The sequence below is a fragment of the Phoenix dactylifera genome, chromosome 1 (genome assembly GCF_009389715.1).
Source record: "Phoenix dactylifera cultivar Barhee BC4 chromosome 1, palm_55x_up_171113_PBpolish2nd_filt_p, whole genome shotgun sequence".
Classification (NCBI taxonomy): Eukaryota; Viridiplantae; Streptophyta; class Magnoliopsida; order Arecales; family Arecaceae; genus Phoenix; species Phoenix dactylifera.
The window spans coordinates 22,690,514-22,834,692 of NC_052392.1; the positions used below are offsets into that span (position 1 = coordinate 22,690,514).

A 144,179-nucleotide genomic window follows, 5' to 3' on the forward strand; every position below is an offset into this window, starting at 1 on the left:
AAAAAAAAAGTTGTCCCAGAAACCAGCTTGTAACACCCCCTGTCACGTCGGCAACATTTGAAACGCTACCAAATAAAACACGTACCTCTGCGACGTGACCGCTTTTGTTAATGTAGGACCAACCACTGGTGGCACAAGCTTGACCAAGATATAGAGAGGTGCAAGGTTTGCTTCATATTATAGTCAAATGTTTTGAAAATAAATAGTTTGATTTTGTGCATTTGAGTATATGAAGGATCCAAATAACTAGAACCGGCCACGAAATGGTTATACTAGACTATTTAATAACTTAATTCCTTGCAGTTCAAATAATAGTTAGAATGTTGTGCCCCTTGTTTGTCGGGAATTGCTTTGGATTCCATGGAAATTGAGCATGCCTGGAATGCTTATTTATTGAAGTGTGTGTGTGTATATATATATATAACAAATTTTTTATTTATTTTATGTCGAGCAATATGTAGAGTAACTCTCAATATAGTAGCAAAAGCAAAACTTGTAGGCAGATCGAATCATCAAGTTTTTATTGTAATATAATCTATGCAAGAAAAAACACTTGCTATAGAATGAAAAATATACTTTCAAGTGATTGATATGAAATACCCATCTTCTTTTTCTCTCTTAGATAAAGAGAGAGGGAAGAGAATTTGACTAAAATAGGTTTTTCTATTAAAGAAATAGACATTTACAAAGCTGCCCTTCAAAAGGTAGGATCCTGAACATCATATTGGGGAGTTTGCTTTATAGTATAGTAAGAGGTGTAGATAACGCCCAGTCTCGGTTTATTAATATCAAGTTCTATCAGTGTTGCATGCAATTCCAAAGTTGAAACTTTTCGCCCTCATAAATGGATCCAGAAGCACAGATTACCACCAATCCTAGCCAACTGCACTGTTTGGCAATTGCCATATATATCTCTCTTCAATGGAGAGGTCCCAAGACTGGTAAGTGGAGGCATACTCAGGGTCACTTTCCAAAAAATAAAAAAGGAGTTATTTTCTGTCTTCTGTGGAAAAACTAATATAATATACATGATTACCGTATCTTGTTTATTTTCCCTGGTCTGGGGGAAAGTTCTAGCTGGCCTCCGGCTACACAAATTTAACTAAAAGTTATGTACTTGGCTCCTTTTCGAGACTTAATAAAGGAAGCGAGACATTTCCCCCTGTTTTTGCAGATAAGGACTTAACAAGCTCTTAGTGATAAGAATGTTAGGTCATAATGCATGACATGCTGGTATCCATTAATCCCTTCTTTTAAATAATACATTCCATTAGTTGTGCAATTAGTCGCTATTCTTCATGAACTTCTAGAAGAGCTGTGACCCTAGCTTTGCTTTGCCTTAAACCAGTTTCTCTCTCTCTCTCTCTCTCTCATTCACATGCACTAGCACATATTTTAAAGATCTTTTATTGTTCATATATTATTTTTAAAAGAATAATGGTTTGGAATCTAGCATTGTCGAATGACATAAATGTTGGAAGTGGAATGGCTTATCTCGCCACCAAAAGTACAAGTGTTTCTTGCCTTGATATGCATATCTGTTGCGATACGATAGGCAAAAAAAAAAAAAAAAGAAACAAAAGGGAAGAAAGATAAAGGAACAAGAGAATAGAATATTTATGTGGTTCGGTCTATTAATCTTCATCTTCGAGCAGAGATGGTGCAAAAGTTTGACTATAAAAAAATGGAGATGACAAAAAACAAGATTGTTTCACAAATTCTAGCTTTAAATATTTATATGGTTCGGCCTATTAATCAAGTTATCTTTTCTCTTGCTCTGCTCCCAAAAAATATCTTTGTTTACTTTTTTTTTAAGAGCTTGTAAACCCAAAACATGCTTAAAAATGTGGAATGGGTTCAACAAGTGGATCAAATTCTTGGATGTAGATCCTGCACCACTGGAAGAAGCTAGCATGCATGATTTTGTGTGGAATATCTGGCCAACAAATAGCTTTGTTTGCAAAGCATGGCCAAGAATAAATTTAACATTCTCACTCATCATTAGCAGAGCCATCCAATGGCACATGACATGGTGACATGTTTGTTAAACTGACCGCTCATCGCTGTGTCAATTCGAACCAGCAAAATCTCTATGCGCCTTACACCTCGAAGGATGGCATAATTCTTGAGCAGTAATTGCAAGATGGAGCCTTTGCTCCGTCTCGCCATCATCTGCATGTTTGCACCTTCAGAAATTCCAGGATTCCAATCTATATTCTTCGTTGGAATTTATTATAATATTTGTAACCAATCACTCCATCAAGCGTTTTAACTTGATGATGAAGCTTAACATATAAAAGGTGACAATTAAGATCAGTCATCGGTTGCTTCCCTACTGATGATCATATGCCCCTCCCTCCCTTTGCGTGTTATATTATTTGCCGTTTTGATTTGAAGAGTAAAGAAATATTATTCCAGCAAGTAAGATTGAGTTTGTCTTGCTTGATCATCATGCACTGCACGATTTCTAATACATTCACCAACTTCCTAATGGCATCGCTCTTTTTACAAGTTCTCCCGAATCACATTGTTGAATTCACAGAGCCACGAGCAATCAAATCGTCGGAAGCTTCACTTGGCCCAAGAAAAACCTCACGTCGAACGGTTTTGTTCTCAAGTCATGCAGACAGGCATAGAAACCGACTTAATCGAAGAAACTTCGTTATTTATATGGACAATATATATATATACTTGGTATACTGGTTTTCACAATAAAACCGTCCAATAGATGCAACCATGCATGGTTTACAAACGCTCAGGAAAACACCAAACAACTTGGCAGCAGAGCCATCACAGGCAAGAGCTAGTACATGATAGCCAATCAGCCCATGGTAACTCTATATTCCAAGAAAGCTTCATTCACTGATGGACCTCCTCAGCAACTGGATTGCCTACGCCTGGCCTCGGACTGGACTTCTTGCTCCCTCGGCCGAGAGCATGAGCATCGAGATGAGGGGAGCCATGACCCCCACCTCCCGGGCTCGGCCCCCCGTTCTTGGCCGCTCCAATATTCGGCCCTTCGTACATGAAATTTCCAAGTTGATCTCCTATCATCGGCCTAGCCTCCACCATGAGAACAATGCAGGATGAGAGAAGAAAGAGGAAGAGAGACCCCAGGATTTGTAGCCTTGCAGCCATTGGTCATTTGCCTGCGATGAGGAAGTCCTCTCTCCTAGTATTATTTATAGATACATAAAGCTTGAGCTAATGGGTTGGTTTGACTGAGAGCAGCTCTGCATGCATAAGGTTGGCTGGCTTGAGGAAACATCTAGTTGGATTCGTTGCTCGATTAAGAAAATTGGAGTCTAAAGTCGAAACTTAGGTGCAGTAAACGGAATGATCACTTCCACATTCTAACAGGATGTGGAAAACTAAGTCCAAGGCATCAGAAAGTGGGTCATTGGACGGCGCCATCGGATACGTAATTATGGTAGCTGGTGTGGCACCTGAGGAAGGGAATCAATGAGCACTTCGCCATTAAAAGAAGAGATGATGACTTTTAGTTCGGATTTGTTTATGAGGTTAAGGGTTGCTTCGGATAACATGGGTACTTGCCACTTGGTGATAGGGAAATATGGTGACCTTTTATTCTCTCTCTCTATCTCTCTCTGGGTGAGCAGTGACATCTTATTCTTCGGTTTAAAAGTAGCATGAATTGCATCAACTATCAAGTGTACGTGGCTACGTGCAAGTCAGTGATCCCAAGGTTCGTTTAATGATGAAATCCCAAGACAACAAATTAATTTGAAACAATTGTTTATAATTATTAGAGCAATATTTGGTGGATTATTTTATGAGACAGGTCTCGCGCGTCAATACATGACGTGGTGTATATAAACAGTATAAAGTTAGCTAAATTTATTAAAAAAATATATTTATAAAAATAATAATTTTAAATATATAATTTTCTATAGATTTAGTCGATGCTATCTGATAAAGTCCTTCACCCAATTCTTTTGTTTGAAAAATACTTGATTTATGAGCATGCAAGCACACACATTTTGTGAACCGCACACTTCTCTTCTTCCTAGGAACATCATAACTAATTCATGATGTGGTCGCAAACCTAAATAGAAATGGATGTAATTTATGCCATATAATTCTAGCTTTGGTATTTAGCTTGGCATTTCTGTAATTTAGCCTAATTCCACCTCATTTTAAGATCACTTCTGATTAAATTACATAGTTGCATTTTCAATTGGGTGGAGCCATATATATTATTTAGGTTAAATCGGGCTGAATAGAAATTTTAAAATGTTTTCTGGGTTGAGGTCTCAACCATCCATCAATTTTAATAGTATAATTGCAGAAATTTATAATTCAATGATACTAAAAATATATTAATTAATATGAAACACACACACACACACACATATATATGAACTCTATATATATATATATATATATATATATATATATATATATATATATATATATATATATATATATATATATATATATATATATATAACATGAAAGTTATATGAATTATATATTATCAACTTATTTAGTAGTTTGGGTCAAATTCATGTTGGGTTTAGGCTCAATCCTATACCAATCCAACTTAGTTGAAACTATGGTTTTTTAGCTCAAACCTAGCTCTAATTTATATAACACCTCAACACAACCTCTTCCCATGAGTAGGTTGGGCAAGTTGGGTTTGGATTGAGCCCAACCCAAGTTGCCTCCCTAATCTTTGTCTTCTGTGCATTCGTGCAATTGCTAGATTATATTGGCTTTTGCAATAATGAAAATAACAGCCATTACTTGCCTATAAAAAGAAATAATTATTATTATAATGTTTGCTGTTGGGGGAAAAACCCCAAGTCATGCCACCTCGGAGGCGCTCGACCAAATAGCGCCGACCAGAGGCGCTCGACCAAAGAGCGCCGACCAGAGGCGCTCAACCAAATAGCGCCGGCCAGCGAGGCACTCAACCAAAGAGCCTGAATAAAGGCGCCCGACTAAAAAGAACCGACCAGAGAACGCCGACCAGAAGTAACCCCGCCACAGGACACTCCGCTGGGCGACCAGCTCGGCTCGGCACCCGTGCCGAGCCCGAGCCTTAACCAAATACTCAATCTCCGCCTAATCCTCTAAAGGATCTGACGGCTAAATACACGACTCCACTATAATCTACCACTATCTCTAAGTCATCAAAGCGTGAGATTTCCGCAGGTACTCGGCACGACCTGTCATTAATGCATGAAACCCCCTCAGGCCTCCGATGCACTCAGTCATTAAATGAACACGGCTCAAGATGATCTCCGGATCACTGAACCATCAAAGTGTATGGCTCTCCCTGACCGCCGGTTCACTCATCAATTAATGCACTTACCATCTACGAACCCCAGGCCCACCACGGCCGGCGGTTCAACCACTCCAGCGGGTCCGATCAACCGTGACAACTCTCTGATTCCGGTCTGATCCCGCCTTATTCTCCACTACGCCATTAATGAGCCAAATCGTGCCCAATTATCACAAAAGAGGACAAATTCCCCTGTCACCTCCCAAGTAACATAATATCCTTCTATAAAAGGAAACCTGGGAGGAAGAAGAGAAGGGGGACAACACAAAGCAGACACAAATATACACACAGAAAGAACAGACACTCCTCTCCTTACTCCCCCCACATATTAGCCCCCTCTGACTTAAGCTTCGGAGGGCCGACGCCGGAAAGCCCGGCCACCGGCTTTTTTGCAGGACTCTCCAGAAGGACACCACCAGCCGGCGCACCGCCATCCACCGTCCCGGCAGCGGAGCTCCTCCCCCTTTGGTTCGCGACAGCCCCCGGGTCCAATTTCCAGCAACAGTTGGCGCTAGAGGAAGGGCCCGAGTTGCTGCAACCCAGGGGCATCCCGACGGCACCGCTTCCTCCGGCTCCAGTTCAGCCGGAGCCCCCTACAAGCGGGCTTCCCCTTCGAGGTCAGGACTCCCAAGTCCAGGCCTCCCTCTGGAGAGAACACCCAGTCAGAGGCCCTGGTGGCTGGCCACAACCTTCGGAGGCTGAGTCGGTTCCAGGGCAACTTGCACCGGAACGAACCACCGCCGCGATCCCCCAGAATGATGAACTCGACAAGAAGGTTGAGAAGCTGGAGCGCCAGATCCAGGCACTCCACGAAAGAAAATCGGGACGTGATGGTGACTTTGAGTTCACCACGAAGTCCCCCTTCTCCCCGGAGATTGAAGACGAACCGGTCCCGTCACGGTTCAAGATGCCCCAGGTGGAGCCTTACAACGGTAAGGCTGACCCCCTGGACCACCTAGAATGTTATCGGGTCTTAATGGCCCTACAAGGAGCCTCGGAGGCCATGATGTGCAAAGCTTTTTCAGCAACACTCCGAGGACCTGCCCGGCTCTGGTTTACCGGGTCGAAGCCGAGTACTGTCTCTTCTTTTGAGCAGCTCGGCAGACAATTCGCCGGCAATTTTGCTGCCAGCCAGCCCCAGCGGCGGACATCGGACTCCCTCCTTGATATCAAACAAAAGGAGGGAGAATCCCTGAGGGAGTATTTGGACCGGTTCACCGCCGCAATATGGAAAGTCCGGGAGCTTGACCAGTCAATCGCCATGTCGGCACTAAAGACTGGAGCCCGGTCTTACAGGTTCCTCTTCTCTATCGAGAAGAATTTCCCTGCGAACCTCACCGAGATGCTTGTTCGGGCGCGGAAGTACGCCAAGGCTGAGGAAGCCGTGGCTGTTAGGCGGAGCTGGGCCGAGCAGAACTCCAAGAAACAGAAGAGACGCCGCGAGGAGCGCGGCCAGCCCAGAAGCCCGTCCCCGCGCCGAGCCAAAAATCCGCCCCGCCTGAAGAGTCCACCCCGACTATGGGGACCGCCTCAGCAGAGGTCACCACTCCGCCCGAGGTTTCCACCACGGGCCCGTGCACCCGAAGGAAGGTATGAAAACTACACTCCCTTCACTGTTCCTCGGGCTGAAATCCTCATGGAGATTGAGGGTCAGGATTATATCCGGCTCCCACCTCCAAAACGAGATTCCAGAGCTCGGCGTGATCCCCGGAAGTATTGCCGTTACCACCGGGATCACGGCCATGATACCGAGGACTGCTACCAGCTCCGAAACGAGATCGAAGCACTCATCCGCCGAGGGGTGCTCGATCGATTCGTGCGGAGCCGGCGTGAAGAAAAGAAGCCAGCCGAAGGAGCTGCGCAGCCTGAAGGTTCAAATGCCAACAAGCCCATCGCCGGCATCATCAACACCATCCGAGGCGGGGCCTCGGCTGGAGAAGCTTCAGGAAAAGAAACCTCCTCGAAGCGCCTGCGCGCCTCAGAAGCCATCTCTTTCTCAGATGATGATCTAGAGGGAGTCGAAACTCCCCACAATGATGCTGTGGTCATCTCCATGATTATAAATAGATTTGATGTAAAACGCATCTTAATCGATAATGGAAGCTCGGCGAATATTCTGTATTTTGATGCCTACTATAAAATGGGGATGACAGGAGAGCAACTACGGAGGATGAATGCTCCGTTAGTTGGATTTACTGGGGACTCAGTCCCAGTAGAGGGCGAGATCGACTTCCTGGTCACAGCCGGGCTCGCCCCCCGTGAAAGTACCGTGGGGATGAGTTTCCTCGTGATACGCCTGCCCTCGGTCTACAATGCCATTCTCGGAAGACCAGGTCTCAACGCCCTCCGAGCGGTAGTCTTGACTCGCCACCTGCTCATGCGATTTTCCGCCAGCCAAGGAGTTGGCGAAGTTCGTGGAGATCAAGCAGTAGCAAGGCGATGCTACATGGCGACCCACGAGGCGGAACGACCAGCTGAGGCGCCTGTCCCAGCAACCGACCAGCCTTCAACTAAAGTTCTGGAGGCGCGGGTCGACCCTCAGAAAAAGCGGGTAGAGCTTGGTGAGTTACTAATCTAGGTTCCTTTGCGCAAAAACTTTTCCGAGCTAACCGTGCAGGTCGGCTCTGGCCTCAATGAGCGCGAAAGGGATCACCTCGTTAACTTCTTGCGAGACAATATGGACGTCTTCGCATGGTCGCCCACGGATATGCCAGGGATAGACCCAGAAATCATGGTCCACCGGCTCCAAGTAAAGCCAACCTGCAAGCCAGTGCGACAAAAGAAGCGAGGCGCCGCCCCTGAACGACAACGAGCAGCAGCCGAGGAGGTTGACAAACTCCTTGAGGCTGGTTTCATCCGGGAGATATCCTACCCGGAGTGGCTCGCCAACGTGGTCCTCGTCAAAAAAGCCAGCGGGAAATGGCGCATGTGCGTGGATTACACCGACCTGAATAAAGCCTGCCCAAAGAACAGCTTCCCACTTCCCAGCATCGACCAGCTCGTGGACTCCACCTCAGGTCACGAGCTGCTAGCATTCATGGACGCCTTCTCTGGATACAACCAGATCCGCATGGCGCCAGAAGATGAAGAAAAAACGGCCTTCATCACCGATGGGGGAACCTACTGCTACAAAGTAATGCCATTCAGCTTAAAGAATGCCGGGGCAACTTATCAGAGGCTGGTCAGCCGGATCTTCAAAGATCAAATAGGCCGAAACATGGAGGTCTATGTTGATGACATGCTGGTGAAAAGCAAGGTGGCGCTAGATCATGTGGCCGACTTTGATGAAGCATTCTCCACACTCCGAAGGTATCAAATGAAGCTCAATCCAGCCAAATGTGCATTCGGAGTCACCTCCGGCAAATTTCTTGGCTTTATCATTGCACAGCGGGGAATCGAGGCCAATCTTGAGAAGATCCGAGCCCTTCAGGAAATGACGCCTCCAAGAACAGTCAAAGAGGTACAACGGCTTACGGGCCGGATCGCGGCTCTCGGGAGATTCATCTCCCGCTCAGCCGAGCGCTGCCTTCCGTTCTTTGCGGCTCTTAAGAAGCCAAAGAATTTTCTATGGTCGGACGAGTGCCAGCGGTCTTTTAAAGAGCTCAAGCACCTTCTGGCATCTCCTTCCCTGCTCACAAAGCCTCAACAGGGTGAACTCCTTTACCTGTATTTAGCTGTCTCCCCTGTAGCAGTAAGCTCGGTCCTGGTCCGAGAGGAGGGCAAGCTCCAAAAACCAGTGTATTACACCAGCCGGGTCCTGAGGGACGCTGAGACCCGATACTCCAAGCTAGAGAAGACTGTTTATGCCCTGGTCATCTCGGCTCGGAGGCTGCGGCCTTACTTCCAAGCCCACATAATGGCCGTGCTGACCGACCAGCCAGTCAAGCAGATCCTGCAAAGATCAGACCGCGCGGGCCGGATAGAATTTGACCTCGAGTACCGACCCAGACCGGCGATCAAAGCACAAGCACTCGCCGACTTCATAGTCGAGTGCACCATACCGGATGAGGTCGAGCCCGAGCTTGAGCCACCAACGGAGCAGACCCCAAGTTTGGCATTGATTTTACATGTCGACGGCTCTTCAAACTCGGGGGGTAACGGAGCAGGTCTCATCCTCACCAGCCCAGAGGGGGTGGTCGCTGAGCAAGCCTTACGCCTCGAGTTTCCTGCTTCCAACAACATGGCGGAGTACGAAGCGCTCGTCGCCGGGCTCAAGCTAGCCAGTGAACTAGGAGTGAAGGATCTGAAGGCCTTCAGTGATTCTCAGCTCGTCGTCAACCAAATCATGGGAGACTTCGAAGCCAGAGACCCGACCATGCAGAAATATCTTCAGAAGGTACGGGATCTCACCTCGACCTTGGACTCTTTTCACATCCAACATGTTGTCAGGTCGTAGAATCTCAGAGCCGACCAACTGTCAAAGCTGGCGTCTTCTCGCATGAGCGAGCTCCCCAAAGCGGCAGCACTGGAGTATCTTCAAAAACCCAGTACGGAGGAGCCCGAGCAGGCCGTTTGTATCGAGTTCGAGCCGAGATGGATGGACGAGCTCATCAGCTATCTGCAAGACGAAGTCCTCCCCAGTGATGAACGAGAGGCTCGCCGAATAAAGCCCTCCGCCACCTGGTATCTACTGCATGAGGGAAAGCTTTATCGGAGATCTTTCACTTCTCCCCTCCTCAGATGTCTCTGCCCAACGGAGGCTGATTATGCCATGCGCGAAGTCCACGAGGGGATTTGTGGAAATCATCTGGGAGGACGAGCATTGGCTCATAAAATTTTGCGCCAAGGATACTATTGGCCGACACTCCAGAAGGATGCTGTGGACTTCGTCCGAAGATGCGACCGATGCCAGAGAAACGCCAATGTCCAACGCCGACCTTCGGCTCCCTTAACTTCTATCAGCTCCCCTTGGCCTTTTGCCCAGTGGAGAATTGACATTCTAGGACCATTTCCTCTGGCTACCGGGCAAAGAAAATTCTTGGTCATCTCCATCGACTATTTCACAAAGTGGGTAGAAGCTGAGCCTCTTGCCCGGATCACCGAGCAGAAGATGCGGAATTTTGTCTGAAAGTCCATAATTTGCAGATTCGGGCTCCCCCGCATCCTCATATCCGACAACGGTCGCCAGTTCGACAACCTCCATTTTAGAGAATTCTGCTCTGAGCTTGGCATCGACCACCGCTTCACCTCGGTCGCGCACCCTCAGACGAACGGAGAAACCAAGGTAACAAACCGCACTATTTTGCAGGGGCTCAAAGCCAGGCTCGACAAATCCAAAGGACAATGGGTCGAAGACCTATACAATGTCCTGTGGGCTTACCGAACCACATTTCGTGTCCCCACCGGCGAGACTCCCTTCAATCTGACGTATGGGACGGAAGCTGTCATCCCGTTGGAGATTGGGATTCCTTCTCCAAGAGTAGAACATCACGATGCCAGCTCCAACTCCTCGCAGCTCAGAAACAACCTTGACCTGATCGAGGAAACATGGGAGGCCGCCCGAGTTCGCATGGCGAGGTACCAACAAAAGACAGCTCAGTACTACAACGCCAGGGTCAAAGTCAAATCCTTCAAACTGGGGGACCTTGTCCTCAGAAGAGCTGAGGCCTCCCGACAAACTGAACAAGGAAAATTGGCTCCAAATTGGTAAGGACCTTACCGAGTCACGCGCATCCGCCGACCCGGAACTTATAAGCTAGAGTCTCTAGATGGGACTCCTATTCTACGAAGCTGGAGTTCTGAGAATCTCCGCGTGTACTACCAGTAGAACCCCAAGGGGTCCCCCATTATTCAACCATAAATTCCATTTTATAATAACTTGTGATGGTTTGTGCACTTGTTCGAGCTCACCAATTCTCCTAGATATCTCATGGTGCCAGGCTCATTCTCCTACCCTGACCACGGTCGGGATGCCTTGATATTTCGGGATGGAGTACCTACAAGGACTCCCTGAAGATGTTCGTGAGTTTGTGATGCGTTCTCCATCAGCCAACGAGCTCGGCTCGTTCTCCATCGGCCAACGAGCTCGGCTCGTTCTCCATCGGCCAACGAGCTCGGCTCGTTCTCCATCAACCAACGAGCTTGGCTCGTTCTCCATCGACCGACGGGCTCAGCTCGTTCTCCAACCCCGATACGTCGGGATGCCCCGATACGTCGGGATGCCCCGATACGTTGGGATGCCCCGAGACGTCGGGATGCGGCCTTAACCAGCCAACGAGCTCGGCTCGTTCTCCATCGACCGACGAGCTCGGCTCGTTCTCCATCGACCAACGAGCTCGGCTCGTTCTCCATCGACCGACGGGCTCAGCTCGTTCTCCAACCCCGAGACGTCGGGATGCCCCGATACGTCGGGATGCCCCGATACGTTGGGATGCCCCGAGACGTCGGGATGCGGCCATAACCAGCCAACGAGCTCGGCTCGTTCTCCATCAACCAACGAGCTCGGCTCGTTCTCCATTGACCAACGAGCTCGGCTCGTTCTCCATCAGCCAACGAGCTCGGCTCGTTCTCCATCAACCAACGAGCTCGGCTCGTTCTCCATCGACCGACAGGCTCGGCTCGTTCTCCAACCCCGAGACGTCGGGATGCCCCAATACGTCGGGATGCCCCGATACGTTGGGATGCCCCGAGACGTCGGGATGCGGCCTTAACCAGCCAACGAGCTCGGCTCGTTCTCCATCGACCAACGAGCTCGGCTCGTTCTCCATCGACCAACGAGCTCGGCTCGTTCTCCATCGACCAACGAGCTCGGCTCGTTCTCCATCAATCACAGAGCTCGACTGCTCGTGATCGGCGAGAAGACCGTCATTGGCAACGAACTGGATTCTTCCATCTTGCTGGCATCCTCAAAAAACGGACTCCGAGCAGAGGAGCGTCTCCAGTCGCCTTGGCATAAAGACGCTCATGGTACCAGGTACCCCTTTTAATTGATGTCTTTCCGTTTTCATTTACCTTCATTCTTGGTTAATTAATTACCTGAATGAATCCCCGACTGGCGTCGAGGCACCTGGTCAGGCCAATCATCGCTCGGCCTCACCTCTCCAACATGCACTGTCTAATAGCAAGCTTAATCCAACAACCCTTTCGTCAGAAAAAATCCGATCCGCCTCGGCAACTCGAGGCTCGAACCCAAAATTCACTAAAAAATTCCAAGTTTTAGTGGCTAGTCTTAGGGCTCGGTCGAATTCCGAGTTAAACTCGAACTTGAGCTCGCCATCCCGAGCCCAAACGCAAGTCCAACTGTGACGGACGAAGTCAGGGCCGTGGAGCCCATGTCCTTGGAGCCTAAAATGGATCCAAGCAGAGAAACCAAAGTCTACCAAAGACAAAGGCATTTGCAAATTTAAGGAAAATACATGTATATTCATTTCAAAAAGCCTGTAGGCTAAGTACAAAGACTCGGGCTCGGCCTTAACAAGTATGGAGGCCATCCCGACTTAAAAAAAAAAAAAAAACTAACTACACTAAGGCTCGCACCCGGCAGCTTCGAGAATAGCCGGCTCTGCGGTCAAGGCCTCCTCTTCGGCAGCCTCGGCAGCACCAGGAACGGCCTCGGAGGCCGTCTCAGTGGCCTCGGGGACAGCCTCGGCTGCCTCGGCCAGACCTCCCTGGTCGGCCTCCGGAGCTTCTGCCTCGGCCTCCGGAGTTTCTGCCTCCACCTCTACCTCCGACCTTTCGACCCCTGCTCCTGGTCTGAGCAGGTTCAGGTCAAAGTCCGGAAGGAGCTCCCGCAGTTGATTGCGGAAGTCCTTGAAGCCCTGGATGAGCCCGTTCACACCTTCCTCCTCTAGAAGGTCACGGAACTCATCTGACTCACGGAAAAGCTTGATCGCGTCTTGGGCCTGCTCCCGAGCCTCATGGTATGCGGCTTTCCGCTCGAGGTTTTTTATTTCCCGCTCGAGCTCTAAGGTCTTAAGGCGGGCATTCCCCACCTCTTGCTCGCGGGAGGCCAGTGCCAGCTCGGCCTCGGCCAAACGAGCCTCCGCGGCACGCACTTCTGATCTCGCCAACGTATGCGCGCCCTTCTCGTCTTCGAGCTCGGCGGTCAGAGCTCGAATCTCGTCCTCGGCTGCTCCCACTCTTGTTTGGAGCACCTGGCGCTCGGCCTCGGACGCCAGGCACCTCGCCTCGGCCTCCTCATGCCCCCTCTGATGCCTCCGGGCCCGCTCCCGGTAGTCTTGTACAATGTGCATCAGCGTCTTCGTCTCGTGCAAATGCTGTAAAAAAGAGACGTGAGAGATGAGACTAAAAAAAATAAACAAATAAAACTTGCATATAACCGTACGAATAGGAAGACCAACTTATCCGGACGGCAGAGCAAAGAGTGGAGTCCATGAAGGCGCTGTAGTTCATGGACCGTATCTTGGCCTGGTCGGCCGGAAGCAGCGCGACCTGAAACACTTCGCGCGCTACTTGAGGATTGTCGAGGGCCGAGTCGCCCTCAAAAACCGACCATACGGGAGCGTAAGGAACCCGCTCCCGTGAGCCCGACGGGCCCGAAAGGCTAGCTTCGGCTGCCCTAGGCAGAGCCGATCCCGAAGCTCCCTGGCTGCTCCCCGGCTCGGAATTGGAGGGCTGGGGTCGAATAGGCGGCCGATTTGGCTGCCGCGAAACTAGAGCGGGGCGCGCGAGCGCCAGACCCGCGGAGCTTCTCCCCTGGTCGGCAACTGGGGCTTCCTGCCGACCTGGAATTTGCGACAATGGCACTGGGCACGGGAGCGCCACCGCAGCTCCCCTTGAGCCCACGCCCCTGGAATCCGCGCCCTCCCTCCGACCAGCTTCGGAGCGCGCGGGTCGAGGAACGCTCACCTCGACCGCTGCGGTCGCCGAGGTCGCCGAGGTCTTCGCCTTCTTCCTCGGCTCGGTCGGTTCTCCCGAGAGCTCGGCCGCCCTCTTCTGAAACCGGGCGTATAGGACCTCGCTCTTGGTCACCATCTTTGCGATATCTGCAAGGGCGAGCAGGATTAGAACTTAGAACAGTAATAAAATGAAAAATGACACCCTACTGTTATCCTTACCATGGGGACGCACCGAGCTCAGGCCAACGTTCACTAGAGCATCCTCACTTATGAGGCCACTCAGTGAAATACCGTCCCCGAGGCTGCGGATGGTGTCGATGATCCCCTGCTCACGTGGAGAAAGCTGGGGGGGTTTGTTGATAGACCTAAGCTGGGTCGGTCTCCACCTAGGGTCAAACCCCCATGTCCGTTTATAGCCTAGGAAGAAGAACTTCTTGTTCCAGTCATGAATGGACGAAGGAGCGCCCTGAAAGAGTGGCCGACCCGCCCGAAGGGCGATATAGAGCCACTCTCCGTCTCCCGGATTCGACTTCAAAACAAAAAGTCGCCGGAAAACGTTGACAGAGGTCGGAATCTCGTGCAGTAAACACAGCGACAGGAAACTGATCACTATCCTCCAGGCATTCGGAGCAAGCTACGCCGGAACCAATTGGTACACCGCCAACAACTCGTTCACGAAGCCGTGGAGAGGGAATCGTAGGCCGGCCCAGAGTGACTCTAAGTACACTCCAATCCGGCCTACCGGAGGATCGGTCACCCGATCACCCCGCCTGGCGGGTTCCAAACGGAACCCTTGAAGAGGGAAAAACCACTCTTCGGTCATTTCGACCTCCAGAACACTCATGGTGGACTCAACTTCACTAGAAATGGAACCCATTAGAAGGAAGAGGAAAAGACTAGGAAGAAAAGGGACCTATAGGAGACGCCGGACAAAAGAAACTTCGGACTGAGAAGAGCTGGAGGAAGAAGACAATAAGAAAGGAACGGGAGGCCGGTGAGAGTTTATATAGACCCTTCCAACGGCCCGGATCAGCGAGAGAAACGCTGCATCCCGTTTAGATTACGACACATGTCGGCCCGAAAGACGGAGCGCCACATTTAATTCGGGTTGACGCTTCGAACACCGAAGTGCCCCATCGGATCGTGCGGCCCCATCATGAGCCCACGACGCGAGGACGCTTCGGAGAGGGCGTCCCAATAATGGGACATTTCCGGAAAAAAGAGACGCCGCCTATTAGAGGCACCCCGAAGCGCCCGATAAATAGAGAAACGCGATAATTTAAAAATTTTCGAAATCCATAATGACCCAACTAAAACTACTTCCCGCGCTCAAGCTGGTAGCCAGCTGGAACTTAGAAGTCGGGGGTAGTGTTGGGGGAAAAACCCCAAGTCATGCCACCTCGGAGGCGCTCAACCAAATAGCGCCGACCAGAGGCGCTCGACCAAAGAGCGCCAACCAGAGGCGCTCAACCAAATAGCGCCGGCCAGCGAGGCACTCAACCAAAGAGCCTGAATAAAGGCGCCCGACTAAAAAGAGCCGACCAGAGAACGCCGACCAGAAGTAACCCCGCCACAGGACACTCCGCTGGGCGACCAGCTCGGCTCGGCACCCGTGCCGAGCCCGAGCCTTAACCAAATACTCAATCTCCGCCTAATCCTCTAAAGGATCTGACGGCTAAATACACGACTCCACTACAATCTACCACTATCTCTAAGTCATCAAAGCGTGAGATTTCCGTAGGTACTCGGCACGACCTGTCATTAATGCATGAAACCCCCTCAGGCCTCCGATGCACTCAGTCATTAAATGAACACGGCTCAAGATGATCTCCGGATCACTGAACCATCAAAGTGTATGGCTCTCCCTGACCGCCGGTTCACTCAGCAATTAATGCACTTACCATCTACGAACCCCAGGCCCACCACGGCCGGCGGTTCAACCACTCCAGCGGGTCCGATCAACCGTGACAACTCTCTGATTCCGGTCTGATCCCGCCTTATTCTCCACTACGCCATTAATGAGCCAAATCGTGCCCAATTATCATAAAAGAGGACAAATTCCCCTGTCACCTCCCAGGTAATATAATATCCTTCTATAAAAGGGAACCTGGGGGGAAGAAGAGAAGGGGGACAACACAAAGCAGACACAAATATACACACAGAAAGAACAGACACTCCTCTCCTTACTCCTCCCACATATTAGCCCCATCTGACTTAAGCTTCGGAGGGCCGGCGCCGGAAAGCCCGGCCACCGGCTTTTTTGCAGGACTCTCCGAAGGACACCACCAGCCGGCGCACCGCCATCCACCGTCCCGGCAGCGGAGCTCCTCCCCCTTTGGTTCGCGGCAGCCCCCGGGTCCAATTTTCAGCAACATTTGCTATTAGTTGTAGTTAGTTATTCTATTAAAAATAAGGGAGAATCAAGAAGTTTTGAACTATCGTGGTGTTTTGAATTTTCAGATGCTTCCTAAGAAATTAAACTATGGCGAATCAGGTTGCGAGCATGTTGGATCGAGCAGGTCAATGTAGGAGTTTAGGTAATTCTAAGATAGGGCACGGTTTTGCCTCAATTAGAGGATTTTGGTAATTTCTAGTAGGACGAGAATTGCACAAAGAATAAAAACAATAAGGAGAACGAAAAGAAATCTCCAATAAAGTCAATTACAATAGAAAAAATAATTGAGTGTAGACAAAACTCTCCAAGATGGAATCCAGAGAACCAAGATACAAAGAGTTCCTAGATATTTCCATGGAAAACTTGATTAAAATAGAGGGTATTTATGTTGTGATGTTGGTGATCCATACTTCAAACATGGCCTGATTCCTTCATACTTGATAAACACGAGAAAAAGAAAAACGTCTCGAACAATTACATCATCCCCATCATATTTTAAACTATAGTTAGTTCTCAGAACTCCCTTAACTCTCGTGCCTATTGTTGGTTCAAATACAATCTCTTTTCAGAACTATAAATATTGACACTTATGGGATAGTAGTTCTCAAAGTTATCTCATTTACATGCTTACAAAGTTATCCTCACCCATGTACAAAATTATCTCAAAATTATCGTTTCCTTGCGTAAAGCACCAATCAGTCACAAGAAGAGTCTTGGCCATCACTCGCCCTGTAGCTATAGAATAGAAGTTAAGATAAACAACAAAATTATTTTAAGTTGATAAACAAGGAAAATGTTAGACAACAAAAGTTAATCCTATTATTTAAAGTTATCACAAAAAAATAATGACTAAATAATGATCATTATTCATTTATGTATTGCTGTTAAATATAGGTTTATGCTAGGTACTAGTTAGATATTGGGTTAAATCAGAGGCACTATCTTGCAGCCAGACATAACGTCCTCAGGAATGAGGTAGATGCATGGTTGGGTAAACAGTTTAAATAGATCGGGTCAGAATGGGTTGGACTAAATAGGTTAAACAGATCGGGTCGAATTGGACAAACAGGTTAAACAGATCGGATCAGGATGGGTTGGGCTAAACAAGTTAAACAGATCCGATCGAATTGGGCAAATAAGTTACCTGTTTATTAAACAGATTAAACGAATCGGATAGGATTACCTATTTATTAAATATGACAGATTCAAATTGTAATTTCTGACCAATTTAATAAATAGAACCCACCCAACCAATCCAATTGCCACCTCCTGTAACACTGGCAATCTCTTTATCTCCTTAACTTTTATAAGTTGGGATCCTCCCCATCTGTTTATTAATCATGGTCATCGGCGGCCGTGATTGATCAGGGCCTCCATGGATTAAATACATGTACCGTGGTGTACGTCTCAAGCTGGATTTTAATTAGATCCGGGCCTGCCGATTACCTACCTGACATTCCTTAATGAAATATTATGGTGCGTAATAAAAGGTCAAAAGGCCCCCTTAAGGACCAACAAGCATGCGCTTGTGGAGGCCCAAAACCAACCTATTTTAATACCCTAACATCAAGCAAAACATAAATAAAATATATGTTTAGGGACTGCTGACTGCTACTTGTACCTTAATAAATTTAATAAAAATGCGGATCAATTAATTCGTTTCTACCTTTTTTTTTGTTGTTGTTGTTTTGAAAGTGAGTTAAAGAGACTACCAATATAAATTCATAAAAAAATGATTTAGGAGGTAATTTCTGCAAATGACTAGACATATATAAAATGTGATTTTTCTATTTTTTGAAGAAAGATGATCTCCCCATGATTTGATTTTAAAGGTGGCAATTATGTTTTCGGTGGAAAAGCTGTGCCAGTAGCCGGAATGATTTTGATAAACATGGATTATGTAGCCATTAAGTATCTTAATGTTTGAATTGTCGTTGTAGTATAGTGGTGAGTATTCCCGCCTGTCACGCGGGCGACCCGGGTTCGATCCCCGGCAACGGCGACTTGCACTAATTTCCGTCTGTTTTTTTTTATGTTTTTAAGTCTGTTTTCATTTTTTTTCCCTCTATTTTAAGCCTGTTTTCATTTTTTTTCTGTTTTTAAGCCTGTTTTCCCTTTTTTTTTCTGATTTTAAGCCGGTTTTAATTTTTTTTCCCTGCTTTTTAAGCCTGTTTTCTTTTTTTTTTTTTTTGCTTTTTAAGCCTGTTTTCATTTTTCTGTTTTTTAAGCCTGTTTTCATTATTTTTCTGTTTTTTTAAGCCTGTTTTTATTTTTTTTTCTGTTTTTAAGCCTGTTTTCATTTTTTTCTGCTTTTTAAGCCTGTTTTCATTTTTTTTTGTTTTTTAAGCCCGTTTTCATTATTTTTCTATTTTTTAAGCCTGTTTTCATTTTCCAGTGTCTGTTTTCATTTTTTAGTGGAATTCATATAGAAGTAACATCCAGCTTCTCTCACTAGAGCGATCGCAGGATGACATAAATAATGCGTTTGCTTTGAAACTTCAACCTGATTTTATTTTTTTTTCTGTTTTTTAAGCATGTTTTCATTTTCTAGTGCCTGTTTTCATTTTTCAGTGGAATTCATAGAAGTAAACAGCCAGACTCTATCATTAGAGTGACCGCAGGATGACATAAATAATGCGTTTGCTTTGAAACTTCAGCCTGATTTTATTTTTTTTCTGTTTTTTAAGCCTGTTTTCAATTTCCAGTGCCTGTTTTCATTTTTCAGTGGAATTCATATGGAAGTAACAACCAGCTTCTTTCATTAAAGTGAACGCAGGATGACATAAATAATGCGTTTGCTTGGTAACTTCAACCTTGAAAATAAGTATGTAAAGATTTTCTAAAAATGTTATTAAATTTCTTGTAAAATATCTACACTTCCAGGCTGTTCAGGCTCCACCCAAATTTCTCTTTTTTCTGTTTTTAAGCTTATTTTCATTTTTTAGTGGAATTTATAAATTAGAAGTAACAGCCAGCTTTTATCATTAGAGAGACCGTCGGATGACATAAATAATGCATTTGCTTTGAAACTTCAACCTTAAAAATAAGTATTATTGTGGTTGAAATTTGGCCTGAGGGTGACCATGCCAGAAGAAGCCGAGAAGACGCCAGTCAGGATGGAGAAAGAGGGCCATCTCGTACGCTCCAGGGTACCTGCACAAAGCCTTAGCTGTAAATTCCGACGAAGGTCCTTCGATAGCTAAGTTAGCCAGACTTTTGGAAAGGTTTCTGAATGCCTTAGTTAACCTCTTATGACTTAAGAGTACTTGTAATAGCTTATAATGGCTTATCAAAGCTTATTGAGGGCCTTTTCCTACCCCCTATTTATAAGGCGAGGGTGACAGGCATTGCTTGAAATCTCGGATCAATTCGTGATCAGCTGGCCATCAATTGGAGGTAGCGTACAGCACAGAGATCAATCCCGCAGGCGGAGAATTCGGGAGATATCTTTCCGGATTTGTTCTGAGGATCCGCCACGTAGTTCTAAGCAAGAGTGATCAAGGGAGCTCTTTAATGCGTTGTGTGCGCACTCACTCCGAGGCATTACCTGGTGGTATGCGAGGGGCCAGTCATCAATGCTTTGCCCTGCGAGGAGGCCATCATACTGACTGGCCTTTAACACCGCGATCCAGAAAGATCTGCTGAGGAAGCTTTTAGGTCTGCCACGTGGCACGATTTGTCCACTCGGCCGTCTGGGCATGGGATCTGCAGGATCTTCGACGGGATTAAGGTTGATAGGGCCAAGGTCGGCTCGGCCTTCAGCAGGGTTCAAGGTCGGCCTGGTCTCTGGCTGAGGTCGGCTCGGCTATCGGCAGGGTCCGAGGTCAGCCTAGCCCTTGGTGGGATCTAGGTCTGGCCTGCTCGGCTCTAAGGTCTGCTCGGCCGGAATTGGGTGACTCCACGCCGGAGTAGGACGATCCATTTTGCTTCCCATCAAGTATGTAAAGATTTCCTAAAGAAGTGATCTAATAGAGAGATAATTATATTAAAATGTTGGGTCCAACGACTTAATGATAGTAGGGTATACTTGAAGATTGTAAGAATTCTGCATGATTTTTGGCTCAGTTCCTTTTTTAAACAATCATTCTAATTCCAGTTAAATTTTTCCCCACAATATTGAAATCTGTTAGTTCAAAAACTTGTTGGATTCTTTGTCCGGAGCTATCGGGTGAGCTCATTTAGTTGGATCAATGTAGAGAGCATGAGTCTTCTCCAAGATTAACTTTCACTGAAGCTACTATTAGTTGAAAAATCAAGATAGAGGATGCACATAAAATAGAATTTTGGGTGAGATCCGGGCACCTAGCTAGAATTTTTTTGTGATGTCAGTTGTGCCGATGATTGCATCAGTAGCAATCATGCATCATGAATATAGTGTTCAAACTTTTTTTGATCAGTGTATGGCAGTCTTCATTGATAACATACTGGTATTTTTTTTCCAAGAGCAAAAAGAAGTATGAAGAGCACTTGAGACGGTGCACTACAGGTTTTCAGGGAGAAGAAGTTACATGTAAAGCTAAAGAAGTGTGAATTTTGGTGGGACACCATGGGATTTCTTAGCTATGTGGTATCAAAGGTTAGGATTTTTCTGGATCCAAAGAAAATGAAAGTAGCTGCAGAGTGGAATTGGCTGATAAATATTTCTGAAATTCACAGCCTTTTGGGTCTACCTGATTATTAGGAGATTGCATGATTTTCCAGCATACTTATGTCCTTGCCCCACCTAACTCAGAAAGAGGTCAAATTTGAATCGACTAAAGAATGTGGGCAAAGTTTTGAAGAGTAATACTAGTATTTACTCCATATCCTCACCTAACCTTTGAGAATAGAGGAACCACCTCTAAGAAAAAGTCCTAGGGTGTGTTTAAATATTGTAGTGATAATATCATATAGTTAATTGCACGATTTTTTAATACTAAAGAGATATAAAAATATACCAAAATATAATGTCATATAATACGATGGTAATGTTGATATATTTAAATTATATGATGATTCTAAAACTCTTATATGTAATAAGAATTTGTTTCTAATTATATGAACTAATAATAAGTAATTAAGTTATTGTGTATGATGATACCAATGTTATCATAATAATGCCATATTTGTTCCTTTGTTTCTCAAGTGATACTCTAAGTTTGCCCCTACATTGCATGCCGCCTCACGTACACTATACATGTTAGGATCTTATTATTATACATAAAAGTATTTTTAGAAATTGAGATGACATGACGACGTGTAATCATATATTTTTATATTAATAAATTGCTTTATAAAATTAACTATGATCATATGTGAAGTTACTTCTCTTGATTACATTTAGCTAAAGCTTTGTATTTATGTGTACAGACAGAGTACAAGGTAGCAAATTTAGAATTAAAAATTTTGGAACTACAGTAGCATGTTTTTTATACAATAATAAATATACAAAATATTATAAATAATATCATTATATATTAATAAATATAAAGGGATGTTTTCTATAATTATAATATTTTATTTTGGATATTTTGGTAAAAAAATATAAATCAAAATAGCTTTTATTGTATGCTAAAAGTGCTTTTCGGAAGAAGCTCCTTCTCTTCCAAGAAATTGTTTTAGCTTTCTGACAAAGCTAAAATAATTTTTTGATTTTTTTTACCAAATATCTCTGTTTCATCCAAAAGTATTTTTGGAGGATGAGAAAGTGTTTTCTGGCCCATTCCTAACGTATGACAAGCCAGCAGCAAGCAAGAATTAGCTATTTTCCTTATTTAGCTTCTTTTTTCTTTTGCTCATTCCTTTCTTTAGTCCTTCAATGCAGCCATTGATTATTTCAAACTCTTGTATATATGGACAAAGCATACAACAATACAATAACAAGACACAAAGCATCTTTTCTCCAATCTTAGGTTTCTTCTAAAAGCCCTGCAAAATAGAGCCTACGATAATGAGCATTAGTTCGGATGGCACCATCCCTTTTCATTTATGAGCATTAGGTTTTGCCTAATGTTTGGCCCAAGTAGAGAATAGGGCTAGGCATTGAATTGTAGCTATTGATTATTTCAAACTCTTACATATATGGACAAAGCATACATCAATACAATAACAAGGCACAAAGTATTTTTTCTCCAATCTTAGGTTTCTTCCAAAAGTTCTGCAAAATAGAGCCTAAGATAATAAGCATTAGTTCGGATGGCACCGTCCCTTTTCATTTTGTGAGCATTAGGTTTTGCCTAATGTTTGGCCCAAATAGAGAGTGGGGCTAGGCATTAAATTGTAGCTATTGATTATTTCAAACTCTTGTATATATGGACAAAGCATACATCAATACAATAACAAGGCACAAAGTATTTTTTCTCCAATCTTAGGTTTCTTCCAAAAGCTCTGCACAATAGAGCCCAAGATAATGAGCATTAGTTTGGATGGCACCGTCCCTTTCCATTTTGTGAGCATTAGGTTTTGCCTAATGTTTGGCCCAAGTAGAGAGTGGGGTTAGGCGTTGAATTGTAGCTATTGATTATTTCAAACTCTTGTATATATGGACAAAGCATACATCAATACAATAACAAGGTACAAAGTATTTTTTCTCCAATCTTAGGTTTCTTCCAAAAGCTCTGCAAAATAGAGCTTAAGATAATGAGCATTAGTTCGGATGGCATCGTTCCTTTCCATTTTGTGAGCGTTAGGTTTTGCCTAATGTTTGGCCCAAGTAGAGAGTGGGGCTAGGCATTGAATTGTAGCTATTGATTATTTCAAACTCTTGTATATATGGACAAAGCATACATCAATACAATAACAAGGCACAAAGTATTTTTTCTCCAATCTTAGGTTTCTTCCAAAAGCCCTGCAAAATAGAGCCTAAGATAATGAGCATTAGTTGGGATGGCACTGTCCCTTTTCATTTTGAGAGCATTAGGTTTTGCCTAATGTTTGGCCCAAGTAGAGAGTGGGGCTGGGCATTGAATTGTAGCTATTGATTATTTCAAACTCTTATAAATATGGACAAAGCATACATCAATACAATAACAAGGCACAAAGTATTTTTTCTCCAATCTTAGGTTTCTTTCAAAAGCTCTGCAAAATAGAGGCTAAGATAATAAGCATTAGTTCGGATAGCACCGTCCCTTTCCATTTTGTGAGCATTAGATTTTGCCTAATGTTTGGCCCAAGTAGAGAGTGGGATTAGGCATTGAATTGTAGCTATTGATTATTTCAAACTCGTGTATATATGGACAAAGCATACATCAATACAATAACAAGGTGCCAAGTATTTTTTCTCCAATCTTAGGTTTCTTCCAAAAGCTCTGCAAAATAGAGCCTAAGATAATGAGCATTAGTTCGGATGGCATCGTTCCTTTCCATTTTGTGAGCATTACGTTTTGCCTAATGTTTGGCCCAAGTAGAGAGTGGGGCTAGGCATTGAAATGTAGCTATTAATTATTTCAAACTCTTGTATATATGGACAAAGCATACATCAATACAATAACAAGGCACAAAGTATTTTTTCTCCAATCTTAGGTTTTTTTTAAAAGCCCTGCAAAATAGAGCCTAAGATAATGAGCATTAGTTTGGATGGCACCGTCCCTTTTCATTTTGTGAGCATTAGGTTTTGCCTAATGTTTGGCCCAAGTAGAGAGTGGGGCTGGGCATTGAATTGTAGCTATTGATTATTTCAAACTCTTGTATATATGGGCAAAGCATACATCAATACAATAACAAGGCACAAAGTATTTTTTCTCCAATCTTAGGTTTCTTTCAAAAGCTCTGCAAAATAGAGCCTAAGATAATAAGCATTAATTCGGATAGCACCATCCCTTTCCATTTTGTGAGCATTAGGTTTTGCCTAATGTTTGGGCCAAGTAGAGAGTGGGGCTGGGCATTGAATTGTAGCTATTGATTATTTCAAACTCTTGTATATATGGACAAAGCATACATCAATACAATAACAAGGCACAAAGTAGTTTTTCTCCAATCTTAGGTTTCTTTCAAAAGCTCTACAAAATAGAGCCTAAGATAATAAGCATTAGTTCGGATAGCACCGTCCCTTTCCATTTTGTGAGTATTAGGTTTTGCCTAATGTTTGGCCCAAGTAGAGAGTGGGGCTAGGCATTGAATTGTAGCTATTGATTATTTCAAACTCTTCTATATATGGACAAAGCATACATCAATACAATAACAAGGTACCAAGTATTTTTTCTCCAATCTTAGGTTTCTTCCAAAAACTCTGCAAAATAGAGCCTAAGATAATGAGCATTAGTTCGGATGGCATCGTTCCTTTTCATTTTGTGAGCATCAGGTTTTGCCTAATGTTTGGCCCAAGTAGAGAGTCGGGCTGGGCATTGAATGGTGTATAGGGTTGGAACCCCTCGTGGTTCTCTAACAAGAAAATGACGCCCCAAAAACTCCCAATCTCATCAATCGATGACAGGATGAGCCAGTCACCATGACACATTAATTTTAGTCTCTCAGTACAAATAATATTAGTATATACATTTTTAAAAGTAATGACCATATCTGGTAATTTTGCAAAGATATTGGACCAATGATATATTCATATTATTATTGTGAAAGATAAAGAATATGACATGGTTGTACTTTAATGTTAAGATAGCAATTGGGATAGATTAGTTTCAGGACAAATCAAAAATCTACCAATCACATCTGATGTATTTATGAAAGAGTCAAAAATTTATATCATCCCATTAAAAGATAGCGCTATTCAACCTACGATCAATAAATGAACTTAAATTGGTTAAAGGTATAAGCTGTAAAGACCCATGCGTGCGTATATTTAGTCCCATATCAGTTATTCGTTGGATAGATCTTAAATATTTATACGAAATTAAAAAATTTAAATAATATTTTTCGCCTAGTTTTTTTTTTGAATGATGTCTGAATTGTTACATAAGCATTGTCATACTTTGAGGCGACAGTTTTTTAGTATCTCTAGAAATATTGAAAAAAACTATGATGAAATTATGTGGATGATTGAAGTTTACCATGGAAACAATGGAGCCATGATGAAATTCAAGAACTGTGTTGAAGTAACCCATCCACCTACATTGATGGGACATTCAAATATCCATCTCAAGATTAGGAATAGTTTGTGGCACTAATTGCAACTTTTAATGATTTATACCACTTGAGAGTTGACATGGTTATCAAGAGATCGAAATATCTCGATGCATATGAGTACCACACCAATAAAAAGCTAATAAGACAACATCGGATCTACAGTGCGACTCTATTTTCGTAGATTAAAAAAATTATGTCCACAGTCTCTTGTGCTCGTTCCAAATTTTCTCAATCATCATATTAATACTGTTTATCGATGTCCAATTAGAATTTTTATTAAATTGTCATGGCAGTAATAATCTGGTCTAGGAAGACAGGTTTTACCCGTCTCTTTCACATGTCTGTTTTTTCTTTAATTAGATGGTTACTTTGTATAGATCCCAAATGAATATATACAGTAAAATTAAAAGAATAAAATATTTTAAAAGAGAGCGGATATATCCCACCGTTTTAATTTTCTGGGGTCCTGCCGTAATGATGCAACTCAATTCTGACCAAACCCACGTTTTCCGCAGACAAGTTTTGGTCACCACTTTCACCTGACCGGCCTTTTCCTGCACCCACCAATCATTGACCTTTCAGCGGCTTCGGAAGAACGGTACAAGTTACATATTGTTCAGGAATTTTTTTTCACTCTTGGTGAAAAATTTCTTCACAGACGTAGCCTTCTTGGATTAGTTTTGCTGAATTGAGTTGTGATTCCAGCAGAAATTTTGAGTTTGTACTCTGTCTGCATATATGTTTAGTTCATCCATTAAAAAAAATTATTTTACATATAAAAAAATATAAAATATATAAATAAATTTATTTTATTTTATAGACTTAAGTTTTTGAGATAAATGATGATTTTAACCGTTTTATATAAATACTATAACAAAATTTTGAAAATTTATAAATTATTCAAAGGGGTGATGTCGCCGAATCAATTCCTTGGAGGATGCAACGGTAATATATGATTAAATTTATAAAATACATAACTAATTGCCAAATCTGCGCATTATCCGGTGAGAGAAGGGGGTTTCAAGTGCATGGATAATGAAAGATTATTCAGCCAAATACTACGAAAAGAGCATGGATAATTTTGTCCATTCATTGGATTAAAAAAATATAGTAAAATTATTTAAAGAAAAGGTATAGTAAGTCAGAATTTTATCTAAAAAATTTATAAAAAATATTATTTATTTTTTTTAGTTTTTATAAATATCTAAGATCTACATAGTGTACAATAGATATGGGACTAAATGTATGTCTACATAAATTCTTGCAGACTTTCTCCATATAAGCTCCGGCATTCTTGGCAAGTTAATGATCTTAATCTAATTATAAGTACTATAAATCCGATTACAAATACTAAGATCATTATGTGATCAATTTAAATAGATCTGTGCTGCAGTATTTCTAACTTACATAGGATACGGGCTAAGTTCTATTTTTATATCATTTATAATAACTCAAAAATTCATTAAAAAAACAAAAGTAATATTCGAATTTTCTATTTTTTAAAAATATCTAAAATTTATTTAGCGCACAGATAATATAAATTAAATATGTACCCGCATGGATCCCTTTGCAGGTGAAATAATCTTAGTGGTCCCCCAAACCTTTTCATTACAGTTTGTATTTATGCATAGTACTTTTTTTCAGTCTCTTTGTTACCGTCCTTTTACTTTTTACTAGATGACATTAATTGCGAGAAGTGAGCATCAATTAAGCAGCAAATAACCTTATCAGAAAAAGGGTGTTCTCTCCTCATAAAAAAGTTGAGCCAAAAAGATTTAAATCAAGATAAATTCATACAAAAATGGTATTTTTTTATGACTTACTTCAGCATCAAAAAATAAAAAATTATGTATTTTGGCGGTTACTAATCTTTGCATTGTATTAATATTTTTACTTTGATCTAAGCATTAAATTAGGTACTTGTCCTCTGCATGAAAAAAATAGCATATATTTTTTTTTATGATATAAACTATTAGATTGTTTCTTACATAAATTCCAAAACATTTTAGACTCCCTCGTTCATTTACTTCACGATTCGGTAGTGAATTTGTGCCGATGAAGGTGAATCACCTTTTCTCGTATTCACGGTTGCATCGCCTATCCTACAGCTCTCAAAGCACTTTAAACTTTTTCATTTATTTATCTGCATAGATCTCAAAGTAATCAGTAGGTGACCTGACCGAACGGAGGATTTGCGGAAGGGAGGTGAATCCTTCTTTTTCACGTCCCTCCACCAAACTCCCGCCATCCATCCAGAACGAGCAAAACTTCTAACGTCACTGCTGGACTCACGTAGATGTAGACAGACTAAGCTAATAAGCCGTGCCCGCGACGTTTATAACCGGGTGGAGGTTCAGCCTTGGAGCTTATCGAACCAGCCAGTCACGTCTGGCTCTATCAAACCATACGAAAGACTCGCATACGACACTTTTGCTCAAAGCCATAAAAAAGCGACTCGTCCTCCATGTCCGACCATTCGTATCGGAGTTTGCTTTTCCACCCTATCTTAATTCGTAGTTCTGACGGAGAACATAGGAGAAGGCAAACCTAAGTATATATACGTGATATATAGTGAGACCAAACCAATTGTCGTCGGACATGAGAGGGGTCAGTATGGGAGAAGAGAACCTCGCCCTTCCTCACGTGTTGCTGGTCTCCTTCCCGGGCCAAGGCCACGTTAATCCCCTCCTCCGCCTCGCCAAGCGCCTCGCTGCCAAGGGCCTCCTCGTCACCTTCTCCTCCACAGACATGATCGGCCGCCGCATCGCCTCCGCCGCCAAGAACTCCGTCGACCACGGCGACGGCGTGCCGGTAGGCCGCGGCCACCTCCGCTTCGAATTCTACCCGGATGGCTGGGAACCCGACGACCCCCGCCTCCACGACCTCGATGCCCTCCTGCCCCACCTCCATGATGTCGGTGTCCCCGCTCTCGTCGACATGATCCGCCGCTTCGCCGATGCAGGCCGCCCGGTGTCGTGCATCGTCAACAACCCCTTCATCCCCTGGGTCCTCGACGTGGCCAACGACATGGGCATCCCCGCCGCCGTCCTCTGGGTGCAATCCTGCGCCGTCTTCTCCACCTACTACCACTTCCACTACTCCCTTGCCGAGTTCCCCTCGGAAGCCCATCCCGACGTGTCCGTGACTCTCCCCGGCATTCCCACACTGAGGCCCGAGGATCTCCCGTCCTTCCTCCTTCCATCCAATCCTTACAAAAGTCTGACGGACGCGATCCTGCAGCAGTTCCAGAAGATCTCCAAGGCGACGTGGGTGTTGGCTAACACCTTCGAGGAGCTCGAAAGCGATGCAATCAAGGCCATCTCCGAGCTGTCGCCGCTCATTCCGGTAGGCCCGCTCGTCGAGGCTGACGACGGCGAGGAGTCGCAGAAGGCCATAAAGGGGGACATGTTCGAGGCGGCCGACTGCATGGAATGGCTCGACGCGCAGGATCCGCTGTCCGTGGTCTACATGTCGGTGGGGAGCGTCGTGGTTTTGAGCCGGGAGGAGATGGAAGAGATGGCCTGCGGGCTAAAGAACATCGGCCGGCCGTTCATATGGGTGGTGAGGAACGATTGCCGGAACCTCCTGCCAGAGAATTTCGTCGAGGAGACCAAGGAGAGGGGAATGGTAGTCGGGTGGAGCCCGCAGGACCGGGTGCTGACCCACCGCTCGGTGGCGTGCTTCGTGACGCACTGCGGCTGGAACTCCACGCTGGAGGCGCTGACGTCCGGTGTGCCGGTGGTGGCGTATCCTCAGTGGGGAGACCAGCTGCCGGACGCCAAGTTCTTGGTAGATGTTTACCGGGTCGGAGTACGGCTGTGGGCGCCGGCGAAGCGGGAGGATCTGGAGAGGTGCGTGCAGAACGTGATGACGGGGCCGGAGGCCGAAGGAATGAGGAAGAGGGCGGTGGTGTGGCGGGAGGCGGCGAGGAAGGCGTTGACCGACGGCGGCTCTTCCGACCGGAATATTCAGGCCTTTGTGGATGAGATCCGGAGGAGGGCTGGTGCTTAACTTTGGCCTTTGGACTGTGTTAATGGCATGCGTTTGTATCCGGCTGAAGAATAAATAAACGGCGTTTAGCCTTGACGTTAAATTGCATTAGAAAATAACTACGTTTCTGTTGGCAAATTTTGGTCAGGCAACGTCGTGCTTTTATGCTTATATGTTGTAGTTTCGTCTGAAAGCAGTTGGGAGCTTGCGAGTCATGAGAATTGATGAGCAAGAGCCAAATGCTGTGGGACCGGGAGTAAATTGATGGCTCGTGAGTTGCAAGCTGCAACCCACGAGCCAAAATCTTATTGACTGCATGACTTTGACTTGTGTTACTCCTCGTTTAAAAAATTAGTTTCAGCGTTCTAGAAAATGGTTTTGAATAAAAAATTATCAACCTGTTCCTCTCCTTATCTGGAGGTAACACGCGAACATCCAGATATCTATCTTGCATGCGTGTCGCAACGTCCAAGGAGGATGCTGTGAGCCGTGACGTGGACAAGTTCAGGGTCCAATCAGCCGTGGAGCTAACCCCTACTGCAAGTAACACCACTCATGTATATACGTCACTCGATAAAATAAATCTTTTTGTCTTTTCGTGTCAGCAGATGAATCTGGCCCTTTGCTTTAGTTGATTAATTTAACTACCGCGAGCTTCATTTGCGTGCAGTGTATGGTCAACGGCGAGATAGAAGATACGTAAATATCAGTAACGTGTTCTTGGATATGCTTATAAAAAAAAAAAATTAGCATAACGTATAACTGATCATGAGTTCCATACTGGAGCTGACCCACATAATTGCAAGAAGGGCTCCCGGTGGCTAGACTTCAGCATCAAAAGTATTAAATTTTATATTGACCCTAATTAAAAAATAAAATAGAGTTTAGAACTAAAGTTCCGCCGTGATCAACTCTAGACTTATTTATAGGATAACAGACGTCGTGTATTTGGATTCCTCGTTCGTGGTCCTGGACTTTGATTAAAAAAATTAGGACCCATTTGGCAAAGCTTTTGGAGGGTCAAAAAAATACTTTCTACTCCTCCAAAAGCACTTTTAGATAAGACATGAGTGTTTGGTAAAAATTTTGAAAAGCTGTTTTTAGCTTTATGAGAAAGCTAAAACAGTTTTTTAGGAGAAGCTCTATTTTGGAGCTTTTCAAAAAAACACTTGTAAGCCTGATGGAAACCTGTTTTTTTATCAAAATATCTGTAATAAAATATAACAATTACACAAAATGTCTCTTTAATAATTGTTTAACCAATTTTATCACCTTTGTTAGAAAATTTGTTATATTATGAAAAATTAATTTACGCTAATAATTATAATATTTATATCTTTATTTTTGTATTATACTATAAATATAATATTATATTACATTATATCATAATTCATTGATATATTATGTTAAATAATTTAATATTATATTAAATTATTATGCTATAATATATAATATTATATTACTATATTATAATAATATTATTTTATATTACAATAATATTATACTATATCATATATTTATATATTAATACATATTATATTTTATTATACTCTGTTGTATAATACTATGTAATGTTCTTTATAGTCATTTTATCATACCAAAAGTGCTTTCTTAGTTTGTTCACCAAATACATATTAAAGGGGTACAACACTTTAGAAATGTAGTTACCAAACATTAAATAGTTTTTTATAAAAACTCTACTTCAGAAAACTCTACTTTTAAAAGCTCTATTGTCAACAGCTCTTTCAAATAGGGCCTAGATTATGATTATCTAGTATGGTACCATGCGACACTTCTGATAATTATGCCTACCTTAGTAGGTCATTATTTCACGCTCTATGCATACGTACAGACCTCCTTGGACGCATGCCCACATCTGGTCACCACCGCCATATTGATCGGCCAAAATTCACTATTTTAGTTTTTTTTTATTTCTTAAAAGCTCTTCTAAATGAATCTTTTATATACCTAAATTTTAGCAGTTAGGGAGTTTGCGGCCCACTCAGTTTTGTTGCTCCTTTTCCCATTGCCTGCTCCTCCATCTGAACTCTCACTCACTTGCGTGTAATTTGGAATAGCCGTTATCTATGCTGATAGGCTCAACAAGAGAAATGCTGAAGGTGTGGATGCAGTTACCATAGTTTGCTACTTTGAGATCTGCAATGAAAGTTGTTTAACATGGTTTTCATCTATTAGGAGGTCTCGCACCAAATACGAATAGAGCTGTCGATGATAAAGAAACCATGGTTCATATCACTGATCTGAATTCAAACGACTTGGTTTTTAAAAGCAGTATGAGAAGTGGAATTGGAATTAGGGATTCCCGACTTGATTTGGTGCCTCCGTCTCATCCTCAACCCTCCTCTTCCACTTCTTCGGCGTTGGCATGATGGGAGGAAGGCCAGCGGTGGCTAACCACCAGGTAAAGTAAAGTCGTCTCATTCTCTCTTCTTATCTTCTCTAGTGTCCTATATTCTTCCTCTCTCACCAACTCCCTCCCTCGCTGGATATCAATGAATGGCCCAAAAACTTTAACATAATATAGAGCATGTTCACTTTTTTGCCTTGAGTAATATGTTTTCTAAAAACTTTAATATCTGCATAAATCTCCTTGCGATCGGACCCATATTAAAAGAATACTCTCTCTCTCTCTCTCTCTCTCTCTCTCTCTCTGATTTATGAAATAGAAATCAAACTTTTCTGCTAGCATAGAATAAATTTTATTCACAGGAATAGAAGAAACAAAGAATAATGTGTGAAATAAATCACCAATATTCTTGATAAGATGAAGGGAACATCAATAGTAACAATGGCATAAGGACCTTATAATCATGCAGAGAATTAAACGGCGACCGTTTGCCGGTTGCAGCGGCCCCCAATGGCCGTCGGTCGTTTGCATTGGCCCGACGAGTCCCCACCAACCACAACTGGGGGCGACTAGACCTGACCATGGTTCCGGAACCGCCGGTTCCGGAACCGCCGGTTCCGGTTCCACAAAAACCTAGAACCTTAACCGGAACCGAAAATAGTCGGTTCGGTTCCGGTTCTAGAACCGCCGGTTCCGGTTCTGGTTCTAGATGGTTCCGATTCCGGTTATAAACGGTTCCAGTTCTAGACGGTTCCGGTTCCGGTTCTAGACGGTTCCAGTTCCCATTATAAAATTTTGAAAAAAAATAGATTGTGTAATTAATTTGGAAAAAAAATTTAAATACAAATATATTGTGTAATTAATAAAAATGATAATTTGTACCTCATTTTATTATTTACTCATCAATAGAGGGGGGTCGGTAATTTGGATCCCAAGAATTTGGATTTGGAACATATATTTTCTTGCCTTTGTTTGAGCAGGAGGAAGACATTTTTGATAATTGGATTGGAAAAAATGAAAATGTGGGAAGGTTATGAAATGTATAGAGAATTGGAATAGATTGAATAATTGAGAGAGTGAAAAATTGAGAGAGAGATTGGAAGATTGAGTGGTGTGGTGAAAAAATTGATTTGGAGAGGTATATATAGTGTTGGCAATAATTTTTGTTTTCCAAAATGCTCCTCAAACTAGCCGTTTTTTAGTTGTTAGGAGGGGTAAAATAGTCGTTTTCTTTTTGTTCGAACCGGAACCGAACCGCCGGTTCCGATTCGGTTCCGGTTCCGGTTCCGGTTCCATCAAACCTGTAACCTTAACCGAACCGTATGCCTCAAGATTCCGGTTCGGTTAAGAACCGTGAGACACGGTTCCGGTTCCGGTCCGGTTCTTCCCGGTTCGGTTTCGGTCCGGTTTTCCGGTTAGAACCGAACCGTGGTCAAGTCTAGGGGCGACCATCCTCTTCTATTTCGATTTCAATTTTTTTTTGAAGTTTTCTGATTGAAAGTTGGTGGGCAATGCAAACTTCAATTCAAAATAGGCCCAATTAGTCCAACTCTCATAGTTGTTTTTATATTTTTTTTTTCTTTCATTCTTTTTGTTGTTATGCTTCTATTTCTCCACAGATTGGTAACATATCATGTGAAGATCAATGTTGAAAATTGTATTTGCACAAAGTCTCTGCCATTAGTTGTTTCTTTTTTTGCTTTATTTAAAAAGCAATACATATTTTCTACCAAAGAAATTTCACAAGCTCCCGTTGAGTGTAGTACTCCCGTTGATTTTTTTTTCTTCGGCTTTTAAAAATAAAAAAAGGAAAGAAGAGAAATAGCAAATGGATTTTTCGCTTGTAGGTCTTTATCTTATTATTTTGAAAAAAAATGTTTAACAATTCCAGATAGTATAGTTGGTAAATTCAGTAACATTTCGTACCAATAACATTGGGCCAAGTTCTCCGTTCATCCAATTTTTCGGTTGGATTTCCTCGTAGAGGGAGAGGGGCGGGGCGGGGTTAAAAGATTACAAAGCATCAGCCTCCTTTTGGTCCTTTTGGGTTATAATAATAGCGAGCAACTCATTTAAGTTACCAGCCGCAAAGCACGCCTTTGGTAACCAATCGCTGTCCCAAAAAAAGCTGACGTCCAACCGTGCTTTGCAGGAAATGTACTGATGTTTCATTTAAAAAAGTCCAAGGGCTTTTCTGCACCTATGGACAAGCCAGTTGGGTCCCTCCAACTAAATTTGTTTGCTCGTACATCGTAAACGGGCCCATCGTTATCATCTTTGGAACTTCGCTTATATTTGTGAGGTGGAGGAAGAGCTGGACAGAGGAACCAATCCTCCGATCACCACCAACCCCTGATCTCATATCCATTGTATGTCCCACGCTAGTTGTTGAAAATTATTGCAACCAAGGGCCTCATCTAAGATCTACCTAAGCTCTCGCATTTTTATCCGGTGCTGCAATGTTCTCTAATTTACATAGGTCATAGGCGGAATTCGTTTGATACTATTTATCATAACTTAGAATCTAATCCAAAAAGACTAGCTATTATTTGGATTTTTTGGTTATATATAAATACTCAAAATTTACTCAATGCATAGCTAATGTGGGACTAAACATAAACCTGCACGGATCCTCACAAAAATCATGCAGTTTGATGTATGCATAAACTCCAATATATAATATCGAATTGGAGTGGATAGAGACAAAAGGGAATGAAATAATTACAGATATATGAACATTTTTATGGATGTATTGTTTCACTTTTGAATGGCTGTATCTGGCATGTCCTTACCTATAACCTCAGCATGATTTGTTGGACATGAATCTTAAATTCCTCCCTGGATTGGATCTTGTTCCAATGGAAATAAAGAATTCCACACCCACAGAAGACTTGAGCTAACCCCTTTCTGAAATGGTAGCCGAGTGTTGTAAGCGCAGACGTCGTACCTTTTCAATCAATCCAGTAGATTGATGTACAAACAATGGGGACATTTGAAATAACCATAGCCAGCTTTCGAGGTAGTGGAAGCAAGTTGGTAACAGGAATCGCTTTTGATGGAAATATTTAGACGTAATACTTTTTAATTAATCGGGCATTGATCTAAAAAAAAACAAAATTGCAACTGCTCTCTGCTCAGTTTTCGCATCTTATATGGCAATTAGAAATCAATGCAATACAAGAACGCAGTAGAAGGTTAAATTGGAGGGGTCTCGTTCCTCCTCGCGAGCTATCCTTGTGCTGCAGAATAGGAATAGCTGATGTCTGAGCATGCAAACTGCAAATAATTGAGAAATAGGTATCCCATGAGGTTTAGACCAATCACTTTGCACCACGTTGTAGCAGCGAATAAGGTGGCAAGTCCAAGCATGAAGGCTTTCTTTGGTAGAAGGGATAACTTCGAAAGCGATGTCGCAACTATTGTTGAAGGGTAGGGCTATTCCAGGATAGTTATTCTTTGGTGGCCGGATGTTGGGGAGGTCAGAGAATAAGTGAGGACATCGGTTTCCAGGATTTTATGGCAAAGACAAACATATCAGCCCACTTTTTGATATATTTAAAATGCTTAGGGGCAAAACCATAATTGAAAGGAATAATTTTACTCCATTCATTTGATGGAAAAGATCGTCCAAATAAATCCAATTTTTGGACTTATCTGAATAAGACTATTCCATGATCGTTTTGGAGCTTTCTGTTGGAAGTAAACCAATATAAGTCGTCTAAGTGACTAGGATTTGGTTTTGGCTAGAGTTCTTACTTGTTTGGGAGTTTTATTAGGTTAGTGATTGGATTACTTTAGATTGGATTAGAACTATACTAGAAGTGGTGTCTTTGACAGCGACTCAGTTGAAATAGAATTTGTTTAGCGCTGGGAACCGGACCTATATACATATTTATATATGATATGTATGTGGTGGCTGGTTTTTCTTTGGAAGCAACTTATGTTTTTTTAGACTGAATTGAATTCCCATCGTAGCTTCTCAATTCCTCTCTCTTTTTCTCTCTTTTCTTTACTATTCTACTTCTCCAAAGAGGCCTGTTGTTTTCTAACAGTGGTATTGCATTAGCATCTCAAAACAAGTGGAGGATTCAACAAATGGATGTAAAGTCTACTTTCGTCAATGGGATCTTGGAAGAGTAGGTGTATGTTGAACAACCTCCAGAATATATGAAAAAAGAGTATGAAGATCAAGTCTATATGTTGAAGAAAACACTATATAGATTGAAGCAAGCCTCAGATAATGGTACACTCGCATTGACAAGTACTTTCAAGAACAAGGGTTTCGTAAGTGTCCTTACGAACATACTTTCTACATCAAGCAAAGTGAGTATGGAGATCTATTACTTATTTCCTTATATGTCAATGATTTGATGTTCATTGAAAATAGTTCTTCTATGATTGAAGAATTCAAGAGTTGTATGGTTCAAGAATTTGAGATGACTGACATGAGTCTTATGGCCTATTATTTGAGTCTTGAAGTTCATCACAATGAACATGGGATATTTGTTTCTCAAAAGAAGTATGCGAATGAAATACTTCTAAGATTCAAGATGGAGAATGCCAAACCAGTTAGTATTTCGGTTGAGATCGGATTAAAGTTGCGTAAGGAAGGAAGTGGTGGATTGGTAGATGCAACATATTTCAAGCAGATAATTGGAAGCCTTCAATATCGAACAGCTACACGACCTAACATTATGTTTGGAGTTGGGCTCATCAGTCGCTATGTAGAGTTTCCTACACAGTTACATCTACAAGCTGCAAAATAAATCATGAGATACATCAAAGGTACACTTGATTTTGGTATTCTTTATACATCTACACAAGAATCAAAACTGGTTGGATACACAGATAGTGATTGGGCAGGAGATATTGATGATCGAAAGAGTACATTTGGGAATATATTCTTCTTTGGCAAGAGTGTTTTTACTTGGTCCTCTAAGAAGCAAGACATAGTTGCACTCTCCACAGCAGAAGCCGAGTATGTTGCGGCATCATCATGTATGACTTAGATGTTATTGGCTAAAAAGAATATTGAAAGAGTTGGGATTTCCACAAAGTGATTTGACCAAAATCTATTATGATAATAAGTCGGCAATTTTGATTGCCAAGGATCCAGTTTTTCATGGTAGAAGTAAGAACATAAGAGTTCGATATCACTTTTTTCGGAAGCTTGTCAAAGATAAGGTAGTCGAACTACATCATTGCAAGGGAGAAGATCAAGTAGCTGATATCCCCACCAAAGCACTAAAAGTAGAAGCATTTGTGAAGCTAAAAAGTCTGCTTGGTGAGGTTTCTTATGAATATATTGGTTTAAGGGGCATGTTGGAAGTAAACCAATATAAGAAGTCTAAGTGATTAGAAGTTGGTTTTGGCTAGAGTTTTTACTTGTTTGGGAGTTTTATTAGGTTAGTGATGGGATTAGCTTAGATTGGATTAGAAGTATATTAGAAGTGGTGTCTTTGATAGTGACTCAGTTGAAATAGAATTTGTTTAGAGTTGAGAACCGGGCCTACATATATGATCTCTCCAGAAATATATGATGAGGCTTTCCAAGCTGAACGAAACGAGGACTTTTCTTTTCAAACTTGTAACCACTCCCCTCGAGGGGGACGAGGCCATAAGCCGAAGGGGGGAAATGAACCATAAATGAAAGGTAAGTTTCTCCGACACAACTCCGATCGGAGAAAAACTAAATCAAATGATTGTTTTTTCACCAGCGCCCCTTTTTTTTGTGGGTACTAAGAGTCCTCTCACTACCAACCAGCAGACATCATGCTCAAAGAGTTCAATAGTAACCAATATAATTTTCATTCAATTTTCCTTCACCTTACAGCGACCACATTCACTGTACATCCCAAAACTGCTATTATAATTTTACATAACTACGTCTACCATAAATTTAGGACTCAATAAGTCAGCAACATCTATATAAATTATTCACTTCTGTTACTTTATACAACAAACTTTATAGGAGGGATACTGAACAGACGGATAATCGGGCTGTCAGATGAGAGAGCAAATCACCTGGGTCAACATTGAACAGGAAGGACTAGAAGGTTCTTACACTGAGCTTTTACACTGAAGTATGTGAACATTAGAAATCTAATCCATATAACATCATTTTGTTATATTTTCTTTTAAAAAAAGACATTATTCTTGCTAAAGCAGAATAAAGAGAGGAAACAATCATGCATTAATGCACTATCCTTACTATGGGTGGTTTCTTCATCTTCTATTCCCAGAAGGTTCTTTGCTCTCTAGATCCTTCAGATAACCTAGGAAAACAAGGAAAGCAAAAAAATAGAATCCACCAGACCATTCATGCCCACCACCGCCACCACCGCCACCGCCGCCATCATTCCGTGGGGGGAAACCTATACCTCCATCGTCTAGCTTCGGTAGCTTTTCCTTCCCTGCGATATACAAAGTTGAAATGTCTCAGTTTATGAAAATGAAAAATTCATGTTTCAATAAATTAAGAGAAAATACACTTGATGACACAGAAGCAAAGATACTCCAGACAACATTAAGTCCATAAAATGACAATATACTGTACCTTTAATGGGATTGACAGTAATAGTTGATGATTGACGTTGCACAGTTTGGGTTTGTGCTGCTGCACAACTCGCGTTCTGTAGAAGTTAACGATGCAATTAGTCACAAGTGAGCATAAAAACAATGGTTCATGACAATGTGTTAGCGTCACGTAACTGCACATCAAAAAAGCTAGCCTAGTGAGATCTGGACCCATCCAGCCTTCAACAGAGTTGTGTGGGTTTAGGTGACTGGGGAGGGCCACCCACTCTGGATATTCGCAAAGGTTGCAGGCCCCATGTGTTTTAAACCATCTTGCTAGATAAAAAATGAGATTCTTTGCTTGGTGCATCCTTATTGGTGGTATTCATTGTAGAAGAGTGACATACACCTAAACTGCTTCCCCCAAAAACTTTGAAAGTCCTAAACAATGTCCTGATAACTTTGAGACTAACTCTCCATCATCAGAGATTCTTCCGAACAAATGCATTTTCAAGATCTATACTACATACAAAAACGACGGTTTCGAATTCAGGGAATATTCTCTCTGGTTCATCTGTCAATTTTTATGCCGAAAATACCCACCCTATTTATAAGAACAGGTTACTTACCTCCACTTTTTCACCATTAACTATCACATGCGCTCTCTCCTCCTCTCCCAATCATGTAAGACCTCCTCTATAAAACACCCAAACTGGACTTTACATCTTTCTCTAATGCAACTCCCAAACAGATTAATCTTCGGAATCAACTCCTAAATAGATTGGGCTCTATCACTCGCTCTTCTTTCTCTCTTTCCTAATGCATGTACCCGGTTGCTAGCATATTATGAAGCTATAGCGATTGAAAAGCTATATGTTTTGAGGAGCATAGGCAAAGCTCCTCTAATCATTGATGCAAGGTACGCCGCAGTGGTATCAAGCCCCGTATCCGTGCCACACTATCACTGTGTTGGTATGATATGACATGGAGCCAGTTTGGCGTACCAAGTGTCGGTACGCCTCCTATACCATGTACCGGGTACCAAACTGGTGTGGTATGGCGTACCATGTATTGAAGATTTTCTTAGAAATTATTATATATAAGCTTAGATGCAGATGCTAATTTTAGCTTATTAAAGTTTTTTTATCCCATTTATTTCTTCCTTGCTCAAATATTACAAGCAACATGCCTTAGATGGCTTCTATTATTGGAGTAAAGGCAAGTGGTCCATGCCCACTTTTGTTTGGGGTTTTTCCTTTTCTTCCTGGGTGGTTGGTAGATAGTCATGCAGTTGTTTGCTGAACATGATCTTCAAGTTAAGAGAAGACAATACCAAAGCAGCTGCACAAATCCTTGCTCTGAAAGGCAATCTTCGAGTAAATGAAATGGTCTGTTTCTGCCGAAAAGGATGAAATTGTGTGGCAGGCAGCTGGAGACCGTATGGGGTATGTTGGAGCCTCTTGTTGCCTGCATTTATATTATAGACCAGCATGGGTTGATAGCGGCATAAAGTTACAATATCCAGAATACCTACAATGCCCAGACTAACAGAACTTCACCAGAAAAGATTTAAACATCAGAGCATATAATTATCAATATGATATAGATTCTTTTTCTTTTCAGGTATTTCAGAGTCATTTTTTTCAGAGAGCAGCAATCAAAATTGAAAACATTGCATGCTAATGCAAAATTAATTTTCCACTGGTGCACAAATTGACCTACTACAAAAGATTTTCAGTACTCCAAGTCATAGCTTAATTTCCAACAAATGATAAACAAATCGAGGAATAAAATATCAGTATAGATACAATCTAATGCATAATGAGAATAAGTATAAGCACACATTTCTTTATTCCACATGATTATAACAGCCTGATAAACATTTCATTATACCTCACCATATTTAAAAAAAACAACTGCATTTCTAAAATCCTTTCTTCAACTTGGATAAACAGCTGTTATCAGTCAACTATAGCTACAGGTCAGCTAATTAAAGCCTTTTTAACTAAGGATCATAAATCTTGAATATTAATAAAAATATTGAAATTAAATGAACAAAATCAAAATATCATCATCACAGAACTTGGCATTGGATATGACTAACTTTGCTGGCTGGTGATCTGAATGTAACTTACTTTAGTAATCTCTTGCATGATTGGAAGTGCTTAGAGAGCAAGAAGTTAAACTTGGGGAAAAAATAGCTCTAAAATATTTTAAGAAACTTCCACTAAATCAAACATGCAGGCTAAAGTTACTTGCATGTATTAGTTGCTACCTATTTTATAGTGGATAGAGCAAAATTATTGAAATATCATTAAAGGGCAGCCCAGTGCATGAAGTTCTTGCTATTGCAAGATCTGAGTAGGATTAGACGTACACAGCCTTACTCTCATGTGCAGTGAGGTTATTTTTGTGCTTCAAACCCATGACCTCCAATATACATTGAAGCAACCTTACCATTGAGCCAAGGCTCACCCTCAAATTTATGAAAGTATAACCACCTCCGTAAAATTTGAAAAAAAGAGAACTATTAACTGGCACTCAATGGTTACAAGACTGTTAATAGTCAGCCACGCTGGTAGACCTCTATGAAAAGTTCCACAAACTATCATGCTTTAACCTTTTCAAGAATTTTTCCAAGAATATATTTCCAATATGCTACCTTACAAGTAGGCTTGTTAATGTAACAGTTCTGTGATGAGAAAATTCAAAGTTTTCAACAAGCTTGTCCTAAGACCTTTCTCAAGACGCATCCAAAAAAATATACAATTGGGCTGCAGGTTGCCCCATCAGCAGTCCCACTTACAAGAAAATGACAAAACCATCGAATGCAATCAAGATTATTAACAATTTTTAACCAACTGAATGTGATCACAATCCTTTACAAACAGGTCTCTTCATTTAGAATTGGCATTTTTTTTCCTCTCACTCACAGTAAGAGATCTCCTGTAGTCCTCTTCTATTTTCTCAATCACCAATGCCATAGATTTAACCTTATTCAGTGTTTCATCTGTTCAAGCTCCAACATCTAATTTCCAAGCTCTCTCTCTCTCTCTCTCTCTCAAATGCATGTGCAAAATGCATGTGCAAAATGCATGTGCATGCACATGAATGCAATCTAGGACATCAAACAATGTTGAACTGCATATCCATATTTCAATTTACATAAAGACTTTTTTCTCCAAATGAATTCAATCAGCTGGTGATTGGTATTTCTAGTTTTGCAAATTGTTTTATTTCAAACTTGTAATGACTTTATTTAAGAGATGACTATCATTCTCTTTGTTTCATCAATAAATTGTTGCTCAATGAAAATGGCCATCTATCGGTTGTCTTTCTTATTATCACGATTCTTTGTGTAAATAGGAATTTAACCATTAGTTAACCTTGGGGTAAATAGATTAAATCATTGGTAACCACACCCTTATCAGATAATTATGGGTTAGAGTTATTTATTGTTTGGTTGACATTCTGAGGGTTAGTGAGTTAAGCTATAAAAAAAGTGAACAAGTAAAGAAAGAGAGGAGAGAGATCCAGTGGTTAACTTTATTTTACCTCCCTTATGAATCAGGTTAGGCTTCTTTTTGGGGTGTTCACCAATTAAGTTTGACATGTCATTTTGGATTTTTGATTGGTTGGTTAAACTGCTAACCTGCCCCTAGCCATACCATAACCAGCAGGATCTGTTGTGCCAGTATCGAGCACCGTATCGGTTGTCCGGCAGCACGAGTTGGTATGGGCCCGCGCCATGCCGGGCCGGGCCTGTACCAACACAGAAGATCGTGGGAGCGGAGGAGGGAGAAAGAGGAGGAGGGAGGGAGGTTGGCGGAGGGCTGGCGGAGAGCGATTTCACTTAAAAATCGCAAAACATTTTATGGCCAAACCCCAGCCGCGGCCTCCGCCACCCGCACCAGCACCAGCCTCCGCCGGCCCTCCACCGGTCTCCCTCCCTCTCCCTCTCCCTCTCTCCCCTGCTCGCTCTCTCTTTTCTTCTCTTTCCTTCTTCTTCTCCTCCTCCGGTGATGGCATTTCAGTTTCTTTGCCGGAACCATCCCCATAAGCCGCCGATACGGCTTGGGACGCTCCGAACCAGATGGTTCGGGACGATTCTGCGGACCTTGATAACCAATATCCAAACATGGCGTCAAAGACCAAGAACAACAATTAAATCTTATATTGCACAGAATTTTGATCCTCATTCCGCGTCCCATTTCTATTCTAAAGATCCTCCACACTGATGCCTTTCACCACCACTAAGTCCCCACAAAGTTAGGAGTCCGGATCCTCCTCTTTGATCAGCTTGTTCTTCTCCTATCATTAAACATAATCCTAGCCCACCTTCCCCCTAGCCAAATAGTGCTTTCAAGCTCAATTGAGTTGAGCTCAAGCTAATTCAAGTTTAAAAGGGCTCAGCTTCAGCTAGGCCTTCCAGCTCACTATGACCTTAGGTTAAGCTTGGGCAAGCTTGGTTAATTGAAGAGTCGAACTCAAGCTCAACTCCTTTACACTCCCTAGACTGGGGGATGTACATTATCCTAATATAATGAATAGCACATTAAACAACCATCTATAAACTTTCCACCATCATCTAGTTGAATTTTATTGCCAACATCAGATGGCTGTAGGTGCAAGCCTTTCTTATAAAATGAGAAAAAGATATAATATCAGTTATAAACTTCTGCTATGATGTAGACAAATATAGACAAACTTAACATGCAGAAAGCATCAAGGAATAATAAAATTTATATAAAACTTAGCACCATACATGCTTATTGCTTTCCAAAATGAGGCAAGATTTATTACTTGTTATAATATCACGATACTGGTAAGCAATAGAAAAATATAGGTCATTCTAGCAATTATGGAAAAGATCACATAATTATCACCCAGTTCTAACCAGAGCTCCGTGCTGCCAATCAAGGCTGTGCAAAAGCATGGTCAAATGATCTAGCCCTGGAACTGGAAATGTTACTTGCAATAAGTAAGATCAAATAATTATGCCTGCCTAAGAAGGGTCACTAATTTAAGTTCACTTAAGAGTGATATGCTCATTCAAAGATGAAAGCTCCTAATTGAGTATTTAATCACTCAGTTGCCTGTGACAATCCTGAAGTGGATAGTGACACAGAAGGAGTTATGAAAAATACAAAGCATAATGAAGAGAATCAACAACAGAATTAGAAGGTCTGGAGTCCATATTCTGCTGCAGACATGAGAATGGGAGGTCATGGATAAGTAGAAGAACAGAGAAGAAGGAAATGAAATAACTGACAGTGTGAAAAATATTAAGGTCATTATTATTAATAGAATTAAGCAGGAAAGGGGGAAAACTTAATACGAAGAGGACAGAAGCAAAGTAAAAGAAAACAAAATCACCCAACTGAAGGACCAGAGCAACAATGAAAACAAAACTGCAATACTGAAACAAATATTTAAACTATATATATCATGAAATGTGACAATCAGGGTGATAGCAGATCGAGCAGAGCTAAATCCTTTCTCAAGTTCTACAAAGCCACTCTGTAGCATTAATACCATATGTTTTATTGCATATTAGTGAGTATTATTAGTCTTCATCTCCGGCAGATGCCCCACATATATTATAAAGGCCGACAACCACATGGTATTCTAAACATGAGAATCATAGAAGGTGCTAGGAGCTTAAATATACACCAATAATTAAATATTACCATCTTAGTAACAAGTATAGCATGCTAAGGAAGTGAAAATTCATGACTATAGTGAGATATATCTACATATCCATTTACCCATAACATATCACAACCAAAGAAATATTTACCAAAAAATCTCTTGGTTGAGGTCGTAAAAGTAGGCAGATATACACTTGGTGATGCTATGGTTGCACTTAATGACTGCATCATGTAAGAATAGTCAAAAGCCTGCAAAATTTAACACATATTAAAATGACCCTCACATGATAAAATTGTGGACTAAATCAGTTTAAAGAAGCCAAAAGAATCATGCTTGTTACTAAAATTATAAACAAATGTGTAACTTACAACCTTTCATTTACAAACACAAATAAGAGTGCAAAATTGTTATTACCATCATCATCATCATAATAATAATAATAATAATCTTTTCCCATGCTTGGTTAGCAATCAGAAATAAAACCACAAGCTTTATACCAGTTATTAAGGTCAAGACTGTGAATTCTGATTTCCCACTGATTCCTAAAATTATATTTCATCCAACACGAGCATCCACAGATATTTTCTCTTCTAAAGACAACCTCTAATTTTCATTTTATTCAGCATTCATTACTTTAATGTTGTCTACCGCAATGGATCATGAAGATAACATATCCCATGCAAGATAGCAAACAGAGCAAGAGCCAAAGGACCCACTGCGAAAACTAAGTTGGTATGGGTGTATACACAACAGAGTCCCATAATGGACTGTTAATCCGTACTAGTGCACTTGATTTCAGGATACTTGTGTATACATCGCGAAAATTCAGACTCGGGAATGTTAAATGATAAAGAAAAGACTCATAACCAAGTAATCATGAATTCTTGAGGTCCACTAGCTTTGAATTAATCAGGTTGACATTTGGAAATATTCAACAAATCTAGGCACCTAAAATATTCCCCCCCTAAAACACACACACACACCAAAAAAAAAAAAAAAAAAAGCTATACCACTGGAAGTATTTGGATCCTCCCTAACAGGACACAAGGAACACATCCATGTACACAAAAACAAGAAAAGAGAAAGCAAAGGAAACAAACAAACATTACAGATAGCCGTCATCACAAAAGACAAAATAAACAAAATAAAATGAGAAAGATGTTTTAAGAAGACTCGAAGAGGACTCACCTTCTTGCTCTGTCCGAGATCGAATAGTTCGCAGCAAGGAAAAAGGATTTTTAAGGCTATGGCGGACGGTGGGCGAGGGTTTGGAGCGGCCTGGTTTGCGCTCGGGAACGTTCGCGGTCGTTCCTAATGGTTTTAGGTATTTCTACGTAGGCTTCAAGTCTCCAAGGCGGTGGCTTATAGCGTTCAGGAGTCCGGGACGGACCGGAACCTGTAGGAAGCGGCAACCGAGTCGGTGATCATAGCGAGAAGGCCAACTGAAAATGAAAGAATTTGGAGTTTTTAAAGGAAGGGAGATGAGAAAGCCGCGTTCTGATGAAATATAATTTTTATATTTTATAAAAAAATTATTAGAAATATAGAAAGCTATTTTTTCACCACTGAAAATTGAGATTTCTTTTTTAAAAAAATATTCATAAACAATCAATATTAATAAATAATGTCTTTTTTAATTAAAAATATAATAGAGATTTTATAATATTTTTTAAGAAAATTAGTTGCCCAATCAAATATAAGCTACTCTAAAATGTATCACTTTCTATCATAAATCAAATATGTCAAAACTATTTTTTCAAATATTATATTTTTAAAATTAATTTTTTTAAAAATATTTTGGTAAAAAAAATTTCGCGAACCATACTAATTCTTTATATCTAATATCTTGAGTAGACTTACTTCTCATCAACTATTAATGTGGCCCATGTCAAGCCCACGTTGCTTAACTTTTTTTTATAAAAAAATAAGATAGGCGAAATCGCCATCGTTTACCTTCGTTCCCTCTCCACCCTTTGAGGACAACTCCAATCGGAGTTAAATTCAGGAAATCTCAAGGGATGATATGAACTGAAGTTTCATGACATGCTTACCTAGTTTTTAACAGGCGCAAGTTAGAAGGATGGATTCGTTGTGATCCTACATAATTATGGTTAAAATATATTAGTAATATCTAAATATTTTGTAGTGTTGCAAATTTTCTTATTGACACCAGGGAATTGAATAAATGGAGTACGTATTTTTCAGTGAAGACTACAATTAGCTCACAGGTTCGCCAGGCTAATGTGATAGATGGGGATTGGTGCGGTACATGAGCCGGTTAGCAATATCCATCAGGCCCAGCCTACTGCTCTATCTGGTGGCTGAACTCTAGCTTTTTCCCTTTTATTAGCATAGGATGGGAATTATGGATGAACAACAAATGATGGTTGCGTTGTTCGACTAGCGATAATTTGCTTGGATGCTATAAACTCTCAACGTGGCATGGGTTTTGGCACTCATCAAATTCAATTGCTTTTACTACGGGCTTTTTTCGCCATCGTTGAGCATCATGATCAGAAGAATTACTATGAGGAAAATACTATTACAGGCATAAAGAATCATTTTAACTTGCACATTCAGTAGCCTATATGAAGAATGGAGCTATAAGTGCATGACAAATGACGTGTCTGTAAGCCCGTCCAGAAGACGTATAAATTAGTGTTGGGATCTAAATGGAGACAATTTCAATCCCTGTTTACACTTCAAAAATGGGAATTAAAGGAGAAGGGAACACTTTCGTTTGTAGTTATACGTTAAACGCATATTATTTATAGTTCTGCGGCCTTGAATGATGATATCTAAATACTTAGCATGTTTTCTGCACCCCTCATCAGCACTTCAGGTGGCAAAGATTAGGAGAATATTACGAGCACAACATAGTTCTTTTTAACATTTTAAAACCGCTGAAGTTGGGGCTCTTGATCATTAGAAATTTGCCTTCTTTTAGTTCCTTCCTAAACCAGTGCTTGTAGTTTCCTACTACTTAAGAAAGATGGCAGATGTTCTGGAAAGGCGATGGAATTGAGTTAGATCATGAGATGTCATTATATTTGTAGTTAATGAGGCAAGAGTTTTCTCTTTTTTTTCTTTTTTTCGAAATTCGAATTGTGCCAGAAATTTGGCGGATGATTTGCCATCGCCGTAGATTGTCGGACCAACCTACATAATCCAAGCGCCTGCCAACTTTTAACATGTACTAACGTACAAGCTCAGTCATGCTCAGGGAAAGAACTACATTGTAAAGCCAAAAGGAATGAGAACAAGAAAAAAGAGAGATAAAGAACCTATTCCGATTGCCGAAAGGAAGCAGAGTTAAAAAACATGCCAAGAGACATTACATAGCAAAAATTTCCACATTTATGAATTAGACAGTATCCTTTTCCTGGTAGAATTTTTTTTAATATAAAAAAAAGTTCATCCAAGATTCAGACAAAATTAAGTAATATGGTTCAGACATAAATAGTCTGTTCACTCAAAATTAAGTAATATGGTTCAGACATAAATAGTCTGTTGCAACTTGTTTTACAGTATACATCAAATACTTCATGTTATCAAGTTCATACAGAAGCTACATATTTTATCCCACAAATGAATTCTAGTCATGCAACCCTTAATGTGGTGTCTTCTTCATAGGTGCTTGCTCCTTTCCAGTATTTTTTTGCCTTGCACTCTTTAACCAGACAGCGCGCAGTCCATCCTACACTTAGTTACTACAATATGCTAAACTAAGATAATTATATACAAACAGATATACCGAAATCAGCACTCTACGATGGCTAGGCATTCTAATAACTGCTAGGCCATCCCTGAGATCTGAAGAACCTTATCAATTCACCATACACATCATCTTTTGCCTTCACACTCATGATGAAATCGATGTGACCATACTTATCAATGTACAACAATTCAGGCTCAGATCTCAACTCCTTAATAGTGCGCCAAACATCAGTAACGTCTGCTAATGCATCACTACCTCCATAGCCCATCCATATGGGCAATGAGGTCGGTATGTGTGCCAAATCAAATGCTGGGGGATGCAAGCGCCCATAATTTATCAGGTTCCGCAGCCACCCATAGTCATACTTTGTGAAGGTGCCTGCGCGGATCACTGCCAAAGTAGTATGGGCATATCGTCAGATGGAATTTAAGAAACCAGAACATAACCTCTGCAAGGAAATTTTACAATTGCTTCATTAACTAAAATTTGGTCAGTGCAACTGTCACGATGGACAACTGAACTTTTTTACTTTTGCAATGATGTACACACAATGCAGTACCTCTACACAGCTGGTAAAAGCTTAATATCTACAAGCAGCACTTTTCCTGTTATGAAAACATCAAGCAGTTTGACAAACAAGTTGCAATGGCAGGGCCAATCATTAATTGTTTGTCTATCACAAGGAAATGACAATGAAGATAGCAGTTGAAGAGATATTAAGATTTTAAATTCAACCAAATAGATCAGAATGATCGCGCCATTCAACAATAAAAGGAATCTTGAGTCACATGCACAGTGAAAACCTAGAGTCCAATTCATGGACAAATTTCATGCAGCAAATGCTTCATTGAATGGCCATCTGAGGGATAGAGGAGAAATTCACAATGAATACAATAGCTACTAGAACCAAAGTGAAATAAAAGAAAATTATTCAAGAATTGGCACAACTTCAATGTGCTAGAAACACCACCCACCAATCATGCCTTTTTTTAATCATATATGATGTAATCTACAAAGCAAAATCAAAGTTGAGAGGTCTGTGTGGAAGGATTGAAGACAACTGGCCATCAACTTGAAATCAACCCTTCAGACACTTGCTGTTGAATGCCTAGTCAAGGTAAATTCTAGGCAAGAGTGACCTGCTATGAAATCTACAAGGTTGGCAGGCAGGCAAGAAGATCTACACCTCATGGGTCATTACTTAAGCTCATGCAACTAAGTAGCAATCCTCCGAGTCAATTGAGCAGTTTTGCTTATAACTGAAACAGACGTCAAGAAAAGAACTCTAGTAGGACAACTTGACGATACAAGGTTGGCAGGCAGGCGAGAAGATCTACCTCATGGGTCATGACTTGAGCTCATGCAACTAAGTGGCAATCCTCTGAGTCAATCGAGCAGTTTCAGTTATAACTGAAACAGCTCCAAGTTATAACTCATGTCAAAAAAAGAACTCTAAAAGGACAAGTTCGTGATGCATCAGTTTGCCAAAAATAAGAATTCTAAACTTTTGACTTTTGTTTTTCTTTTTTTTTTTTTCTCATTAGTTGTGCTAAAATTTGTTTGAATGGACATAATAGGTTCCTTTTGATTGGATTGCAGGTTTCTTCAGAGTCAATGCATGGTTATTTAATCTGGCATCGACTATTCTGATTTTCAGTTTATATTCATTGTGTATGAGTTCGTCGCCAGCACACAAAATTTATATTGAAGTATATCAGTTTTATTCTTTTAATTTATATTCTCTCATCTTCTTGCCTACCATACTTGTCCTAGATAATCCATATTTTCTCTCTTCATTAAGATGTTCAGGAAACATTGCCATTTTGCAGCCCCAACTTCAACAAATTTGTATCAATCTGCCAAAGGACTTAAAGAATCACCCCATATATAGAGAATTTCAAACATCCAGCTGGAAAAAAGCACGTGCTATTAGATATATGCTATAAGAAGCCAAAGGAAAATTTCTAAAGCATGTTTCAAACTTCCAATTTATGCAGTAAGCAGGTATTAGCATAAAAATCCAGCAAGAAAATTAAAAGCATACTTTGAAAAAGATGGTTAAGGTTTTTTGTGGATGATGGATGAGGTTCATACTCCAGGTAATGGTCTATCCGAGACACATTGAAGCAACAATTTTCCCCTGCAAAAGAATAATCATGGTATTCTTAAAAGCTTATTACTCAGAAAGGAACATCACGTCAATAAATCCAAACGTGTTAGTTATTTTGTCTTGGAAAAAATAGCCAGGGATAAAACAGGAAGACATATAGAAGAAAACAACCATGCATAAAACTAACAAGGAAAATATGCTCCACATAATTTGAGTAAGCATGTCAGAGGTTTATTCTAACATGAATTAACCACATTTGACAAATAGATGAAGGAAGTCAATGACGTACTATAGGTTCGCAATACCAGTTTCCATACCCGTACCAGTACAATGCTCATACAGTGTCAGCATAGGTTGGTTCATGGATCAAAACTTGGTGCATCTCTTGCACCAAGGATTGGTTTGCTACCGGTGCAGTACAGTATTGCCCAGTATGGGGCAATACGGTCTGGTAGATGAACCATGGATTACATCTTTTGTCAGATTGTCAGAACACTAGAAAAGTCTAGAATCAAGATAAATGACTAAAATATCATGAGTAAAGGTCAGATAATACAAGTTACACAATAGTTCTCGGAGAAGGTGATACGTGTCAATACTCCTTGAAGCAAGAATAGGCACACCAGATCCAAAAGGTTACAGGATCATCATGGGAAGGTCAGAAAGAGGATTTATGGTAAACAAACAGAAGACAAGATGAAAGTCTAGAATCAAGATAATCGACAAATATCACAAGTGAAGGTCACACAACACAAGTCATACAATGCTCCTTGGAGAAGATGATACATGTCAATATGTGAAGACATAAAAAAAATCAATCATAAGAATAATAGCTCTCACATTTGTGATGTGATAAAGAGCATTTTAGCAGCTTTAAGATGTGATGACATCGTAAGATGGGATGATATCCATTAGGAACAAGAAGAGCCAACTATAGTGTGTGCACCCGGTAAGAAGAGCAATTATGACTTAAGGGATTAATGAAAGTGAAACCAAAATGGTAAAGGTTGGAAGTGGAAATGAGAAGCATGTGCAGTCTCAAGATGTGAAATTGCATCCTCAAAATATTATTAAAACAAGAGAACCATGACAAAATGACACCACATATCAGATATACCTGGGTGCACCATTCTAGTGATATTCCATGACAGGAATTCCAAAGCTAGTTACATTAAGATTTTCAAGATATCACAAACCTCAGCCCAATGACACATAAGACAGGCCTAGATAAAGAAAAATGAATCTCACACTATTCATTCACACCATATGTCAAAATGAACTAAAAAGAACCCGATTACTTTGGTTAATTATAGGAGAAAGAGCAAGAACAGAGAACACATGTTGGCAGAGCAAAGAAATCACCAAGAAAGAAAGAAAGAAAAAGAGTGAAACAAAGTCCAAAGGAAAGAAATGGAGCCTTCAACCTGGCTTATGAGGCTACGGCACAGACCAACACAAACATGGTGCAAAAAAGCAATAGAAAAATGAGGGTGGTGAAGGGACATTTTATTCTCCAATCAGCATAACATAACAGCTTCACATGCTGTCACAATCTTCCAGCATATGAGTGTCCTACATAGAATAAGGAAAGGATGAAAACTAGATAGTAAACTAAGATTTAACCAACAAACATAAGCGCTGCTGAGGCAAATACCTAGCTGTGCAAGATAGGATATAGTACTTAAAATTTTGAAAATCTTCTTTAACAGAATATATATATATATATATATATATAAAGAAGGATTTCAATGTATTGTCAGTAGCAGTAACCTGTCACTGTACGTGCCAGACAGCATGGAATGAAACTTGAAACCTTGAATTCAACAATTTAACTGACAGGCATTAAGTTTGTAGATCAGCAAAGACATGTGCCAAGGACATACATAAGCCAAGTATTAATGTTCAGAATAATGTCATGGTTCTCCACCATTTAATATGGGAAAATTAGGAGCAATGTTGATCTGAGAAGAGTAAAACACAGAAAATAAGTTCTAAGGATATAAAAGAGATATTAAATAGGGATTAACCTAAAGTTAAGTATATACAAAGAAGATGAAGGGGATCCAGAACCAGTGAACATGAATGAAAGAGCATCACTATTGCCGCTATCGAGGTGCAGTAGAAAATGCTGAACTTGCGGCTACTGCTAGTGCCCTTGCTGCAATCGCTAGACAACTTGTGCAAGGCTTAGGCATGGGAGCAAATATACTTCGGTAGGCAAGACTAAATCCAGTCATGGCATCCAATGGCTTTGAAGTGCAAGGCTATATCTTTAGTCACTTAAAAAAGTCTTCCTTTTATTCAGATATCCTTCCTTTAATCAGTAGAGATATGGCAGAAAATAGACAATTATTCATCACAAGAGGAAGAAGCACAAGATTCAGCCAGAAACAGAATAAGTATGGCAAAAAGGCTGGAGATGGAACAAGCATAAAGCACTGTCATGGTATAACGGCAAGGTTTCAAGTGCAGGCTCATGCTAGTATTTGCTGGCAGATACAAACCATGCCAAACCACAACTGCCACCTAGCACAGGTTAGCATGACACTTGTTAATTTATTCTTTAAAAGCTTCTAGATAAAATATCATTAATTTTTTATTTTGGCAAGGTGCTGCATGTGTGTCAGCACAACACAACATGTGCATGCCCACTAGTACGGGCATTTAAGTCCTTTTATATAGGTCAATCTCCTTTTCGGTTTGTTCATTAATATTATGATTGGAATGAAGCATGGATCCTGCAACTAGTACAACTAAGATCTACAATCTCGATATCTGGAACTATACTGATCGTTAGTGGTTCAGTACGATATGGTCAATACTATATGGTACGCATCCTGTACCAAGACAACTCCCAACCTCTTTTTCTCACTTTTTATCATAGCAGTCCCTAAAATCAGACGTTATGGGTCGGTACGACACAATATGCCCTCTAATTTTGGGCAGTACAGGGTGGTTCTGCTTGGTTCAGACCATGGTATGTTGAACTGGTCCGTATCAGCCAGTTCAACCCGTACCAAACAGGTCTGGTACAGTAGTGGAAAACGGCTCCGGCCCCAAGTCCGGTACTGCATTGAACCGGACTGGGCAACGCACCCGCGCATGCAGCGAAGCATGCCCACGCGCAGGGTAGCGCGCAAGGCTTGGGAAACGTGTCCATGCATGGGGAAAGGCACAGGGAAACACATCCATGTGCCGGGAAAGATGCGGGAAAATGCTCCGCACAACGCGTCCCTGTGAGGGGAAATGCGCCGCACGACGGCATTGCGCGGGGATGCGCACCCCCGCGCGTAGGGCAACGCGCCCCACGCTTAATGCCACTTTGTGGCATTTAACACGCCGTGTGTGCGTCCTCGGATGCACTTTTCCGCTGGCGCTTTTCCGCGATGTTGGCCGGTTCAGTACCAGTACAAACCGGTCCGAATCGGTACCATACCGGTCCGTTAGGCGACCGGTACACCTACCAGTATCGATATGGCATACTTGAACTGCAGACTGATATGGACTAGTTTGACTCACATACCGAACCAAACTTCGATATCATATCTTACCAGTATGGTACGGTATGGTTGATTCACCATACATGAACTTGAGTAAAGATATTCCAGAACAAACTGAGATGAGAACAATTTCTGAAGCACTGAAATCTCACATGGCAGGATAGGCAAATACTAGGTCCATAACCTCACAAAGTACCAACTATCAAGAATGAAAGCATGTACACCAAGGTCAATTTCTGAATTTAATGAGTAGACCAAACAGTTGTGTTGAAGCTAGCATTTATGTATCTCCCTAGGCTGCACATGAAAATACAAATTATCAATGTTGTCAGAAGATAATGAAATTTCATGCACTTAGCATATGCACATTATCTTTAAAGTTCTCTTAGTGATATATGTGGAAAATCTTTTCTGAGAACATAAGGTAGAATTGGGCATGAAATGCAATTTACTTGATACTAGTGTTTAGAACTAGCTAGCCTAAGGTCATTTTCAGGAAAAATGTCTTTGACAAGATTACCAATAGTTTCTACTAAAGGTGTGCTATCCAAACCATTCTTATGTCACTGCTAACATAAGATTTCTGAATCTTTTCTTATGTCAATAGTAGAGATTGGTTTTTTCTCTAATTCCTTTCAAAGGCTTCTTCCCCAACTGCTGTTCCTTAATTTGCACGAATTTTGGGATTGAAGGCCAATAAATGTTATGAATAATTAGATTCCTGTTTGCAAAGATCTGCCAATTCCCTGCTGATTCAGGTGATTCAATACGTTACATAAGATCTGTCCTCTCCGTTTGAGCTACAATATTTTGCCAGCATTCTGTCTTCTCATTATCAGCATTGCCAGCAAAAGAGGAAGGTTATGCAGTTGTCTTGAATTCCCATTTGGCTCTACATCTGATATAACCTCCACGGCAAGAATATAGTTTTTGCATAGTTCCTATTGTATTCCCCGATAACAGTTCTCAGCAATCACCTGGAAAATGAATTTGCTATATTGCCATTCTTATGAACATCTTGCATGCCAAGATCATTGCCTCTCCTGATTCAACTCATTCCAATATAGCTGATAAGTCAGGTTTGCACATGTTAAATAAGGGATATCATTCAAAATAGATTTTATTGACATAGATAAGACTGCATAAAAAGGCGTCATAGTTAATGAACACTGGAAAGAAACAAGAGGAATATCATTACCCGAGCAAAAAAGATACAATGGTGGTTGTAATAATTAAGACAATTTATCCTGTCATTTATTGGAAGATGTTATCAATAGTCACAGCCACACTATACAAACTATTTGTGCACTCATCTAAATGTCAGATTTTAATTTAAGACTTCCCAACCTTCTATAACATTATTTAGGAGCAAAATCTAGAAATTCTAAGTTTCTTTTCAGGTTTTGCATGTATACCCTCCAAAATATACAAAATTGTATGGATACTTTCATAAAATTGCTACTTACATGTATACCCTTATTAAATACTTATTTTGCATGTATACCCTTTTTTTTCTTTCTTTTTTATATATGTATCCATACCATCCAATGCCGTTAAAAAATAAATAACTTAAATTTGAAATGACTGAAATACCCTTACAAGTAGAGGCGCAAAAACAAAACTTCATAAGGATACACATGCAAATAGCAACTTTGTAAGGATATTCATGCAATTGCGCATATTTACGAGGGTATACACTAAAAAATCCAATAAAAATGATCAAAATTTAGTGAAAATAATTTAGTTGTTCTTAATAAAAAAAGGTAGCAAAAAAAGATAAATATTATCATATCACATGATCTTATGTCAATATCAACTCTTATAGAATAAATCATGTTGCTTTTATGAAATTCTAGCCTCAAAAACAAACAGCTCAACATTTACAAATGACTAAAAAATATTTTACTAATCTAAGCATCTATAATTAATTTAAATTTGATATGCTTTAATCTTTTAAAAGTAATGAAGAATATATAGATGTCATAGATTTAATAATGATAATTATATCAAAATCAAATGGAGAATAGCATTACCAAAATGATCACCTAATATTCTAACTTGATTGAGTGATGATCTTATAAAAAAAATGGCAATGCGGCTTAATCTTTTTTTGATTTGTCGATCCAGCTGAATCATAAAAGACTTAGCAAGTTCCAGCCAAGTTTTGATCTTTTTTTTTTCCAATGGACTTTTCGAATGTATAGCCTTTTAAATATAAGAAATTACATGAATGCCCTTGTAAAGTTGTCATTTGTGTGTATACCCTTATAATTTTTTTTTGCATATCTACCCATAAGGGTATTTCAGTCATTTTAGTTTTAAGTTGTTTATTTTTTTAATGTCGTTAGATGGTACAGGTATATATGCAAAAAAGAAAAAAAGAAGGATATACATATAAATAGTAATTTTACAAGGGCACTCATGAATTTTATATATTTAGGAGGGTATATATGCAAAAAAACCCATCTTTTTATTGCTTTATTCTAAAGGTTTATACCCTCGCTGGTGTCACTCAATCCTTGCAAAAGCTCTTCCATTCAAGATGACTAAAAACTATAGGGGACGCTTGTGCGGTCACATTTTCCATCAACTGAAACTCCTAGCGACGCTCCTACTAAATTTGGATAGGCAATTTCCATCCCTCCTGGTTACCGGTATTTGTTGCAAAAGAAGCAGGTTATTCCATGTTCATGATTTTTTTTCTAATATTTGGCTTACATCTAGTTTATGTTTGTAATGTTCTACTTGCCCTTCTATGTTCCCAATACTCTGCCTTGAAGTTCGAAGAAAATTTTCAGCAGTGCAGGTACTTTTATTTCTCCTAACAAAATAGACTTTCTATAAAGTCTAATATATCAAGCCTGCAAGGGATGCCTAATTGTTGGTGCAACTGAATCTATTTGAAATTCACTTGATCATCTTTTTATTTTACTTTGGAGCACACGTATGTTTGTGGTTAGTCTGAGGAATCAATATATCATCTAATGACATTGTTGTGTAGAACAAATTTAGCACAGTAATCTAAATAAACAAGCAAATCGTATCAACGATTAGTCAAACTGAGAAGCCTATATATTTAGCCAAACTGAATGTACAAAATTGTTATTAGGAAAACCCGTTTATGGTACCCGTCCATGCATAGCTTTTTAAAGTCAACAAATGTAGAAGTGCACATTAACGAAGAAAAATTACAGGAGCATTAACCAAATAAGGTGTATAGCAGCATATAGCCAAACCTGTTATTGCAGACAGCAAGTTGTTGCAGTCCATATGGCCATCACATACAGAATCCAGTATCTGAATACCCGTATCACTGCACACAATAATTAGGCATCACAAAAATATTACCACAAAAACATCAGACAAATTGGAATAAGGAAAATTTCATTTTAGGCAAAGGAAAATCAAACCTCCTAAAATTAAGCTGATGAATGCCGATGGTGAGAAGCATCTGTCATGGAGTTAGGGGGAAATCAAATTTCTAATTTTAAGATTTTTCTCAACTTTTTCAGGCATACAATGGACTACCTGATCAAGACGCAAGCCAACTGCTCTAAGAACAAAACTTGAACTGATATGATCTAAATATGAAATAGGACATAGAAGAGCAGCAGCCTCAATCATTCTAACCACATTTGGCATGGTGAAAGCAGCTAAAGCCATGATAGTTCCCTGCCAAAGGTTTAAAAATGAACTTCAAGAAATATTTGTACATGTGCTGTTTCAATGATACAAAAGTTGACCCGAATTGAATGTTGAAAATAATGGCTACCCAAAGCTAATATACCTGTGAATGACCTACATAGAAAACTTTGGAATTTGTTGCTGAATATACATAGCTTATCATAGCCAGCAAGTCATATTGAGCCAGCTCCTGCCAACTCCAATCCCAAAATGCCTGCAGAATAATTCAACACTTTCAGGTTGTAACAGCAACTGATGCACATGTACACGAGCATTCACACAGAAAGCAAGGAATGGGTTCATAATCAACTACATGTAAGCAAAGACTACATCAAAAATGCTTATGCAAATGATGAAAGCAATATACGATATTATTCATAATTACCTTATCATTCTCAGATAAGGTGACATGGCCATAACTCCAGCGTGTACCACGTACACTCCCTACCCAGACATCAAAACCATTATCAGCAAGGATGAATCCCAGTGACTCTTCAACAGAATTCACAAACCATGTGTCTCCTCCCTGTCCATGTTTGGATTTTACGCATGTTATTGTATATAGCACAAATATAATGTACTGCAAAATAATTCCCTAAATTCCAGGCTATTTACATTACGAGAGGGGTCCAATAGTACAACACAACAGTTGAATTCCAACAACAAACACAGCAAACGAGAATATCCAAAGAATAATCAATCTAATTTAACAAACAAAATTGATAATCTTGAATGGCATGAACAATACCTGAAAAAGGCCATGCTGAAGGAAAACTGGAGGACCAGATTTTTTCCCTAAAGCTGCTCTCCCGCGTGGAATATGTTGAACAGATAAAAGGAAGCCATCCTTTGTTTCGACCTGCAAGTTATACCGTTATCACTAAACTTTAATAGATCGTGCATTCACAAAAGGACTACAAGCTTCAACATTGATTACATAATCATGTTGGAAGTTGTGTCATAAAAAACATGAAAAATATCTCATGACCGTATAAAATAGCTAACTATGTGGTCCATGAAAAAAGACAGATACACCAAAGACACATTCATAAAATCCAGTTCGAGTCATTGTCAACAACATACTGTAAAATGATTTTTTATTAGGTTAGGCACAGAAATGGGAGAAGATGGTACCTATAGTAAGCAAAATTAAGGAATGAGAAGATTAGGTTTGAACTTAAAGTGGAGATCACAGAGTTTAAAAAGTATTTCATAGAAACGTGAAATACATTGGCAAGGACTTGATTCAAGCCACAGAGCTTCATTTTCCAATTCGATGAAAAAGCAAGTGCATCAACAAATACTGGATTTGAACAAGTGGGAAAACAATTGCTATACACTAGTTAGTTACTTCTTGACATACATACATATATGTATTTATTCTACTATATAATGCCAACTCCACTAACATGTCCTTGTGTGAGGCATGTCTGACTGTCCGCATATCCCCACCCCTCTTTTCCCATCCCTCATGTTTCCTCACCCCACCTCTCCCTGTCCCATGTTCCGCCCGTGTGTTTCCCCTTTCTCCGTGTGGTCGTTAACTACAAGGTCGGAGGTTTGCTTCCTTCTTTTAACATTTAGTAGTTATTTATATATTTTTTATTTTTTATTAAAATAAAATAACACATGCTCGCACATGCTATGTTCTAGTATATATTTGGATAGAGATATGACACTCCCATTGGAGTAACTTCATAAGTTGCTCCTACTGGCAAATGACACATTTAACCCCATATATTGGGGCATGTAGTCATACATGCATAGGGGTACTTTTGTCATGTGGTCATGCTATCAGTGCATCAAAAGTGAAGCAATGCTTACAAAAATCATTGCAAGAAGAAAGTGCATTGATGGTAATGGACCAAGTCACACATTTAACCTCCATGTGTTGCACTTGGCAATCTTAGATGCATGGGGGTACTTTTGTCACCTAGCCCATGACATCAACACACTCAAGTGAAACAATGATTACAACAAGAACTGTAGGACAAAAGTGCATTGATGGGATGGACCAAATAACAAAAATATCCCATACATGTAATGCTATCTATAGTAATTGACATTGCTCCTCTTCCACAAATGATCTTTCAAAAAAGCATATAAAAGCAAATTAAAGTAAAAAGTAAAAGAAACCTTTTCAATATTTTTGTTTAGCAACCATGTGGTGAAGTACTTCTTTTTATCATCTAGGTAGAAATGAAGATGCAAATAGGTTAGGTTAGGTCTAAGCCTTGCTTGACCTATACCTAAACCCAATTGCATTTTTATTTCCGATTTATGCTCAAATTCAACCAACTAGCATACTTGTGCCAAATCAAGGTAGGTCTACCTGGAATTACTTTTGGTCTTGCTGGTCTATTACGAATCTAAGTCAAATACTGGAGTCATTCCTAGTCACGTTTAATTGGTTTCAATGAGTTGTCTTCAATCGTACACTGTACTAGACAAAATGCAACTAAGATGAAGCTTGGGTCAAGTTTCACAGGTGCACCTTGGGTACTAGTTTAAATCTGCGATATGAGATAGATTCTGAAAATATGCATTACGTGCAACTCATAAACACAACCCAGCATTCACCACCGGTGGCAATAAAAAAAGATAAAATTTTGCTCTTAAATGATGCAGAAGCTTAAGCTAGAAGCTAGCTTTTGGTGGAACTAAAACTTATTTCATTAAAGCTTGAGCTAGAAGCCAGCAATGCTCCCTATTCTTCTCCCTCGTATTCTATATTGATTCTACTCTCTACTTGTTTTCCTTTCTTTTCCACATTGTTTAATATTTTAACATAAAGAAACACATGATTTTTCTTACCTTAGTTCCTTTAATGGAAGAACTCCTCCACAACATTTTTGACTGGGCATGTATTTGCATAGTTGATCGCATCTTTCAAGACCTTTTATGATCTTTTGATTGCTTGTATACCTCAAGTCTCCACGTGATACCAAAATGATCCAACGGTCAATACCTTATACATCACATCCCAGATCTGATTGGAATACGCATTTTTAGGTCTACTACATCAGTCTACCTTTCTTTTCCACTTCTTTTGACAGTTCACCATAAAAAAGCACATGATTTTTCTCACCTTTAGCACCTTCAATGGAAGATATACTCAGGTAATTTTAACTGCATGTAATTGTGTAGTTGACCATATCCTTCGAGACCTTTTATGGTCTATTGATTACTTATATACCTTGAACCTCCCATGGTATCAAAATGATCCAATGGTCAACAACTTATGCATCACATTCCAGATCCAGTAATACATACCTTTTTAGGTCTAGTCGACCATCCCAACATTTTTTGCCTTTCATTATGTTCTTTTCTACCTAGAAGATCTAATCATGGTAATGACCCACTCCTTACTCTAGAAATATATGTAAAGAAAATGGAGTTCTGATGTTCAAAAAGAAAGCTTCAGCAGGTTTTTTTTTTGGAGCTTTACAGGCTGAAATGTTATTTCTTGGCTGATTCACATCTTCCTTTAAATAAACATAACAATTTCCTGGAGATTTCAGTCTACAGGCATAGTACGTTTTGCTATATATAGATGGTGTCTGAAGGTGCTACTCAGTTATCTTCTTTTATCTTTTGGCCAAAGCTATATGTTTCTTCATCAAAAAGGCTTCTTATTTTTCTAGAATTATATTTCTGGGACCTACTTTTGTGTGTGAAATATACGAGATAACAAAAAGCAGGAACCTAAAATTCCATCTATGAAGGAAATTCACAAATGCGGAGGCAGACTACATTTGGCCTCCTCGCCATGCGCATTAAATTGGCAGACTTGATGGAAAAGGTAATCATGATCCTTATCCTTCCTTGTTTGCCCCTCTCACCATGCACATTAAAGTTTCCCTTGCATCTTCCCTCTTTTTCCTTTCAGTGGTGTTAATATAAATTATCTTATGGAACTTAAAATACATCAAGCATTAGGCCTGTTGTACCACAAATTCTTACAAAGCAGAACCTCTCGTAATAATCTTAAGCAAAAAAACCTATATCATCTAATTACCCAACGAGAAAAGAAAGATTTTCCTCCATCCTTTTTGTTTATGCTTCTATTCATTATGTGGTTTCCATGGATCTTCATAAAATAGAAAGTCTGGGCTTTTCCTTTTTATTATTTTCCTTCCAGTCTGGGCTTTCTCCTTCCACTAATTTCCTTCATGCAAGATTTTCCACACTAAGATTTTTAAGATATCGTCATGTCAATGTCAAGGAAAATGTCTTGATATAAGAGTGCATCTGTAAGCCGATTGGCATCCCCTTCCTAATCATTGTTGGATATCTCCTATATCTCCTCTATTTCAGAATGGATGCCATTTTATGTTTCACTGACTCACCCAACAAATTATCTTTGATATACTAAACTAAACCCACTTATTAACATCTAGTAGCACAAATAAATTTAAATTCCAGATAATTCCATCATGTTCTTCTTTTCCTTCTTGGCCTTTGCTCAAAAGACTCTTATAAGGCCATACCATGCTATTAGCAAGCTTTTCTCAAGACCTCTAGCAGTCTTACAATCTTGGGACAACAACACCTATAGAGCTGCTATATTAGCAGCAACAGCAGCAGTGAACACAACTAGACCACCTAACTACTCAGACTCATCCAGCAGACCCAGACAATCACCGGCATCCTGACCACTCATCACGAAGTCTTCTCACAGTGAGTACACTGACAAATCACTGGACTACTTTTTACCTTCCCCATCACTCTTGTGCCTTTTCAAGACTTCAACACTTAGAAAGTGTTTATCAGAGGGCGGGAGGCAGGAGAGTTTCATTTCCTGAATCGTAATTTCAGAACACGTAAATATCCTACACATATGTCTCCTTATGAGCAGCATTGCCACCATTGTCGCTACATCTGTTTGTCTAGAAATCCCACTGGAGTGTTAGTGTATGCGCGATATATCCTTCTTCTAGTTGACTATAAACATATCTGATCATATCTAAAATTCATAAACCGAAGAAAACAAGTCGAAACCTCACTTAAATCAGCAAGTCTTGTTAAGACATATCAAATTGATTATAATACAGATTCTCCAAATATCTAACTTCTAAACTATTCAAATAAGAGTAATGCTACCGATCACCTGCTAATGATCACCGCTCAGTTCAGCTGGGATGTTGGCAGTCAGCGTTTAGTACCCAGCAAATTGGGGTCAGTGGTGTCAGGCCCCACCTGTGCTCAGCCAATTTCCGAATTGGACATCCCCCAGTGAACTGAGCAATGATCAGGAGCGGATGATCTATATCTTTTTCCTTCAAATAATCATCATAATCCCATAACATATAATAATATATAGCCCTTGCCAATATCTGATCACACTAATCTTCACTTTTCATCAAGTAACAATTCTAACTTTCCTTGTACTCAGACACCTGATTCTTAAAATCCCTGGTTCTTGATACCAAAATCCGTGCTCAAGAACTCACACTCTCGCACTGAAAATCTAAACTGTCAAAAGAAAATAGCATTTCCACAAAGAAAATCCCTTTCACAAATGTAGGGGAGGAAAAAAGACGCTAAAGATGTGATTAAGTTTTGGAGGTAAAGAGGGAAAGCAAGAAGGAAGCATTACAGTGTGTTCGGTGCAAGGGTAGCCCAAAGGTCGAATAAGCCGAGCGCAAACACCGTCGATGGAGGGCGGCGATCGGCGGCCCAGGGCGGCGCTGGCGGAGCACCGGACCGTGCCAAGAAGAAAGAGAAAGTGGAGAAGAGCGAGGAGAACCGAAGCTCTTCCCATCCGGGAGGGCCGGCGAATACGGGGAGGCGGAGGACGAGACCACCGCGCCAATGGGAGTAGTATCGCTGCGTATCGGTCGCCCTGCTATCGTCTCCCGTGGTCCCCTCCCTCACGTGTGGAGGAGAAGAGATCAAGAAAAATATCAAGGTACTGGGATGCGATCACCTCCAGTGAGGATGTGACGTTTCACCCTCCGGTGGGACACCGGAGCTGGGCCCTTGCCGGGGCATGTGTAGGGTGCTCCGGGTTCGTCTCGTGCCGTTCGTCTCGTTCTACAAGCTGGCGGTGGAATCTGGGCCGTACGATGTCTACCGGCAGCTCTAATTCGAAGCTACCGTTCAACCGTTTTCTAGGCTGTTTTTTATCTCATCTTAAAATCTTGAATTAGTTTCCTTACATATCCCATCATCAACTATGGTACATGATTAGAGATCTTGAATTAGTTTCCTTACGTACAAAGAATGCGGAGCCGTGAACGGTTTCAACCGGTTTCAAGCCATACCGGAGGCTTACCGATACGGTTCGAGCTTTGAAAATAATTGGCTGCGGGCGTTGGAGAATAAAAAAGAAAAAGAAAGCGGGCAGGGGAGGGGAGAGGGGCCGGCAGAGGCTGCAGCTGTGTTCTCGGCCTCCACCCTCCATCTGCGTTCGCCGCCGCTCCTTATTTCTTCTTTCCATGCTTGCTCTCTCTTTTCTTCTTCTCCGACAAGTTTCTTTTTTCAGTACTGGCCCGGTATGGCCCGTACCAACTCGTGCCGCCGGACAACTGGTATGGTACTCGGTACCAGCACAGTAAACTAAAAATTTTATCATTAGCTGATAAAATATGAAAATGGGCAACAAACGACACGTACGCACGGCCTGTCGGGTTGCTTCATGCTCGATCATGTTGAGTTTGGTCGCCATCCCCTGCACATGGAACAAAATTTCGCCTTGATTCCTTTCTTTTGCAAGCCTTCGCATACACGCATACGATATCCCTTTAACATTTGTTAATCCAAGGAGGATCAGAGAAAGATATCTTTGGAGTCTATTAGTTATGAAGAGATATCTTCATAACTACTTTTCTTTTAAGTGATATTTTCATGGCACGTCACAGGCACGTCACATCACTTTTGAAAAGAAACATGATAACAACCTAACGCAATCTATAAGCTATCGAGCTAGCAAGTAAGAATTCAGGTTGGCATTACATGGCTTCTTCAGATCATTGCATTACCTTTTTATTTTGCCCCCACCCCCCCGCCCCCCTCATGAATGACAACAAAACCCTTGAAACGCATCAATTCCTTTAGCTATGTCTGCACATACAAGTGACTAGTGAGGTAGTGAAGCATTATTTATCTAGAAGAAACAAATACTATTCTTTGTGCTGTAAAAGAAAGTAGCAGAAGAAACAAATTGCAAGAAACTCTATGCATGTATCTAGAGTTACCTTTACCAATTAATATAGTTGAGCACATGTTAAGAGGACATGGAGGAGTGGATGCCATCGCTGCTCTCAGCCATGCCCAACAAAATAAAAAGTGAAGCAGGAGTTGAGAACATGCTCAGATGCATGCATAAGCGCTGCATGCATGTGAAGAGTTATCATCAAGGGTATCATATAGAGGCAAAAAATTGCCTCTAGCCTCGGCCAATGCTTACCAAGACCAAACCTACTAGGCTTGCTAAAACACCAATAAATCCATGGTGCCCTAAATATCGTTGCTTGACCGAAATCCTCAAGCCGAATGGAAGCTCCTTGCCCTGCAATGGAAACAACAACAAATGTACATTAAGGCATAGTGTCGAAGAACATGACATTCCTGATGCATTGTAAAGATTTGAATCATTCATTAGTGACCCAAAATCAAAGAGAGAGGATAGAATGAAAAGTTTAAATGAAAAATTGAGCATAAAATTAAGCAAGAACTAACTTTGCACCCCTTGTTAAAATGTCATTTAATGATTAGGGCTTGTTAATCAAAAATTTAATTTATTCTTGATACCTTCTCTTAGTGGCCATGCAAATTTTAGTTCTAGCTTGCACACAAAACGGTGTACAAGTGTGCAAAAGAAAAGGTATTAGCGAAAAGCCACCATAAATATTTATAAAACAAGGCTCAAGCATGTACATAATGCCTAATGGGGATGAAAATAACATATTGCTAGACCCTGATCATTAAATGACAATTAGATAAAAGATCATAATTAATTTTTCTATGTTTTAACAAGGCATTCTTAAAGATTAGCTTCGACTATTTAGGCTCCATTTGGGGGAGCTTTTGGAGAGCCAAAAAGTACTTTCTAGCCCTTCAAAAGTACTTTTAGATGAAATCGGGATGTTTAGTAAAAATTTCAGAAAGATGTTTTAGGTTTTTCAGAAAACTAAAAACAGCTTTTTAGGAGAAACTCCATTTTAGAGCTTTCCGGAAAACCACTTTTAGGCCTGGTCGGAAAGTTATTTTTTAACCTAAATATATGTGATAAAATATTAAATTATTATGCTATAAGATACAATATTATATTACTATATTATAATAATATTATATTACATTACAGTAATATTATACTATATCATATATTTATATATTAATACATATTATATTTTATTATGTTCTATTGTATAATGCTGTGCAATGTTCTTTATGGTCATTTTGTCATACTTGTTGTGGTTCAAATTTGGCCCGAGGGTGACCACGCCGGAGGAGTCAGGAGAGCTGCCGGCCGGAGCGGGGAAAGGAATGCCACTTCCTATGCGATGGCGTACCTGCACAAAGCCTCACCGGTGGTTTCGGTGAGGGCCCTTCGACACTCAAGTTAGAGTGGATCTTAGTTGGTCCCAAAAGTTCCTTAGGCATTACCTGATGGAGCTATTTATAGTCCTTATAGAAGTACCCAGGTGGCGGAGGTATGGCCCGTTCTCATCATGGGAGGAGATGACTTTTAGCTAGATGGTGCGTAGCTTGAGCTTGCTTGAAGTGTACTGCGTAGGCCGTTCTTGTGAACGGTAAGCCATTGATAGGTGTGGCAGGGTATGGCTGGCGCAGCAGGGCATGGTGATAGCCACCTCAGCCCGCCGCGCCATGGCACCAAGAACTTGGCCGAGGCCAACCTCGGCCAAGACTCCCGCTCGGGCCAAATCCACTGCTTGGAGGTCTGCCCAAGCAGTGGCCAGCACCTTCAGCCCATGGTGCAGCCCCGCGCAGGCCATGCCCAGCACCTGCACGAGGTTCTGCGCCCACTGCAGCAGCGCGCGGCCGACCGCGCGCACGGCCAGCCACAGCAGCGCGCGGCCAACCGTGCACCCCGGCAGCCCCCAGCACGCGCGGCCAACCGCGCGCGCCCACTGCAGGTGCGGCGCCCGCCCGCGCGCAAGCACCAGCCCGCGCGCGCCCGCCAGCCCATGCGCCCGCCTGCGGCGGCCCCCAGCCCGCACGCGCCCGCCTGACCGCACGCCAGCCTGCGCGCGCCCTTCAGCCAGCGCGCGCCCGCCTGCGCGCGGCCTCCAGCCCGTGCGCCCGCCTGCGCGTGGCCTCCAGCCCGCGCCCGCCTTCCAGCGCGCGGCCTCCAGCCCGTGCGCCCGCCTGCGTGCGGCCTCCAGCCCGCGCCCGCCTTCCAGCGCCCAGCGCCCGCGCCCGGCCCGCGCGCCCAGCGCCCTGCGCCCGCGCCCGCCTGGCGCGTCCGAACCTCGCCAAGCAAGGAGACGACCAGTGCACAGCCAGGCCGCCTCCCCGCCCCTCGCCAACACTTGGCGCCCGCGCAACGATGGGTTGCGTGCACGCCAGACATGGGCATGGCAACGGGCGGCAGCCAGGGGCACCAGCCCATGCGTGCGCACATAAGCGCGCACGCACAGCAAGCACAAGGCTCGGCCAAGGCTGCATCCTTCCGAGCACACTCAGGCCAACCAAGTTCGAAGCCAGCGCACGGGTCAAGCACAGCCGAGAGCACAGCAAGACAGCTAAGCCCGCGCACATTGGACCCGGACTAACCAGCGCGCGCACGCCCGAGAGCTAAACAAGGAAAGCCACGGTCAGCTCAGCCAAATGCACAGCCGAGGGACATGTAGCAACCATCTGCGCGCAAGGCCAAACAAGGCAGAATGTCACCAGATTGCGCCCGGCCAGAATCAATCAGCCAGGACACATGGCAAGCATCCCCAAGTCAGCGCCGGGCCAAACAAGGAAAGCGCATGTGCAGAATCAACGGAGGAGCCCAAGGGCTCTTCCATAGCGATCCGGCAAGGAAGGACACCAACGGCCAGGATGCAGCAGGCCGAAGGATGGACACACAGAAGATAGCCACGGCAGCAATCCATGGGAGCAAGGGCAAAAGCAGCGCGCCCCTGGAAATCAGCAAGCGCATCTCAGCACATCAGGAAATGCAACCAAATCAGGCCGCGCCTGGGCAGATGGCAGCCTCAGCTCATGACACACGCGCAGGCCACGCCGAGAGCAAATCCCAAGCGGCCAACTCAATTCAGCACATGGCCGAGAAGACCAAGTTTAGTTAGAGCTTTGGCAGCCGAACATGGAAGCCATTTTTAATTTGAATTAAGTCCAAAATAAGCCAAGGCACTCGGCCTACAAAAGAAACCATTAGGGCCCTTAGGCAAGCATCTTCTAGCAATTGAATTTCTAGCATAGTGTCAAGGGTTGTACCCCTTTGTTTTTCATTCGGCTGAAAGGCTTGGGCTAAGGTGGAGAACATCACTCCCCTTGGATTGTTTTAGGCATAGCAAGGTTCCTTCCAGATCTTGCATTGAGTCCTTGTAATCGTTGCTTATTGGAATACAAGAGTCAATTTCCTTCAACACATTGAGCCCCACATTGATTCTTTCCCACCGCCGGCAGCCCAAAGGTAATAGCACACGGCGTGGTTCCAAGGCAGCAAGAAGGAAGAGCGATACCCACAAGCAAGTCGGTCCCAACACATAGCAAAGTCCCTCAACCTTGGCACGGGGTTTGGGACCGCAAAGCCCCGCGGGCCAACACTGGTGCTTTTATTGAGAGATTACAACGGAGATCGTCGGAAAATAGGCTGCAGTCCAATTCCCGAAAGGTCGATCTCAAGAGTATCCTCTTACTTTTCAGATCTACAATCTTCATTGTTTTTGTATTGAGATCTGAAAATCAGATCTGAAAATTATTGTAAATCCATAGAAAAATCTGATTGAAGGGGTTAGGTTTTCATGGAGTCGGGTAGTGAATCATTCAGCCCACAAAGGCTCTTTGAAACCATGGAAAACCACAACACCGAAGTCAATAGGGTGTTGGAACATTTGGTGACCACATTGGCTGTCATAAGAAGAGAAGGAAATGCCAACATTGAGAGGTTGGAAAGGAGGTTTGCAGAAAATAAAAACAGTGAGGGAGAAAGAAAAATGAGAGATGATAGAAGAAGAGGAGGAAGAGTTGAATGTGGTGAAACATATGTTGATAGATGGGCCGATGGCATCCCAATGGAGGATCGGCCAAGTAGTATGGAAAGACCCATGAGTGAGCCCATAGGTAGCCCTCATCCTTGGAGGCCACATGGCCGACATGCACAAGAAAGAGGAAGAAGGGAGGATCGGGTGAACCATGGAGAGGAGATTAGGGGTTTCGGTCCAAATGAAAGGGGAGTCCGAAAACCTAAAATTGAGTTCCCAACCTTTGGAGGGGGAGATCCTTATGAGTGGCTCGACAAGGTCGAGCAATATTTTCATGTATATGAGATCCCTCGAGAGGAGAAGGTAACCCTAGCTAGCTACCATCTTGAGGGAAGGGCCAATAGGTGGTGGAGATGGCTAAGAAGTATTTATGAGAAGGAAGGGAACTATTTGGGGTGGACGGCCTTTGTCCAAGAGTTCATGAACCAATGGGGGCCTTCACCAACCATCAACCATCATGGCCAATTGGCCAAACTCAAGCAAGAAGGCAAGGTGCAATCGTGCATCAACGAGTTCCGGCAACTCCAAACCATGGTCGACGGGTGGTCGGAAGAAGCACTACTTGGCACCTTCGTGGATGGGCTCAAACCTTGTCTCTCCAAGGAAATCAAGCTCAAACAGCCCATCTGCCTTCAAGAAGCAATGAGGATGGCGGAGATCCTTGATCAAGCCAACATTCAAGACCGGAGGCTGACCAAGGAAAGCTCCAACCGCAGCCCGCTGCCATCCAAGTTTCAGCCGGCTGCAAACACTTCCAAGCCACAACCAGCCACTGCATCTACTTCCAAACAGCAACCTTCTGATGTCAAGAGGCTCAGCCGGGAGGAGGTGCAAGAATACATCAAGAAGGGTTTATGTTTCAAGTGTAGCGTCAAGTGGGAGAAAGGTCATCACTGCAAACCGGGCCAATCCTATGTGCTACACATTGACAGCAGCAGGGAGGAGGATAACGATGCCGCCACAACCAGCAGCTCTTCGGAGGAGGAAGATCCCACCGAAGACCATTCCATCAGCCCCTTACCAAAGGATGCTGAGCTATATCTTTATGCGCTTACCGGTGTGCAGCGACCTTCAACCATGAGGATGACGGCATGGATCGGCAAGCATGAAGTATCCTTGCTCGTTGACAACGGATCCTCCCACAACTTCATCAATCCGGGAGCATTGCAGTGGGTAGGACTCAAGGGGGCAGCAACCGAGCCATTCGAGGTCAAAGTAGCAAGCGGCGAACGACTCAAGTGCCAAGAGGTTGTCAAAGACGTTCGGCTCAACATCCAAGGGGTAAGAATTTCTGCAGATTTGCACATACTACAACTTGTAGGTTTGAATGTAGTCCTTGGCAACGCATGGCTTCGGGGCATTGGTAAAGTAGTAACAGACTACAATACCATGACCATGGAGTTCCGGCTCAATGGAAGGAAGAAGATGTGGACAGCACTCAACCACAAGGAAGTCCTACCGTGCGAAGCCAACATGATTGAACGCCTATGCCGAGGAGGGGCCCTTTGCTTCGCCATCATGATGTCCAACCAAGGAGTGGCTGCGGAGGGACAACAACCGCAGCCAAAGGATGACTTGCAAGACCTTCCACCGCAAGTGCAAAAGCTACTTGCAGCACACCAAGGAGTTCTAGCCATGCCGATAGCACTTCCGCCCAAGCGTGCCTTCGACCATCCCATCCGACTCAAAGAAGAAAGCAAGCCAATCAACGTACCACCATATAGGTATGCTCATTTCCGGAACGGAGAAATTGAAAGACAAGTCGAGGACATGCTGAAATAAGGGATCATCCAACCGAGCACCAGCCCGTTCTCATCACAGGTCCTACTAGTAAGAAAAAAGGACGGGTCTTGGAGGTTTTGCAATGACTATAGGGCCTTGAACGAGGCCACCATCAAGGATCGGTTCCCAATCCCGATCGTGGACGAGATGCTCGATGAACTCCACGGCGCAAAGTTTTTCACCAAACTAGATCTTCGGGCCGGCTATCACCAAATCAAGATGCGCGACGAGGATGTCCACAAGACGGCGTTCCGCACCCACTCCGGCCACTAAGAATACTTGGTCATGCCCTTCGGACTATGCAATGCTCCATCAATCTTCCAAGCCACAATGAACCAGGTATTCAAGCCGCACCTAAGAAAGTTCGTAATTGTCTTCTTTGACGACATCTTGATCTATTCCAAGACCCTAGGAGAACACTTGCGGCATCTAGATCTAGTCCTGCACACTTTGGAGGAGCATCACTTCTTTATCAAACCTTCCAAGTGTGCTTTTGTACAAACCGAGCTTGACTATCTTGGGCATGTGATATCCGGGGATGGTGCTCGAGTTGACACCCGGAAGGTTGAAGCAATGACAGATTGGCCGCTGCCCAAGGATGTTTCGGCCTTAAGAGGTTTCCTAGGACTTACCGGCTACTACCGACGGTTTGTCAAAGGGTATGGACTTATTGCAAAACCCCTCACAGCTATGTTGAAAAAAGATGGGTTCGAATGGACCCCGGCCGCACGCCAAGCCTTTGAAGACCTCAAAAGAGCCATGACACAAACCCCGGTGCTTGCATTGCCCGACTTCAGCAAGCCATTTCAAGTCTTCACCGATGCAAGCAGTGAAGGCATTGGCGCGGTCCTAGCCCAAGATAAACGGCCATTAGCCTACATTTCCAAAGCCCTGGGGCCACAGAAGAAAGCATGGAGTACATATGCAAGGGAGCTGCTCGCGGTCGTGCACGCCGTCAAAATCTGGAGGCCGTATCTACTAGGACGACGCTTCACCATCATCACGGACCAACAAGCTCTTCGACACCTTCTACAACAAAAGATCGTGACCCCGGAGCAGCAGAAATTTCTGGTAAAATTACTTGGTTTTGAATATGACATTATGTATCAACCAGGGAAGGAGAACAAGGTGGCCGACGCCCTATCCCGCAAGGATGGAAGTCCATTGCTTGATAGCACCCTCGAGGACAAGGGTAGTCTCTAAGGAGGGGGGAATGATAGCCACCTCAGCCCGCCGCGCCATGGCACCAAGAACTTGGCCGAGGCCAACCTCAGCCAAGACTCCCACTCGGGCCAAATCCATTGCTTGGAGGTCTGCCCAAGCAGTGGCCAGCACCTTCAGCCCATGGCGCAGCCCCGCGCAGGCCATGCCCAGCACCTGCGCGAGGTTCTGCGCCCACTGCAGCAGCGCGCGGCCGACCGCGCGCCCAGGCAGCCCCCAGCACGCGCGGCCAACCGCACGCGCCCACTGCAGGCGCAGCGCCCGCCCGCGCGCGCCCGCCAGCCCATGCGCCCGCCTGCGCGCGGCCCCCAACCCGCGCACGCCTGCCTGCGCGCGCCCTTCAGCCAGCGCGCGCCCACCAGCCCGCGCGCCCGCCTGCGCGCCGCCTCCAGCCTGCGCGCCAGCCTGCGCGCGGCCTCCAGCCCGCGTCCGCCTTCCAGCGCCCGTGCCCGGCCCGCGCGCCCAGTGCCCTGCGCTCACACCCGCCTAGCGCGTCCGAACCTCGCCAAGCAAGGAGACGACCAGTGCACAGCCAGGCCGCCTCCCGCCCCTCGCCAACACTTGGCACCCGCGCAACGATGGGTTACGCGCACGCCAGACATGGGCATGGCAACGGACGGCAGCCAGGGGCACCAGCCCATGCGTGCGCACATGAGCGCGCACGCACAGCAAGCACAAGGCTCGGCCAAGGCTGCATCCGACCGAGCACACTCAGGCCAACCAAGTCCGAAGCCAGCGCATGGGTCAAGCACAGCCGAGAGCACAGCAAGACAGCTAAGCCCGCGCACATTGGACCCGGACCAACCAGCGCGTGCACGCCCGAGAGCTAAACAAGGAAAGCCACGGTCAGCCCGACCAAATGCACAGCCGAGGGACATGTGGCAACCATCCGCGCGCAAAGCCAAACAAGGCAGAATGTCACCAGATTGCGCCCGGCCAGAATCAATCAGCCAGGACACATGGCAAGCATCCCCAAGTCAGCGCCGGGCCAAACAAGGAAAGCGCACGTGCAGAATCAACGGAGGAGCCCAAGGGCTCTTCCATAGCGATCCGGCAAGGAAGGACACCAGCGGCCAGGATGCAGCAGGCCGAAGGATGGACGCACAGAAGATAGCCACGGCAGCAATCCATGGGAGCAAGGGCAAAAGCAGCACGCCCCTGGAAATCAGCACATGGCCGAGAAGACCAAGTTTAGTTAGAGCTTTGGCAGCCGAACATGGAAGCCATTTTTAATTTGAATTAAGTCCAAAATAAGCCAAGGCACTCGGCCTACAAAAGGAGCCATTAGGGCCCTTAGGCAAGCATCTTCTAGCAATTGAATTTCCAGCATAGTGTCAAGGGTTGTATCCCTTTGTTTTTCATTCGGCCGAAAGGCTTGGGCTAAGGTGGAGAACATCACTCTCCTTAGATTGTTTTAGGCATAGCAAGGTTCCTTCCGGATCTTGCATTGAGTCCTTGTAATCGTTGCTTATTGGAATACAAGAGTCAATTTCCTTCAACACATTGAGCCCCACATTGATTCTTTCCCACCGTCGGCAGCCCAAAGGCAATAGCACACGGCGTGGTTCCAAGGCAGCAAGAAGGAAGAGCGATACCCACAAGCAAGTCGGTCCCAACACATAGCAAAGTCCCTCAACCTTGGCGCGGGGTTTGGGATCGCAAAGCCCCGCGGGCCAACACATGGTCCCTGATTGATATGTCATAGCGTGGCCAGCAAGTAAAACATAGTGCGGTGAGGCTGCTACAGGGCATGGCCGCAACATGTGGATGACAAGATCGGCCTAATGAAATTGGCCTTCTGACGTCGGCCTTCTGAGGTCGGCTCGGCCTTCTGGGGTCTGCTCGGCTTTTTGAGGTCTGCTCGACTAGAATTGGGTGACTTCATGCTGAAAATAGGACGATCCATTTTGCCTCCCATCATTGCCCCCCGGCTTCCAAGTTAGAGTCGTTTGTTGGTTCGAGCGAAGGAAGTAGCCGAGTCGTTATCGTCCTATAATTCAGTCAAATATTTGTGAAGATATATGTGCCGTGTAGGTGTACCTCTCATATTGTTGAAACTAACGGCTTTAGGCCGAGCTTTCCGAGTCGAGCTAAGCGACTTTGCTCTAAGGTCGACTTCAACAGCATTCTTTGGCTCGTGGTCGACTCGGCAGGGCGCCCCCATTTAGATCTGGGCGCGTCATCGCAGAAGGCATCGAAGGGCTTCGAATAGAGTTGAATGTCATCGAAATGGCGTCGAATTGGCGTCGAATGTCATCAAAATGGCGTCGAAGGGCATTAAAACGGCATCGAATGGTCCTGCGGTCGAGGGAGCCCCTTCAGCTCACGGTCGGCAGCGCTCCGAGCTCGGGCCAGGGTGCATCGTCGTTTGTGTAGCAGGTTTGCTCTGTTGCTATTCCATGCGGGCTGATGAGTATAAGGCTTGTGCCCCTGCCCCACGAGGTCGAGGAGCCATAATCATGTAGGATTCATGGCCACCCAAGAGCATTTTCTTTTGCCAGGCTGGACCGATCTGCATAGTCTGCTCGGGTCAGTCATCCCTCAACGGGGTGCAGAGAGGTCGCTCACCAGGCTCTCCTCGTGTTGCCTTGGTTCATCCCGTACATCCAGCCCTTTAGTGAGCAGTGCTTGGGCCGAGACCTCGGCTAGCTGCGTGCCTGATTTTCTCAGAGTTCGCCGACCCCTTGACTTGTGGGGGACCGCATGAGCAAGTGGTAGGTAGAGGCCATAGCTTGGAGGGCGTTCAGCCCTGGTTAGCCAAGAATGGCATTGTAGGCCGAGCCGACCTGAGTCACGAGAAGGTTTAACTTCATAGTACTTTCTTGGGGCAGAATCTCCTGTGAATCCGATCAGAGTAGCGCTCATCTTTTGGAAGGCATTACAAAATAAGGCGTCAGCCGAGCTTCCATTATGTACTAAAATTCTTTTTACATCAAACCTTGCAATGATAAGGGAAATAGCTACAACGTCATCATAAAGGGGGCTCAACGCCCTTTTGGTCTTCATTGGAAAAGGAGATGACTTCTGCAGTACACGAATGCTTTGAGGAAGCCCCTTTTTCCGAGCTCAATGCTTCAGGTGCCTCTGCTCGCCTGCCCTCTGATGGTGTTAATGATGCCCCCGAGAAGTCAGTTGTCGTTCCGCTCCTCACGCGGCACTAGGTTTGTTCCTCGAGCTCTCTCTTGTAGGCTTGATCACGGACAAAACAATTGAACCTACCTCGGCGGATAAGTGCATCGATCTCATCACAGAGCTCATAGCAATCCTTCATATCATCGTCGTAATCTTAGTGGAAGCGGTAGTACTTCTTCGAGTGCTTCCACGACTCTATCGATCGCATCCTCAATAGAGGTCGGAGGTAGCCCCGATCCTTAATATTCATGAGGATCTCTGCTTAGGTGGATGTGAGGGGAGTGTATGTCCGAAACTTCTGGAGGTGAGACCTCGGGCGAGCCGGGCTCTTAGGCCATGGAGGATCTTTCTCGCGTTGAGGAGATCTGCTCCTTCGTCGGAAGCGCTCCTTCTGCATCTTCGAAGGTCGCCCATGGCTTCTTCAGCCTTAGTGTACTTCCGAGCTTGGACCAGCATCTCCGCAAAGCTGGCGGAAAAAGTTTTTCTCGATGGAAAAGAGGACTTGTAGGACCGAGCTCCAGTCTTCAACGCCGACATGGCGATGGATTGGTCAAGATCGTGAACTTATGTGGCCGAGGTGAAGCGATCGATGTAGTCTTTTAGAGAATCTCCCTCCTTCTGCTTGATGTCAAGGAGGGAGTCTGAGGTCCGGCGCTGACGTCGGCTGGCAGCAAAGTAGGTTGCAAACTGTCTGCCCAGCTGCTCGAAGGATAAAACCGAGCTGGGCCTCAGCCCAGAGAACTAAAGACAAGTTGCCTTGCGTAGAGTCACCGAAAAGGCCTTGCAGAATAGGGTGTTTGTAGCTCCTTGAGTATCATAAGGGCCTTGTAGCTTTCCAGATGATCCACGGGATCGGACGAGCCATCATACGGCTCTATTTGTGGCATCTTGAACCTCATGGGGATCGTCTCATCTACGATCCGCCGAGGAAATGGAGACTTGGTTGTGAAGTCGAGGTCGGAGTCGCGCTTTGGAGCTTGGTCTTGGAGTGTCTGGATCTGTCGCTCCAACTCCTCGACTATTCTGCCAAGCTCGGGCGGGGGTGTCATCACTTGTGTTCGATGGGGCCTCTTCGGCTTTTGGTTGATACTGTAGGCATCCCGGCATGGGGCAGACCCTGTCTCCAATGGTTGTTTCCATGCTCGGGGCATCGGACTTCGGTGCAAGCTCTCAGGATAGTTGTTGTGCGATGGGCCCTCCTAATTTGGGGACCGAGCTCGGTGGGACCTTCGATGGTGGCGATGCTCTATAGGAGAACGACGTCACGAGCGACGTCCTGAGGACTAATGCTCGTGAGGAGGGAGTACAGGCTGGTCTCCTGCTTGTTGCAAGCCTTGAACGGCCGCAGTGAGTGCTTGGACTTGTTGGACAAGTAGGTTGAACTGCTCCAGCTGGACCTCAGAAATTCGGTCCGCCGGTTTTGTAGGGGGTGGAGTTTGGAGCGAGTTGCCAGGAGCTAGTGCCCAGCTCCTCGATGCATTTGAAGCTTCATGACCTCTTAACCTCGTAATCACGACTCAGACCCTTCCTCTAGTGCCAGATATTGTGGTTCAAATTTGGCCCGAGGGTGACCACGCCGGAGGAATTAGGAGTGCTGCTGGCCGAAGCGGAAAAAGGAAGGCCACCTCCTGTGCGACGGCGTACCTGCACAAAACCTTACCGGTGGTTTCAGTGAGGGCCCATTCGATGCTCAAGTTAGAGTGGATCTTAGTTGGTCCCAAGAGTCCCTTAAGCGTTACTTGATGGGGCTATTTATAGTCCCTATAGAGGTGCCTAGGTGGCGGAGGTATAGCCCGTTCTTATCATGGGAGGAGATGTCTTTTAGTCAGATGGGGCGTAGCTAGAGCTTGCTTGAGGCGCACGGCGCAGGCCGTTCTTGTGAACAGTAAGGCGTGGACAGGTGTGGCAGGATATGGCTGGGGCAGCAGGGCATGGTTTTTGATTGATATGTTGTGGCGTGGCTAGCAAGCAAAGCATGGGCAGTGAGGCTGTTGTATGGCATGGTCGCAACATGTAGACGATGGATCGGCCTTTTGAGGTCGGCCTACTGAAGTCTGCTCGGCCAGAATTGGGTAACTTCATGCCGAAAAAATAGGACGATCCATTTTGCCTCCCATCAATACCAAAAATATTTTCTCAGTTTGTTCACCAAACATACGTTAAAGTGGCATAGTATTTTAGAAATGTAGTTACTAAACAACAAACAACTTTTTATAGCTCCACTTCAGAAAGCTATACTTCCAAAAGCTCTATTGCCAACAATTCTCCCAAACATGGCCTTAGCTATGAAAGTTTGGAAGTTTGTATATTGAACCAAAAAAATTGAAGAGATTGCTTTTGATTTTTCATGGATAAAACAAATTACTAAATATTCATCATAGAAATTCTTAAAAGTGGCATTACTCTTGGGAGATTTATGAAGACAAAACCATTATAACTATAAAATTTATGAAGAAGTTGGCTTGGGGTAAATTGGTGAAAATTAGCACGTTTGATGGTTGAGAGATGTGATTCTGTAGTATATTTGTTAAAATGGGTGTAACAATGAAACTATTTGCTAGATGACCAGTCTTGCTTCACTCAAAACATTTCACAGTCAAAGCCACATTAGCCGCCAAACTTTTATTAATCTAGAATATCGATATCTAATTCCATTATTTTGAGGGTCAATAGGAGCACACAAGTAAACTTGCCCAACTTTATCAATTCAAAGAATATCAAATTCTATCATTCTGAATGTCAATGGGAGCCTCCAAGTTTTTGTCCTTTTTAAGAATTTTTGTTCCCATAAATCTAATAAACTAAATAGATTCGAATTACTCCAAAATTTCATCAGTGCCATCCTACCAAGATAATCCCTTGAGGGAATTTTTGGATTCATTATTATGGACAATTTTTTAAAAATTTTATAATATAAATGGATAAGAGCTTATAGCAGAGATAGGTGAATCACAAATTATGTTGATATGAATATAGGAGCAGTTCTTCTACCTTTCTCTCCCCATTCCATATGCTTCTTCTCTCTCTTTCTTAGTGGTATGAAGATTAAAGCCGTGTCCGAAAAGCAGTCAATTATATTGGATGAGGTGCTACTACAAGATTGAAAAACACATTTAAAAGCACATTAATGATCATATGTGATTTTTTTTTTAAATTTTTTTTGAACATATCTATAATTTAAACCCGAGGCAAATCTTCACAGATACCGTGTCAACCATGCTAAGATTGTTTGACTGTATAAGACATACAATAGGTACTTCATATTAATGCTTTTTTTAATGTCATCATGAAAAAGTGTGACTGGTAAAATCTTAGAGAATTGATATAAAATCATTTAGTTATTAAAAATATAATTCTTATATTTCTAAGAAAATATCTAAATAAAATTTTAAATTAATATTTTTTGTCATAGACTTACAATCTAACCAGCTTAAGTTATTATAAGGAAGACCGGTTCATGGATCTTATTTGATCCTACGTGACCATTGATATCATTTGTCACAAACTTGCAACTGAAAAATTTAAATAATTTGCAGGAGGACTAATACATGCTAATAAACTCACGTGCAAATAAATTGATATTTTTATTTTTTTAATCAGCCGATATAATTCCAGTTACCCACCCCCATACTCTTCCATGTTGAATCAGTCTCACGCCACCCACGCGCTTGAATACTATTCCTGTTAAGCGTCAACAAGCACACCAGTTATCCTATCTACGACTAATTAGAACAAAATGAATTATAGGAAGAGACAATTAGCATACAAATGAATTAATTCGGACCACCCATAAATACGCTTGAGGGAGATAATCCAACACTAGATACTGGGAGAAAATCCAAGCGAGTTTCTCCAAACAGTCCAAGCTGATAATTGCACAACGGCACTAGCTCCCTCCCAAAAGTGGCCAAAAACACAAGGAGTCAACAGGCCCCTACCTCCTTGTCCTTCCTTTCCGCTCCTTGTCCTCACAACCGCAAAAATCCAAAGGTGGCGATGGAAGCCAATCAACAAACCATTAAACTATCCAATTAAAAAAAAAGTGGGCAGGCCCGCCTTTAACTCGGCATCAACTCCCACTTTCCCTTTGTCCTCTTCTGCTCCCCTCCTCAATAATTCATCTTCCCCTCCTCAAAAGAGTCCACCTTTCCGCCCTCTCCCGAAAGCCCAAATGAAGTCAGGAAGATAACGTAGAAGAAATTCTATTCATCAGTCCATAAATTTTACATATAATTAGAAACAGAGTGAGCAAATCTCTGAAGCAAACCACAACAACAGCAGCAGCAGCAGCAGCAGCAAATAAAAATAACAATAAGGTCGAAAATTAGAAATTAGGAGAGGAGGAAAAAAGGGGGGGGCAAAAAAGGAAAAAAAATATGGAGGAGGCGACGAGATCCGGCGGCGCGGCCGCCGGCTTCATCAAGACCCGCCTCCGCCTCGCTTGTAGTTGGGGTTCATCCTCTCGAAATAGCCGATGGAGAGGAGGGAGAGGGAGAGCTGGACCTCGTCCTTCCCCCACCGCGCCGGCAGGTGGGGCCGACGCGGGGGCATGGTGGCGCTGGTCGCGGGGAGGGGGAGCGTCGGGAGGGGGGCCGGGCGGCGGAGGGAGGGGTGGAGGAGGGGGAGCAGGTAGAGGGAGTGGAGGCGGCGGAAGCCCCCGAGGGCGAGCACCACCGACCGGAGCTGCTGGTTGCCGCACCCGATGTTGGCCCAGTGCCGGACGCACACCGCCTCCCAGAGCCGCTCGTCTTCCGCCAGCCTCCGCCACCGCCGGCACACGCAGGCCGCCGCAGCCAGCGTCCTCGCATCCGCCCGCTTGAGCACCTCGAACACGAGGTCCTCCCCCAGCTCCGCCACCACCACCTCCTCCGCCGCCGACGCCGCCTCTGCGTCCTTTTCGCCCTTCTGCTTCTTGTTCGCCTCTTCAACAACGACCCGGGAATCTCCGCCCTCGGATCCGTCGATCGAACGCCTCTTCATCACTCCTCCGTCGAGCGCCTCTCTGGGGGAACGAGATTGGGCCGAAAGGATTTCGATCTGCCAAAGGGAATCAATCCTTTGTTCTTCTCGCGCCCCGGCCACGGGGCTTTAAAGACGGCTTTACTCAATCACGGCTTTTCCGGGGGGCACTTACGAAACGAGGCATGGTAATTGACGGTAATAACGGGAGTGCCCGGCTGCTTGGCTTTGCCCTGACGACAAGATGCCGAAGCAAACTAAATGCGCTCCTTTTTTTTTTCTAAATTTGTTTCCAAAAAAAAAAGGATAAAAAATAAGTGGGTAGGAATAAGCACGGCCCCACCACTTGGGCCAGTTGGGTTTTTGGAGAGCAGGTGGGTGATGCCTCAGGAGAACACGTGACGCTTTCTTGTCTCCGTGCAGCAGGATTGTGCTCGATGCCGAGTGGAGAAGGGAAATCAGTGCAGACTGAGCTCAGTAATTTGCTAAAAATTTAGGTTCTGTAGACCAAAATTAACCAAACTGTTTTCTGCGACACGTAATTTCTATTTTTTTTGTTTTAAATGGAGTACGAATGGACTATATGGGATGACAATGGCAAGTGGCAACGGCATTCCGCTGAACTCTCGCAAAAACTTTGGCACTTTTGCTCTATTAGATTACCCAATTCTTTATGCCAATCGACGTGCCCTTTGTTCAATGGCTCAACACAAAGGCTTGCCGAGTCGGTTTCTCAGATCCGTCGTTTATTTTGTGGTGGCATATTAAGACTAGGATGGAAAGAGCGGGTTGAAGAGGCACCTACTTATGGGCAAAACTTAGAGCTGCTTGGACCGATATTAGCTATGCTCAACATGCTCTAAAAGTTTACTTTATTTTGGTTGAGGATGACTCTGCTACGATGATAAGAGTGAGCCAGAAAAGTAAATACTTATTCTCTACTTAAGGATTTTTAGAGTAGGGCCAAAGAGAGCACCATCTTTAAGGCATATTTATTGAAGAAGAAATGGCGCTGCAGATTGGATGGGCTTCTTTATGATTGGCTATTTTGGTGGGGTACTCTAGACTGACTTGAGGTGCTCTAGATTGTCATGATGGTGTACTGCTACTTTTTTGGTTTTTTTGGATGTATTATGTAAAACATCAGGCAAAAAAAAAAAAAAGAAAAGAAAAAAAGCACCTCATTATTGGTTTTGCCTAGTGTATGTATATTATATTTTAATAGACATGCATGAGAATGTATTGTGATCGTTGCTTTGTAGAGACCATATTGATAATTTGATAGATAGCCGGTTTCAGCTGGTTGTATTTTGATTATTATTTTATTTCTTTCTTCCCTCGTCTGTCTTTCCATGCTGGTCTCCTTGGCGACGGCGAAGGCATCGACGGTGACATCGTCGAGAATGTTAGATCCGAGAGGGAGGTTATCATCCGGGGTGTTCAGGAAGGCGATCGAGCTCTAGGGAGGGCCGACGGAGGCGGCAGTGATCGAGCCTAATTAGATTCATAGCGGGACCGAGGAGAGCAAGGAGGACTTCTTACCAGACGCACAAGGGCAACAGTACCGTCGCGATGAAGACGATGAGCTTCGCCTCCTCCTCCTCCTCCTCGGACGATGACGACGCCGGCTCTTAGCACCCCCTCCTCAACCCCTTCTCTTCTTCAACTCCTCCTACGGTTCCCGCGAGGACTTCCACCTCTTCGACGCCCAAGCCAAGATCTTGGTCACCTCCGTCGGCGACCCCGCACGCGATGGACTCCACCACCTGCAACATCCACGCCAGGTTCATCCTCGCTTCAGCAGCGGCCATGGCCAGTACCCCAAGTCCTTCCTCTACCCACGCTTCTAGAGAGGAACACGATCTGAGCCCGAGCAGTTTGGATGCGTGGCAGAGCAAAGGCGCGCCAGAGCTGTCCCTTTTTGGCCCTTTAATCATTAAAGTTGCCGATTGCCATCGATATTTTTTCTGGTGTATGCAGCCAAACGCAGGGCAGAAGCACAGAAAAGCAAAGGGCCAGACCATCCGATGCCGAGAAATGAGAACATAAACAACATAAAGCCAAGCACGCATGATCATCGGCCCTTTGCCTAGTAGCTTTGATGACTTCTGTTTGACTTTGATGACTTCTGTTTGAGAGAGCTGTTGGTAGTAGATCTTTTGAAAGTAGAGCTGTTGAAAGTGGAGCTATATGAAGTAGAGCATTTATAAAAAACTGTTTACTGTTTGGTAATTATATTTCTAAAGTGTTGTGACACTTCAACATTTGTTTGGTAAATAAATTGAGAAAGTACTTTTGTATGACAAAATGACCATAAAAGACATTACTAGTATTATACAACAGAGCATAATAAAATATAATATATATTAATACATAAATATATGATATAGTAGAATATTAATGTAATGTAATATAATATTATTATAATATAGTACTATAACATTGTGTATTATAGGATAATAATTTAATATAATATTAAATTATTTAACATAACATATCAATGTATTATGATATAATGTAATATAATGTTATATTTATAGTATAATACAATAATAAATATATAAAATATTATAATTATTAGTGTAAATTAATTTTTCATCCTTCTTATGACCATTTATTTCTCTAACAAATTTTCTAGCTAAGTTATAAAATTGGTTAAATAATTACTAATATTTTTATTTATTTATTTATATATTTGGATCAGATTATTTGCCACTCACTCATTATTTTTTTATTTATTTTATTTATTTATTATTTTATTTCATTGAAATATATTTATTTATTATCTTATTTATTTATTTATTCGTTCATTCATATATATATATATATTTATGCATTTATTTTTTTCTTTTCTTTTTCTTTCCTTTTCTTTTTTTTTCTTTTTTTTCTTTTTTCTTCTATTCTTCTCCTTCCTTCCTCTCTTCCCTTATTTATTTATTTATTTTATTTATTTTTTCTTTTTTTTCTCTTTTTTTCTCTTTTCTTTTCTTCTTTTTTTTCTTTTATTTTTCTTCTCCTTCCTTCCTCTCTTTCCTTCTTCTCCTTTCTTATCCTCCCGTGAGGCAGGCGGCACCAGAAGGGGGCCAGGCTGCGGCGGCCGCGGGAGGGAGCCCGGGAGGGGGGCAGGCGGCGGGAGAGAGTCCAGGAGGGGGCATGGTCGTGGCTCGCTATGGCCGACGGCCGGCCGCGGTGCAGCGAAGCCCCACGACCGGCTGCCATGGGGGCTTCGCTGCGGCTCGCCTCCCCGGTCCCGCGGCTGGGATGCCGCCCGACCACCCTATGGCCAAGCCTGGCCGCTCCACAGGCCGACCGCATGCCACGGGTGGCGTCGCGACCACCTGTGGAGGGGTCGCCGGCCATGGGTGGTGGCTGGTGTGGTGGCTGCCATCATGGGCAACCACGAGCTCCCAAAACAAAAAAAAAAAAGAACATGAAGAAGGAACAGAGGTGGCGGCGTTGAGAGGAAGAAGAAGATAGAAAAGAAGAGGGAGAGGGAGAGGGAGAGGGATGGGTGAGCCGCCTGCGAAGGGGTCGCCGGCCACGGGTAGTGGCCGGCGTGGTGGCTGCCACCGTGGGTAGCCACGAGCTCCCAAAACAAAAAAAAAAAGAAAAAAAAAGAAGAGGAAGAAGGAACAGAGGCGGCGGCGTTGAGAGGAAGAAGAAGATAGAGAGGGAGAGGAAGAGGGAGAGGGAGAGGGATGGGTGAGAGAGGAAGAGGCGGATGAGAGTTTTGGGAGAAAAAAGTGAGATTTAAATGATGATATTTTGGTCAAAAAAAACAGCTTCTCAATAAAACTGAAAGCAGCATTTTCGGAAAGCTTCAAAATGGAGCTTCTCCCAAAAAGCTATTTTCAGCTTTCCGGAAAAGCTGAAATAGGTTTCCAAAATTTTTACCAAACATCCTTTTTCATCCAAAAGTACTTTTGGAGGGCCAGAAAGTGCTTTTTGGCCCTCGAAAAGCTCCCCCAAATAAGGCCTTACTGTCATATTTCCGATTTGGAACTAAAAAAAATATTTTAAAGCTTTTAGAGTAAACAAAAATAAGAGGCTATGGATACTTTTTTAAAATTTAAATGTTTTTGTAATTTAAAATTTTCAACACAGATATAGTGGCCAATTCATGTTGAGTAAGGATGACGAAGAAAGAGATCGGATATAAACATTGCCGGCTGGCTCGGCCAAGTAGTGGAGCACCCTTCGACTCATAGATGCCCAATTTGGCTGCAAAAACTCGGCTAGCTAGCCAGAGGGCCTGTACAAGGCTGGAAACAACGCCAAAACTAAGCAAATTAAGAGGGGGTGGCCTTCGGCCAAGAACGTGGAGCGCCAAGGATAGAAAAAAAGGGACTTTCTCACTCTAAAAGCTCACTATTGACATACAACCTGTTGTAACAACATGCAAATGGCCATAGTTTTATCAACTATGTGTATTTATGTTTGTAAATGGTTGGGTTTCAAAGTAAAATAATAGATAATATAGAATTATCTTGATTGTTATTTTGATCATTGTTGTGTTGGTAGTGGGCTATAGGGGAGAAATTATATCTTGCACTACATGCACCATGCAGCAGTGCGCTATACCAATCACGCGTCTCGATTTCTATGAGCTCCACATATCATGCGCTCGTGTCGGATTGCCGGGTGTACATCTCATCTTGGTTTATTCCCATAGTGCACTGGATTGCTGCCTTATACATCTCATCTTGGTTTATTCCAATAGTGCACTGCTGATGTGGTGTGCATGGTGCACGATGTTGATGCCTAAATATTGCCCGATCATGATTTGATGATTTGGAGATATGGAGAGTGTTGATTGACCTATTTGGTCCACAATGGTAGAAGATGGAGAGTCAATTGCTGCAGGAAATGCCTCACTCAAAAAGAAAAGAAAGGCATGTCATATTGGTTTTGGCTGCACCTCCTTCGACGCTTAAGTTGGGCAGGATTTTGGAATAACAATGACAAAAAAATAAAAGATATAATACAAAAGATCATCGTAGAGTGATCTCCTTGGATTGCTAGGCTTTTATTACTTGGCCCAAGGTGATCGACCTTGAGTGATCCGCCTTTGTAGTTCGGCCTACCTTTAAATTATGGCCTTTGGGAGCTCGGCCATCGGAGGCTCGAAGATAAGGAACTTAGCCATTGGAGGCTCAATGATCTGGAGCTTGGTCATCAAAGGTTCAAATATTTGGAGCTTGGCCGTCAGAGGTGTTAGCTCAACTTCTCCTAATGGCTAGCTCCTTCCAACGGTGCAGACAGTTCAAAGTCTTTCCCACGAGCTGTTTAGACATGGAGGAGTTTTCCCACGAGCCCATCTTTCTCTCTGTTATAATCGTTATAACTAAAGTTTGTTGTAATGATTACTTGTAACTCCCTCTCTCTCTCTAAAACTATGGGACTTTCTCTCTCTAAAACTTAAATACTTGAATGAACAATACATGGTTTGGTAAGTTGGCCAAATCAGTTATCCATCTCTCTTAGTTTTCTTTTATGGTATCAGAGCAGAAGTCCTGAGTTCGAACCCTGTCCCACACTCTTTAACCCTATTATTAAAAATTTTCCATGTTGGGCTCACCCATTAAAAAAAAGTCTGGCCCACATGTGAGGGAGAGTGTACGAAAATATAAAATATATAAATAAATCTACCTCATCCTATCAGCTTAAGCTTTTCGGATAAGTGGTGATTTCAATATGGTATCAGAGCTATCAAGCTAATGCTTGATCCTTGGGTTAGCCTCCGAAATCCACATAAATGGCCACTTCCGAAACTACTTCTTCCTTCATCTCAAGAGATACTTCACTACCATTTATAATACCTAATATTGCACAGCTCATCTTTGTGAAACTGGATGGCTCCAATTACCTTGTTTGGAGATCTCAGTTTCGGCCGGTGCCCAGAAACCAAGATCTGATGGGAATTGTGGATGGTTCTGAGGCATGTCCTCCCATAGCTCTTGCTGATGGCTCACCAAATCTGGCTTTTGTTGTTTGGCATAAGAAGGATCAATGTTTGCTAAGTTGGTTCTTATCTTCCCTTTCGGAGAAGCTGATCTCCACTGTCTATGGTTTAGACACCTCCAAACAGGTATGGAGTGCTCTTGCAGTATGTTTTTCTTCTCAATCTAGATCTTGTCTTGCTCATATCCGGCGGCAACTCTAGACTCTTTCTTAAACCAACAAAAGTTGTATGGAATATCTTGAATATGCCAAATCCTTGGCTGATCAACTTGCTGCTGCTGGTAAACCAGTAGATGACCAAGATTTAATCTCTTATTCTTTTGGTGGACTACATCCAACATGTAATCCATTCGTAACCTCATTCAACTTTGCCTCTCGAGATAAAGAATTTCCCTTGGAAGATTTTCAAGCCGAGTTGCTGAGTTATGAGTCCATCCTTGACATTCAGATTACTTCTTTTCATTCCGATAATGTCCAATTTGCTCTATCAGCTGTGAAACCAAAGGCTCCTACCTTCATAAGAAAGACAAAACCCCAGACTACTATATCTTGGTCACAACAGCAACAGAATGCTCAACAATGCATGATTGGGCTTCCAGCTAATAGATCGCCAAAGAGTTCACCTCAACTAAATTCAAACCTGAATGCTAGAGTTCCTGTGTGCTAGATCTATAATAAACCACAACATACAGCTCTTGACTGTTATTACAGATTCGATTACTCTATCAAGGCCGTCTACCACCTTCTGATCTTGCGGCAATGGTTGCTGAAGCAAATACAGCTTATAATCATCAGGTTTGGTATGCAGACAGTGTGGCTAATGCACATATCACATCTGAAGCAACCAATCTCATGCACCAACAGCCGTTTCAAAAGACTGATACTGTTACTGATGGAAATGGCTCAGGTTTGCCCATTACAAGCGTTGGTTCCTCTTCTCTTCACATTGGAAATTCCATCTTTAGTCTGTCCAAAGAGCTACATTGTCCTAATGCTTCTGCAAATCTACTTTCAATCAATAGATTTTGCCTAGATAATAACTGCTATTTTATACTTACTGGTGTTGATTTTACTGTGAAGGAGAACAAGACAGAACGAATCCTGCTCCATGGAAAAGTTGAGAATGGACTCTACCCAGTTGCTGATCAAAAGTGCTCTCAAAACAAATTCAAATGTTTCACTGTCAATCTTGGTATTAAAACATCACTTGATACTTGGCATTCAAGGTTCGGTCATCCATCAAATATTGTTTTAGACCAACTACTGCGTCTTAACCTTCATCCTGTTAATGAGTCTTCAACTCAATTGGGATTTTGTTCCTTCTGTCAACTTGGCAAAAGGAAACATCTCCCATTTACTGCCTCTACACGTCAGTCTACAGTTCCTTTAGCCCTTGTTCATTCAGATGTTTAGACATCTCCAATACTATCAGTCAGTGTTTGCAGGTTTTATGTTCTTTTTGTTGATGATTTTTCTTGTTTTTCATGGTTGTATCCACTTCGTCATAAGTGTGATGTATTTGTTACCTTTGTGAAATTCAAATCTCTTGTTAAAAAGTTCTTTTCCTGTTGTATCAAACAACTACAAACTGATAATGGCAGTGAATTCTTATCAAACTAGTTCACTCAGTTATTAGCTCACCATGGGATTTTTCATCGTTTAACATGTCCATATACCTCCCAACAAAACGGCATTGCCGAGAGAAAACATCGCCACATACAAGAAATGACCTTACTTTGTTAGCACAATCATATCTGCCTCAAAAATACTGGGTTGATGCATTTCAATCTGTAGCTTTCTTAATCAATCGCCTACCCAGTACAGTCCTACACAACTCATCCCCTTATTTTTTACTCAATAAACAACACCCAAAATACTCTGAGTTAAGAGTTTTTGGCTGCTCCTATCAAACCCACAAATTAGCATTTCATAGCAAAAAGTGTGCCTTTTTAGGTTATTCTAATAATCAACGTGGATATCGGTGTCTAGATCTTCCCACTGGTAGAGTATTTGTCTCTCACCATGTTGTTTTTGATGAGCACTGCTTTCCAGCAATGGATGAGAGTCTACAATCAGCTGTCATATGGAGCACTTTGTCAATCAATACTCCTCTACTTATAACCACTCTAGTAATGTCTCCTATTACACCTCCTACAGGCTCCACCTTTCACTCTCCTATTACACCTCCTGCAGGTTCCGACTCTCCTACCTTTGAATCTCTTCCCATGGACTCAGTTTCTTCTGATATTCTTCCTGTAACAGCATCCCAATTAGATCAGGTTGCTGACCATCCTATTCCTCCAATTACCCCACAACTAGACACTATTATAACTTGGTCTCAAACAGGCTACTCTAAACTGAAACAGTTTCTAGATTTCTAAGTCTTCTGCTCTACTCGTCACCCTCTCCGGGCTCTTTCTAGCATTCTAAGTGAATCTGAGCCTACTTGTTTCTCACAGGCAGTGTCAGATCCTAACTGGCGTGCTGCTATGGGGCTAGAGTTTGATGCATTAATGCAAAATGGGACTTGGTCCTTATGTCCTCGTCCTAAAAATCATTGCATTATCCGAAACAAATGGATTTACAAGATCAAAAGACGACCTGATGGCAGTATTGAAAGGTTTAAGGCTCATCTAGTTGCCAAAGAATTTGATCAGCAAAGTGGAGTAGATTACCATGAAACCTTCAGTCCAGTCATCAAACCATCTACTATTCGTCTTGTTTTGGCTCTTGCAATTTCATTTCACTGGCCAATCCGACAATTGGATGTTTCTAATGCCTTTCTTTATGAGGTTTTAGACGAAGAGGTTTACATGGAACAGCCGAGAGGATTTGTTGATTCCTCATGATCAAATTTAGTCTGCCGTCTCCACAAATCTCTCTATAGCCTTAAACAAGCCCAAAGAGCTTGGTTTAGGAGGTTGTCACAGCAATTGTTGGAGTTTGGTTTTATCGAATCTTCTGTTGACTACTCATTGTTTACTTTCCACTCTACCAAGCTTTCTATCTTTGTGTTGGTATATGTTGATGACATAATTGTCACTGGTTCAGACTCTAGTGCTATCATGGATCTCATATGTAAACTGCAGTCCAGCTTTTGTATGAAGGATCTCGGTCCTTTAAGCTATTTTTTGGGCATTGAAGCTTCAAGGGATTCAACCATGCTGCATTTGAGACAGACAAAGTACATCACTGATTTGTTGATCAAGACGAAGATGGTTGGTGCCAAGCCATTAGCTTCTCCACTTGCTTCAGGTACCAAGCTTTTAGCTGATATTGGTGACTTGCTATCCAATCCTACTGCATATCAATAGGTTGTTGGCGCTCTCCAATACTGCACCATCTCCCGTCCAGACATCGCTTATGTCGTTAATCAACTTTGTCAATTTATGCATAGCCCTAGAGTCCCACATTGGGTTGCCATAAAGCGGGTTCTTCGCTACCTCAAGGGTACCATTGATTTTGGTTTACTTTACTCACCGTCTTCCCTTCAATTACATGCATTCAGTGATTCTGACTGGGCTGGCAACCCGGATGATCGTCGGTCTACTAGTGGCTATGATGTATTTCTTGGTCAAAATCTAATCTCTTGGAGTGCAAAGAAGCAACCTGTGGTGTCTCGCTCTAGTACGGAAGCAGAATATAGATCCATGGCTCTTGCAATGGCTGAACTATATTAGCTCTAGATGCTGCTTTGTGAGTTTCGCATCTCCTTGTCCTCACCTCCTGTTTTATGGTGTGACAACATTGGCGCTCTGGCTCTTGCATCCAATCCAGTCTTTCATGCTCGAACTAAACATATAGAGGTTGATTATCATTTTATCCGGAAGAAAGTGGGAACAAAGACATTATGGTTCGATATATTGCCACTCAAGATCAGGTGGCTGATGTGTTCACGAAGGGTCTTTCTGCCGCTCGTTTCAGTTTATTGAGATCCAAACTGATAGTATGTCACCTCCCCATCAGTTTGCAGGGAGGTGTTAGCTCAATTCTCCTCACGGATAGCTCCTTCCAATGGTGCAGATAGTTCAGAGTCTTTCCCACGAGCTTCACGAGCTGTTTGGATATGGAGGAGATTTCCCATGAGTCCATCTTTCTCTCTGTTATAATCATTTTAAGTAAAGTTTGTTGTAACCATTACTTGTAACTCCCCCTTTCTCTCTCTCTGAAACTCTGAAACTTTCTCTCTCTGAAACTCTGGGACTTTCTCTCTCTGAAACTCTATAAATACTTGAATAAACAATACGTGGTTTGGTAAGTTGGCCAAATCAGTTATCCATCTCTCTTAGTTTTCTTTCAAGAGGCTCGGTCATCTGGAGCTTGGCCGTTAGAGGCTTGGTCATCTGGAGCTTGGCCATTAAAGGCTTGGTCAGCTGAAGCTTGGCTATCAGAGGCTCGTCGACCGGGAGCTTTGCCATCAGAGCCTCAACCATCGGGAGCTTGGCGGTTGAAGGCTCGGCCATCGAGAGCTTGGGAAGCCTTAACTCACCATGAGAGCTTGTGAGCCTCTCCATGATAAATAGGACTCATCCCCTTGTTTGCAGCCAAAGAGAATTTGGAAGTAATCCTAGGAGTAACCTTTCCATTGAATGCCTCTCTTAGTCGCTTGCATTCATCTTGGTGCTTGGGTGTGTGGCTGTAGCAGTGTAGCTAAAGTCTTGAACTTGTCTGAGGACCTAGAACAAAGAGTGTGCAAAAAGTTTACGAGGGTGGAGGGCTGGCTTGTGCTTACTGGACCTTGCACAAGTGTTTTGTATGGGCTTGCATAAGATCATTTGCTAAGTTCGTTACAAAATGTCAATCCCACAATACCATGGGATTCCCATACTTTGATACCAATTAGAATGTTCATTATCATATTTAATTTCTCTTTTATTCATGGTTTATTGTAAAATTTGGTTAAAAACTTTTGGCATGCTTTAGTTAAACTTTTTGTTACTAGCAATGTTTCTATTTTACTTATTGCTTGATCTTTGCAATTCTTATTCATCCTGTTGCTAGTATCTTTTCTTGTAAAAATACGGACTTTCTCCCAAGGAACACTTTATAAAATCAGTTGCCCTTGTATGAATAATCTGTCCCAGAAAATTTTAAATCTATAATACTCTACTTCAACAAATAATAGGCAGAAATAGGCTTAGAGAAAATAAATAGAGAAAGTGAAAAAATGGAACCCGAGATGCTAAGGCGTGGTATGTTGGTTACTTTCCTTGAAGTAGATTTCGCCGCCTTACAGTGCACTAGGCTTAGATGGCGTTCTACTCCTGAGATACAACAGCCTCTCGCACTGTTCCTTCTGCCTCAATGATTTGCACGGATCAAAGAAGCCTTCGAACCCAGAATCAGTATGCAGCAAGCCCGTTGATTGAAAAAATAATAGCAAACAGGGAGAATAGAAGTTCTCTGTTTTCAATTATGTATCCTATCTAATCCGAAGAGGTCTATTTATAGACTTCTTCAGGACAGACGCGACCCAAAACTGATCCAACGGTCAAAATCGGTAAGAAAGTTTAAAAAAATACTATGAGTATGGCCAGTGGATGCGAGGTCGGTTGCGAAGAGGTGCTAACGAGGAAGCGACGTGGCTCCTCGTGCTATGGGTGCGAGGCACGGCCCACGCACCTCATGGCTCATCGCACCCGTTGTCCGACCTCGGCTCCTCTGGGCTCATCACACCTGTGGTCCGACCTCGGCCTCGGCTCCTCGCGCTTCGGTTGAGGAGGTGGGTCGGACGAGCACAGGCGCACAGAACCTCGGACGAGCAGGGCCGAGCGAGCACAGGCACAGGCGCAAAGAGCCTCGGACGAGCAGGGCCGAGCGAGCACAGGCACAAGCGCAAAGAACCTCGGGTCGGACAAGCACAGAGAACCGAGCTTTACGTAATAGACATAAAAAGGAGGGAATGGGGAATCGAACCTATTACCTCATCCCCACCCAACCAACGCACCAACCATCGAGCCATACTCCCTTTTTAACATATATGTATAACATATATATTTTAAGTATGAAAACTTTTAATCATTATTTAATAAAAATCTAACATTCCCCCACCTGATTAAAATGTTTTCAAAACTTTATAAAATCAGAAAATAGTCAAATCGGGCTTGTTTATGTCATGACTTCAATAAAGGTAGCTTGCGGCTTTGAACCTTTACCTAGTGAAAGTATATTTTCATCTGAAAGGTATAGTGGTAGCTACAAAGCTTTGAACCAAATCCTTTGGTTCAGATTTCTATATACTTCACCCATAACAAATGCAAATACTGGGTTCATCATAGGTGGTGCTTTTTCTGGCCTTATGCACCAATATCTCAGTTTCATGAGTGCTCTAGGGGTTAAACCCTTATCCCCATAGATTGCGGCCACACAATCACACTCACATAGGTGAGTCTTCCAAGGGTGCTCGCAGCACAGCACCTTGCCATAGACTCGGACTCATTCAGAGTTTTAAACTCTTCCGTATACCTCTGCTGTATTTAGCACTCACATCACAGGGAGAGACCAAATGACATAAAGTCATTTTATAATAGTGCTAACTAATCATTAAACAACTTGTTTTTCCCGTTGAACCTTTCGTCTTGGGATCTCCAGTCAGAATAGGTTGGGTTGCCATTGTCAATGATTCCTTATGGATTTCAGTCCCATCCCCTTTGATGTTTCTATGACTTTGCTTCTAGCCAGTCCTTTAGTTAAAGGATCTGCTAGGTTATCTTTAGATCCAACAAATTCCAAAGTTATGATACCATTTTTAATTAGGTATCTAATAGTCTTATGTCTCACACTAATATGTCTTCTGTTTCTCTTGTTATACTCAGTATTTCTACAAGTATTAATTGCAGCTTCATTATCACATAACAAAGAGATAGCAGGTATAGGCTTTTCCATAATAGGTATTTCAGACATAAGATTCTTAAACCATTCTGCTTCTTGACTTGCAGAATCTAAGGCTACAATCTCAGCCTCCATAGTGGATCTTGTGATCACAGTTTGTTTGGATGATCTCCAAGCAACAGCTGCACCACCCAACATGAATATGTATCCACTAGTTCCTTTTCGATTCACTGAATCAGTGATCCAACTAGCATCACTGTATCCTTCAAGTACAGTGGGAAATCTTGAGTAATATAAACCATAATACATTGTACCTCTCAAGTATCTAAGTACTCTATCCAGTGCTTCCCAGTGACTAAGACTAGGGCAACTATTAAACCTACTAAGCTTTTCTATAGCATAAGAAATGTCAGGTCTACTTGTATTTGCAACATACATCAGTGTCCCAATAATTTGAGCATATTTCTCTTGGGCCACTGGATCACCTTTATTGCACTTCAAGTTCAAACCATGCTCATAAGGTGTACTCACTGGTTTACAGTTGTACTTATCAAATTTCTTCAATATTTTCTCAATATATTGTGATTGATCAAAAATTATACCATCAGGTATTCTGGTAATCCTGTTACCAAGAATTACCTCTGCCTGACCTAAATCTTTCATATCAAAATTATTAGACAAGAAAGTTTTGATATCAGTCACCATATTCATATCAGTATCAAAAATTAAAATATCATCAACATATAAACACAAGATAATACATGAATCATTTTCTAACTTAGAATATAAGCACTTATCTGATTCATTTGCTTTAAAGCCATAAGAAACAATTATTTTATCAAATTTCCTATGTCATTGCTTAGGAGCTTGTTTTAAACTATAGAGTGATTTGACTAACCTACAAACTTTTCTTTCCTGTCCTTGAGCCACATATCCCTCTGGCTGATCCATATAGATCTCTTCCTCTAAATCACCATGAAGGAAGGCAGTCTTGACATCTATTTGATGGATTATCAAATTATGGATTGAAGCCAGTGCAATTAAAGTACGAATAGTGGTTATCCTAGTCACAGGAGAATACGTATCAAAGTAGTCAATACCCTCTTTCTGAGAAAAACCCTTAGCAACTAATCTTGCTTTGTATTTTTCAATAGAACCATCAGGTCTTAATTTCTTCTTAAATATCCATTTACAACCTATAGCCTTACTACCAGGTGGTAAGTCAGTTAAAAACCATGTTTTATTAGTCAAAAGTGAATTCATTTCACTATTAATAGCTTCCTTCCAAAACATAGAATCTAATGAGTTCATAGCATCTTTATAAGTTTTAGGATCATCTTCAACCATAAAAGTATAGAAATCAGATCCAAAATTTTTCTTTTTCCCAATTCTTTTCCCTTTACCAAATTTATTAAGTTCATTTTTATTTTCATTATTAGGAATAATTAGAGAATTAGATAGTGAACTATAAGATGCATCATTAGATCTATCTATTACATGCTTTTCTATTTTATCCTTAAATTGAAAAATGTCTTCAAAGAAAGAAGCATCTTTAGATTCAATTATAGTATTCTTTTTTATGTCATTAATATCAGAACTAATGACTAAGAACCTATAAGTAACACTATTAAGAGAATAACCAAGAAACACAGCATCAAAAGTATTAGGTCCTAATTTTCTTTTCTTGATTAAAGGAATATTAACCTTAGCCAAACAACCCCAAACTTTTACAAAGTTTGCTTCATCTTTAGATTTCATTAAATAAACTTGACAATACTTAGAATAATCATCTATGAAGGTAATGAAATACCTTCTACCCCCTTTAGTCAAAGTTCCATTTAGATCACATACATCTGAATGTATTAATTCTAATAAAGTTAAATTTCTATTTACTATTTTAAATGGTTTTCTAGGTTGTTTAGATTGAACACAAATTTGGCACCTTTCCTTTTTATTTAATGAAACATTAGGCAATAAACCAGAGCTAATCATTCTTTTAATAGTATTATTATTCACATATCCTAATCTAGCATGCCAAAGAGATGAAGAACATATTGAAAGCACAATTTTATTATTGTTATCAGAAGAAAAATCCAAAGATACATTATTTATTACATACAAGCCATCACACTCATAGCCTTTGCCTACAAATGTTCCATTCTTTGTTATAATCACTTTCTTAGATTGAAATAACAAAGAATAGCCACTCCTATTTAGAAGAGATCCACTGATTAGATTCCTCCTTCCATCGGGCACATGGTACACATTAAATAGTGTAAGCACATTCCCAGATGTAAGCCTTAGAAGTACTTTTTCAATTCCAAGTACTCGTGCCGAGGTGGAGTTCCCCATAGTTACTGTTAGGCCGCTCCGGACTTGATAAGTAGTAAAAAGGGTTTGATCAGTACACATATGAACATTCGCACCTGTATCCACTAACCAATCGGTAGAGCAAATTGCCAAATTTAATTCTGGACTTAAAGTTACATACCGATCATCAGTACTAGTAGGACCAGTACTGGATAGCACCATGTTGGTTTGTGGATTTGCAGGTTGAGAAGGCGCATGTTCATAGTTCTGATACTTCTTCCTCTTTATCCGGCATACTCGAGCCATATGACCGAGTTTTCCATAATTGTAGCAAATCGGCTTCCGATCATTCTTATTGATATGGTGTTTTGGCTTCATAGGTTTTCTTTTGTTTCTAGGTTCATCCTTTTCAAATTTGAAGTTCTTGAACTTATGGGTCTTATTCTGGCCTTCTACAAAATTCACCTTGGTTAGAAGCTCAGGATTCATGAGTTGCTCATTATCTTTCTCAAGGTGTTGTTCTTGGATCCTAATGGCAGACAATAGAGTTTTCATTGTCATATCCTCGGTTTTATGTTTCAGGGATAACCCAAAGTCTTTTCAAGAAGGTGGGAGCTTGTCAATGGTACAAGCAACTTGAAGGCTCTCAGTTATACCCATTCCCCTTAAGCCTAATTCATGATAAATCACTGTTAACTCATGGGCTTGGTCAACTACGGGCTTGGTGTCAACCATCTTATAAGACAGAAATTGACTAGCAGCATACTTGTCCATTCCGGCATCTTGGATACCATATTTCTTATTAAGATCATCCCAAATCTCCTTGGAGGTTTTAAAAGTGCAGTAGACATCAAAAAGGGGATCAGTAAGATAGGACAGAATCCTTCCCCTACACAGGTAATCTTTCTTCTTAAATTTCTCCAAATTACAAGTTCTAGCTGGTTCATTCTCTTCCCCATTTGGAGGAGAGTCAAAGATTATGGAAAATAACCCAAGTGTGGTTAAGAAAATTTCCATCTTCTGTCTCCAACGCTTAAAGTTATTTCCATTAAATTTTTCAGGAGGAACCGGGTCACTTGCATTGATCATTGGGGTAACTCTAAGTACAAGCCTATTATATGTAGGAATAATCTACTTCAAGAATGTTGGGAATAATCTATCCCAGAAAATTTTAAATCTATAATACTCTACTTCAACAAATAATAGGCAGAAATAGGCTTAGAGAAAATAAATAGAGAAAGTGGAAAAATGGAACCCGAGATGCTGAGGCGTGGTATGTTGGTCACTTTCCTTGAAGTAGATTTCGCCGCCTTACAGTGCACTAGGCTTAGATAGCGTTCTACTCCTGAGATACAACAGCCTCTCGCATTGTTCCTTCTGCCTCAATGATTTGCACGGATCAAAGAAGCCTTCGCACCCAGAATCAGTATGCAGCAAACCCGTTGATTGAAATAAAAATAGCAAACAAGGAGAATAGAAGTTCTCTATTTTCAATTATGTATCCTGTCTAATCCAAAGAGGTCTATTTATAGACTTCTTCAGGACAGACGCGACCCAAAACCGATCCAACGGTCAAAACTGGTAAGAAAGTTTGAAAAAATACTGGGAGTATGGCCAGCGGATGCGAGGTCGGTTGCGAAGAGGTGCTCACGAGGAAGCGACGTGGCTCCTCGTGCTATGGGACGAGGCACGGCCCACGCACCTCTTGGCTCATCGCACCCGTTGTCCGACCTCGGTTCCTCTGGGCTCATCACACCTGTGGTCCGACCTAGGCCTCGGCTCCTCGCGCTTCGGTTGAGGAGGTGGGTCGGACGAGCACAGGCACACAGAACCTCGAACGAGCAGGGCCGAGCTTTACGTAATAGACATAAAAAGGAGGGAATGGGGAATCGAACCTATTACCTCATCCCTACCCAACCAACGCACCAACCATCAAGCCATACTTCCTTTTTAACATATATGTATAACATATATATTTTAAGTATGAAAACTTTTAATCATTATTTAATAAAAATCTAACAGGTGTGTGGCTGTAGCAGTGTAGCTGAAGTCTTGAACTTGTCTGAGGACCTAGAACAAAGAGTGTACAAAAAGTTTACAAGGGTGGAGGGCTGGCTTGTGCTTACTGGACCTTGCACAAGTGTTTTGTATGGGCTTGCATAAGATCATTTGCTAAGTTCGTTACAAAATGTCAATCCCACAATACCATGGGATTCCCACACTTTGATACCAATTAGAATGTTCATTATCATATTTAATTTCTCTTTTATTCATGGTTTATTGTAAAATTTGGTTAAAAACTTTTAGCATGCTTTAGTTAAACTTTCTGTTACTAGCAATGTTTCTATTTTACTTATTGCTTGATCTTTGCAATTCTTATTCATCCTGTTGCTAGTATCTTTTCTTGTAAAAATACGGACTTTCTCCCAAGGAACACTTTATAAAATCAGTTGCCCTTGTATTCTAAGTATTTATGCATGTCTATACTGATCTGAAGTGTAATATGTATTTCCACTTCATGTTGAGTATTACATCTTGGAAATTGGAGTCTATCAAGAAGCACTGCTTTATATTTCCACCGGCTATCTGGTTTAGTCATTTGTTACATTGTTATGCTTCTATATTTTTTTCAAATGACTTGTTTTTAATTTTGATTTGATCCTTTTTGGTAGTGTCTATTTTTATATACTAGAGAAGTCTTATCTTGGAACATGTGCTGGCCCTTCTATTTTGTGAAGTTCTCACATATACAAAAAATCATGAATGGATGTGTTTGTAATTTGTGATGAATGCTATATCTAGCAGATAAGGGTTTTTTTTTCCCCTTTTATCAAGAAGAATTGCTTGACAATTCCTGTTCCAGTTATAAAGTTTTAACAAGAGTAATCTTGACAGGTCACTGGTTTCAGAAGTTACCTACACCAGAATTAGTTAAAACTGGTTAACAGAACCAGCTGTAACAGTTTACAGTTCAAACTGAATTTGATCTTGATCCCTATATAAGGGAATGTAGTAATCTCATAAGGTTATGATCAATAGAATGAAATCTTCCTTCTTCTAAAACTTTCTCTCTCTGAAACTTTAGGCGCCCCGGATACTGTTCATCGAATCATTGAAGCTCTTCATGGTATCAGAGCAGGTGACTTTTCTCACCGAATTCCCACCCTCTTCCTTCCCAACTACTGCTTGAAGCTCTCAAGAACCTGCTCTCGGAGACAGGGCAATTAGCTTTCCAATCAAGAAGTGTATGTCATCTTCCTCACCGGATCTGGCCATCATACTACCAGAAATTCCAGAGGATTCAGGCTCTACATCCGTTCTCTTCATTCTTCTTCTTCTTCTACAAGTTTCACAGGGTTCATATCACCTTCTTGCTGATGTTAAATCAATGAAGAGCTGGAGCTTCACAACAATATATGCCTTCAAGATCATTCACACTGGAGGTAGTTCTACCAGAAATTGAAGAACAAAAGATCCAAACTAAAATTCTTGATCTCTCGAATAATACAAGAACAAGAGATGACACAAGGGAATCTGAGGATTTCGTCATACCATCCAAACTAAAATTCTTGATCTCTCGAATAAATTCCCTTGTTCCCACCTAGCTCACCGCAGATAATTTCCTCACCTGGAAATCTCAGATCGTCCGATTGTTCAAAGCTAGTGGGTACCATGACTTTCTTGACGGATCTTCATCTTCAACCTCAGGTATTTCTGTTGACCCTGAATACTGGTTGTTTCTTGATCAGTTCTTGGCATCAGCTCTGAATTCAACTATCTCTCCATCAATTCTACCATTTGTCATAAATCTGGAACACACGCATCAGATCTAGTCTGTTTTGGAATGTCGGTTGAATTCAGTAACAAGATCTCATGTAATTCAATTAAAGAACGAGCTACACAGCGTCAAGAAAAATGAAAAGTCCATGTAACAATATTTGAATCATGTTAGGAATATCGTTACTGCTCTTCCATCTGCCGGATCTAATCCTGATACCAAGGATATTATACTGACCTTATCAAGGACATGATCATGTGTCATTGGGCAACAACTCCACCATTCCGATTCGACATACTGGTACAGGAATTCTTCAAACACCGTCACACAATCTTCAACTGTCTCAAGTTCTTCATACTCCTGGTATTTCACACAATTTACTATCAGTACACAAACTTGCCTGTGATAATAATTGCACTCCGATCTTTAATTCTTATGGATGCTTTATTAAGGACAATCGCACCAACAGGACGATTCTTCACGGTCGATGTACTGATGGATTATACAGGTTCCCTTTTCAATTTTCTACGCTTCCTACATCCACTACACATACCTCACCATCTGGTTCTAATGTTCTCCTAACCTCAACTACATCACATGACACATGGCATCAAAGGCTTGGTCATCCGGGATCTGCTGTTCTTCGCACCCTTATGACAAGGAAGCTTATTCCTAGCACCAAGCAGTCTGACTTCTCCTGTCAGGCCTGCCGTATAGCCAAAAGTTGCAGACTACCATTTAATAAAGTAGTTCATACTACTACAGTTCCCCTTCAGCTCATCCATTCGGATGTTTGGGGGCCTTCCTCTGTTTCCTCACAGAAGGATTTAAATACTATGTTTCGTTTGTTGATGACTTTACCAGGTTTACCTGGATCTTTCCGCTTCAATATAAATCAGATGTCTTCCTACATTTGTACACTTTAAGACCTTGGTTGAAAATCAATTCACAGCTTCTATTAAAGTCTTTCATTCAGACAGTGGTGGTGAGTTTACCTCCAAGAAATTTTATTCTCTGTTTTCTAAACATGGTATTCTTCATCAAAGGTCGTCTCCTCATACCCCAGAGCAAAACGGGGTTGCAGAGCGAAAGAATCGACATATCCTGGAAACTATTCGAAGTCTTTTAATAGCTTCCTCTCTACCTGTTTCAATTTGGGTGGAAGCTCTATTAACTTCTGTATTCCTTATCAACTGTTCACCATCTCCTGTTCTACACAACAAATCTCCTTATGAGCTTCTACATGGGCATCCTCCGGACTATTCTCTATTTCGGATTTTTGGGTGTAGATGTTTTCCATAGCTTAAGCCATATCATCTAAACAAACTGGCTCCGTGTTCCCTTGTATCTTTCTTGAGTATTCTACTCAGCACAAGAGCTATCGCTATTACAACCCTGCAACAGGTCGTGTTTTCATATCCAGGCACGTCCAGTTTGATGAACACATTTTTCCTTTCTCTCAGGTAACCTCTACCTCTTCAAGTCCACCATTGTTACCTACACCTTTGTCAGTTCCGGACTTCACAATCAGTACTCCTCCTGTCCCTATCCCAGCAATCCAATCTCCTTCTTCTTCCTCTGAGTTGGCCACTGTTCAGTTATCTCCTAATCTTCCACAAATTTCTTCTTCTCATTCCACCAATAATCATGATACATCTTCAATATCACATCATTTGTCACCCACCATCTCAAATGCAGTTCCTACAACTTCGCCTGTTTCAAGACCAGTCTGGCACCCTATGATAACCAGATCACAAACTGGTTCTCTAAAACCTAAGGAAATATTTTCTCTTAACACAAATACCTCTTCACTTGTTGAACCCACCTGTTACTCTGCTGCTGTTCTGGATTATAACTAGCGTCAGGCAATGTCTATGGAGTTTAATGCTTTATTGGATCAACGAACTTGGAGACTTGTTCCCAGACCAACAGATCAAAACGTTCTTGGGTGTAGATGGACATATAAAATCAAGAAAAATTCAGACGGCTCTATAGCACGGTACAAAGCACGATTGGTTGCTAAAGGATTCAATCAGGAATTTGGCATCGATTGCACCGAAACGTTCAGTCCGGTCGCCAAGTTCCAAACGATCAGAGTTCTTCTTGTTGTTGCTTTGACATCTAAATGGTCTATTAGACAACTGGATATTTCCAATGCCTTTTTGCATGGAACACTCAATGAAACGGTGTTTATGGAACAGCCGATGGGTTTTGTTGACTCCTCCTGTCCTCAGCATGTTTGTCTTCTTCAGAAGGCTTTGTATGGGCTGAAACAAGCGCCATGCCAGTGGTTCTCCACTTTCTCTTCATTCCTTCTTGAGCAAGGCTTCACCATTAGCAAGGCTGACCCCTCACTATTTCTCTTTGATTGCAAGAGCATCCATATTTACATTTTAATATACGTTGATGATATCCTGTTAACTGGAAATAATAACAGTGCAATTGCTGATCTTCTGCTCAGACTTCAGATCAGGTTTAAATTGAAAGATTTGGGAACTCTGTCTCAGTTTCTAGGGGTTCAGTCTGTCTTTTCTTCTCAAGGAGTCTCTCTTAATCAGTAGTATTATGCAAATATTATTCTGCAAAGAGCTGGGTTAGAGCACTGTAAACCAGTGGCTTCTCCCTTACCTACAAAGCATTTCATCTCCTCTTCAGATTCTGTTTTATTTTCTGATGTTGAACTCCATCGACGACTTGCCGGCTCCCTTCAATATCTGACTATTACTAGACCTGACCTTACTTTTGCAGTGAATTATCTGTGTCAATTCATGCATAAGCCATTGAATTATCACTATCAGCTGCTTAAACGAGTGCTTCGTTATGTGAAAGGAACGCTGAATTTTTCACTGCACTATCGTCCCAGTTCTTTAGTCCTTACTGCCTTTTGTGATTCGGATTGGGCAGGTGACCCCAATGATCGCAAATCCACGACTGGCTTCTGCATTTTTCTAGGTGATAATCCTGTTTCTTGGTACTCCAAGAAGCAGCCCTACTGTTGCCCGATCTTCTACGAAGGCCGAATACAGGGCGTTGGCCATTACATCTACTGAGCTCATTTGGCTTCGCCGGTTACTACATGAATTTCACATTCCTATTTCCACTCCCACTGAGCTTTTGTGTGATAATGTATCTGCTTTAGCACTTGCCACTAATCCGGTTTTTCACGTGCGAACCAAGCACATTGAAATTGATTATCACTTTGTAAGGGAGAAGGTGAATTCTGGTGAAATCAAACTCAGTCACATATCTTCTGTTGACCAACCAGCAGACTTGTTTACGAAAGCCCATTCTTTTCAGCGGCATAATCTCTTATGTTTCAAGCTTCAAGTTCATTCGACCTCTCAGCTTGAAGGGGGGTCTTGACAGGTCACTAGTTCCAGAAGTTACCTACACCAGAATTAGTTAAAACTGGTTAACAGAACCAGCTGTAACAGTTTACAGTTCAAGCTGAATTTGATCTTGATCCCTATATAAGGGAATGTAGTAATCTCAGAAGGTTATGATCAATAGAATGAAATCTTCCTTCTTCTGAAACTTTCTCTCTCTGAAACTTTAGGCGTCCCGGATACTGTTCATTGAATCACTGAAGCTCTTCAAGTAAGTGTACTATGTATATGATCATTTAGTTATCATGCATGTCTTCTAATTGCACTTTGCAGTGGCGGAATTTTGTGGGAATGTGGAGCTTTGTAGGCTCACTGAGCAGGTTGTTTTTGCAGACCCATATAAGGTGGCTAAGTATAATCGCCGGACTTCTCCTTACCTTGATCATGATGCTGAGGCAGTTTGAGAAGACGATATGTTAAAGATTAAGGTGGCTGAGTTGAAATCCAAGTAATTCCTCTCTTGCTAATCATGCTTTCTTTCTATATACCACTCCATATATTACTTTTGTATCACACTGCACATGAAAAGTCATGTCAGATCTAGTTCCCTTTGTGTAGGTTCTGTGAGAGAGCACAAGCCCTAATTCATGGAGATCTCCATACTGGTTCTGTCATGGTAACTAGTGATTCTACTCAGGTTATTGATCCAGAGTTTGCTTTTTATGGACCTATGGGATTTGATATAGGAGCCTTTCTAGGAAACCTGATATTGGCCTTGTTTGCACAAGATGGACATGCTGATCGAGGGAATGCCCGTCAGGTATGTTCGAGTTTTTCTTTTTTTTCTTTCCCCCTTTTTTTGACCATATATCGCAGATACTATTGTTCCTGTATTCATTTGTGTATGTAGGTGTAATTCTTCTATTTATGAAATATTTAAGTCTGCCTGGTTTCTCACAAATTAATCAATTTCTATTGGTCAAACTAGCATTCTGAACTCAGGTTAATACAGAACACTTTTTTGAGAATTCTACATGGTTTGTGAACTCTTGTAAGTTGTGACAAAAGATTTCAACTAACCTTGTTATTTCAATTTCCTGTCACATTCCTATTTTTTATATTCCACTTTTTTTTTGAGAAATTCATCAAAACAAATTAATTTTTTATTGTTAATTTCTTTTTCCTTGATGTTGTAGGTGTTGAACCACTTTAATTACTATCATGAAGAATTATCCTTTAGTGATCATAAATTTTTGTGCAGTATATAATACAGCTCATTATACTTTGATGTTATCATTGAAATTATGCACACCCATTGGGGATCTGAAGTCCTTTATCCTTATTATTTCCAAGGTCAAAGATGACTCTTAGGTGGAGATGATGGCAGAGTATGTGTAAAAAAGCTGACTGTAAATAAATAGTCAAACATGGAACAGGGTTATGAATGAAAGACCGGCATAGATGATAATAGGCTTTATGACATGGTGAAGCCTATCTCTTTGATCGTTGCTTGCCTTTTTTATTTGGATAAATTATCAGTTTCAGTGACTCCCTCTGTCTGAAAAAATGAAAAATTCCAGATTCAAATTTCTAATGCAAAGGTTTATCAAATTCATGTGAAATTAGGAAGACAATCATTTGGATTGCTTATCCAGCTGATTGGTCCATTTAACCGAGTTACCATATCACAAATTGTTGATTTTACAATTTGCTCTTTAATTTAGGCCAAGGTAGGTGTTAAAAATTGTTGGATATGATGGTTTCTTTTCCAGATCTACATTAGAGAAAAAAGATTCCTTATAGTTGGTTTAATAAGTTGGCCTTAGGTCAGATGCACAAGAACATGTGGACAAGGTCAAGTTTGTGACATGCAAAAAATGCAGGTTAATTGAATAAAAGAGAAGGAAGAAGGTAAAAGATGAAAACAAGGAAGATGACAGATAAGGAGGAAGAAGGATAAGAAGTCAGAAATTGAAGGAGATGAAGAAGAAAATATGGGAATGGAGAATACAAGTACCAAGAAAAAGCCCACCTCCACACCCCCCACTCCTTTTCTTTTTTTAATTGACATCATTTTCCTGGGAACCCTACATAGACTATGAGTCCTGAGAAGCACTCTTAATGACTATGTGACTTCGTAGGGCCAAAGTTATGATTTACTAGACTTATCCAGGACACTAATGGAGACCAATACTCTTCCATCAGAAAAATGGATTGCTAACCAACTGAAATCTAAAACTATTACTGGAAGAAGTTTGGAAGCAGCTATGACTCCACAAAGTTTCCTGATTTTCAATGAAACTTGTATCTGCTAATACATTATGTGCGGTCAAGGGAAAGTGAAGCAGGTTATAGATTTCCGGTAGACACCTCCTAACATATGATGCCAGGAGATTGCATGTTACTCTTCCTTTCAGTTAATATTCGCAAGTGCTGATCAACCAACTTTCTAATTGTTGCATATATTGTTCACTTTCAATTCCACACAGTTTTTTCATGTACTTCTTGTTCACTTAGTTGATTGTCATTTCTCAATCTTGTCGTAAGATTATAATAATGCATTAGTTGGATTTTTACATTGCAGTTCCCGACCAGTGCAGTTTATCAATCTTTCCTCTGACACTGAAACAACTTTTTATTTTTTAATGAGTTGTATCTATCATATTTTGCAGGCATACAAAGAGTGGATCTTGAGGACAATTGAAGAAACTTGGAATCTTTTTCAGAAGAAGTTCATTTCCCTCTGGGATAAACACAAGGATGGGAATGGTGAGGCATATCCTGTCTCTATTTATAACGTGCCTGAACGGCTGAACTTCATCTCCTTGTCCAGAAGAGATACATGGAAGATTTATTCCATGATTGTCTTGGATTTGGAACTGCGAAAATGATAAGGTAATCCTGCAAAAAAATATTTTGTTATGTTATTTCATTTTATTCAACTTAAGAATTACTTCATTACTAATTCAAGATTAGTGAAGCAAAGTTCTTGGACATGATCATGTTTCATAAAGAATAATTATGCAAAATATTAGCAGACATGTTCTGATACACCTTTAACAGCTTCACAAAACTATCACTTGATCTGTGTCAGACAAAGAACCGACAGTTTTAAAATGCTGATTTCCAACAGAACTATATATAATAGGAACTAGATATACTATTTATATGACTGTAAGAAGATTATACATATCAGCAGATTAGCTTTTGTTTCATCATCACTTGTGTGTGTGCGTGTACTCGTTTGATGAGAGATTGAGGCTTCTTTTTTGGAGTAAACCTGGAAGATTTATTATAACTTCATATTGGTTGTGGCACTACGCATGGATCCTTGTGTTTACTTTCGCAGTTTCACCACCATATCCTTTTCTTTAAACGTTTGCAGTTCTGCCATATAATTAGAACTTAATAGGGAGCATTCTTGAAGCTCTGCAGCTAAAAATTTCCCAGGCCATACACAGTGAATGTGCGACATTCTAGTTTATTATAATTGATACTCTTGCAAAAATTACAAGATAGTTGATGACATTTTAATGATCATAGTATATACTAATGATTGGAAACTGGTAATCATCCATTGGAAAGTGTAGACAGTTGTTAAACCTGCGTCCTTATCAGAATTTGTTATTATACGAAAATGTTGAAAAGACAAAAATTGGACGAGGAGAACATTGTTTTCCTTCCATATTTAATTTGTCTGAATTAATCTATATTGCTGCACTCTTCTACTGCAAAAAGTTGATGCATCTCATACTTAGAATTTCAACATTCCTGACATTTACTTGAATTTCTTGGATTACAGGAGAATAGTGGGAGGGGCTCATGTTGCTGATGCTAAGCAAGCAAGCATATTGTGAACGCCGTGCCCCTGACTTTGCTAAAATGCTTCTCAAGGAAAGACGTGGATTCCAAACCATCAATTAAGTTATTTCGGCAATCCAGGAGATTCCAGCATGCTAGATCTTTCTTTTGAGGAACATTGAGGTTATTTCGACAATCAAGTTATTTTGACATCCAGGAGATTCCAAGCTTTCAATCAAGTTCTTTCGATATTGCTCACTTTCTTCTTAATATATGCGTAAAGTGAACACTTAGGCATGCTGTCAAACAACAGGAATCACCTGTTCTTAGTCATAGAGTTATATTACAGAGTTCCTACAGTGATTCAGTTATGAATTCAAGTTTTTGCAACCTGGATTTATCAAACCTCTGTGTTTGCCATTCACTTTATTGTTTCCATTACGCCATATATAGTTTTGGTAACATGCCTATGAGGCATTTACACCTAGAATGAGCAATTTAATTCATGATAGTTGAACCAAGAACGGGTTCACTGCAGAGCCTCAAATTTGACAAACTTGGGTGCTGGATCCCATAAAATATAAAACTTGAACCAAGTTGGACGTGTGATGGGCAAGCTGGCTAAAAGAGACCAAACTTCTCTTAAAATGGCATTATCCTTTCAAAGCTATGAACTAATAAGGCTCCATTTGACATTGCTGTAGGTAGCAGAGGTTTTTATCCGCAAAACTTTGGGTCAAGGTCCGCCGTACCGGTATCGGTCGGCATACCGGTGGCGGCTCGGATCGGTACGAACCGGTCTCGTACCGGTTCTTCAATAATAAAGTACCGATACCGGATTCCACGCTGATCCAGTACCGATCTCAGGCCGGACCGGTACGTACCGACCTATAGCGGCCGATATGGACCGGTACGGCAGACCATGCTTTTGGTAATAGAGTTTTTAATAGAAAACTATTTGTTATTTAGTAATTATATTTTTAAGGTACTATGAAACTTCATATATATATATATATATATATATATATATATATATATATATGGTAATCAAATTGAGAAAGCATTTTTAGTATTAGAAAATAATAATAGAAGATATTACATACATCTTTCAATTATCTTGTTGTTTGGACTATCAAAAATTATTATTATAAAGTATTTTTAATAAAAAAAATTATTTATTTTAATAGTTCATCTTAATAATATAATAACTAACAAATAATAAATTTTTATATTACTATAAAAATGACAATATTTTTATAAAATAATAATGTTATTATAATACCATAATATGATATTATTTTTTATATATTATGGAAGTACTATGTTACAATATCACAATGCTGTAATAATATTATATTATTATAATAGTACTAAGGATCATAATAATATAATATTGCTATCATATCATATAATAAAATATATTTTTATGATATGATTGTTATATTAATGCTATGTTAGATTATATCGTTATTATATTGTAAGCTCAAAAACTATTCTTATAAAATATTGCTAATTTATAAATTATTTTTAAAGTACTTACTCAGGGATTTCTTGATTACTTTTACCTCGTCTAGTCCCTTCGTCAGCCCCCTCCTTCCTCCATGGCTGAGTTTTGAAAAATGAAACCCAATGTCCTAAACTGTATCCTACCACCAGAACTAAGACATTTCTTCCTTTCCTTGCTGAATGCTGGTGAGAAAGTTGGCATTTTTTCTTCCCCTACTTGCTAAGAGTTCTCTCTCCTCCCCACCTTTGCTGCTTCTGAAGCATCTCCAATCTCTGCCTTCTTCTTATGTTTCTCCTCCTTCTTGCAAATGGATGACATGATGAAGAGAAGAAAAACCCTTTTGTGATATTGATTTCTATCTTGCATATGAAAATATTCATTTTTGGAAACATTCAATTTCCACAACCATTTTTCTTTGACGACTAGATTTTACAAACTTCATTACCCTTCCTACTGAACCACAAACCGCATCTAGAGCTCACATTTTTCACAATATGCAATTGACGAGGCTGTCCTTTGAGACATTGAGAATGTGTCTATTGTTTGATCATCTACAATGGACTCCGTCACAGGCTGGATGATGAAGTTTGAGTTTTCACCCTTTGATGAATTAAAATTTACTAGCCTTCGTCAAGCATCACTTAAAACTAGCAACCTCTCTAATTTTTATTTCTAGATATCCCTATTCTGTCTTCACACTCCCAAATAGCATGCACCATAAAATTTAAATCCCATATTAATTGGTTATCTTTATATAGTTTTATCCAATCTTCTTTTATTCACAAAGGCTCTTGGTTTAGAAGCAAGGTACGCTGTCTCGATACCAGGCTCTGTACCGGTGCCACCTTGTCACTATGCTGGTATGCTCGGTATAAAGGCTGGTTCGGTGTACCGAATATCGGTACATCTCTTGTACTGTGTACTGGTACCGAACTGATACGATATAGTTTACTTGGATATGACAAGTATGAATTAGATTCTACAACACAGCATATAATTGTTGGGTTATTGCCTTTATTGGCACCAATTTGGAAGCCTCGGATAATGACCCAGAGGATGCAAATAAAAGAACTCTCATGATCCGGTTCTCAATGACTCAACATCACGCACTATTAAAATTTCCAAGTTAATGATTTGCATATAATGAACAATCCCAACTGACTGCCAAGTTTTCTTTGATGGACAATATACAAAGTATTAGAGGTGTGTGTTAATGTTTATCAAGCTTGACATTTACATCAAAAAAATTATCAAGCTTACAGTATAGACATAGCTTCCTTGGAATACCGGAGAGCAGAATAGCTTGACGTAGAAGAGTATTGCATCATATCCACTTTCAAGCCACACATATCAGACTGGATTGATGCAGAAACCTTCAAATGAATGTCTTTTTATTCAAAATTTGAACATCTCAGCGTATTGCAGGAGTCTGAGAAGATCTAGTATCCACTCCCTTAAACAGTCTGCTTAAAATTTAGCCAACTCTTTTCTCAGAAAAAAGGCCAACTTTTCTAATCTGCCCTCCATTATTGCTACCAATAATCTCCACATGAACATTTCCCATCCTTAAAAGTATGAAACCGTCGAGAATCTCTCAGAATAATCTCTCGGCCTGCGACCTCTGAAGCAAATTTCATCCAATTATGACAATCTCCACATACACGGAGGTTCTTGATCACCCGAATTACTCCCTTCCTTGCCCTGGTCTGCAGTAGCGCAAATGATACAGCTAACTTCTCACTGTGACAACTTAAAATCAATTCCTTTTGAGCCTCATCAACATCATGGAGAACACACTCTGTCATGGGAACGTATCCAATGTATCTACACTTCTCATCCAACTCCTCAAGTTCCTTATAGATCTCCTTCCGGTTTGGGTGGCAACCACCTCCTGCTACAAAGACATGCCTTTTATTTTCAACCTCAACCGAGCTACATCCAGCTTCCTTCTTCAGTCCTCTCTCTCTCATCATGCTTCTCACACCTATCGCATCTTCCCACAAGCCAAATGAAGCATATAGATTTGAGAGGAGGACATATGTAGTCTCATCATCAGGATCAAGCTCTAAAATCTTAGTTGCAACATGGATTCCGAGATCAAGTTGCTTATGTGCATGGCATGTGCCAAGGAGTACTTTCCAGAGGCATAAAGAAGAATTACGTTGCAACCTCAGGCAAGAAATTCCATCCCAAATAATAGCTTGTGCTGTCTCAAATCGGCCAGCACGACCAAACAAATCTACCATGCAAGCATAATGCTCAATGCTTGGTTTTGTATCACTTTCCTTCCTCATTAAAGCAAAACAGTGCATCCCTTCTTTGACTAAACCTGCATGAGCACAAGCAGAAAACAACCCAAGAAAAGTGACCGAGTTGGGCCGAACACCATCTCTTGTCATTCTCCTAAAGAGTTGAAGGGATTCAGAGGCCATTCCATGGTGTGCATACCCAGTTATCATGGATGTCCATGAGAATACATCCTTCCTTGCTATCCTCTTAAAAACTTTTTCTGCATCGCTGATGCTGCCACATTTGGAATACATGGATATCAATGCGTTGTTGATTGACAAGAGAAAAGTTTGAGAATTACAATGATGGAGGCGGTGTTTTATGGTGAAAGCATGGAGCTGCTTGCCCAATTCAATGGAAGCCAATCCGCTGCATGCTGCAAGAAGTAGTAAAAGTGTCAGGTGATTGGGTTGCAAACCTTGCTCATGCATCTCTATAAAGAATGTGAGAGCATCATCAAAGTAGCCATTTGTAGAATATCCATCCATCATTGCATTCCAAGTATACGTATCTCGCTCGCCCATCCCCTTGAAGACTTCCTCTGCATCCCCTAACCTATCATTCTTTGCATACATATTTATGACTGCATTAAATGCTGATAGTAGCAGTTCTTTTGGTGCCGCTCTTCTTAATATATATGCATGAATCTCCCTACCCAACCCACAAGGAGTAGAAACTGAAAGATCTGAAGATAATCCACCAAGAAGGATGATAAGAGTGCGAATGTCAGGCTTGTTACCTTGCGACTGCATTTCCCTAAATAGCACACAACAGCTCTTGAATTGATCATTTTGTGCATACCCGGCAAGCATTGAGTTCCAAGTGACAACATCACGGGAACTCAATCTCTCAAAGACCAACCTCCCTTTCACCACTTGGCCGAACTTCCCATACATGGTAATCAGTGAATTGCCTATGCTTGTCTCAAACTCGAGCCCTGATCGAATCATCTTAGCATGAACCTCCCGGCCTAAATTGAAAGCCAAAGCAGTAGATATAGCATTGAGCATACTGAGAAATGTAATTCTGTTTGGTCTCACAAGTACCTGACCTTCAAATCCAGCAAGCCTGCGGAACAGTTCTATCGCGCTCTCGCACTCCCCATTCTGTTCAAGACCCGAAATCATGGCATTCCAAGAAACTACATTTGTCCTGTCCATCGCCTTGAAAACTTTCTTCGCATCCTCCAAAAGTCCAGACTTTGCATACATGGTAATGAGAGAGTTATGCATCTTAATCTTATCGAGTATCTGGTCTTTAACGATCATTGCATGCAATGCCTTTCCAATTCCAACCTCTTTGCTCGACGTGCATGCATGGATCATAATAGCATATGTTGCGTCGGTTGGGTTCAACTGCGCCAGCTCAAGCATGGCTGCAAACAAGAGAAAGCACTCCATGTACCAGCCGTGGAAGACATAGGCAGAGAGAATGGAATTCCACGTGGGGACATCAGCCTCATGGACTGGAGGGACTTCATCGAAGACTTGGCGGGCTTCTTCTAAGAGGTCGGTAGAGGAGTACATGGTTATGAGAGAAGTACGAACGCCAGGCTCGGAAGCGAGGCCGGCACGTATGGACTTGGCATGGAGTTGCTCGCCGAGGCTGACGTCGGAGAGGCCGTAGCTGGCTTTTAGGAGGCTCCCGAGAGCGAATTCGTCAGGGGTCCAGCCGGACCTTGACATTTTAGTGAAGAGCTCAAATGCTCGAGAGAAGTCGCCACGCTTGGTGTGGGCGAGGATGAGAGAGGTGGAAGAGAAGGAGGCGCAGGAGTGTTGCTGGTCGGGCATTTTGTCGAACGTTTGGTGGGGAGAATTTGGGTCATCTTGGGAGACGGAGGTGGTAGGGGGGTTTCTCACAAGGGTTGTGGGCTGAGTGCGTGGACTTCGACGCGGGGTTGGAGATGGGAGGCGTGCGTTGGAGCATGAGATTGGTGATGGCACAAGTGCCATAATCTAACCGAGGATTTAAACGGATAATAAGAATGTTATGTGAGCAACGAAATGTCTCTCATTTTTCCCCCCCTCATCCATTCCCAATGCAGTTCTAGTGGGAGAATAAATACCATCTGCACTGTTTAAAGGGCTGATGGTTTGAATTTTTTAGTTGGATCGGATCAATCCAACCACGAACGAACATGTTTGCTGGTTTTATCTCCTGTTTTTTTTTTTTTTTTTTGGTCCTTATGCATTTGACTTATTATGGTTAAACTGGTCCACTGCTTAGCTTGTGGTTCTGATGATGCAAGGAATAATTTCTTCTTGGTTGGTGTGTGAAGATTATAAAATTTTTAGTTGCACTAGATCCACCGCAAATCAAAGCTGTCCAATCACTGACCAACACATACAAAGACGGATAAAAAGGAAATAGGAGGAAATTTTTTGTCAATCTTTGTACGTGTTGGTTTGGGTTGAACTGGTCCAATGACCTCCTCTAAAAAAGGTTTGGTTATGACTCATGAGTCCTCTAAACAAAATAAAATGGGTTGTGGTTTAATTTTGCAACGCATGCGACAGTATTAGAGATATGATTTTCATTGTAGTACTGTTTGGTGGCCTTTTTCATAGATAATTTCACTTTAAACTGCTTGACTAGATCAGGTTTTTCTTTGAAGAAATATTTGAAAGCTTTAACTATGGTACACAAGGCTGCAAGTGAATTGGTTTGGGTGATGGATCAGATAGGGGTAAGCCAATATATCTTGATTTGAATGGGGTCAAAAGTTTCAACCTAAGTTTATTGCAGGGTCGCTTTTGGAATTGAATCAAGTTTAAACTTTATTCTGTTGACCCATTAAACTTTTTGAATCAAATGATGTCAAGAATAACCAAACATAATTCATAAAAAAAGGAACAAAATAGTTATTTGAATGTTGTGACTAGACTATGAAGAAAAAACATTCCAACAATGTGTAAACATCATCAACAATTTACTTAACATAAAAATCGATTTGCAACCACTCATTGTTGGTTTAGTATATATAAGAAATAATCTTGAAAATCATGGTCAATACTGGTTTAGGGGTTGTTTGGATGGGAGGACCCCTATAAACCAATAGGTTTTTGGATATTGTCTCTAATTCTTTGTAAAGTAATATCTTCTTTAATATTTGTTTAGCATTGCACTTTTCTTGAAATAATCACTAATTATTTTTTTTGAGAAAAAAAAAAGAAATCTTCCATTGCGTTTATTGAACAATATGGACTCGTTTGGCTCGTGGAAAAAATTTTCTATCACCGAAATATTTTTTTTTGAGAAGCTATTTTCTAAAAATATGATACTTGAAAAAATATTTTGGCATGTTTAGTTGACTATAGAAAAGTGGTATATTTCAGAGTAGCTTATATTTAGTTGAGTATCTATTTTTCTAAAAAAGTTGTGTGAAATAACTATTGTACCTTTAATAAAGCAAAAGAGCTTATCCATGGATTTTAATGCTTTAAAAATAGTTTTGAAAAAAATAAAAATCTCAATTCTCAACTAGTGGAAAAGTTACTTTTCTACGTCCCTCGTGGTTTTTTTTTTATGAAACATGAGAATCTTATTTTCTTGAGAATACTACGTTGTCATCTCTCTTTTTAGAAAACTCCAACTAAACAAGAGGTCTTTCTTTAATTTTCAGTTGACCACAATTTCTTCTCTTGTAATCCCTTCTAGTCCTACACCGAAATCACTCACAACATCTTCTCCTAAAGCAGCTACATCGTAACTAAAACAATTACCCTAATCACTTTTGCATTTCGTTTCTCAACTAAAAGCACAACTTTCGTCGCAAGGTGAAATTAGGTGTTCCATTAGGAAAAAAAAAAGTGAAATTAGGTGGATGAGGCGCCGCCATCTACTCGTTCACTTGGGTGGCTAAAGCAGTAGCCGGTTTGGGCCTCATCTTAATCAGACCATTGGCGGAGACGGCAAAAAGGCAGTCGGTGGATAGCGTGTCCCGGCGTGCCATCACCCCTTGGAATAACATAGCACCGTCCATTTCTCAGAGGCAATAGCAACTTTTATCCTATAAAAGCTTGCAACACCCAACATTTACGTCAGATGACGTTCTCAATAAATACACTGCCAACCCAGCTTCTTCAGTCCAAAAAAAAAAAAAATCAGATAGTCTCAGACACCAGCTACCTTGCCCAATGTGAAGCTCAATTCCATTCCACCGGCAAGTCAAATATTTGATATGCCGTCCTTTGTGGAATCACCCCCCTTTTTTCCGGTATACGAAACACCCGTTTTCAAATGCCGCACGGAATAGGATAACCGAAGCGGACCGTCATGTGAATATGTGATATGTGTACGGTCCGTAGACCAAAAAGAGCGGCCACCTCTCCGTTTGAATTTCTCATCCTTGCATCCGCGCATGCCTACATTTGGAGAAATTATTCCGTGCGCCACGTGACCGTACACGCGGGACACGCCCCCGTTCACAGCCGTTCGTTCCTGCATGCTACATTTATCAGGCACGCATCTCCATGTGTTGCTATAGAAGAAATTATTATACGGATCAGATGCAATGGACTAGTCCAAATCTCAGGGCACATGTACGGTGGATAACAGGCAACCCTCGTTTGATCTTGATTGTTTAAATATAAGGAGGTAATATGGCGATTAATTATCAGATTGGTCCACTCGATCTGGTCCATCCAATAATCATGCCAAATCTTACCAATCTTGTCGATACTTGGTATCACTATTCCGCTACAGGGATGGATTCGGTTGGTATTGACCTGAAAATGTTAGCCTAGCAAAAGTATTGACCATGCACCGTGTTCACACCTGACCTCAAATCTCTTATGTCAACACTCGCCCCTCTTTGGGGAAAATGTTACGCACTGGGAAGAGGTGTATGGCCCAAGATGCAGATCATGTGCCGTTGGATCTCCTCGATGGCTTACGTGGCATGAATTGAATGATACCTGCTTTCACTGGTTAAATATATAATATGTTCCATAGTCCAGGGACGACAGCTTCCAAAATGAAAAAAAGTTCTCTCCTATTAGTTCTCACAAATATTTCCACCAGGTAGGTTGTTGTAAGCCCAAAGAATGACAAAAGGACTGGTCTGAACCCAACCAGGATCTTGGGTTTCCAATCCAAGCTAAGATCTTTGACCATGTTCAGGGGCAGAATGGAACATGTGGGGATGTGGGTGGTTGGCAGAAAATTTCTGCTCCTTGTTTTTTTGCCTTTTCCTTCTTAAATACGGGAGACCATGCAGATCTTTTTGTTAGAAAAAGAATAGATGGTCCCCTGCACATGATGATCAAGCAGAAAAGAGAGACTATTTGAGTCTCATCTCTTTCCAATGAAAGTACATAAGAAAAAAAAAAGCAGGATTGGAATTTTGAAATACTCCAACACTTTTTTCAGTATATATCAAAAAAATCTAGACTAAGTCATATTAGGCTGATATATAATACTAGACGTAACAACCAAAGCCTAAGTCATTTATGCACGAAGGTGCACCATCTACAAACCATTGGCAGCCTCACGTCCACATCCGCGGCTCCACCCTCTATTGAATACTTGGGAGCAACATCATGAAGATTGAAACATGCAAGTGAACATTTGTTTAAGAGGAAGAGAGGATAATTAGGTTCCCACCTAGCTACGTGCATACAACAGTACATACATGCAGACATCCTAAATAATATTGTTAGTATAGAATGTATAATCCTAAATTCTAATACTTAAAATTCCCATTAAACAGACTTTTGTCTGTTCTAGACTTATTTATTGTTCAGATCAGGAGCCAGCTTGGTTTTGGAGGGTGAAAAAATGAACAAAATACACACAGGAAAAGCTTTAGATGAATTAATTGCACATAAACTTCATGATGATAAGATGGGTTCTCTGACTCGCGCAGGTCTACTGGTGAACAAGAACATGGTTTTGACATGGCTTTGGTAGTTTGAAATAAAGTATTGAGAAGATAGGTGGTGGTAGGTTAATGTGGCGTCCCAGGAAACAATTCCATCTTCAGAAAGCCATGCATGACAAGTCAAAACTAGCTGAGTCCTTAGGGATATGAAATTGATATAAACACAATAACACGCGAACCTAAGCAAGAGAAGGGATGTAATCACATATTAAATAAAGTGAGGATCTTAGACACGGACAAATGTCAAACAAAGTGAAGGTAGATCCTCTTGGGGACTTTGGAGCCTGACAAGAGCTCACCGAACTCTCTCGTATGTCAACTCCTCTTTCTTTCACTCGTTTCAAACCGTGCACCTCACGCTTCTCCGCTCTTCTTCAAATTCCTCTCCCATTACCAAATACCAACTCTCTATAAATCTAGTCAGCTCAAGCCAGGCCTCTTCCCCACAAGACATTCCTTGGCAACCCCTCAGCATCCTTTAACAAGGCTTTGCATGCACTACGGCTACCACGGTCTGAATTTTTTTTCTTTCTGCAGCAGCGGCAAGATGAGCTCTCCACAGCGTTGCGTGGTCTTCAACTCCATCTTCTTAATGGCCTTCTTGCTTGTTCTCTCTTATGTGTCTATGGCGGAGGGCTCGAGACCGTTACATGGTCATGACCACCGTCCTTCTACGTCTTCTATTGCTTTGATGATTGCAAGGGCGTACTCTGGCCCAAGCAGCCGAGGTCCTGGGCACTGATTCCACATGTCCCTTGTGATCGGTTGCTCGTTCCAAATTTTGTTTGGTGAAATTATTGAAGATGTTTTTTTTTTTTTAGGTGAGAGTATATTGAAGTGTTCAATAATTTTCTTTGTGCAGTTTTATTTCAAAATATTTATAGAGGACCGCTTGATGAGCAACAGTTGGACTTGCTTGTACCTTTGGCTTCCTTTCTTTTATAAATGTTTCCTTTTTTCCATAAGAATGTCCGTCAAGTTTTTTCTTGTCTGTTTTTATGTATTTCGAGGGTATATCAACTAAATCCAGAAGCACATCTCTCTCTCTCTCTCTCTCTCTCTCTCTCTCTCTCTCTCTCCCTCCCTGTGTGAGCGCGTGTGGAACCATGTGATTATGATTGTGATGATTTTGATGGCAGAATACAGAAAGAAAGTTCTCATAAAACAATCGTGCGATCCATCAGTCTCAAAATCTTATATAAAAATAATTAAGTGTTCAATGTTTAACAAACCACGATACAAGAGGACAAATTATAGAACTTATAGATAAATTGTTTTTTTTTATCATCCAAGAACTTATAGATAAATTATTATTTTTTTTTAATGAAACATCATAGATAAATTGTCTCTTCCGTCATCATGCTCAAGCAACCACAGGCCTCAACTACAGACACAGAAAAAGGTTCATCATCTAGTTTGAGCAAAGATTAACTCTCAAGAACCTTATACTATGAGAGCTAGCAGACCATATCAACAATTCATCGGATAATCAGCCTCCAACTAGCCAGGGGACTCCTTTTTCACTAATTTTTTGGTAGTGTTATTTTGGGGTGAAAGACTGGGACAAGTTATATAGATGCACACGTTTTAGAGCATCAAGCACGGATATACTGGAAATCAAGCACTACTTGAAAGAGACTAGAGGCCCAGAAATAAATTCAAACTTAGTAATGTACGCCTAACAAAAAGATGGAGTCGTCTTACAAGTTTTTAATTGTTCGAAGAAAAGTTACCCACGACTTTGCGTTAGTCTTGCGTGCTCAAGGGCTAAGTGTACGTTTAGTGCAGCAGTTTGCTGAAATCCTCAGCAGAGGTCCATATCGATAATTTTTCTTATCCAAGGCCTTAGAAAAAATGAATGCATTACATCACTCAAGCGTTGGTTTGACTACGTATGATTGACTTATGGACATAGATAATGAAAAATCGATACAACTTGACCAGTCTTGCTTACTCTTCAAACTAAGATTAGGAATGGAGATCTTTCATTGATATCTTATTCTCTCCACCACCCAGAGATTTTTTCTATTTTGTTGGGTGCTTTCGCTGTATTGTGGCCTATTTAAGGGCGGGAGGATAATGACGAGGCATGCTAATCTTTTCTGAGCAGCACTTGGTGTTCTCATTGGAGGTTTTGGTTCCCTCGAAATAACCAGAGTATTTTATCTTGTCTTCATCTTTTCTTTTTCTTGTTCCTTTACAACTCTTCTGAAAGAGGTAAAGGAGAGCCTTCTTCAACCAGCCAGTATATACCGTACTATGCTTCATAGTTGGCAAATCAAAAGAAAAAAAATCAAGGAAAAAACAATTCCACAGACCGGGATGCCAATGTTTTCCCACCCATTCACAGCCCTGCGAGCTAGCCATGGTTTGACCACCCTTTTTTTTATTCTTTTTATTCTTTTTTTTTTTTTGTGAAAACGACGTTTCACATATCTTAAATGGTACAGCCAGCCAAGTCAAATAAAAGAAAATGATACAACGAAGAAGGAATCTCATCGGTCGTGGACCAGATGAAATCTCTGGAGTGTCGGGCAACGAAGGAGGCAACCCAGTCTGCAGTTCTGTTTACCTTCCGAAACACATGCATGCATTGCCTAAAAAGACTCTATCTCTCTGATTAGTCCACGAGTCTCACTGATCAATGGGTGACCGTCCCCATAACGATCCATTTTCCGTATCTAATCGATCACCGTGGAGAAGTCCCCCTCAAGGTGGACTTGTCTGCTCCAAAGACTCTCCTCGCAAAAGAAATGCCCTCTTAGGTGGCTTGAAGCTCTACCTCAATGACGGTCAGTTCGATGGTCTGCCGACCCCCCGCCACTATCATCCTACCGAGATGGTCTATGATCACAAAGCCCACTCCACCATATACTCCATATGCCGACATGCAAAGTGGTCTAATGGTTTGACCACCTTGGAGGAGCTGGGCGTATCACACCGGCATTGGTTATGGTACCTCACATGAAACCTCTATTCACTCCTGTGTCTCCCTTCTCCAACTCCATGTGCACCGATCGATTTGCCGGGTCCGATCCAGCTAACCGTCCACCTTCCACAAAGGAAACATGGGAAGTAAGGAAGCAGCAAGGAGACGGGCGAGCGTAAAACTCTGACTGCCGAGAGAGCCATTAGACCACCGCCCATGTCTGAACGTAATTAACAACAGAAAGTCTCCTTTATTCGTACATGCTAAAGAAGAATATGAGCAGAAGACAAGGCACGTTCACTTTTTATAGGCTCACACGCATGGCCACCGTCCAAAGCCCTATATATATACACTCACACACACATATAGGAACACAAGTTATTTTCTTGTGTCAAGGTTAGAGATAGCAGCAGGAGAGACAACACATCAAGAGGTGGAGAATACTGGAAGATGGCTATGACGAGCACAGCCTGGACCATCGTCGTGCTGGTGTCTTTGGTGGCGATGGCTCCCCCTCGTTATGTGTATTCAAGAGTTCTTCGACCACCATCAAAGATTAATGGGATTTCTTGCCATGATGCTGAGATCCTCGACGACGTTGCTCGACCGGCTGCTGGTTTAGTCTCCATTGCTTTGGGCCAGGAGAGATGGAGTCATTTGAGGAAGAGCTTGGAGGAGATGCTGACTTCTGGGTCTAGTAGCAAGGGCCCTGGCCACTAACTACAGCTTCTTCATGATCTTTTCCTTTTTTTAGAGAAATTTCTTCAATCTTCTTTTTTAAGGAATTCTTTTATTTTGAGTCTGAAGTCCCCACTGGAAAGATAAATAAAGAGAGAATATGAGATTTGTTTGGAGCCAACTCCGCGAAAGATTATTAGATCAGGGTAACTACATTCTCTGTACTACTGAAAATTTCTCAAAGTATTATTTTTCCTCTGACTAAAATGATTCTCCAGATTATTTTAATCAAGAAATATTTGATTAGTCATGATTTATTCATGGAATTTATGATTCATTCTTGAATTATTCATGACCAAAAATCTGTTGTACAAGGGAAAGAAATGTGGGAAAACTATTGCGCAGCGAAATAATAAATTAAACAAAGTTTTTACTGACCTCCGGCTATCGTTGATTAAGCGCCCTCGAGATTAAACACTTTTGATTAAGCACCAACCACCCACCTCTGATCAAGCACCCACACGAGAGGGAAGAGAAAGAAGAAACCTGCTCCAAAGCTTCTGTTGCCCAAGGTGACAATCCCAGGAGGGGGGGGGGGGGGGGTGAATTGGTTTCTTCTCTATTTTGGTGTTTTAAAAGCTTTCTTAATTAAGTGCGGTGGTTGCTTTCTTAGATTATTTGAATGAGTTAAACTAGAACAAAGATGGAAGATAATGCAAGAATAAATGTAAACACAAGCACAACACAAACACAACAATATATAGTGGTTCGGTGCTCTCCTTAGCACCTACGTCCACTCCCCAAGCGACCCCTTGGGAATTCACTATAATCTCGCGGATTACAGTTGGATTGTTTTCCGGGCTCACAATCCAAAAACCTTTGTTGGTTTTACGGGCTCACCAACGAACCTATACACTTTGGTTTTCCGGGTTCACCAAAAATCTTTGTTGGTTTTGCGGGCTCACCAACGAACCTTTACACTTTGGTTTTCCGGGTTCACCAAAAACCTTTGTTGGTTTTACGGGTTCACCAACGAACCTTTACAAATAGTTCGACAAACAAAAAGAAAGATTCAAACTCCTAAATGAGCAAATGAAACAATATTAACTACAAAGAAGAGCTAGAAAGTATTTATCGCTTTGAAATGGCATTGCTCTTCTTTGTCAAGGATGCTTCACTCTTCAAGGGAGGATGGAGCTCTTGATGACTCTTTGAATCTGCTCAACCCCTTTCTTTGATTCTTGAATGAAGCACTTGAATGAAGAAGATTAGGGCACTTTTGTTTTCTTGTGTACTCTTTGATATCTCTTTCAAAAGTTGTTCTATCTGATGAATAGTGCCCCTTTAAATAGCTTCCCACATCCTTTGGACAAGCCCCAATGGTTAGATTTGAAAAACTAGCCGTTACTGACCTTGGGAAGGACAAAAAGTACATCTGCAGAACTAGCCGTTATGCTTCAGCCCGTGTTTGGGTCGGCTCAACCTGTCCTTGGGTCGACCCAACTTTCACTTGGGTCGACTCAAACATTCCTTAGGTCGACCCTCTCAGAAAACACAGAAACTTGAAATTTCAGCCTTCCTTCCCATGGGTCGACCCAACCATTCTTTGGGTCGACTCAAAGTTCACTTGGGTCGACTCAACTTCTTCTTGGGTCGACCCTCTCAGTAATTCCAGAGAACTATTTTCTGTCTGCCTTTCTGTCTTGCCTTTGGGTCGACCCTCTCAGGGTTTGGGTCGACTCAAGCTTGGGTCGACTCAACCACTGTTTGGGTCGACCCTCTCAGTAAATCCAGAGAACATATTTCTTTCATGTTTTGAGGTTCTTGAAGTTTGGGTCGACTCATGCTTACCTTGGGTCGACCCAACTCACTGTTCATCTGTGCCAATTTTGCAGAAGTGTGCCAAATGACTTCTTGATGTGCCGGGGTCGACCCAATCATCCTTTGGGTCGACTCAATCTACACTTTGCTGCATCTCAAGGTTAGATTCATTCAAATGAACAAAGACATGTATCTATATCAATTCATACAAATATACTGAGAGTAATGAACTTATAAATGAAGTATCAATTTAACTTATAATATACTCTAAATAATTGCTTGTTAATCATCAAAATAACACTATCATCCTCAATCTCCCCCTTTTTGATGATTACAAAATAAAGAGTATAAGCCTATTGATACTTGTCTTTAAAAACAGTTTATAAAAGGGTTTAAATTGCTGAATTTCAACTTTTCATATATAAGAGTGAAATCTCCCCCTATATTATTTAAATGTTGCCAATTTGACTCTTTGAATTGCTCCCCCTTTCATTTATAATTTATTAGCGATGAAACTTCAAAAATTTGAGATAAAATATGAGTTTCAGGTTATGTATCGGGGTGCGAGAGGTGCGTGCCAAATTCTGAATTTATATGTGCCAAATTCTGAAATTTGATAGAAAATTTTTGATTTAATCAATTTCATTGTTACAAATTGCTCCCCATTAGATGTATAAGCTTTCTTATATGATTTTTAATTTGTTTGCCCAATTATTTCTCTTTTCTTGCATAAATTCTTATTTCTTTTTCTCTACTTCTCCTTTCTTTAACTTTCTTTACTTTTGCTCTTATTATTCTTTCTTTACTTACTCTAAAGATATCTTTACTTCTCCCCTTTTTATTGCTTTATCTAATCTACACAAAATCTTTACTTCTCACCTAAGATCTTTACTTCTCCTCAAATAAATACTCTTTCTTTACTTCCTAAAATAAATAAATACTCTTTCTTTACTTCTCCCCCTTTTTGTTATCATCAAAAAGATACATGGGAAAGATGCAATAAACAACAAACTTCAAACTTTATTGATCAAAATAGAAACATTTTCATACATTTATGTCCAAAAACAAAAAAACAGATACAATGTTCCTTAATCAAGATTTAAAGATACATGATAAAAGCAAGATACATATGAGAACTAGATATCTAGCCTAGGCTCTAAACATAGATGCTAAGATCAACCTAGGGAGACTCTAACGGCTGGGATCTAGTCCTCATCCTCCTAGTGTACGTGGCGAGGGGAGGTCGAGCCTGGTGAGACTGTGTCTGGCGTGGAGCACGACGAGCTGGATGACTCTGTGCCGAAATCTCTGACTCAGCAGCCTGTGGCACAGATGGTCCATGGGTCTCTCTCTCTCTCCGGAGTGCTCCAATCTGCTGCCTCAGATCACTAATCTCAGCAGACATGACGTCTAATCGGGCGTCTAATCGGCTCGTCAGTCCGTCAGTGATAGTCCTCGCCTGAGCTGACATGAGCTCAGTCATCCTGCTCCAGAACTCATCCGTATCTGTCGGAGGAACGGATGACGATGGTCCAGCCTCTGAGGGTGCAGTAGGATGATCCATATGCTCCTCATCCTCATCCTCTGGTGCATCTCCCTCTGGTGCCTCACCCTGAATGCCTGCTCCAGTGTGAATCCACTACCCGTTCACTTTCTCATATCCCATGCGTATAAGTGTCCGTGCAGTGTATGTATCAGTATGATGTAGACTCTTGGATGCCTCCTCCTTGAGAGCTAAACCGTGCTGTCTAAAAATCAAGGTGAGTATCATACCATAAGGTAGTGATACCCTGTTGCTGCACATCACCTTCCTCATCTGTCTCAGTATCATGGCCGGAAGATTTAGGGGAATCCCCTGAATCATACACTCCATCACTGCTAGATCTCGCTCTGTGATGAGATCGAATCTCCCGGTCTTTGGAAATAAAATCCTATTTATCATATTGAGCAGTAATCTCATTTCAGCGGAAAGAGAACTAGCTATTACCTTCGTGGAAAAGTCGAAGTTCTCATTTTTCATGATCAACTGTAGAGCTCTCATTTTGTTTTCTGGCTTTTCCGGAGTGGCTCCTATGCAGGGTAGATGAAGTAGCTCACTCAAGCTCTCCTCGGAAACTCGAATTCGAACCCCTCGAACTTCCAAAACAAGCCCTCCCATACCAGTTTTGAGGAAGGCATAGAACTCCTGAACCAATCCGGGGTAGATCACCACATCTAGGGAGCAAAGATACTCCCAACCTTGCCTTTGGATCCATTCCCACAACCGAAACCCTTCTTGATTGAAGAACTCGGAATGGATCCTTCTCCCCGTAGTAACCGGCCTCCCCGCAAATCTTGCAAGTATCACTGAGGGGGAAGGAGGAGGAGGGGCCTCCACACGTGCCTCACGTCGTGGAGACACCGTAGATGGCTCGGTAGGTTGCCTTTCCTCCCGTTGGATCCGTGTGACTCTTCCGGATCTCTTGGCTACGGCTCGTTTGGGTCCCATTTCTCCAAGATCTTAAGGAAATCTACTATTTGGAGGAGTTTAGTGGAGATTGGAGAGTGGGGACTAGGTTTTTCGGAAGAAGACAAAGGGCAAATAGTGCCCTAGAAATGCTCTCGGGTCCCCTTTTAACAGTGGGGTCCCGACGTTTGGTCGACTCAAGATTTTTCTTGGGTCGACTCAACGTTGGGTCGACCCTATTCTGGGTTGGGTCGACCCAAGTGCAGACTTTTTCTTTTCTCTTCCTTTTTGCTTCTAAAAAGTTTTCCTTGCTTCCAATTCTTATAAACTCTTTATGGGACAATGATACATGAGTAAGGAATCTATAGATAACAAATTTGACTCATGTTTCATGGGATTTTTGAAGTTAGAGGAATGTATCATGAGACTACTAGATCCCTTTTATATTTCTTCAATAAAAAGGATCACGTATGCCTAATTCCCTCCTTAGCATGCAGAATCTATCTTCACTCAATGGTTTTGTAAATATGTCGGCTAATTGTTTTTCAGTGCATATATGCTCAATGCATACATTTCCATTTTGCACATGATCCCTAATAAAGTAATACCTTATTTCTATGTGTTTGGCTTTAGAATGCTGAACTGGATTTTTAGTAAGATTGATGGCACTAGTATTATCACATCTAATAGGAATATTGTCTACCTTAACTCCATAGTCCTCTAGTTGTTGTTTAAGCCATAATACTTGAGCACAACAACTGCCAGCAGCTATATATTCAGCTTCAGCTGTGGAGAGTGCCACTGAATTCTGCTTTTTACTAAACTATGATACTAAGTTATTTCCTAAGAATTGACATGTGCCACTTGTGCTCTTTCTATCTAATTTGCATCCGGCAAAATCAGCATCTGAATATGCAAGCAAATCTAGACAGGAGTCTCTCGAGTACCATAATCCTATATTGGTAGTTCCTCTTAAATATCTAAGGATTCTCTTAATAGCACTTAAGTGTGACTCCTTATGATCGGATTGGTATCTAGCACATATTCCTACACTAAATACAATGTCGGGTCTACTAGCAGTAAGATAGAGCAAGGATCCAATTAGTCCTCTATAGAGCTTAATATCAACACTCTTCCCTTTTTCATCTTTGTCTAGCTTACTAGTAGGATTCATTGGAGTGCCAATTCCCTTATGATTTTCATTCCCAAACTTCTTCAGTATTTCCTTTGTATACTTAGTTTGATGAATAAAAATACCTTCTTTGGTTTGTTTGATTTGTAATCCTAGAAAGAAGCTTAGTTCTCCCATCAAACTCATTTCAAATTCTCCATGCATTAAATCAGCAAATTCTTTGCACAGAGTATCATTAGTGGCACCAAAGATTATGTCATCTACATATATTTGTACCACTAATAGATTTTTGTCCTTTCTTTTGAGAAATAAAGTTTTATCTACATTTCCTCTACAAAAATCGTTATTAAGCAGAAATTTGCTTAGTCGATCATACCAAGCCCTAGGTGCTTGCTTTAATCCATATAATGCCTTATGTAATTTAAACACATGATTTGGCAATTCATGATTTTCAAATTCTGGAGGTTGTTCTACATATACCTCCTCCTCAATAATACCATTTAAGAATGCACTCTTCACATCCATTTGATATAATTTGAAATCCATGAAACATGCAAATGCTAGAAGTAATCTAATAGCCTCTAATCTAGCTACAGGAGCAAATGTCTCATCAAAATCTATTCCTTCTTCTTGATTGTATCCCTTAGCTACAAGTCTAGCCTTATTTCTTATAACTAATCCATTTTCATCTAATTTATTTCTAAATGGAACCCATTTTGTTCCAATTACTGAATTATGCTTTGGTCTTTCAGTTAATGTCCATACATTACTTATTTTGAATTGATTTAATTCTTCTTGCATGGCATTTATCCAGTTAGTATCTTTTTCAGCCTCTTCATAAGTCTTAGGTTCTAATTGTGAAACGAAAGCAAGATAATCATTTAAATTTCTAAGAGATGATCGAGTTCTTACCCCTTGAGATGGATCACCAATGATTAAGTCTTTAGGATGTCCATGTGCATACCTCCATTCTTTTGGCACGTCTTGGGGTTGTGGTGGCACGCAATCATCTTCCTTATCTTGATTTGGCACGTCATCAATTTTCAACTTTTCAAAGTCGATAATTCCTGTATCATCATCAACAGTATTTTCTTTCCTAGCAGACTCACTATCAGACTCATCAAATATAATATTGACTGACTCTTCCACCACTAAGGTTCTTTTATTGAATACTCTGTATGCCCTGCTAGATGTGGAGTATCCTAAGAAAATACCTTCATCTGACTTGGCATCAAATTTGCTTAGATCCTCCTTGCCATTGTTTAAGATGAAACATCTACATCCAAATACTTTAAAATATTTTGCAGTAGGTTTCTTATTTTTCCAAAGTTCATAAGGGGTTTTCTTGGTTATTGGTCGTATTAAAACTCGATTTAGAATATGGCAAGCAGTGTTTATAGCTTCAGCCCAAAAGTACTTTGGAAGATTTGACTCACACAACATTGTGCGTGCCATTTCTGCCAATGTCCTGTTTTTCCTTTCAACAACCCCATTTTGTTGAGGCGTTCTAGGTGCTGAAAATTGATGTGATATTCCATTTTTAGTGCAAAATTCTTCAAAGTGTTGATTTTCAAATTCCGTACCATGATCACTTCGAATTGCTACTAAGGTGAGTTTCTTTTCATTTATGATATTATTATATAGTTTCAAAAATTCTGAAAATGCTTCATTCTTATGTGCCAAAAATGAAACCCATGTATACCTTGAAAAATCATCAACAATGACTAGTCCATACTTCTTCCCTCCTAGACTTGTAGTTCTAGTAGGTCCAAATAAATCCATGTGTATGAGTTCAAATGGTCTAGTTGTTGATACTACATTCTTCGATTTGAAAGATGATCTAGTTTGTTTTCCCAATGAACATGGTCCACATATTTTGTCCTTTTCAAAGATCAGTTTTGGCACATCTTTTATTAATTCCTTCTTAACTAGTTTTGATATTAATTCCATACTAGCATGTCCTAATCTTCGATGCCAAAGCCAACTAGTTTCATTTTTCTTTTCTTCATTAGTAATTAAGCATAAACCATTTTTCTTGCCTAACTCATGAAGATCTACTAAGTAAATATTTTTTTGCCTTTGTCCTACAAGTACAATGCTATTATCTTTAGGATTAGTGATTATGCATACAGATGCTTCAAATGTAACTTTAAACCCTTTATCACAAAATTGACTTATGCTAAGAAGGTTATGTTTCAAACCCTTAACTAATAAGACATTTTCTACAAAAATAGATGGAGCAATGAAAATTTTACCCTTTCCAATGATATGCCCTTTACCATTGTCTCCATAGGTTACTACTCCACCCTTCTTTGATTCCAAGGTGACAAATTGATCTTCGTCACCGGTCATGTGTCTTGAACAGCCGCTATCTAGATACCATCGTTTTTCCACTTTATCAGCTGCAAGACATACCTGCAATCAAGATCAAGAAGAAACTTTAGGTACCCAAACTAAGTTGGGTCCTTTAGGGTTAGTACTCCATGTTCCTTTTGGAATCCAAACTTTCTTGAATTTAATCTTTTGATTATAACTTAACTTGTTTTGACTGGACTTTCTAAAGTTACATTCATATGCTCTATGTCCTAACTTATTGCAGCAATAGCAAGTAATATTTTCACTTTTAGCTTTTACAAAAATGTTCTTTAAGAATTTTTGTTTCCTATTCGTTCTATATCCTAAACCGGCCTTATCATATACAGCTTTTTGGCTATCAAGAATCATATTTAATTTGGTAGAACTAAGAGTAAATTTATCTACTAAAGATTTATATTTTTCAGCATCTTCTTTTAACTTAATATTTTCAGCAATTAGATTCTTGGTTTCATTTGTAAGTTTCCTACTTAATGTTTCATAGTTATGAGACAATTTTAACTTATCTTTAATGAGAGATTGATTTTCTTCTTTTAGAGCTTTATTTTTATTAATTACTTTCTTATGTTCTTCCATGAGTTCTAAGAATGCATCATGTAATTCATCAACAGTAAAATCACAGTCAAGTTCAGAATCTACCTCATCGTCATTGGCCATATGACACATTTGGGCCGTCTCTTGATGATCTTCCTCCTCCGAACTTGATTCCTCACTTTCACTCCATTCAGCCATGAAATTCTTCTTTTTCAACTTTCTTGCCATCCACTTCAAATCTGGGCAATCTATCTTATAATGCCCGGGTTTGTTACACTCATAGCAAATGGGAGTTTCTTTTTCCTTTTCTTTGTCCTTACCCTTTTCTTTGCTTGAGTTACCTTTAAGGAAGGGTTTCTTTTTATGGAATCTATTCTTACCTCTTATGAATTTTCTGAATTTTCTTCCAAGCACAGCCATCCCTTCTTCATCAATTTCTTCATCATCATCATCTGAATCTTCCGATTCAGTTAGTTATTTAGGGGTGGTAGTCTTTAGGGCAATGGGCTTTCTTCTCTTGACCTCATCTTCTGAATTTTGTCTCATTGTCAACTCATGGGTCATGAGTGATCCTAAAAGCTCCTCTAACTGCAGTGTGTTGAGGTCCTTTGCTTCCTGAATAGCGGTTACCTTGGCCTCCCAATTCCTTGGTAGAGACCTGAGAATTTTTCGCACCAAATCAGAGTTAGAATAAGACTTTCCTAAACTCTTAAGCCCATTTATAATGTCAGTAAAACGAGTAAACATATCAGTTATGGACTCGGTAGGTTCCATTTTAAACAATTCATACTTGTGTACTAATATGTTTATCTTTGATTCCTTAACTTGATTGGTCCCTTCATGTGTGACCTCAAGTCTGTCCCAAATTTCTTTGGCAGTAGTGCAAGTAGATATTCTATTAAATTCATTAACATCTAATGAGCAGTAAAGCATATTTATAGCTTTTGCATTTAACTGTGCTAGTCTTCTATCACTTTCATTCCAATCCATTTCTGGTTTGGGTATGATAGTGCCCTCTATGTTAAGTGTGGGTGTGTGCGGTCCTCTAGTGATGATTTGCCACAGTTCATAGTCTGAAGCTTGAATGAATATCCTCATTCTAGCTTTCCAATAAGTGTAGTTTGTGCCATTAAATAGAGGTGGTCTATTTGTGGATTGCCCCTCACTCATAGAGCATTCCACTTGGGTTGTCATGATCTTTAACTCTTGATTGTTAGATCAATGAGCACTATTAGAGCACCTCGCTCTAATACCACTTGTTGCCCAAGGTGACAATCCAAGAGGGGGGGGGGGTGAATTGGTTTCTTCTCTATTTTGGTGTTTTAAAAACTTTCTTAATTAAGTGCGGTGGTTGCTTTCTTAGATTATTTGAATGAGTTAAACTAGAACAAAGATGGAAGATAATGCAAGAATAAATGTAAACACAAGCACAACACAAACACAACAATATATAGTGGTTCGGTGCGCTCCTTAGCACCTACGTCCACTCCCCAAGCGACCCCTTGGGAATTCACTATAATCTCGCGGATTACAGTTGGATTGTTTTCCGGGCTCACAATCCAAAAACCTTTGTTGGTTTTACGGGCTCACCAACGAACCTATACACTTTAGTTTTCCGGGTTCACCAAAAACCTTTGTTGGTTTTGCGGGCTCACCAACGAACCTTTACACTTTGGTTTTCCGGGTTCACCAAAAACCTTTGTTGGTTTTACGGGTTCACCAACGAACCTTTACAAATAGTTCGACAAACAAAAAGAAAGATTCAAACTCCTAAATGAGCAAATGAAACAATATTAACTACAAAGAAGAGTTAGAAAGTATTTATCGCTTTGAAGTGGCTTTGCTCTTCTTTGTCAAGAATGCTTCACTCTTCAAGGGAGGATGGAGCTCTTGATGACTCTTTGAATCTGCTCAACCCCTTTCTTTGATTCTTGAATGAAGCACTTGAATGAAGAAGATTAGGGCACTTTTGTTTTCTTGTGTACTCTTTGATATCTCTTTCAAAAGTTGTTCTATCTGATGAATAGTGCCCCTTTAAATAGCTTCCCACATCCTTTGGACAAGCTCCAATGGTTAGATTTGAAAAACTAGCCGTTACTGACCTTGGGAAGGACAAAAAATATATCTGCAGAACTAGCCGTTATGCTTTAGCCCGTGTTTGGGTCGGCTCAACCTGTCCTTGGGTCGACCCAACTTTCACTTGGGTCGACTCAAACATTCCTTGGGTTGACCCTCTCAGAAAACACAGAAACTTGAAATTTCAGCCTTCCTTCCCATGGGTCGACCCAACCATTCTTTGGGTCGACTCAAAGTTCACTTGGGTCGACTCAACTTCTTCTTGGGTCGACCCTCTCTGTAATTCCAGAGAACCATTTTCTGTCTGCCTTTCTGTCTTGCCTTTGGGTCGACCCTCTCAGGGTTTGGGTCGACTCAAGCTTGGGTCGACTCAACCACTGTTTGGGTCGACCCTCTCAGTAAATCCAGAGAACATATTTCTTTCATGTTTTGAGGTTCTTGAAGTTTGGGTCGACTCATGCTTACCTTGGGTCGACCCAACTCACTGTTCATCTGTGCCAATTTTGCAGAAGTGTGCCAAATGACTTCTTGATGTGCCGGGGTCGACCCAATCATCCTTTGGGTCGACTCAATCTACACTTTGCTGCATCTCAAGGTTAGATTCATTCAAATGAACAAAGACATGTATCTATCAATTCATACAAATATACTGAGAGTAATGAACTTATAAATGAAGTATCAATTTAACTTATAATATACTCTAGATAATTACTTGTTAATCATCAAAATAACACTATCATCCTCAGCTTCTAACCTATGCGGGACTTGAGTGCCTTAGGTGATGGATCCACAGGCTTATTTAAGTGTTAGATTAGAAACCTGAATCCTTATCTTTAAGGTTTATCTCTAATTAATTTTCATCTATCACGAAAACTACCTAATAAAATAAACTTTGAATAACCTCTAATCAGATTGGATTAAGTCACCATTTAAACTAGGTTGTATTTATCTTGATGTGGGTAAACTTGATCAAGTGGGTCACATCAAGTCTCCTACAATTAGGAGACATGCTAACAAGAAAGAGTTGCAAAAATATATTATATCAATTAGCAACTAAAGATTATGGATTAGATTCTTGGACAATACATCTATAAAAGTTTAGACCGGATAATTATAGTGCAGGTGGATCTCTCCTTCTCTCGAAAAGATATAACAAATCTTATAAGATTGGACATTTTGTTTCTTGAAAAAGATATATTAGGGTGGACATTTACAAATCAAATCAAGATACTAGTAGATAACATTGGTACAAGTTATATGTTAGCATCATCAATGCAAGCAAAGGTCAAAAAAAGAATAATATATACTACATACATTCTTATGAGAAAACCGCACAAAGAGAAGACTGCACAAAGTAATTGTTGAATAAATTTGGCAAGAATATTTCTCCTCTAAATTGATGTCCAATAAGCCCCACTATTGATCGCTTACATTTAAGAAAGTATGAATTACACAATAAGTGTTTTTAAAATAATAGTCAAGGCAGTTAAGGCTAAGAGCCTAATAAAATCAACGGGCTGGGCCTTGGCAGTGCATGAGCTATGCTTGAAATAGGCCCAAACAGGTGAGCCTGTCCAAGACAATGCCAAATGAATCCTATAGCTATTTCAGTCTGTCGAGACCAAGGAAGACATGATGTAGCAGAACTTGGACTAGATTAAATTCTCCCGGTTCCTTATATAAGGGTGAAAAAGGATGTGATGTTAATCGCATTACAAGAAAAAGCCTACAACCATCACGTACAACCATAGATTGGATCTCAACTTAGCTGAAGGGTGTCTCAATAGTTAAAGCCCATGATTTGTCCTTGAAACAATTATCTACAAAATTAGGACGTACGGAATCGGCTGCTGCTGATTAGCTTTCATTTAACTTTTAAAATCATTTGAAGAGGAGGAAGAGAAGGATTCTAGAAAGGATTTTGGTGTAAGAGGGAACATACCATCCCCATTGCCGGCAATGGAGAGAATGAAGCTTCATAAAAAGTCGGCAGGGCTTATGCGACTCTACTTTATGTAAAGCACTTAGAAAAAGTAAGATTTAAGCCTCTAGTTGATCCGTGAATTGTTAACAAGCTCGAATTACAAGCTTCATATGAAATAGGCGATCTGCTGACTTCATTTTATACACAGAATTGTTCGAAGAAAATTATTTCTAAGTCTGTTATTCCTTAAATTATTTGTGAGTTCTTAAGTTAAAACTTCGGAATAGAGCGGGAAAGCTCTGGCGACGTTGATGTACAAATGGAAATATGTTAAAGAAAAAACATTTCAATGTCCTAAGTTGATTGTTAAATTAAATATAAGTTTTAAAGTTATTTCATATAACGTCACCAAAACTTGCTGAATTCACCCTATATTTGTGATTCCAAAGGAAAATTATCTCTTTTCCTACATGAAACTTAGATCCCAACAAGTTTTAGGTAACAAGATTCTGAAGTTGGCAGGTTTTGTTGATTTATTATAGTAAGGGCAAGCTATTTCTAAGTCCTTTCTTTTAGTACTTAAGCCATGTTTTTGAAGCTTTTGGAAGTAGAGTTTTAGAAAGCAGAGCGGTAGAGCTTTTATAAAAATCTATTTGCTATTGGTAACTATATTTCCAAAGTATTTTGAACTTTAATATGAGTTTAGTAATCAAATTGAGAAAATACTTTTAATATTATAAAATAACAATAAAAGGCAATAGAATATAGTACAATGTAATATTACATATTAAAATATTATCACATAGTATAATATATTATAATATAAGATAATCTGACATAATATTTTAATATAATATAATATAGCAATGTATTATTACATAGTACAATAATATAATTTGATAAGATATGATATGATAGAATATAATGTAATATGTTACTGGAATATGATATAATATAATATACTTATAGCCTGATAATATGATATAATATGACTTAATAGTAAACATAGCTAATTTCACTTAACAATTATAATACAATATTTTAATATAACGTATTATATTATTATTATATATTAATATATTATTACATTGTATAATATTTTCTCATGATATCTGTAAGAAAGTACTTTTGGGAAGAAGCTCCAAAATGGAGCTTTTCTCATATAGACCTTTTTAACTTTCTGATAAAACCAAAATAGTTTTTAGATTTTTTACCAAATACCACTATATCATTCAAAAGTATTTTTTGAGAGTCAGAAAGTACTTTCTGGCTCTCCCAAAAGATTGCTTAATGGGGCCTAAGTGTTTCAGTCCCAAGTCTCATATAAAGATAGCCTAAGGTTTTGGTATCATTTTATAGGTAGAGCTTGCTAAGAAAACGTACTTTAGTTTCCTAATTAAATCTCCGAATTAGATTTAAGCCCTCTATTTATAAGTTTTGTATAGAGTAGTCAAAGTTTGCTAGCTTCACTTTGAAATTTGGATGAACATGGCTTAAATGCTTATGGATGATGCGAGCCACATTTTATCTACAAGGTACTTAGATCAGATATTGAGAATAAAGTGTTCAAACTAGATTATGAACAAACCTAGATTATCAAAATATCAATACATATTTAAAACAAGTATAGTTGATTGTGCAACATTATTTAATTCACAAAATTCTATCCCAAGCTTGATCCATAATTACTTAGAGCTAAAATTTCAATCCAAAACTCTCTTTAACTAGAAGATATTTTAACTTGGCCTGTAACGAAGCACGTTATGTTGAACAGGCCAGATGCCGGTGTATCCTATGCATTACATACAAGTTGAACACAGGTTGATTTTGTTGGGTTAAAGGATCAAAACAGTCCCAAAATAGATCAAAACCATATCAATAACTCGCAAAAATGGACCTGCGCCAACCCAATCCTCTGAGCTTTAATCTGCAAGAAAATATTTTCAAACCCAAACGCAATTTAGATGGCGCATCTTACTAAACAACGATAACGATCAAAATTGTGATTCATGTTTCATTCAGATTGCAGATAAGTTCAATTTGTATTATAAACCAAGGCCTAGATTTAAATCAAGGCGAAACCACACTCGTAGAAATTATTGTTAGCAATATATTATCTAAATAAACAAATGAATCTAAAATTACAATTAATGAAAAATCTTTATAGGAAATAATATATATATTCGACATCAAAATAATTCTATTTTAACATAAAAGAAATCTATTCTAGCACAAAATAAATCTATTCATTTAATAAAATTAAATCACAGAATTGCAAATCCTATAGATCTACTAATATTAAATTGAAAATATAAATTAGAGGAAATAGCCTGATTGAAGGCAGGTCGAAGCGCGTAGACGTTGTCCTAAAGAAGTGTTTGCCTCTATGTATAGGTCTCCAGACAATCCTCCTATGAGATACGACGACGACCCTACAACTTCTTTGGTACGTCTCGGAAGAAGTTAAAACGAATCCGATCGGACTTGCAGATCCAGTGAAGAACGAAAGAAAAAGGATAAAATATAAAAAAGCAAAAATAAAAATCATAAGTGGCTAACAGGAGGAAGAACTTTCTCCATAATTTTCTCAGTATTTTTCTCTATTTTTTTCCGTATTGCGAAAGAAATGAAATCAAGGGGTATTTATAGGGATAATTGTGCAGGGGCAAATAGATCTTTTTGTGGATGCGTCTGTGCTCTTCATGCGGACGCTGGCAACGTGCATCAGTGGACGCCAGTTGGTGCCCGTTGGCGCGCGCCCATTTATTCCCAAAGCGAACGTCCCAGCGGACGTTTCGCGATTGGCCCACGTCATTCCCACCAAAATGCCCAATGGGCGTTTCCAATTTCAAACATGCATGCAGCCCAAGAAGACCGCATGCGTATTTAATTTTTTCCACAATCCCCCACAAAAGTAATTTTTAAATAATTTTAAAATCAAAACAAAATGTTGGATATCTTATATTATGTAATAGGTATAGGTACCATTCGGTTTGAACCTTTACTTTGTGACAATTGATTACATTTGTGGAGCCAAGGTGGTCTTAACCTTGAACCTCGGTCTATGGCTCAGAATAAATCAACAGCACACAAAATATAACCCGATCTGGATTCTAAGCGGGTTGAACTAATATGGCCATGAGCAGGTATCTATCATGTGCTTTTTAGGAAATCGTCCTTTTTTCATAATCGCGGCCTCACGACTGCACATATAGGTGAGTCCTAATAAGAAAGCTAGCAAAGAAGCTCCTGCTTCTTGGGTCTCGGACTCATTAAGAGTTATACAAACAAACTCATCCTACCACTTGCTTTTACGAGCACTAGCGCCATAGAGATGAGGAAAATATAAAACAGTGCTCCTCTTAGTCACACTTCGGTTTATTTCTACCTATTGAACCTTTTATGGTTGGGCTCCCACCGTGGTGATTTATCTCTATGGGTTAAGCCTCATCCCCCTCGACGACTCTAGAACCACTATTCTAGATAACCTTTTGTAAGCTGATCAACCAAATTATTTTCTGATTTTATAAAATTCAGAGCAATAATGTTATTTTTCAATTTATATCTTAATGATTTATGATGCACTTTTAAGTGCCTGTTCATTTTTTACATTGGCATTTTCTTGGTTGCACTTATCTATAGTAGATTTATAGTTACAATGTAAGGAGACAGGCGGTAAAGGTGACTCATCTACAGGAAGGTCTATAAGTAGATTTTTGAGCCACTTAGCCTCAGTGCTAGTGGTGTCTAAAACTATTAGTTCAGACTCCATGGTACTCCTAGATATCAAGGTTTGTTTGGTGGATTTCCAAGACATAGCAGCACCTCCTGGGAGAAAGACATATCATGTGGTGGATTTAATATCTAAGGTATCGCTGATCCAGTTGGCATCACTATAGCTTTTTAGAACAACAGGAAACCCACTAAAGTACAAACTATAGGACGTGGTACCTTTAAGATACCATGGACCCTCTCTAATGTTGTCCAATGATCTCTATTTGGATTAACAATATATCTACTAAGTCTATTTACAACATATGCTATGTCTGGCCTGGTGTAGTTTGCTAGGAATCCTAGTGAGCCTATGATTTAAGCATATAGGCTTTGAAGGATAGGAATTCCTAAGTTCTTCTTAAGGTGTGTAAAGAGATCAAAGAGAGTAGAGATAGGCTGACAATCGGAATGATTAAATTTATTGAGTATCTTGTCAATATAATGACTTTGGGATAATTTAATTCTATTTGCACTTCTAATTATTGTGGTATTTAAAATTAATTCAGCTTCTCCCAAGCCTTTCATATCAAACTTATGACTTAAGAATTATTTTACTTTATCAACTATCTGAAGATCTGTCCCAAAGATCAGTATATCATCTATATAGAGGTATAAGATCACAAATTTGTATCCAACTCTCTTATGATATACACATTCGTCTGTGCTATTGATTTCAAACCCAAATATCATTATGGTTTTATCAAATTTCAAGTGCCATTACTTGGGTGCTTGTTTAAGACCATAGAAAGATCTGACCAGTCTGCAAACTTTATTTTTTTGGCCTGGGATTACAAATCCCTCTGGCTGGTCCATATAGACTTCTTCATTTAAGTCTCCATTTAGAAAAACTATCTTGACATCCATATGATGAATTACTAATATATGGATGGAGGCTAATGCTATAAGGACCTTAATAGTTGTAATCCTAGCTACAGGTGCATAGACATCAAAAAAATCTACCTCAGGTCTCTAAGTAAAATCCTTGGCAACTAATCTAGTCTTAAATTTATCTATAGAGCCATCAAGCCTAAGTTTCTTCTTAAAGATCCATTTGTACTCTCTAGTTTTACAGCTAGAAGGAAGATCAGTCAATTCACAAGTATGATTTTGGATAATTGACTACATCTCATTGTCCACAACTTCTCTCCAAAAAGGTGAATCCAAGGATTTCATTGCATCATCAAAGGTAGTTGGAGAGTTTTTTATAAGAAAGGTATAGAAGTCATCTTCAAATGTTTTCTCTACCCTGGATCTCTTACTCCTTCTAGATTCTGCTTTTACTTCTATTTCACTTGTCCTTATTCTACTAGAGCTACTAGCTATACCACTATCTACTCTAGTCCTAAGTAGAAAGATGTCTTTAAAATATATTGCATTTCTGGCTTCAATGATGGTATTGTTACTAATATCATTTTCTTCTGAATTAATCATCAGAAATCTATTGGCATTACTATTAGCTGCATATCCTATGAATATCGCATCTACTGTTTCAGGTCCTATTTTCTTTTTTTTTTAAATCAGGTATTTTCACTTTTGCAAAGCACCCCCACACTTTCAAATAGCTAAGATTGGATTTTCTATATTTCCAAAGTTTATATGGGGTTAGATCATTATTTTTAGAGGAAATTCTATTAAGGATATAATAGGCTGAAACTAGAGCTCCCCCCCCACAAATTCTCTAGTACTCCTGAGCTTATAAGCATGGAGTTAACGATATCCATTAAAGTCCTATTCTCCTTTCTGCTACTCCATTTGATTGGGGAGAATAGGGTGCAGTCACTTCATGAATGATTCCATGATCTTCACAAAATTGAATTATGTCATTTGATGTATATTCACCTCTCCGATCTAATTTGAGAATTTTAATTTTCTTCTCCTGTTGGTTCTCAACTGCGATCTTAAAAATCTTAAATTTGCTAAGCACCTCATTCTTGGTTTAATTAGGTAGATGTATCAGAACTTGGATAGATCATCTATTAAGGTCACAAAGTATCTGTTACTTCCCCTAGAAGTTCTACTCGAGTCACAAACATCAGTATGGATCAACTCTAATAGATCTGAATTCCTATTAACAGTTTTAAAAGGCTTCCTAGGAAGTTTGGCTTCTACACAAATTTGATATTTCTCATGGTTCTTAAGATCACTTTTTGGTATTAGATTTAGGTTTATTAGTTGCTTAATTGAATTATAATTTACATGACCTAATCTACCATACCAAATAGAAGGAGGTTCTATATTCATAATCAAAGAATTTTCATTCATTGAAGGAGCTATTACATTCAACTTAAATAATCCTTCACTTAGTAACCCTTTTCCAATAAACATTACACCATGAGAAATTATAACTTTATTGGACTCAAAAATAAGACGATAGTCTTGCTGAACAAGCAAGGAACTACTAATGAGGTTTCTCCTAACAACTAGAACATGTTGGACGCCGTGCAGGGACATGACTTTTTCAAAGGTAAGCTTTTAGTCCACTCGTCCCACTCCTAGCACACGCGCCTCCGAGCTATTTGTCATGACCACAGCTCCTCCACTTGAGACCTGGTAAGAAAAAAATCAGGAGCGATCCGAACAAATATGAATACCAGCTCCGGTATCAATCCATCAATCAAGTGCTTGTAAAGTCATGTTAACTTCAGGAGTGAAGAAAATAGGCCTGAAAGCTATCTCAGAGGAGTCAGCGCCGGAAGTCACCATGTTGACTTGAGCACTGATTGTGTGTGGACCCTTCTTCTTGGATTGAAGAGGTGCAGTCTTCTTATAGAAGCATTGGGGAGACAAATGGTTGGTTCGACCACACACATAACTAAAACGGACACCACCATCCTCTTTCTTCTTCTTCTGCTCCTGGGATTGGATAGGTTTTCCATTATGGTGGTTAGGGATCCTAGGGTTGTAAGGTTTCTTTTTGTAATGCTTATTTTTGAAGGGTCGATTCTGATTTTTTCTAGATGGGGCTTCTACATTATAAACATTATTCTTGTGTCTAGTAGAGGTTTTACTCCTGAGCCTATGCTGCTCTTCTATTCTAATAGAGTTCAAAACTTAGGTTAGGGTAAGACCTCCTTGGGTATGGCTAAGAGTTTTAGCAAAATCAGACCAAAAATTAGATAGTTTATCTATCAGATAGGCTACCTGGAATGATTCATCCAAATTGATTCCATTAGCACTAAGCTGGTGGATCAGGATTTCAAAATCATGAATTTGGTCATTCATAGGCTTTGAGTCACCATTCTAAAGTTATTGAAGTCGGAGGCCTTCAACCTCTTCACCCCAGCATCATTAAGACTATATTTGCTTTTTAGGATGTCCCAGAGTTCTTTGGCACTCTTGGCTGTGTAATAAATATCATACAGCCTCTCAGAAAAGGCGCTTAGGATTCTTTGGATGCAATGATAGTCTATTTTATCAGGTGTCCTAGAGGGTGTGCTGGTGGAGGCAGAAGGTTCAGTGTTGGAGGAGGTTGAGTTCCAGTTTGAGTTTTGGCAAGCATCATATCATGAAGTAGTTGGGTTGGACCCGTCATCAACTTCAGTAGTGCTTTCACCTATGACTAAGATCAACCCTAATGTGGTGAGCCAGAACCGCATTTGGTTCTACCACCTTCTAAAGTTATAGCTATCAAATTTTTCAGGTTTGGCACTAAGGTGGTCACTAGTATTTGAGGCCATAGGTTCAAGGTTATAGAGAAGGGATAGAAATCTGAATAAAGGCAAAAAGCCTATGTCAAAAGATTGCACTAAAAATTTGGATTAAATTTTGAATGTCTAGTTGATATATCCAAAAAATAATAGTCAGATCAGCTCCAGATCGGTGGTGGACCACCAGGCTCACTTAAGTACCAGCCTTTCTTAGGCATGTATGCCTTCTTGATAAGCTTTTCTTTAACACTATTAGTTAGTGGATATAATTACTAGAAATCACATAAATTCAATTTTTACAAAAGGCTAAGTGCAAACTTAAATTTGTTGTTACGAATTAACCAATTTTCAAATTTTTTGTTTGAACTTTCTGAATTAGTAATAATTGATTACTAATTTTGTGCCTGCAAATCAAATATTGTAATTGAGATCTAAAATGTCAATTCAATGAATTATAAGATTTATTATCTTATTAGAATAATTGATTACTAATTTTGTATTAGCAAATCAATTATTGTAATTGAGAAATAAAATATCAATTCAATGAATTATAAGATTTATTATCTTATTAGAATAATTGATTACTAATTTTGTACTAGCAAATCAATTATTGTAATTGAGATCTAAAATATCAATTCAATGAATTATAAGATTTATTACCTTATTAGAATAATTGATTACTAATTTTATGCTCGCAAATCAATTATTGTAATTGAGATCTAAAATGTCAATTCAATAAATTATAAGATTTATTACCTTATTAGAAAAATTAATTATTAATTTTATGCTAGCAAATCAATTATTGTAATTGAGATCTAAAATATCAATTCAATAAATTAATTATTATGTATTAACCAATTTCTGAATTTTTTATTTGAATGGGATCTGAAAATTACTCCTTGAGGAGGCCAAATGGAGGTATGATAAACCTCTTGCAGATTAAACAAATTATTATTATTTTAGAATGATTTACTGAATTATATATTATTAACAAAAAAAATAAACAAACACTTCTTTAGAACAGCTTCTACGCGCTTCGACCTGCCTTCAATGAGGCTATTTTCTCTAACTTATATTTTTAATTTAATATTAGTAGATATGTAGGATTTGCAATTTTGTGATTTAATTTTATTAAATGAATAGATGTATTTTGTGCTAGAATAGATTTTTTTTGTGTTAAAATAGAATTATTTTGATGTCGAATAATATATATATATTATTTCCTATAAAGATTTTCAATTAATTGTAATTTCAGATTTATTTGTTTATTTAGATAATATATTGCTAACAATTATAAGGGGACATTTGGTATGTGGTGATCACCTAAGATTAAGGGTGTTGTGGTGGAGGTGATAAAGGTGATTCTAAGTGGCAATGATCTTAAATCACCCCCACTTCTCAAATTACTGTCCAACCTAGCAATAGGATAACCGATCCTTTAGGTTGGATATCCAATATCACCCTAGGGCAATAATCTTAGGCTGAAATTTGAGGATAAAAATACCCCTCAATCTAACGAAAAAAATAATATATTAATATACCATCAATATATTATATCAATATTATATAGCAGCCGAACAACGCAATCTTCAAGTATGATGCGGCTGCCACCGTGCGGCACCAAACCCTTCAGTGCATCAGCGGCCCCATGCAGCAAGTGCATACCATGCCATACATTCAAAACGTTCGAGGGTGCCCCGGTGCCGGCCAAGCATCGCTTTTACTGGATGGGTAATAGCAAATGGCTCCAGTTGTGGCGCATGCAGCTCGGGCGATCCGGCCGAACGGGATGCGGAGTACAAATTCTGATATTTTATATAATTAATAATATATATATATTATATTAATAAATATATTAGTATTAAATTATATTACATTTGATATAATTAATGAATATATTTTAATGGAATATGTGGAGCGTAGTTTTGGATCTTAGATCGTGAGGGATTAAATTATCTTGATTTAAGACCATCTTGGCCATGCCACCACTATGGGTTTTTCTCTGCCACGTAGCTACCGCAATGGTAAGTGACCCAATTTAAGCACATGCTAGCCCGACCTCCGGGTTCGGTTTGGGTCCGTATCTAGCCGTTACCACCAAATCAAGAGATCTCCCCGATTTCCAAGCCCTCCGCCATTAACCGGCAACCGCCACAGCGCATGATCCCTCACATCCTAACCTCCTCCTTTTCATCTCCTCCTCCCCCAAATATTAATCTTCGCCGTCGTCGCCCCCCACCTAAGGCAAAAGAAAAAAAAAGGAAACAATACCAAGAAAAGCGAAAGGGCCGAGCATCACTTTGTCCTCGTCCTCTCCTCCCCCTTCTCGCCCTCGCCCGCGAGATGGACGTCATAAATGGCTGGAGGGCCCCCAGAGAGAGGGGTAGGTGAGGGGACGGGGAATGCGGTACGATGGCCATCCATGAGGAGTCGGAGGAGCTTCGGCAGCCGCCTCCGCCACCGCTGTTCCCAGGCGTCGAAGACGACGTCGGCATCGGCGTCCCCGCCAACCGCCGCCGCAGCTTCTCCTACCACCGCCTCCCCGAGCAGCTCATCAAGCTCACTATCATCAAATTGGACGCCACCTCCTTCGGTATAATTAATAAAAAAAACCCCATCTTTTTTTTTCTTTTTTATTTTCTTGGTGAATTCGGCATCGAGCTGCGGGCGATGAGATTTCTTGGTTTTGCGTTGCCGGCAGATGTCCAGATTTCGCGGACGGCCGCCGTGTGGCAGCTGAAGATGGCGATCGAGAATATATTCAACAACTCTGCCAAGGATGGAGGATGCAATATTTCTTGGTTCAAATCATTACCCCTGTTCTTTGTTCTTCCTTCTTCAATTTATTTTCCTTTATTTGCTTACAGTAGTCATGTGTATGTCGTATTGGTTTCGATTCTTTCTGTTTTTTCTTATGATAACGGATAGATTGGGATTTTGAGCATAAACTTACTAGTAACCAGTCAGAGATTTCTTTAATTCAGGGGATACCAATGGGTCTGTCTTATTTATGGCAGGTCGCTTGTGTGGGGTCATTTTTGCTTATCCTACGAAGGCTTTAAATTAACCGATGATCACACAACTCTTCGAAGCTTTGGAATCAAAGATGGCGATGAGGTTAGCATGATTGATGACACGAGATTTTGAGTATAGCCTATCTATTTGTTGATATGAAAATATGATCATGGTTGAAAGCTATGCGATATTCTTATATCTCAAATGAAGCTCTCCTTTGATATCCACTCGATGTTCATATGAAATTAAGATCATGTTTGAAACCTATGCTGCATTCTTATATATTAAATAAAGTTCTCCTTTAATATTGACTTGATGTATAGTGCTTTCAATCCTCATAAAATGTTTTTGTATAGTTTGGTAGCCATTTCTCTTCAACATTGTGGCTAGATAATGTAATGTTTGTGGACTAGAGGTGTGCCTGTATGATATCCAGTGCCACATCTGTGAGTTCGCTTTAGGACTCATGTCGTCATTCACTTTTGAAGTTCTTGAGTGTTGTTGATACAAGATTTACTAATATGTAATTACTGGTGCTATTAAGACTCATCCTTTGCACTTAAAAATGCAAATTACTTTTGGACCACTAGCCTCTTAGAATGATTACGTGGGTTCATCAATTGATTATGGAAATCATGGTTAGGTAATAGGTTATAATTGGTGGACTTAGCTTAAAATATCTTTAATATGCTAGAAGCCATCTTTTATTTTTATGGTATACCTGAAAATATTCATTAGTATGTGTAACCTTGCTAAGTACGTAACGGAGCCTATAAGAATATATGTTTTGGATATTATGAAAATGTGCAAGAGCATACCAACGGCACAAGCATGAACTTTACTTTCCTTTCTAGGCTGGAAATTGTACCATGATGACAGGAATCACCTTTTTATTACTCATTGGATAGTTCTCAAACTCCTTCCAATATTATTAAATTGAAAAAAAGTCCCACCTTCTATGATTATAATATGAACTGAGTTGGACCCCTATATCTTATGATGCATAATTGTGGTTGACCTTAGCCCAAAACTTCTCAACGCTTGTCCAACATTACAAGGTTCCAATGGCCATTTATTCTTACCATTAAGTAAAAATGGGCAGACCACATCAGGTACTCGGACCATATACTGAAGTATACTGTTTCATGCTTTGCTTTTTTTTGCCCTTCTCCCTCTTTTGGTTCATGTCCAGTTCTTCATTGCTTCACAGTTACACACATTCTGCTGAGGAAAAGTGGAACCATGAAATAATTTTATTGCTTCACAATATATAATGTTAACTTTTGCAGAAATTTCTTAAATTTTCCTAATCTTTAACAACCTCACTTCTTGAATCTGCTCCTTGGGATATAACCCAAAGAGTAAATTAGCTTTATCTTTTTGAAAAACTGTCTTTCAAAAAGGAGAAACTGATCTGGGCATTATTAGCTTATGTTCTTTCCAATTCATTTGTCTTAACGGTTTTCCTGTTTTGAATTTCATCATCATAATGTTGTAATCGGTATCGCATACTCTTTTGTCATATACAGAACATATGAACATTACATGCGAACATTACATCTGCTAAGTAGAACGTGTGTTTATTTCTGGCTTTGACATATTATTGCTGTATTGATTAGTCTCCATATATTCTAAATCCAATTGTATTTACACTGAAAAGTTGTTATTTATTTTATCCTTTATGCAGCTCCATTTTATGAGACATGTTTCACTGAACTACAGTGAAAGCAATTGGAGACCCCACAGGAGGTACGGCCCAACAAAATGTACTCTTTTATTTATTAGAACCACTTGTGATTGTTGAGCTTCTTCATATGGAGCTTCTATTTCATTTACAAGCAAGCAGGCTTGTTATGTTTATATGTTTGTGAGCAAGGCCCTTTTATGACACACACAACTGAATTCTTTTTGTCTTAAAGGTCGGTGACAGCACCAGAGATCCTTGAAGTAATTGAGGAGAATGACAAGGATAAGAATGGTGATTATATGGATGCCAGTCCATCCATAGATGAGCATGGAGATAACTATGATGAAGGTGAAAGCCTTGTAAGACACAAGGAATCCAAATTGGGTCATTTCTTCCGTGGGTGGTTGTCCAACTCCAGGAGTTCACGGAGATCAAAATCAGATGACCTGTCTCTTCATTCAAAAACTGTCAGCAATCACCAAAGAGTGGGATCAAAGGTGAGACAGTATCAATCCAATAGAAACTCCATAGTGGAAGCGAAGTGCTTTTGGGTTCCTTAGTGAGTAAACGAGAATGCCTGCAGCCCAGAATTGCTACATTTTGTGTCAAGGACTCACTTTACATTTTGCCCACCCAGATAAGATTCATTCTCTCTATATGCCTTATAAACACCCCGATCTTGCATTCTTGGGTTAATTTGGTGAACTCAGAGTTGGTTATAGTGTAAATGATTTCGGCTGATCATTTTTTTTTATTTCTTTCTTTCTTTTTTCTTTGTTTTTTAAACTTAAATACTTCATGTGATGTATAACATATTTAGAACCTCTCAATTAGCATGGAGAAATAATTTATGTTCCGACAACTTTAAGTGAATTTCCAAATTGCGTAGATACAACCATAATTAATAAGGAGTAAATTCCATATTTGTAGAATAATTAGCATCTATAATGGTATGTTTTGCATATAATTATAACTAGTACAAACTGTATGAAAGGTATGACGTAGTTTTCTGAGCAATGTACTTCAGTCAGCTGAAGGAGCTAAGTTAGGACATGTAACAATATCATGACTGCAAGAGGCTCTTTACCT

The 144,179-nt window shown here is 40.8% G+C and overlaps 6 protein-coding genes and 1 non-coding gene across 8 annotated transcripts; 3 read left to right on the forward strand and 4 right to left on the reverse strand.

Moving 5' to 3' along the window:
- Window positions 1–18,431: 18,431 nt before the first annotated feature.
- Window positions 18,432–18,503, forward strand: TRNAD-GUC. Its single transcript has one exon. It is a non-coding gene; the product is annotated as a tRNA-Asp (tRNA).
- A 9,495-nt stretch (window positions 18,504–27,998) lies between these two features.
- LOC103718849 (gallate 1-beta-glucosyltransferase-like) lies at window positions 27,999–29,856 on the forward strand. Its single transcript, XM_008807843.4, has one exon. The coding sequence runs from the start codon at window positions 28,157–28,159 to the stop codon at window positions 29,567–29,569; it is 1,413 nt and encodes a 470-aa protein (XP_008806065.1). The 5' UTR covers window positions 27,999–28,156; the 3' UTR covers window positions 29,570–29,856.
- Window positions 29,857–37,814: 7,958 nt separating this feature from the next.
- On the reverse strand, window positions 37,815–45,519 carry LOC103718850 (protein YELLOW LEAF 1, choloroplastic-like). The gene is made up of 5 exons (XM_008807844.4): window positions 45,273–45,519; window positions 44,233–44,332; window positions 39,766–39,899; window positions 38,473–38,548; window positions 37,815–38,329 (listed from the first exon to the last, which is right to left on the reverse strand). Exons 2-5 carry the CDS (start codon window positions 44,312–44,314, stop codon window positions 38,142–38,144), a joined length of 480 nt encoding a protein of 159 aa, XP_008806066.1. The 5' UTR covers window positions 44,315–44,332; window positions 45,273–45,519; the 3' UTR covers window positions 37,815–38,141.
- Window positions 45,520–47,519: 2,000 nt separating this feature from the next.
- LOC103718851 (triacylglycerol lipase 1-like) lies at window positions 47,520–62,992 on the reverse strand. Its single transcript, XM_008807845.3, has 9 exons — window positions 62,696–62,992; window positions 57,845–57,955; window positions 57,482–57,622; window positions 57,200–57,310; window positions 56,941–57,084; window positions 56,823–56,863; window positions 56,649–56,725; window positions 49,847–49,942; window positions 47,520–48,192 (listed from the first exon to the last, which is right to left on the reverse strand). The coding sequence occupies exons 1-9, from the start codon at window positions 62,858–62,860 to the stop codon at window positions 47,870–47,872; spliced, it is 1,209 nt and encodes a 402-aa protein (XP_008806067.1). The 5' UTR covers window positions 62,861–62,992; the 3' UTR covers window positions 47,520–47,869.
- Window positions 62,993–78,216: 15,224 nt separating this feature from the next.
- On the reverse strand, window positions 78,217–80,513 carry LOC103718852 (F-box protein GID2-like). The gene has a single exon (XM_008807848.4). It carries the CDS (start codon window positions 79,389–79,391, stop codon window positions 78,831–78,833), a length of 561 nt encoding a protein of 186 aa, XP_008806070.2. The 5' UTR covers window positions 79,392–80,513; the 3' UTR covers window positions 78,217–78,830.
- A 27,481-nt stretch (window positions 80,514–107,994) lies between these two features.
- Window positions 107,995–111,280, reverse strand: LOC108511699 (pentatricopeptide repeat-containing protein At3g24000, mitochondrial-like). 2 transcript variants are annotated; one of them, XM_017845655.3, is made up of 2 exons: window positions 109,913–111,272; window positions 107,995–109,549 (listed from the first exon to the last, which is right to left on the reverse strand). In XM_017845655.3, exons 1-2 carry the CDS (start codon window positions 111,123–111,125, stop codon window positions 108,417–108,419), a joined length of 2,346 nt encoding a protein of 781 aa, XP_017701144.3. In that variant the 5' UTR covers window positions 111,126–111,272; the 3' UTR covers window positions 107,995–108,416. The 2 variants fall into 2 exon arrangements, with proteins under 2 accessions (XP_017701144.3, XP_026664996.2); XM_026809195.2 differs by having other exon boundaries at window positions 109,261–109,407; window positions 109,592–111,280.
- A 29,256-nt stretch (window positions 111,281–140,536) lies between these two features.
- LOC103718854 lies at window positions 140,537–143,950 on the forward strand. The gene is made up of 5 exons (XM_008807850.4): window positions 140,537–140,981; window positions 141,090–141,189; window positions 141,406–141,505; window positions 143,091–143,152; window positions 143,323–143,950. Exons 1-5 carry the CDS (start codon window positions 140,801–140,803, stop codon window positions 143,648–143,650), a joined length of 771 nt encoding a protein of 256 aa, XP_008806072.1. The 5' UTR covers window positions 140,537–140,800; the 3' UTR covers window positions 143,651–143,950.
- Window positions 143,951–144,179: the final 229 nt, after the last annotated feature.

Excerpts from the sequence above, each read along its gene's own strand:
- LOC103718849 (XM_008807843.4), top strand. The coding sequence starts at position 28,157 with ATGAGAGGGGTCAGTATGGGAGAAGAGAACCTCGCCCTTCCTCACGTG.
- LOC103718850 (XM_008807844.4), bottom strand. The coding sequence starts at position 44,314 with ATGATGCAGTCATTAAGTGCAACCATAGCATCACCAAGTGTATATCTG. Across the intron at positions 39,900-44,232 it reads CTCAACCAAGAGATTTTTTG|GCAACAAGAGGCTCCAACAT; the intron begins GTAAATATTTCT and ends ATATAAATGCAG. Across the intron at positions 38,549-39,765 it reads GGATTTGTGCAGCTGCTTTG|AACGCGAGTTGTGCAGCAGC; the intron begins GTATTGTCTTCT and ends TAACTTCTACAG.
- LOC103718851 (XM_008807845.3), bottom strand. The coding sequence starts at position 62,860 with ATGGGAAGAGCTTCGGTTCTCCTCGCTCTTCTCCACTTTCTCTTTCTT. Across the intron at positions 57,623-57,844 it reads TTCAGCATGGCCTTTTTCAG|GGAGGAGACACATGGTTTGT; the intron begins GTATTGTTCATG and ends AAACATGGACAG. Across the intron at positions 57,311-57,481 it reads CCTTATCTGAGAATGATAAG|GCATTTTGGGATTGGAGTTG; the intron begins GTAATTATGAAT and ends ATTATTCTGCAG.
- LOC103718852 (XM_008807848.4), bottom strand. The coding sequence starts at position 79,391 with ATGAAGAGGCGTTCGATCGACGGATCCGAGGGCGGAGATTCCCGGGTC.
- LOC108511699 (XM_017845655.3), bottom strand. The coding sequence starts at position 111,125 with ATGGCACTTGTGCCATCACCAATCTCATGCTCCAACGCACGCCTCCCA. Across the intron at positions 109,550-109,912 it reads TAGGGAAATGCAGTCGCAAG|CATGCAGCGGATTGGCTTCC; the intron begins GTAACAAGCCTG and ends TACTTCTTGCAG.
- LOC103718854 (XM_008807850.4), top strand. The coding sequence starts at position 140,801 with ATGGCCATCCATGAGGAGTCGGAGGAGCTTCGGCAGCCGCCTCCGCCA. Across the intron at positions 141,506-143,090 it reads GAATCAAAGATGGCGATGAG|CTCCATTTTATGAGACATGT; the intron begins GTTAGCATGATT and ends TCCTTTATGCAG. Across the intron at positions 143,153-143,322 it reads AATTGGAGACCCCACAGGAG|GTCGGTGACAGCACCAGAGA; the intron begins GTACGGCCCAAC and ends TTTGTCTTAAAG.